Here is a 121,896-nt window from a genome sequence, read left to right as displayed (position 1 = left end):
TTGTAGGAGACCTGGATCTCAATGGACTTGAGGTATTGTCTTGTGGACTAGTTTGATGCTTGTTCCAGGAGGAAATTTCCATCTTTCGTTGATTTTGTGACTTGGGAAGAGATGGAATAGAGAGAGAGTTTACCTTTGGACTTGGAATTGCTCATAGTGGTAATAAAATTGCGTTGAAATGGAGAAACAGAAATATAAAAGATTTTGCGGCGTCGCAGTAGCGATCTCAAATGGAGTCGCACAGAAATTGTAATGCGGTAAAGTCTCAGCGGGGATTTTTAGTGTGATACCAAAGGATTGCGATGAGGAAGGAAGACTTAGTAAAGTCTTGTTTGAGGACACTTGGTTCCACTGAGTCTCGTTAGGGAACTTGCGAACAGAGTCAGGGTCTAGTGGAGACCAAATAGGGACGCTTGCGTCTCCAGCAGTAAGAGAGATCGCAGGGGGATCGTGGAACCTCGCAAAGGTAGGTCGCAGCTGCGTCCCGATTATGGAGCTTGCAGAAGGTCACAACTGCGACCCGGTTTATGGAGCTTTGTGGCAAAAGAGGGCCTCTCTGCTTACCAGTCAGTCCCGTTCTGTGTCCGCAGTCCTGATGTGTCTGCAGGATGCTGATGGTGTGTGGTCTGGACCAAGAGGGCCTGTATTCTCGGCTCCGGTCAGAGTTGTGATGAGACTGACAGCTCTGGAAGTTAAGTCGGTCGCTACCAGCTACTTTAGCCCCTGGCTTTGCGGCCTAGCAGCAGGTTTTAGGCCTCAATCCTCTTTGGTGCCCCGGAAGATCAGAGGTCGATTTTTACCGGGCCTGAAGTGATCTCTTGGGTGTCAGAAGAGTGTTATGCACAGATTTAGCGCTGAATGGCCTGTTTTAGCCGCTGTGGAAGTCAGATTAGGGAGGTATACTCTCCAGAGCTCCAAAACCTACATCCACTTCATGTGGGATCTAGGCCACGCCCCCTGTTCTGGGGCTTTTGAACAGCTGGGAGACATGCAGCCGTGGGGACTTGGACACAGTATTCAAGCACGCCGAAGTTACTCGGTTAGCACCAGAGCATGCTCAGATAACGCTTTATCCCAGCACGTTCTATCACTAGGAGTCAGTTTTTAGTCGCAGGCTGGATGATCACTTTAAGCTGACCTACAAAGGAGGACAAAATATTTTTTTTTTTTTAAAATAGATGACGAAGAACAGCCATATTATTTTGTGTGGCCAAATCTCACAATACAACAAGGATATTCCTTATCCGCCGCCTCTACCTCCTCAGACAGAGGCCACCCTGAAAGAGCGCAATATCACAAGGTCAGTGGTGGGGGGGTTTCTGTAGTGTTGCTTTTTTAAGTTATTGGGTTACAGTGTGACACGTTTATTATTTTACCTTTAAATTGCCTAGTCTATAATTAATACAAATATTAAGTTATGAAGATTTTTTTAAAATTTTCCTTCATTCTAAAAAAAAGTAATGTGTCTTTTTAACCATGCACAATTAATAACGTCCTTGCACTTTTTTTGACAGGGAAAGATTTATGGTCTTGAACTATGCAGATCAACATGAGATGGGTCTTCAGCAGCTCAGTCAGTGGTTGAAAACAGGAAAATTGAAGGTATGGAAGTGATCGGGTTGGTGGAGCAAAAGCCCAAATGATAAAATAAAGAAATAAATAAAAGTATTATAAAGTCTGCAGCATTTTCGTTGGCTAGTTCAGGTACATTGATCACATAAAACATTCACTGACCGTCAGATCCCATGGCAAGATCCAGTAATCAGGGAGGTGTTAGGATTTCTATGGTAAGGCACGTATTTTGCTTTTAATAGTCCCTATCTATCGAAAACGGTTTGATGAGTTGCAACATTTTTGCACAATAGTGCGCAATATTTGTGATTTTTACACCAGCTCTGTCATCTTTTTGAGGAGTTGATGAATCTTAGTGGTGAAGTCGCTTATCGTGATGCCACAAAAGTGGTGTAAATGGTGGCAGATTGGAGATTTTTTTTTTTTAATGGGATTGCACTCATCCGTTCTCGCAGATGAGTGTGAGCTCAGGCGTCCATTTTTCACGTGCGAGAACGATCAGCGGTTTTCACTTGAACTTGTACTTAGTATAGTCTATGGGATAGGTCACATGTCAGATTTCGCTCTTTTCTTGCGGACCAAGTGTTCAGCTCAATATGACAGCGCCATGTCCGATATTGATCCATTGTACCGTAAGTCCATGGGTGTGTGAAAAATATGGGATTGCTCTTGTGTCTGATTTTTCATGGACTGAAGAAGGAAGAGAATTTAAAAAAAAACAAAAACTTTTGAGACTTGGATCAGTCTTGGATGAAACTCTGAAAAAAATCTCTGATGAAACAATCACTGTAGGTGCAAAACAGGATGGCTGACAGAGCCCTAAGGCTTAATGCACATGTTGTCCATTTGATGCAAATTTTCCGTTACATATCTGCAGAATTTCTGCATTTTCTCATCAAAATCTTCATTACATGCAGATTTTTATTGTGGATTTATTTTCAGCCCATGTATTGAAGACTGCAATGACTTCCGCGCTAAGAATCGCCATGCTGCGGGTTTTACAATCCGCTTAATGAGTAGATTTACATGCGGAAAAATTCTGCAATGTGTAGTTGAGATTTTTAACTCTGGTACTGTATTATGCTGTGGTTTTTTTGCAACAAAAATTGGCACCAAACCCGCAGCGTGTGCATTTACCCTAAGGCTACAGTGGGTACGGAAAGTATTCAGACCCCTTTAATTTTTTCACTCATTCTTTCATTGCAGCCATTTGGTAAACTCAAATAAGATCGTTTTTTTTCTCATTAATGTACACTCTGAACCCCATCATGACTGAAAAAAAACAGAAATGTAGACATTTTTGTAAATTTATTAAAAAAGAAAAACTGAAATATCACATGGTCATAAGTAGAGTTGAGCGACTTTTGGTTTTTTAGGGTCGCGTTTCGTTTCGTGAAACCCGACTTTTCCAAAAGTCGGGTCGAGCAAGATCGTCCGATTATAGGGAAAAGTCGGGGTCGTCCCGAAACACGAAACCCAATGTAAGTCAATGGGGAATAAAAGTCGGCAGTGAGAGGAGGACAGGAAACACACCAACAGTGCCCATTTGAATGCCAAAAGCATCAATTCTTCTTACTTAAGCTTGTCAACCTTAATTAACTTCATAATACAAGTTACGCACTGAAAATTGGGGGTTATTTGGCTACAGACTGTGGGGGGGGAGGGCTGGCTCCAGGTTTTCATGTGCCCTGGGCGAAAGAGCGCCCCTTTAACACATACCACAACTCATCATGCTCCGATACGGCAGAGAAATAGCGGTATAGTACAATGAAAAATACCTCACTTTTTACATCTCATGACGAGGCCCATCTATTTCTCCATACAGAATCATTGGTCCCATATAATGTTTGAAACAGTATATGATGAGCTCCACATAATGCTACAGTATATGTTGGTCCCCATGGATGAAGCTCCACTGTCTTATGGGCCCAAATAATGCTCCAAACATAATGGGCCCCATTTCTAATGCTCTAGTGTATAATGGGCCCTGTAAATGCTGCTCCAGTGTCTGATGTCCACCTTTGGAATGTTCCAGTGTATGGTGGGCCCCATCTATCATTCTCCAGAGTATAGTGCTCCCCAAAAATTGCTGTCCCAACATTGAAAACAATCAAATAAGTCTCCTCTCTAGGGAATCCCTGTACTTGTCTGGACTCCTCGTCGTCCCCATCTTCCATCTCACTGCACAGTATTTCAACTTTGCAAGTGCTGTGATCCTGGGCAAGCAGGGGGGGCCCACTCGTTGGCGACGGCACTGGCACAGGGCCCCTGATAGTACGGTGGTGTGTCTGATGGCGGGTGGGCCGAACCTGCACTTTCATCTGCAGCTTCCTCTTTGTCACCGTGTAAGATGGAACTGTATATGGGAAGGGTAACCTGAGTTTCATCAGGGTCAGATTCAGGTCGTGTAGCGTGCGAGGGGAATGTAGTGGTCTGGGTCAATGTACCAGCAGATTCATCGAGCAGTGGCTGGGCATCAGTGCACTTGTCGCCCCCAGGAGTACGGTCGCCACAGTGGCATTACCTTCTTCCTAGGGAGTGTGATGTCATGCTTGGGAGCAACGAAGGATCTCTCTAGCAGGTTAACTGATTGGGCGGCGTTATTCCCACGAGTCATGACCCTCCAAACAGCGTTCATGAAGGCAAAGTGTTTGTTTTACGTGGGCAGTATGGTTGCAAAGCTGAACCTTATAGAAATGTCCAGAAGGGCACCACCAGGAGTGGAGCCTACGGTTAAATTCGACTCCACCTGGGAAACCTCAACCATGCCAGCTACAGAACAGATGCACACATTGCAAGCTTAATTCCGTTAACGAACGAGACTCCGTCATGCCCCGCGGTCCGAGTCCGGCTTACTAGAGGGACACGTGAGGCTCTGGCACATGAGATTGGCCAATAACTGGTGTGTCATGCCCTTACATGTCCGTGGCTGCATGTGCGCTACACTGAAAAGGCCAGCGTTTGTCGCTTACAGGTGCAGATAACCCGCTGAACAACGTTAGTGATGGGGATCACTGATTACAATTATTACCCGCGAGCAATGATTTCCCAGTAAGTGCAGGTCAACCGCAGTTCCGGAATTAGGCCTAACCGTCATTCCTGAAAAAATGAAAAACTTTACGTGTGCAAACCACAGGTGCTGTAGCTTGCTTAACAGCTCGCCAGCCGTTCTCACGCCCAGTATGGATTACACGTGATTGCACAAAGGTTAGAAAGGGTACCGTATCCCCGGATAACATGTATGGATAGCGTACACATTCAAAATATATGTCTCAGGAGGCAGGCTCAGACGGTGTTAGGCCCAGTATGGATTGCACGTGATTGCACAAAGGTTAGAAAGGGTACCGTATCCCCAGATAACATGTATGGATAGCGTACACATTTAAAATATATGTCTCAGGAGGCAGGCTCAGACGGTGTTAGGCCCAGTATGGATTGCACGTGATTGCACAAAGGTTAGAAAGGGTACCGTATCCCCAGATAACATGTATGGATAGCGTACACATTCAAAATATATGTCTCAGGAGGCAGGCTCAGACGGTGTTAGGCCCAGAATGGATTGCACGTGATTGCACAAAGGTTAGAAAGGGTACCGTATCCCCAGATAACATGTATGGATAGCGTACACATTCAAAATATATGTCTCAGGAGGCAGGCTCAGACGGTGTTAGGCCCAGTATGGATTGCACGTGATTGCACAAAGGTTAGAAAGGGTACCGTATCCCCGGATAACATGTATGGATAGCGTACACATTCAAAATATATGTCTCAGGAGGCAGGCTCAGACGGTGTTAGGCCCAGTATGGATTGCACGTGATTGCACAAAGGTTAGGAAGGGTACCGTATCCCCGGATAACATGTATGGATAGCGTACACATTCAAAATATATGTCTCAGGAGGCAGGCTCAGACGGTGTTAGGCCCAGTATGGATTGCACGTGATTGCACAAAGGTTAGAAAGGGTACCGTATCCCCAGATAATATGTATGGATAGCGTACACATTCAAAATATATGTCTCAGGAGGCAGGCTCAGACGGTGTTAGGCCCAGTATGGATTGCACGTGATTGCACAAAGGTTAGAAAGGGTACCGTATCCCCAGGTAACATGTATGGATAGCGTACACATTCAAAATATATGTCTCAGGAGGCAGGCTCAGACGGTGTTAGGCCCAGTATGGATTGCACGTGATTGCACAAAGGTTAGAAAGGGTACCGTATCCCCGGATAACATGTATGGATAGCGTACACATTCAAAATATATGTCTCAGGAGGCAGGCTCAGATGGTGTTAGGCCCAGTATGGATTGCACGTGATTGCACAAAGGTTAGAAAGGGTACCGTATCCCCAGATAACATGTATGGATAGCGTACACATTCAAAATATATGTCTCAGGAGGCAGGCTCAGACGGTGTTAGGCCCAGTATGGATTGCACGTGATTGCACAAAGGTTAGAAAGGGTACCGTATCCCCGGATACCATGTATGGATAGCGTACACATTCAAAATATATGTCTCAGGAGGCAGGCTCAGACGGTGTTAGGCCCAGTATGGATTGCACGTGATTGCACAAAGGTTAGAAAGGGTACCGTATCCCCAGATAACATGTATGGATAGCGTACACATTCAAAATATATGTCTCAGGAGGCAGGCTCAGACGGTGTTAGGCCCAGTATGGATTGCACGTGATTGCACAAAGGTTAGAAAGGGTACCGTTTCCCCGGATAACATGTATGGATAGCGTACACATTCAAAATATATGTCTATACATCAGGAGGCAGGCTCAGACGGTGTCAGGCACAGTATGGATTTGACGGCCCAGATTACACAGCGGAGGAGCAGGGAGAGGTAAAGATTGCAAATGCTGGGGCCCTGCCCAAGCAAGGGGGGCCCACTCGTGGGCGTCGGTACTGGCACTGGGCCCCTCATAGTACAGCGGTGTGTCTGACGGCGGGTGTGCACCACCACCATCAGAGACACTTGATTGCACTATGAGGGACCCTGTGCCAGTGCCCGCGCCCAAGAGTCGGCCTACCCACCTGTCCAGGGCAACGGCACTCGCACGGTGTCGTGCGCTAGGTGGTGACCCCGGCCATGGGGGGGAAGGCAGCACAGTTAGGGAGTTTTAGAAAGTGGCATATGTTGATGTTGGACATTCAGCTGATGCAAAAGGCGAAATAGGTGAAGTACCAGGAAGAGGTGGACCAAAGCAAGCCATTTTTCTGTCACCCTATGTGTCATCAGGGGAAGGTGGGACAAAATCCTTGGAAACCCATGCGTGGTTCATTTTAATGAAGGTTAGATCATCCACATTTTGGGTTGACAGACGGGTCCTTTTTTCTGTCAGGATTGATCCAGCTGCACTGAAGACTCTTTCCGATAGCACACTTGCAGCTGGGCAAGCGAGCTCCTGTAAGGCATATTGGGCCAATTCAGGCCAGGTGTCCAGTTTAGCGGCCCAATAGTCAAAGGGGAATGACCTGTGTGGGAGAACATCGATATGGGAGGAAAAGTAGTTTGTAACCATAGTTGACAACTGCTGTCTCCTGTCACTTTCCATCGATGCAGTATTACCAGTTGTGTGAGCGGTATTTGAAAAATCAGTCCACAACATTGTCATGAAACCCCTGGCTCCAACGCCTCTTCTGCTGTGTGCACCACGAACACCTCTGCCAAGCTGCCCCCGGCCCGTACGGCTCGTGTGAGAACCATCACCGCTGCTGTGTGCTGGGAATGCCTCAAGCAACCGATTTACCAGAGTTGCTTGTTTATTAGCCAATATTAGGTCAAGGTTCTCCTGTGGCATGATGTTTTGTAATTTGCCTTTATAGCGTGGATCCAGAATGCTGGCCAACCAGTAGTCGTCATCGTTCATCATTTTGGCAATGCGGGGGTCCCTTTTTAGGATCCGCAAGGCATAATCTGACATGTGGGCCAATGTTCCCGGTGTCAATGATGCACTGCGAGTGCTGGGTGGAGGAGCACTTTCTGGCAAATCCACATCCCTCCAGTCACACACAAACCCTGTACCAGACCTTGCCACGCCAACATTTTCACTTGCCCCACGAGATGCATCCTCCTCCCCTAAGTAATCATCCCCATCATCATCCTCCTCCTCCTCTTCTTCCTCCACCTCGTCCAGGACAGGTCCCTGAGCAGACAATGGCTGAATGTCATCAAGGATTCCCTCCTCCTCTTCCTCCTCATCAACATTGGCTGCAGACGCCTGCTCCTTAAGGTGCGTCAAAGTTTGCATGAGCAGACGCATAAGTGGGATGCTCATGCTTAGGATGACGTCGTCAGCGCTTACCAGCCGTGTGCATTCCTCAAAACACTGAAGGACTTTACAAAGGTCTTTCAGCTTCGACCACTGCACACCTGTCAACTCCATGTCTGCTCTCAAAGTGCCTGGCCGTGTATCCTCCCACAAATGCATTATGGCCTGCCTCTGCTCGCACAGCCGCTCCACCATGTGCAGGGTGGAGTTCCACCTTGTTGCAATGTCGATAATGAGGCGGTGGTTGGGAAGGTGGAGCAATCGCTGCAGCTTCTGCATACGAACGGAGTGTACAGGCGACCGGCGGATGTGCGCGCACAGTCTTCGCACCTTCTGGAGCAGGGCTGTTAACTCCGGATAATTTTTGAGGAAGCACTGCACCACCAGGTTCAAGGTGTGAGCCAAGCAAGGTATGTGGCTGAGTTTTGAAAGGGCTATGGCTGCCACAAAATTACGGCCTTTATCACTAACTACCTTGCCTGCCTCAAGATGTACACTGCCCAGCCATGACTCAGTTTGTCGCTTCAAGTACTCGGCCAGCACCTCGGCGGTGTGTCTGTCGCCCAAACACATCATCTGCAACACAGCCTGCTGACGCTTTCCACTAGCTGCTCGATAGGGGGACACATCGTGTGCAACAGTGGCAGCTGCAGATGGAGTGCTCGTACGACTGCGCTCTGTGGACGAGCTTTCGCTTCTGGAGGAGGAGGAGGAGGGTCGAACGCCTACAGCCAACTGTTTCCTATACCGTGGGCTAGGCAGCACTGTCCCACCACCGCTGTCCCCTGTGGACCCTGCATCCACCACATTAACCCAGTGCGCAGTGATGGACACGTAACGGCACTGGCCATGCCGACTGGACCATGCATCAGTTGTGAGGTGCACCTTTCCGCTCACTGACTGCTTGAGTGCATGGACAATGCGGTCTTTCACATGATGGTGGAGGGCTGGGATGGCTTTGCGAGAGAAGAAGTGGCGACTGGGTAGGTCATAGCGTGGTACTGCATAGGCCATGAGTTCGCGGAAAGCTGTGCTTTCCACCAACCGAAAGGGCATCATCTCAAACGAGATTAGTTTGGCAATGTGGGCGTTCAAACCCAGTGTACGCGGATGAGAGACTGAGCACTTTCTTGACCTACTCATAGTGTCTGGGAGGGTGAGCTGGACTTGAGAGCTGCATATGGTGGAAGTAGCGGTGGACAGGGCGGACTGAGAGAGGGTTGATGATGGTGATGGAGTTGGTGTTCTTTCTGATGGCCTAGAATCAGTCTTTCGTTGATATAACAGTGGGATTCCCTGACTGCTGTGGTCTTGCAACGACACCTCAACATTTGCTGCTGTGCTAACCGGTGGGCTTACAGTGGGGGAAACAATGTAGCGTTGCTGACTACCTTCGTTGTGATCAGTTGCATATGTGGCACTTGAGGTTTGGTGTTGTGTCCACGCTTGCAAGTGCATGCTGGTTAAATGTCTAAGCATGCAACTGGTATTCAAATTTTTCAGATTTTTCCCTCGGCTAAAGGTCTTTGCGCACTTCTTACAGATAACCTTGGCCTGATCATGAGGATTTTGGTCAAAAAAGTGCCACACTGCACTCTTCCTACTTTGGCAGACATTTTGCGGCCTAGCACGCTGTGATCTTTTGACCCTCTGGACAAGCTGTCCAGCAACTCTTTTGATGTTTGGAACCTGTCTTTGGAGTGCTCCGGGACTGCCAGATAACAGCTGTTGCGATGTCGATGTCTGCTGTGGATGCTCCTCATCTGAGCTATTGGAAGCAGCACCCTCTTCCCCCAATGGATGCCAATCTGGGTCAACAACTGGGTCATCCATCACCTCCTCTTCTATGTCATGTGCACCTTCCTCTGTGTCACCGTGTATGGTGGTATAGTGTGCGGGAAGGGGCACCTAAGTCTCATCAGGGTCAGAATCTGGCTCTGTACACTGCGAGGACAATGTAGTGCTCTGAGTGAATGTACCAGCAGAATCATCCATCAGCGGCTGTGCATCAGTGCACTCCATGTCAGATTCATCTTGGCCTGGGTAATTCACCATTTCACTTGATAATCCAGGCATGGTATGTGAAAACAGCTCCATGGAGTAATCAGTAGTATGGCCTGCGTCATCCTTCAATCTTGGTTGGGGTGAAGGACACAAGGAAAGGTGTGGTTCATGAACATGAGCCTCCAATGACGACTCAGTGCTTTTACTTTTTACAACTGAAGAAGAGGAGGCGATAGAGCTGGAGGCTGAGTCAGCAATGTAAGACAAAACTTTTTCCTGATGCTCTGGCTTTAAAAGCGGTTTGCCAACTCCTAGAAAACTAAGCGTTCGAGGCCTTATGTAGCCAGACGATGACGCAGGGTCAGCACCTCCTGCATTCGGTCCTATTTTGCTCTTGCCACTACCATCAGATCCACCACCAACACCATCATTACCAGCTGCCAACCCCCGCCCAATTCCACGGCCTCTTCCACCAGCCTTCCTCATTTTTGGTAGAAATGTAGACAAAATCCAACAAACTGTATAGTAATGTAAAACAAGGTACAAGGTGTCTATAGGACAGGGGAGATTTTGAATTTCTGCAGACACTTTTGGACACTGGACACTTTTGGATTGTGTGAGGCCCACTGATATCTGAGCGCTATGTGACAGGCTCGATGGCACAGCTGTGACCAAAGTGACTAGAGGATAAGGGAGATTTTGAATCTCTGCACACACTTTTGGACACTGGATGGACACTTTTGGATTGTGTGAGGCCCACTGATATCTGAGCGCTATGTGACAGGCTCGATGGCACAGCTGTGACCAAAGTGACTAGAGGATAAGGGAGATTTTGAATCTCTGCACACACTTTTGGACACTGGATGGACACTTTTGGATTGTGTGAGGCCCACTGATATCTGAGCGCTATGTGACAGGCTCGATGGCACAGCTGTGACCAAAGTGACTAGAGGATAAGGGATATTTTGAATCTCTGCACACACTTTTGGACACTGGATGGACACTTTTGGATTGTGTGAGGCCCACTGATATCTGAGCGCTATGTGACAGGCTCGATGGCACAGCTGTGACCAAAGTGACTAGAGGATAAGGGAGATTTTGAATCTCTGCACACACTTTTGGACACTGGACACTTTTGGATTGTGTGAGGCCCACTGATATCTGAGCGCTATGTGACAGGCTCGATGGCACAGCTGTGACCAAAGTGACTAGAGGATAAGGGAGATTTTGAATCTCTGCACACACTTTTGGACACTGGACACTTTTGGATTGTGTGAGGCCCAATGAATATCTGAGCGCTATGTGACAGGCTCGATGGCACAGCTGTGACCAAAGTGACTAGAGGATAAGGGAGATTTTGAATCTCTGCACACACTTTTGGACACTGGATGGACACTTTTGGATTGTGTGAGGCCCACTGATATCTGAGCGCTATGTGACAGGCTCGATGGCACAGCTGTGACCAAAGTGACTAGAGGATAAAGGAGATTTTGAATCTCTGCACACACTTTTGGACACTGGACACTTTTGGATTGTGTGAGGCCCACTGATATCTGAGCGCTATGTGACAGGCTCGATGGCACAGCTGTGACCAAAGTGACTAGAGGATAAGGGAGATTTTGAATCTCTGCACACACTTTTGGACACTGGACACTTTTGGATTGTGTGAGGCCCAATGAATATCTGAGCGCTATGTGACAGGCTCGATGGCACAGCTGTGACAAAAGTGACTAGAGGATAAGGGAGATTGGATTGCTTTTAAAAAAGCAGTTTGCGGAGCAGTGGGTAAACAGCAATGCAGGAATGTCAGGAAGCCTTAGAAGGCAGCCCAACAACCAACACCACTGATACACCACTATATAGCCTCCCCTTGCACTGCACACACAGTGACTGGTGTGTTGTGCAGGCCAAATTGCTAGCAGCAGAAGCAGTTTTTTTTTCTTCTCAGCAGGACAAAAAAAAAAAATTGGGATTGCTTTTAAAAAAGCAGTTTGCGGAGCACTGGGTAAACAGCAATGCAGGAATGTCAGGAAGCCTTAGAAGGCAGCCCAACAACCAACACCACTGATACACCACTATATAGCCTCCCCTTGCACTGCACACACAGTGACTGGTGTGTTGTGCAGGCCAAATCGCTAGCAGCAGAAGCAGTTTTTTTGTCTTCTTCCCTGCCTAACACTCTCCCTACAGAATCAGCAGCAACCTCTCCCTATACTAAGATCGGCAGAAGTAAGATGGCGGTCGGCGTGCACGCCCTTTTATACCCCCTGTGACGCCCACCAAAGCAAGCCAATCACTTGCATGCCCTTCTGAAAGATGGTGGTGTCGGGATCCCTCAGATTACTCTTTCATCTGAAGGACCGATGTTCTTAGGTGTGAAGCATCATATGTCTCTAATTAAATCAGCTCCGTCGAGAAGAACTACACAGACACCAGCTGTATAATACCACTCGGGATGCCTCTCAAGACGCCTCTGGCTTATCAGTTAGGCTTCCGTCTTTTATAGTAAAGAATTTAAACATTTTACAGACATGCTCAGTACAAATGATTTTACAACTTGTTTTAGACAAAGAAAGTCATTTAGGCGAAAAAGCAGAGGTATTTGACCTTGGTTCACAAGGGAGATGTCTGAGACATCTCCTCGAAGAACAGATAAGGTTTTAAACAAGAGAATGCAACATAGACAGAACTCAATTTAACTCCTTCAGTTCCTATCATTCCCCCCTTTGACATCTTCATTTTCCACAATCTGGAACACTGGATCCTGCAACAACAGCGGATAGTGGCTCGTTCACCAGGTACTATCCCAGGCCGACGGGTTGCCCAAGGGAGACAGGTCTTCTACCTTCTCCATCCCCCAGATACTGAAGCCACGTCCATCATTGCAAGAGTACGCTCCTTCATGCCAGAAATGAGATGTCAATCTAGGACTCAAAGGAATAATAGTTAAATTCTTGTTGTTTACAGTCAAACTTCCTTATCTATTTCTACATCTTTTCTTGCATACACCAAAAAACAAGTTTCAATAGCACATATATTACGAAGATACAAACAACAATACGTAATAGACTTAGTATAATCCCAGTTATCCAGCCTCCAATACCCTTAAACCAATTAGCTGGATTAAGAAAGGAGAATGTATCTGACCACCAACTATCCTTAGTACGATCATTGTCTTTATTGTACTGATCTCTAAGTTTTTGAACATCCTCTATTTTTGATCTTAACTTTAAACTACTGTTGGGATCTATATAATGACAGCAAGCTGGTCCGATGACTTGACACATACCTCCTTGCGCTGCAGTTAAATAATCTAATACTATGGTATGCTGATTAGTGACTATGATGAGCTGATTTTGGACAGCAACGGTGGTGTTCAATATATCCAATATATCCCATATTTGGTCATCTAAGTAATCTGTAGCCCTGACTAATTTATCCCACATTTGAGTGATCATAGGATAAATAAAAATAGAACTGACAATTTTATTAGCCACACTCATCTGCACTATATGTGGTCTCCCAGAGAGGCGAGGTGTATTGTCAGCAGCTCTTTTGTACAACGTGTGTTTAGGTATGCTCTGAGTATTCAACTGGTCATTCGGAATAACAAAGGTAGCTGGAGTAAAACGACCCAGAGTACAAGCACCTTTTACCCCTACTGGCAACCATTTATATGCATTGTCTCCACATACCCAGAACATGTCACTAGGTAGGTCCCATAGGGCTGAATGTTGTAGTACCAGTCTATGGACTAAATCTATGAACGCAGATACATTCTGAAGCATACACCAATTTGGAAGTTGTCCTAAAGGGCTACACTACCCTACATCTGGATTTCCACAGGTGGGAGTTCCTTTCTCATATCCAGATGACTCGTTGCAAGGTATATTACCTGAAATATTAAAACAAGTTTCATTATTGCCCTGGGGAAATAAATTGGAATACTCCCAGGACGTGTTATGCAACCTTCTTTCTAGCAGTATTGGTTTGAAGGCATCAGTAGAGTGGGAAGTTACATTAAAACTAACTTGTAGGCCATACATTGGAATTTGCCCCAGGTAGGTTAATCGAGTTCTATTCCTGGGTACCCAAGCCCCCCCCTTTATATGCCAGATATTGAAGGTATGTATTACTTCCTGAAAGATTACCCTGCCACCAAGGGTATCCTACCCATCCCACAATAAGTATTTCAACAGTTGTGTTCCATAACTTCACATTATTTGTGGCATTATTAGCAAGTGTATCAGAACAACTGGTCCAGGCAAATAATTCCTCGGGTGGCACAGGAATAACAAGGAACGGAATACTAGTGGCCGATATTGGTGAATGTGTGCAGATCCAGCAATCTGCTGGAGACTGAGTGTCTTTTGACCAATCATTTAGTATTTTTTCATGATGTTGTATAAACTTATTATTCAAGGACATTGGAGAATTTAGATTGTCCCACGCAGCTACCATTATTACAGATAATGCAACAAAACCAAACCAAAACATTATGCACTCTTATGCTTTGTTAACTCCTGTGGCTAGTTTGCAATGCGATGCGTGGATCCAGGTTGGTCGTCCTTCCAACTTAACAGAAGTAGGCGTTGTTAGGAGTACTTGGTAAGGTCCTTGATATCGGGGTTCAAGGGTCTTTCTGGAGTGTTTCTTGACATATACGTAATCACCAGGTTGTAGACAGTGAGTTCCTTCCACACTATCTGGATCTGGAGTGGAAGAGAAAACTAGAGAATGCATTTGAGTTAAATGCTTTTGCAACTGGATTACATAACTTGTCAAATTATCCACATTGAGTGTTAAGACCTGTGGGTAGTACAACCCTGTGTTCGGTGGTCTTCCAAACAGTATCTCGAAGGGTGACAGTTTAGTTTTCCCCGTGGGTGTGTACCTTACTGAGAATAATGTTAATGGGAGACACTCTGGCCATGGTTTATGGGTTTGTTCCATGGTTTTCTGTATTTTCAATTTTAGTGTCCCGTTCATTCTCTCTACCTTCCCTGAACTCTGTGGGTGGTAGGGTGTATGAAATGCTTGTTCTACACCTATCATTTGCATTACATTTTGCATTACCTCAGCAGTGAAATGTGTGCCTCTGTCTGATTCAATTGTTTCAGGGACACCGAATCGTGGTATTAGTTCCATCACCAGTTTCTTTGCAGTGGCTCGAGCTGTAGCCGTTTTCACCGGGTAGGCCTCTGGCCATCCAGAGAAAAGATCTACACATACTAGGATATTTGCATACACTCCTACCTTGGTAGCTGTATGTCGTCAATCTGCCGTCTCTGAAACGGGTAGAGAGGCCTAGGTGTCGCTTTCTTAGGGACTTTTACTGTTTTACCTGGGTTGTGCTGTGCACAGATGAGGCATGATTGTACAAGTTTCGCGGCTGCGCAACTGAAGCCAGGAGCGATCCAGAAGGCATCTACCATGGCACACATGTGACTTTTTGAGGTGTGATTGGGGCCATGTGCTGCTTGCGCCATGATTGGGAACAGGGACTTTGGTGGGCACATCTTATCCTTATTCTCCCATACTCCATTTGAGTTCAGCTCAGCTCCCAGTCTCCCTCGGTGTACCTTCTCTGTTTGGGCAGCCTTTTGCTGGAGGGATTTCAGGACATCTAGACCCAATGTGGCTGGAATACGCTGACTCCCCGCCACCGTCCACTGCTCTCTCTAGGCCGCCTTGTGCTATTTTAGCAGCCTCGTTCGCCCTTCTATTGCCCTCTACCTCCACGGAGTCACCTTTGTGTGTGCTTTTACCTTGACAATGCCAACCTGGACTGGTAACATCAATGCCTCCATCAATTGTTTCACCAGCTCTGCATTTTTAATGGGCTTCGAATCTGTGAAAATATTAGCGACTTTACCTGCAGCGGCTCTACACGCCTCAGTGAGTGCCTTCAACTCTGCCTCCTGCGCCGACATGTGAGGAGAGAGTGGTTCCGCTCGGATTACCTCATGTGAGGATACTACTGCATATCCAGTGTAGAATCATCCATCCTGGTGGTATCTGGGGCCATCTACAAAAAAGAAACTCAAAGTCTGCATTAGGAACAGGTTTTTCATGAATGTGTGCAAACCCAACTGTCTCCTGACTCATCAGTTCTATGCAGACATGTTCATGCGTCATGTCAAAGTATCCTTCCTCACTTGCCAATACGGTCACCAATTCCCCCTTTTCTGAATCCACAGGCAGGAGGGTGGCTGGATTCAGAACGTTACATCTTTTGAGGAGTGACATACTCAGGAATTAGTAGAGCACACTCAAGTCGGAGCTGTCTGGCCATAGACAGATGTTTTGGTTGAACTTGTAGGAGTATGGCATGGATCGTCAGTGTCATCTCACATGCCTTTCCTATTACGTCTCCACTTTTTTCCTTGTGCTCCAGCATACATGACAGGTCGTTTTATTGTCCTTGTTTGCTCAATTTCTTTAGCTACCTTAAGGAGGTCTTTCGGATCTACATGTCTCCATTCAGGTCTGGCTGTCTGTACTGCGTCTCGTAAGTCTTTGTTCATACCGTCAATGAATGCATTCACCAGTATTCTAACATCAAGTGGGTTTATGCAAATGTACCCCATGTCTGCCCATTTCAGCTGTAACCGTCCAAGGTATATCTCTACTCTCTCTCCTCTTTGCTGTGTCACATTAGTCAGGAGTACAGACTGCTCTGATTGTTCCACTGCAGCCCATTGTCTTAGTGACTCACAGTACGTCTCCCCAGATCGTGCAGATTTATCATCCATGCCCCAAGCCTGATTCTTTGTCACATCTGTATGTGTCTTAATTATATGATCTAGTGCGTCACCTGCCTTTAAACTCACCAACCTCTCTAAGTCTGCCCAGGTACACTTATATGTTTGCTGTACTTCCTTTATGTGTCTGTAAAACGGGAATGGTTGGTCTTCAGGGGCAGGCAGCTGCTTCAGCAAAGCTAGCTGGTCAGAGGGGCTCCAGGGATAATACACCTGTATCTTTCTTATTCTAGTCACACTTCTAGGTCCTGCTGGGGTTGGCCGTCTGATGTCTACTGTCAGCTTACTCCTCAAGGGCCAATGTCCCCACTACCCACTATCCACACTATTATGTCAGCTTCTTATGATCTTGTCTGGATAGGATTTAGTGCAATTCTCTTAGGTCAGTAGCACAGGTCACACTAGTAGCTATTCAGTCTGGATTTGTCTGAGTCTGACCACAGTGTTTACAAGTCCATCTGTTTTGTCTGGGTCTCTGGTTACACTTTGTCAATCAAACATTCATAATACACCTTCCATACTGCTGCACATTCTCAAGCATCATTTATTCACTTGCTATTTTCTTCCCTTGTCTGTGCCTTTTTGTACATCCAAACATTCACACTCTGGTATTTTTGCCTTTTTCAATATTTGTCCCACTTGTTTTACTGCTTCCTTCCTTCTCTGTCTCTTGTAATTTGACACAATTTGCTATACAAATCAATCACACAACTAGAAGCAGGTTCAAACACATTAATGACCAAGCAATCACTTACAATTCCCTTCTAAATTAGGCACCAAATCTTACTTTTAACTTCCAATCTTCAATTAAGTACTGTTGCTTTAAAATGCACAAATCTTTCAGCGTGTACCTTACGGATAGAATTACAGAGAATTTTGAGCACAGCTCACACTCAGCAGAGATAAGAGCGAAGGGAGAAGAAAAACTACGCAGCTCCATCCTTCACCCCTCCCATCAGAATGCAGCGTCGTCCTTCACAGAATTCTGTAGTTCTTTAGACTTATCAAAATCAATTTCTACAAAGAAACTCAAAATCACGGGATTTCACTGTAAGGGCAGATAACTGTATAATGAGATTAACCATGCCTTGCCCTTTTTCTGGCCAAATGCATTCAGGAAACTTTACAATGTAATGCCACACATAACACGAACCATATCATTACTCAATTCATTCAGTCTCAGATGTAGATTTGAAATATCTATAACGCATCTGTCCGGGATTCCACCACAACTAGAAAGGTCACAAATCTCTTGACACAAAAATGATGTGTGATGATTCATTCATACGTGCTCATTCACTGATTTTTTTTTTTTTTTATACTCAATTACTCATCTCTCATCTTATTCAGAGGTTCTCATAGACATATATACAAGGATTCACACAGCCTGCCTATCTTGCACTTTGGATTTGATTAATACTTTTTCCAGGTTCTTTGCTGCACTACTTCCATATCTATCCTCAATTATATCACATAACCGATTTCCTTCTTCAGGTGTCTTTCCCTGACTGTTCCCCATCTTATCTTTTATTCTTATCCTGTCTCTCTTGTTGTCTTCCTGTTAGTCCCCTGCCTTAGGTGGTGTATTGGGTAAGCTCAAGACTAGGCTCTACTATACCTCGTTACCTTCTTCCTAAGGTGCTAACAGGCTAAATGGAGTGTCTGTTCCTCGGTGTACTACGTGTTTCGTGTACTTATATGCTATGTAGCATCCGAACAGAAATACTCCCACAACACACAGGATTGTAAATAAAGTGTCCATCTATCGGGGTTCTTCAGTCATATCCTGTCACAGGCTCATTTCACGGTCCTGTGCTCATTCGGTCACACTCTTATCTGTCACAAGGTTTATTCGTAAAGGGTGTTGATTTAAGCTTAGGCGGTGACCTCCCCGAAAGGACGCTGTCACATGACCCAGTTAGGCAATATCACCACTCTTTGAACGAATACCTACTGTGCAGCTTATTTGTCTACTTTTCACAGTCCTTCAAATCAAAGTAGCCATTCAACAACCTCCTCTATTCCTAGTGCGGAATCGTCTATTGTGAAAAACTTGTCCGTCCGGGCTGCGCAGTATGAACTGTTCACCCAGCCTTATATTCCGTAATGTCAGACCTCTCCCATTTTGATTTGCATCAGCTCTTTTTCTAAAAATAGCTGTGCACAGACAGAACCTACAGTAACCTCTCATTCGAGCAGAAATTACATATGCGTGTCACACCCGATTTCCTCAGAGTTCTTATATGGACCTGATTTTACGGCCCCCTCCTCTACTAGATTCCCCTTTATACGGACCTTAGTTATAATGATAGATTATGAAGAGCAGAGAAGAGAAAAATTGATCTCTTACCTGGCCAGGTGTTTAGGTCTGCTGTTCACAATTTCATCAGTAACTGGAGTGGTCTGTAGATCGGGTAGTCTTGGAGAGGTGCCTATATCAGGTCCCTGTTTCGGGCGCCAGGAAACTGTCGGGATCCCTCAGATTACTCTTTCATCTGAAGGACCGATGTTCTTAGGTGTGAAGCATCATATGTCTCTAATTAAATCAGCTCCGTCGAGAAGAACTACACAGACACCAGCTGTATAATACCACTCGGGATGCCTCTCAAGACGCCTCTGGCTTATCAGTTAGGCTGCCGTCTTTTATAGTAAAGAATTTAAACATTTTACAGACATGCGCAGTACAAATGATTTTACAACTTGTTTTAGACAAAGAAAGTCATTTAGGCGAAAAAGCAGAGGTATTTGACCTTGGTTCACAAGGGAGATGTCTGAGACATCTCCTCGAAGAACAGATAAGGTTTTAAACAAGAGAATGCAACATAGACAGAACTCAATTTAACTCCTTCAGTTCCTATCATTGGTGACCCGTGCCTATGTCATCACGTTGCCCACAGTGTCCGTGGACCCTGATTGGCTGAAAAAGAGCGCAAAACAAACTTTTGAAACGCGACTTTGGCGCGTAAGTCGCCGACCTCGTGGCCGACCTCATCCTAGGGTCGGGTTTCGTTTCATGAAACCCGACTTTGCCAAAAGTCGGCGACTTTTGAATTTTTTCGACCCGTTTCGCTCAACTCTAGTCATAAGTATTCAGGCCCTTTGCTCAGTATTGAGCTAGTACAGCCACGAGTCTTCTTGGAAACGATGCCACAAGTTTTTCACACCTGGATTTGGGGATCCACTGCCATTCTTCCATGCATATCCTCTCCAATTCCGTCAGGTGGGATGGTGAACGTTGGTGGACAGCCATTTTCAGGTTTCTCAAGAGATGCTCAATTGGGTTTAGGTCGGGGCTCCGGCTGGGCCAGTCAAGAATGGTCACAGAGTTGTTCTGAAGCCACTCCTTTGTTATTTTAGCTGTGTGCCTAGGGTATTGTCTTGTTGGAAGGGGAGCCTACAGCCAAGTTTGAGGTCCAGAGCACTCTGAAAGAGGTTTTCATCCACGATATCTCTGTGCTTGGCCGCTTTCATGTTTCCTTCAATTGCAACCAGTTATCCTGTCCCTGCAGCTGAAAAACACCCCCATAGCATGATGCTGCCACCACCATGTTTCACTGTTAGGATTGTATTGGGCAGGTGATGAGCAGACCTGGTTTTCTCCACACATATCGCTTAGCATTAGCACCAAAAAGTTCTATCTTTGTCTCATCAGACCAGAGTATCTTATTTCTCATAGTCTGGGAGTCCTTCATGTGTTTTTTTTTTTTTTTTTTTTAGCAAACTCTATGCGGGTTTTCATATGTCTTGCACTGAGGAGAGGCTTCCATTGGGCCACTCTGCCATAAAGGCCAGACTGGTGGAGGGCTGCAGTGATAGTTGACTTTGTGGAACTTTCTCCCTCTTGGGGTTCTTCTTTACCTCTCTCACCAAGGCTCTTTTCCCACGATTGCTCAGTTTGGCTGGACGGCCAGGTCTAGGAAAACTTCTGGTGGTCCCAAACTTCTTTCAGTTAAGGATTATGGAGGCCACTGTGCTCTTAGGTACCTTGAGTACTGCAGAACTTATTTTGTAACCTTGGCCAGATGTGTGTCTTGCCACAATTCTGTCTCTGAGCTCCTTGGCCCAGTTCCTTTGACCTCATGATTCCCATTTGGTCTGACCTGCACTGTGAGGTCTTATATAGACAGGTGTGTGCCTTTACAAATCAAGTCCTATCAGTTTAATTAAACACATCTGGACTCCAGTGAAGGAGTGGCACAATCTCAAGGAGGATCACAAGGAAACGGACAGCATGTGACTTAAATATGAGTGTCTGAGAAAAGGGTCTGAATACTTATGCCCATGTGATATTTCAGTTTTTCTTCTTTTTTAATAAATTTGCAAAAATGTCTACATTTCTGTTTGTTTTTTTCAGTCAAGATGGGGTGCAGAGTATACATTAGTGAGAAAAAAAAGAACTTTTTTGAATTTACCAAATGGCTGTTGTTCTGTCTCCAACATTTAATTCATAATCCCTGATTATCTGCTTGTTAATGTTTACAGTGTTTTCTGGCTCCATCTAGTGACCAGAGTCATAACCGCAGTGTTAGGCTATGTGCACACGTATGAACACGAAATTAGTCCAAATATAAAAGCTATGGCACTTCAACATACATAAGCACACAAAATAGGGTACTGGTGTCCTGAAACAACAGACCCAATGAAGAGATCCAAAGAAAAATGCATATAATAACATAGTAGATTTTATTTCTATCATATAAATATGCACACAAACCATATGGCACGGAATATAAGCACAAAAAATGCAACCAGAAGGGGGCACCAAAGCAACACTCTATAGATAATCCTGTGTACTTCCAATATGAAAAAATATATTGCAAAGATTGAATGACCAGGCAAATCAGTTTAAATCAGAATAAATATACAGAGGTAAAAAATGCATACATTAAACCGAGTCCATTATAGCACAACTAGACAATAAATGATTCCTATAGTCTAATGATATGATGGCAAATAATATGGCGCTACAATTTCTCCAAGAGATTTAACTTGCCCCAAAATGCACATATAAAGAATCAGATACCCATAATAATGTAACCGCTACCAGGACCGCCATGTATATTACCTTAAAGGTTGCCACAAGTTCAAAGGAGTGAGCCGTCCGTGCCCCCTCGCCCCGACTGATTAGGAGGACGAACTGCCACAATGACTCACTCAGGACTTTTGCGGCGCATGCGCCTGTCAGAATCCCTACCAGTTCATAATAGTACTTCCCAGAATAGCTCTTTCTGGATCGCAAGATAGCTCACAAGACGAGCCAGAAATAAGCGCTCCGGGAAGTACATGGGGGGATGACGGTATCCGCATGCGCAAAAGCGCTATTCTGGGAAGTACTATGATGAATTGGTAGGGATTCTGACGGGCGCATGGCCACCGTGCGGTATAAGAAACCCTCCCATTCCCTGTTGGACACGCCCCCGGAAGAAGCTGCGGGCGAAACGCAAGTCGGGGCGAGGGGGCACGGACGGCTCACTCCTTTGAACTTGCGGCAACCTTTAAGGTAATATACATGGCAGTCCTGGTAGTGGTTACATTATTATGGGTAATACGCTGTCGTATTTTACCCGGTGCACACTCCCCGTTCTCTTGAAATATTATGTAACGCTGAGTCTGTTCTTCTGGTTACCAAGCTATTCTGGAGGAAACGTGAAGAGGAACAAAGTCCCATGTGGCCATCATCTCCTCCATATCGGTGCTGCTTTTTTTTCATTTTTTTTTTTAACTTTGTTTTTGCATATATTTTTACTAATGTAGTGCGGTCTTCTCATGTATCCTGCACAGGTTAAAGAGACTGTTGACCAAGGAATTGAGAACACGGCAGGTAAAACACATTTATTTTATTCAGAATATTTAAATTTAGAGAGTATGAAAAAAGTGTATAACTTTTTTTTTAGAAGAATAAAGTGATCAGAGGGTGTCCTGCTGCTGGGACCCTCACCGATCAATCCAGCAAGAAGTGTTCAGTTACCATACAGTGCCACCTTCAGGGGAAACTGAGCATTGCACAGTTCTCACTAAAATCCTTGAGATGTTTGTATCAATCAGAGCACGCGCTCGCTCCAATGAGGCTCCAGATTTTTATTTTCCTGTCATGAGCAATTTGACATGAAAACTTGATGTAGCAAACTTTGAACACACACAGACGATGTAAACTCTTTGAAGAACACCACAGGCAAGAGTGCTGACCGCTGGTCCTCCCTGCTACGTATATGGATGGTCAGGTCACGCCTTTTAACTGCTTGACATTATTATTTTTTTTTTTTATTTAATTTGTAATTTTTATTGAAATTTTTCCAATTTTTAAAGGAAAGAAAAAAAAAATAGCCATTTTAAATTTGTCACTAATTTTTAGATTGTCTATAATAATACTTTAGCGTGTGCACAATAAGTGCGGAATTCATTTAAAATGAATGGGATGCTTCTTGTATGCCTTTTTGAAGCGTTTTGACCGGGACTGACGCTTCAAAAACGCTTACGTGGGCACACAGCCTAAAAGCTTACGAACAAACACACACATACTCAAACAAAAGGAAAGGGCGGGAAATGATGTGTAATGTTACAACCTAGTTATATCCATCTCATAGAGGTCATATATTTAACATGGACCAAAAGGAATCCCGAGGAGACCAAACCAGGTTAAATCTCTCTAATCTTAGATGCGAGTATATAGATCTAGTTGAGAAGGTGGAGAGGTTTGCTTCCCATGGTAGGCAATCAGACAACGTACTGCTGTCAACATACGTAAAAGCAATCTAATGGATCTCTTGGATATGGATTTAGGGAAAATATTTAATAGAAAAAGCTGAGGACTTAATGGGAGATCCACTCCAAAAACTTGCTTAGTGAGGAGTTGGACTATCGCCCAGAACGGTTTAATCAGTGGACAGTCCTAAAAAATGTGACCTGGACGCAATACCAACAAAGGGAAGGAATAGATGGGTCCATTTTATGTAAAAGTTAAGACGTATGGTCCCAGAGATGAAGGACTTTGTACTGGTTTTCATTGTATGAAATACAAGGTGCAGTCTTGGCTGCTCTGGTCCAAACATTTCTCCATTCTACCACGGTCAGTGTTTTCCCAGATATTCCTCCCATTTGAGCATATATGAGTGTCTAATTCGGGAATCTGCGACTGGAGCCTGTAGAATATTGTAAATACTAGATATTAAACCTCTTGTTGAACTCGAAGGAGGTAGGAATGGAGGTCTGCAGACCCTGGAATAATGATGAGGCAAAGTGCCTAATTTTAACCTATTGAAATAACGTAAGAGTATGGAGGTAGAAATTTGTTTTCAGCTCATCATAGGAATGTAGAATTCACATTTTATAGCTAATTATGTCAGCAAAGTTAAACAAGCCAGATTGTAAATTAGTGGGTTGAACTTTCAGGGAAATTCGGATGGAAAAGGAAGGAAGTAAGGGCAGAATTAGTTGATGTCAGATTGAATTTCTTAGAGCAAACCCTCCATATATTTCTGGTATGCATCACTGGACCCAATAGGTCTATTGATGGGGGGGATTGTAAGCCCCATTCCAGATCTGGGAATTGGGGTGAGCTGGGGCTAACCATAATTTTTCATCCGTCAGAAACTTATGGCACTTATTTTTAAGCCAGAACCCCCCCCCCCCCCAAAAAAAAATAAATGATTGCAAAAAGTATCGCAGGAGCAAATGAAAAATAAAGACAGATTAAGGGGAATATTGTAATTTTAACCATTTATTTATGGTTCTCTTAAAAAATAGTCTGTCATCATATACTGGTACAGGTGCTTCTCACAAAATTAGAATATCATCAAGAAGTTAATCTATTTCAATTCTTCAATACAAAAAGTGAAACTCATATAGTCATTACAGACAGAGTGATCTATTTCAAGTGTTTATTTCCATTAATGATTATGGCTTACAGGCAATGAAAACCCAAGAGTCGTCATCTCAGGAAATTAGAATAATTATTAAACACCTGCAAAGGCTTCCTAAGCATTTAAAAAGGTCCCTTAGTCTGTTTCAGTAGGCTCCACAATCATGGGGAAGACTGCTGACTTGACAGATGTACAGAAAGCAGTCATTGATGCACTCCACAAGTAGGGTAAGCCACAAAAGGTCATTGCTAAAGAAGCTGGCTGTTCAGAGTTCTGTATCCAAGACTATTAATGGAAAGTAGGGGTGTTTCTCTGCTAAGGGCACAGGGCTATTTCACCCCATCAGTGGGAGAATGGATGGAGCCATGTACCGTAAAATCCTGAGTGACAACCTCCTTCCTTCCGCCAGGAAACATACAGCCAAGGCAACAAAGGAGTGGCTCAAAAAGAAGCACATTAAGGTCATGGAGTGGCCTAGGCAGTCTCCAGACCTTAACCCCATAGAAAACTTATGGAGGGAGTTGAAGCTCCGAGTTGCCAAGTGACCGCCTCAAAATCTTAATGATTTAGAGATGATCTGCAAAGAGGAGTCCTCCTGACATGTGTGCAAACCTTATCATCAACTACAAATAACGTCTGACTGCTGTGCTTGCCAACAAGGGTTTTGCCACCATTAAGTCTTGTTTGCCAGAGGGATCAAATACTTATTTCTCACTGCAAATTGCAAATACATTTATATAATTTATACAATGTGATTTTCTAGATTTTATTTTGATAGTCTATCTCTCTATGATAAAATTAACCTACCCTTAAAATTATAGACTGTTCATGTCTTTGTCTGTGAGCAAACTTACACAAGGGATCAAGGGATTATATACTTATTTCCCCCACTGTATTGAGTGCATTTACTGAACATACATTTCAGATGGCCAACATCTCAGATTTTAAAATAATTTTTCAAGCTGGTGTAATAAAGTATTCTAATTTCCTGAGATAATGACTTTTGGGTTTTCATTGGCTGTAAGCCATAATTATCAACATTAACAGAAATAAACACATGAAATAGATCACTCTGTACTGATTTTATATAATGAGTTTCACTTTTTGTATTGAAAAACTGAAATAAATTGACTTTTTGATGATATTCTACTTTTGTGAGAAGCACCTGTAGGTGTGTTGTGTGCAGGTTCTCACTAGTGACGTTCTCTCTGATTGCCTTTCATTTTCCTTTCCTTTGCATTCGGTCCAGACCACCATGACCTCTTTTTCCATCCATAACTCATCCCCACAAAATGTAACACACAGACATCTTCACTTTACTGATTTTCCAGGACCCTCACACTCTTCCACCTCTACACAAACCACAACTTGTGGTACAGCTTTATAATAAGTCCCCTGTACCTCCTTTGATAATGCTACCCCTTTTCCTCTTATAATAATGACCCTGCACCTCCTTATAATAATAAAAATATCCCCAGTGCTTTCTTATATTAATAATTCTAATGACTCCTTGCTCCCCTAAAATTATTGCCAATCCATCAAGGCTGGAGTACTTAAGCCCCTGACGCCGACACCATAGCCACGCCTCCTGATGAAACCACAAGGGTGGTGAAACGCGCGTCGAGGCCCTTGGAAGCGCCATCTGTCTCTTGCTCCACGCTCACGTTGTACCATGTCTGAAGGTAATACATTCACACATGTAATGTGACATTTGCATCAGCACCCTGCCTTCTACTATGCGGATTTATATGTAGCCACATATACCCTCATTGAGATATGGGTGGCTTAACAGAAATGGATTTTGATTCGTTAGATCAGTATTATTAAATCTGCATGGTCGTTGTGTGTTTCTATTTAGGAGCCCAGATGACTGCTTTCCTTCAATTTTTATATGTCCGGTATATGTTTATAATTTACCAGTTCACATGCAGGTATAATTAAATGATTATATTAACTTACATGTAACTCTATTATTCTGGATACCGTACTTTCGCTGTGATTTTGTTACTTTGTATCTTTATCCCGGACATTTTCTCTTTCCCCCTTTTCCCCGCCTTTTGTGTGTGCATACCCAGACACTCTGTTTGTCACAATATTTATACGAATAAATTTTGCATTATTTTTGAAATTTTCATGAGCCTCTATCTTTTTTCAGGATCTTGCGATATATATGATTGTATTCTGAGCATTTAACTCTATGATCACACATTTATATTTCGCTGATGTTGAGAATGCTCAGTTAATACCCCCATATAGTATGATGGTCCTCCCCCAACAGTGCACTATATATTATAGTGTTCCACCCCACAGCCCCTTATATACTATGATGGTCCAACTCCCAGCACCCTATATAATGTGATGGTCCCCGACAAGCCCCCCAAAATAAAAAAAAAAAACCTATACCTAATCCAGACACCTCATCTTCTGAAGCGTCTGACTCCTCTCCTATCCATTCTCGCAGTGGATGCTAGCGGTACGATGAAGTTACATAAGTGCACTGCCAATGTCCCCTGTTAGTGCTGGTCTCTGGCAAGTTGCAGGCAGAAGGGAAGCCCGTGGCCTGCTGGGGTAAATGACGGAGCCAGTGACTTTGCGCTCTGTCACAACAGTATGAACGTCTTGAGGATGCAGATTCTGATGATGATAATGTAGCAGACAAGGCGGCCCATGACCAGACAGGTCCTTCTGGCAATTGCCAGATGGCCAGTCCGGCCCTGCTGCTAAGGCATTCACCATCATGGGAGATCCTGGACTGAGCTGTAGTGTATGGCCCTCACTGTACGCTGCTGCCTTCTGCTGATCTCAGACCATTGTGCTTTAGCCTTACTGTATATTACTGCTCTCTTCTGGTCATTATGGCTTAGTATGACAAGTGTTACATACACCTGTTCTGCAGGGATTTGTGTGCGGAGGCTTTTGCTTATTTCCGGCTACATAGTCTGGCTCTATAATGTGTATTTTATACCCTCTGTTGTGTTTTTATCAACATGGCAAACATTTTCTCCACTAAATTTCTTCTTTGTACAAGATAGAAAGTTTTTCTGCTTTTGTAGTCATTTGCAAATTATTTTAACAATAATTGATCTGACTCTAGACATACGAGTTGCTGGTTGAGAGCAGGAAAAGGAAAATAAAGTTTAAAACATCTCTCCTGAAATCCCCTTGTCCTTTGGCATATCTATCTTCAGATTCATCTTCTGCCAAGGAAAGTCTTTCAGATGATTCTGATTCAAATAAATATTTTCTCCTGAGCAAAGATAGCTGCTAGATTTCATTAAGGCAGTTAAAGGGAATGTGTCATCAGAAATTTACCTGTTGTTTAAAGGGAATCTGTTTCCCCCCATTTTAGCTGCCACCACCGCCATCAGGGGCTTAGCTACAGCATTCTGTAATGATAATGTAGCAGACAAGGCGGCCTATGACCAGACAGATCCTACAGTGCGCATGCCCGGAGGAAGGAAGTCAGCCGGGAATTTAACCCTGAAATCCTTTCTGGCGGACGGAAAAATCTCTCTCTCTCTCTCTCTCTCTCACTGCGGTTCCTTTAAAATTCTTCATTCAACGTATCCGTCAAAAAAAACGGTCCGGTGGTATCCGTTCACATCAGTTACCAACGGATCCGCTTTCCGCCATTATGGCGGATTTTAACTGACACAAAAAAACTGAAGTGTGAAACAGGCCTAAGTATAATCTAACTTTTTCTTCTCTTTCAGGTTACATCGGGGGCTTATCTACAGCATTACAGAATGCTGTAGATAAGCCCCTGATGGCGGTGCCTGCAGCTGATAGGTGAAAAATGGGGTGACAGATCCCCTTTTAATGAGAACTTGTCAGTAAGTCAAAAGTGGCCAGTGTTTACTATTATTTTATTCCTGCTCTTCCCCTTAGCATTCTAGACTTTTTTTTAATTGTTAAAAATCCACCATACAGAGTCAACACTGCTTCATGACGTTGCCCACATGGTCAATGGGTCAATCTATGGCTATCACTGCACCCAAGAAGAAGGCCGAAATCATCACACATAGCCTATGAGAGTGGTGGCGTGAAGAGACCTTCACAGAGGGAAAACCCACGGGTTATGTTGTAAGGTGGCATAATGTATGGTAGCTGGACCCTTCTAGTCTTAATTCTAGGTACACTAGCTGATCGGCATTACACTGATTTGGTTGTGGATCCAGTGGTAAGGCCATTTCTCCACAGTGTCCGAGCAGCCATTTTTCAACAAGACAACACCAGGCTGCGTATATTTCACTTGCTCCTGTGAGCAGCCTGCGTGACCTAAATGTTCTAACATGGCCTGCAGTGTCTCCGGACTCTTCTTCTGTCGAGCACATCTGGAACTTCATTGGTCAGCAGTTGAACAAGTATCTGCCAGCAGTGGATGTTGATGATTTGCCCAAATGCATTCAGTGTGGTGGAAGCTTCCTCGGACAACCATTATTTTCCTCACTGACAGCAGCCAAGGTGTGTAAGTGCTGGGATGTCTGCGCTTGGCGCTCATACGCAGAGGCGTATCCAGCGGGGGGCAGCCGAGGCAGTTGCCCCAGGCGCAGGCAGCAGGGGGACGCAGTCGGCCGCCTAATGCAGCGGTCCGCAGTGTCTACCCCGGCGGCCGTGTTCTGCCGCCCCCCCGGCCTGTGTGTCGGCTGTTCTCTGTGACGGCTGTCAAGCTGACAGCCGGCGCAGAGAAGGAGGCCGCGCTGGCTCCCAGGCAGCAATTGTACTGGCGTCTATACAGACGCCCAGAGGCGTATCCAGGTGGGGCAGCCGGGGCAGTTGTCCCGGGCGCAGGCAGCAGGGGGGCGCAGTCGGCCGCCTAATGCAGCGGTCCTCAGTGTCTCCCCCGGCGGCTGCGTTCTGCCGCCCCCCCCGGCCTGTGTGTCGGCTGTTCCCTGTGACGGCTGTCAAGCTGACAGCCGGCGCAGAGGAGGCCGCGCCAGCTCCCAGGCAGCAATTGTACTGGCGTCTATACAGACGCCAGTACAATTGAAGCTCTGACCGCCGGGTCAGAGCAACGTCAGCAGCGTGATCAGGTCATGTGATCACGCTGCTGACGTCACTCCCCGGCACCCAGAGCAAACGCTGGTGGTAAGTGTGCTCCTCTGTGGAGCTGAAGAACCACCGAAGATGGGAGATAGGGGGTGTTAATGAGTGGAGATGGGGTTAATGTGGGGATGGGGGTTAATGTGTGGGGATGGGGTTAATGTGGGGATGGGGGTTAATGAGTGGAGATGGGGCTAATGTGTGGGGGTTAATGTGGGGATGGGGTTAATAAGTGGGGGGTTAATGAGTGGAGATGGGGGTTAATGAGTGTGGGGGGTTAATGAGTGAAGATGGGGGTTAATGAGTGGGGATGGGGTTAATGTGTGAAGGGGTTAATGAGTGGGGATGGGGGTTAATGTGTGGGGGGATTTGGAGTGGGGGTACATAATGTGTGGGGAGATTTGGAGTGGGGGTACATAATGTGTGGGGGGATTTGGGAGTAGGGACGAGGGGTTACTGAGTGGGGATGGGGGATACTTAATGTGTGGGGAGATTTGGATGGGGGGTACTTAATGTGTGTGGGGGATTGGGGATGGGGGATTTGGAGTGGGGATGGTATTTAATGTGTGTGGGGAGATTTGAGGACACAAAATGAAGAGTATGTATGAGGGCATGTATGAGGAAACAGTATGGGGGATGGGTGCAGACAGTAAGGGGTGCGAACGGGTGAATGTATGTGGACACAGTATGGGGAGTCAGGGGTATGTGTGAGCAGACAGTATAGACAGTGAGGGGGTAAATATATGAGGAGACAGTATGGTGAACAGGTTGGATGTTAGAGGAGAGTATGAGGAGGGAGGGGAATAGTGTGAGGTGACAGTATATTGCAGATATTTTTATTTAGGAGCATTATAATGACACTTCTATCTTTAAGGGCATCGTGTGGAGATTTGCTGCAGAAGACCGGAGAAGATGGAAGTCTGCAGAGACGGCTGTGGATGAGAAAACTCATCATGGGGTCTGGACAAGAAGAAGAAAAGGAGAACGACTGCAGAGACGACGTCATATATAAGGTACCTGGATGTAAATATTATTTGTGATACTGACTTATTCTTATGTTTTTATTTGTTAGGAACATTAAAGGGGTTGTCCAGGTTTGTGCTGAGTCAACAGACAATCTATGTGACTGCAGACTTCTGAATTCTCACAGTGCTCACTGAACGCTGTTAGAATTCTATCATGCCGGTAATTTACATACATACGGTCACATGCTGACTAGACATGTGTGGCCTCACTCAATGAAAATGAACAGAGCGAGGCCGGGCACGTCTCGTCGGAATGTGGCCAGAAGTATACAAATCACATATTTGTGCTGACATGATTGTACATCAGCAAGGGAGAATCCTAAAACTGTGCAGGTGCATTCGTTGTGAGAATTCAGAAGCTGCAATGTCAGGATTCAGCTCTGCAGGTTCCAGGTACATGGCTAAGTGTGCAAGTCGCATATGTACTTGGGGGGGGGGGGCGCTGAACCAAATTCTTGCCCCGGGTGCCAGAATGCCTAGATACGCCTCTGCTCATACGTAATACTAAATTAATCAAGATGTTTTGAAATTTTGCTTTTATCCATCCTGTAATCATAATTCCATGACTTTTCCTTATTGGTGTAGCAATTTCAATGTTGAAGAGTGTAATTTTTTTTCCTAGTTGTTTCACATAAGATTTTAGATTAATATCTTTGGAAAAGGAGTAAATATGAGAAGTTAAAGTGGATTTGTCACCAAATTTTAATCTGAATTCATTATCTTAGACTTTGAAAATCCCTTTAAGAAAGGCTGTATGATGTTATATAAAAGTTTTCCTGCCTATTTTGAAAATGACTTTTTATGATTTTAGGTCTCGCTGGACTCCTAAAATAATCTTTCTAACTTGGAGAATTAGACTGCAATTTTGATATTGATTTTCATGGTAAGTACACCAGTATCATCAGATTTAGGTGACATAATAGGTTTTGCAGTGAGTAATGTGAAAACTGCTAACTAATCCACTTTGAAGGTGTTTTCCCATCTTAGACATTTGTGTCCATAGAATATGCCATATATGTCTGACAAATGCCGTTCTCACATTTGTGCTCCACACCTTTCTTCAGAATGGCTGTTCCCTATCCTGCTTTTACGTCTATTTCCGTAACTCTCATTGAAATCAATGAAGAGGACCTTGAATATGCACGGCCATCTCTGTATTCATCAGAAATGGGAGTGCATGTATCAGACAGTGATGACATATCCTATGGATAGACAATGACTATTTATGGTGGAAATACCCTTTTATTATACTGTTAGATCTTTCAGGCGGTTTCTATGAGTCAAAAAATTCTAAACCTGAAAAGTTTTTGTGTTGAAAATAATTTCAATGCGTTTTTTTCTTGCTTTGTTTTTTATTTCTGGCCCCATTATCCTGGCCACATACCACTCATTGGCTTTCAGGCTTGTGGTCACGTTGTCAGTTCAGCTTACTACAATTATAACTTTACATTGTGGCGTCCCGTTCCCACCATGTTTATTCTGCCGCTATACCTCCTTGTTCTTTAATTCCAAAGACACCTCCTTTTCCATCTTTATCCCCCGAAAACATCTCTTGCTGCACTAATATATCCTATTTCCATAACATCCCCTTGCACCAGGACCACCTTTCCATGTGTGGTGGGCTGGAGGCTACTGAGATGGTGCACGGTGTGGATCTCCTGTGGGGTTAGCACAGGGACTATGGAATATGGTGTCCTCTACATGATCTTTGATCTGCAGGGACTTTAGTGGAGGAGACTGCACTTTGGGTAAAGAGCAGTCGCTGATGATGTTCGCTCTATCCCATGTACTGCATGTGACTGATGATCTGGTGCACATTGGGGCAGTGACATCAGTCTGGGAAAGGCATATGACAGACGGCCATAACATCACTGTCATGGTGGAAAAGAATCGGCAGCGAGATTACGTGACCCAACTCCCCGCAAAAACAAGGGATTCACTCTTAATTCTTTCCCATTTGTAACATTCACTAGAACAGACTAAAAATCTAATAATAATCTCAGCAAAATGAACAGAATTTAAAGAAGACACAGACACAATGAATAGAGTTTATTCATTTTTATTCTAATCTATTATCAAATTTAGTTTAATTTAATCATCCAGCGCCATTTATAGGATTTACTGCATAAAAAGGTTGTGACCCAGAGGAAGGCGAAACAACCCCATGTATGGGGAAAAATTCCTTCCTGACCCCAAGTACTGGCGATCGGCTAATCCCTGGGTCACTGCAGTGTCGGCTCTGGATGGACCTGTCACACTTTATAGGGGATATTCTATACATATCTAATCCACATTTCTATCTTATCTGAACATCTAGACTATTTAAGATTTTTTTTTATTAAATTTTAAAATATACTTATCCTTACTTATCTATAATTTTTTTCATATTTTTTACTGAATATTAAATATATTTATCTTTTCTTACCTATACTTATCGTTACGTACCTACATTTACCTATACTTAAAGGAAATCTGTCACCCCCTGGATGATTTTGATCTATTATTATGGGTATACAGGTAATAGAATGGTTAACCAGTCTTACCTGTATGACTCATAGCTGCGGTGTAGATATGGAGAAATTAATTTATAATCTTTTATATGAATGATTTCTTCCAGACTCTGTGGCGTGCAGTGCCTGGAAGAAATCCCTGCCTCCTGATTTCATTATAATGGTACCCCCTCCCATCAGCGTCACACTGACCTGTTCGTGCTGTAATCCCACACATGCGCCATGCACACACGCAGTTACACAGTCTGTCTGCCCTTGTATGAGCAGTGTCTGCATTGATCTTCCTCGCCGGCGCCTGCGCAGAAGATTAGTGCAGACACTGCCCATACAAGTGCGGACAGGGTTCGCGTAACTGCGAGCGTGCATGGCGCATGTGTGGGATTACAGCGCCGAACAGGTCAGTGTGACGCTGATGGGAGGGAGTGCCGCTATAATGAGATCAGGAGGCAGGGATTTCTTCCAGGCACCTGACTCCACGGATTGTGGAGTAAATCGTTAATATAAAAGATTATAAATGAATTTCTCAAGGTCTTCACTGCAGCTGTGAGGTATACAGGTAAGACTGGTTTAACCATTCTAAGGGGATGACAGATTCCCATTAAACTTTTCTACCTTATCTTTTCTTACTGACACTTACCCTTACTTACCCATACTTATTTTTCTTACCTATGCTTAGCCTTTTATACTTACACTTATCTTTTTATAACTACACTTATTCTTACTTACCTATACTTATCTTTTCTTACCTTACCTATGCTTAGCCTTTTTTACTTACACTTATCTTTTCATAACTACACTTATTCTTACTTATACTTATCCTTTATTACCTATGCTTAGCCTTTTTTACTTACACTTACACTTATCTTTTCAGAACTACCCTTATTCTTACTTACCTATACTTATCCTTTATTACCTTTATTAATATATACTTCTACTTTCTTACCTCTACTTACCTATGTTTATAATTTCTTAGCTATACTTATCCTTACTTACCTATGCTTATAATAAAATAAATAATTAATAATAAAACTTAGTAAAGTACTACCAATCAGTATTCAGTTTAGGATTCAACAGGGTAGAAGTATTAAAATATAACATTTACTATGTTTGATAAAATAGCCATAAACTCATTAAAAAACACTCAACATTAATGGGTAATTACAGTATTTTTCAGACTTTAAGACACATTGGACCATAAGACGCACCCCAAGTTTTCAGAAGGAAAATAGGGGGAAAAAATTAATGCATCAAATGGGGGTTCATCTTACAGTCCAAATTCAGCTTACCCAGGGGACGGATCTGCAGCGCTTGTGGCCCGTGGTCACAGGGGTATTTCAGTGGTCCGGTGATGATATGACTCCTATCCCAGACTGGTACGGCAGGTTCGAGATGGTGCTTGGTAGTACGAGGCTCCGTCAATATTTTGTGAAAGCCCGGAGCCCTCACACATCCATTGCTGCGATGCTGTGGCTTCAGGGAAAATGGACGCTGGAGGTGGTACATGCGCAGATTAAGATCTCGACACCGAAATCTCGTCTCTCGAGATCTTAGGACAAGATCTCGTTGCCGAGATCTCAATCTACGCTTGTGCCGTTTCCAGCGGCCATTTTCCCGGAGGCCACAGCATTGCAGCAATGGAATTGCGGGGGCTCCGGGCTTACACAAAATGTCAGCGGAGCCTCCGCACAACCGAGCACCGGCAAATACTACTGCACCAACCTGGGATGGGAGTGAGATTATCGCCTTGCAGTGTCGAACCACCGCAGAATCAACCGACTCCTGCAGCCGCCACACTACTGGTAAGTGCATTCCAACTATAATATGCACCCCCATTTTCCCCCCAAATTTGAGGGGGAAAAAGTGCATCCTACAGTCTGAACAATACGGTATCGCCTAACAAAATGAGTTGCCCTAGTCAGCATTCATGTGCAGTGATGTAATTGTCATGGTAATGTGTGTGTATATATATATATATATATATATATATATATATATATATATATATATATATATATATATATATATATATTAGCTGAAGAGCCCGGCGCTGCCCAGGCATAGTAACTAACTGTGGTTAGTTATAACAAATTATAATTATCCTCCATCCCATAGTCCCTAGCCCATATACCCATCATACATATCCACCATCCCATAGGCCTGTGCCCATATACCCATCATACATAGCCTCCATCCCATAGGCCTGTGCCCATATACCCATCATACATAGCCTCCATCCCATAGTCCTGTGCCCATATACCCACCACACATCCTCCATCCCATAGGCCCGTGCCCATATACCCATCATACATATCCTCCATCCCATAGTCGAGTGCCCATATACCCATCACACATCCTCCATCCCATAGTCCCATGCTCATATACCCATCACACATTCTCCATCCCATAGTCCCATGCCCATATACCCATCACACATCCTCCATCCCATAGTCCCATGCCCATATACCCATCATACATATTTGCCATCCCATAGTCGAGTGCCCATATACCCATCACACATCCTCCATCCCATAGTCCCATGCCCATATACCATCATACATATTCTCCATCCCCTAGTCGAGTGCCCATATACCCATCACACATCCTCCATCACATAGTCCCATGCCCATATACCATCATACATATTCGCCATCCCATAGTCGAGTGCCCATATACCCATCACACATCCTGCATCCCATAGTCCCATGCCCATATACCATCATACATATTCGCCATCCCATAGTCAAGTGCCCATATACCCATCACACATCCTCCATCCCATAGACCCGTGCCCATATACCCATCATACATATCCGCCATCCCATAGTCGAGTGCCCATATACCCATCACACATCCTCCATCCCATAGTCCCATGCCCATATACCCATCACACATCCTCCATCCCATAGTCCCATGCCCATATACCCATCATAGATATTTGCCATCCCATAGTCGAGTGCCCATATACCCATCACACATCCTCCATCCCATAGTCCCATGCCCATATACCATCATACATATTCTCCATCCCCTAGTCGAGTGCCCATATACCCATCACACATCCTCCATCCCATAGACTCGTGCCCATATACCCATCATACATATCCGCCATCCCATAGTCCCGTGCCCATATACCCGTCATTCCTCCATCCCGTAGTCGAGTGCCCATATACCCATCACACATCCTCCATCCCATAGGCCCGTGCCCATATACCCATCATACATATCCTCCATCCCATAGTCGAGTGCCCATATACCCATCACACATCCTCCATCCCATAGTCCCATGCCCATATACCCATCACACATCCTCCATCCCATAGTCCCATGCCCATATACCCATCATACATATTTGCCATCCCATAGTCGAGTGCCCATATACCCATCACACATCCTCCATCCCATAGTCCCATGCCCATATACCATCATACATATTCTCCATCCCCTAGTCGAGTGCCCATATACCCATCACACATCCTCCATCTCATAGTCCCATGCCCATATGCCCATCATACATATTCGCCATCCCATAGTCGAGTGCCCATATACCCATCACACATCCTGCATCCCATAGTCCCATGCCCATATACCATCATACATATTCGCCATCCCATAGTCGAGTGCCCATATACCCATGACACATCCTCCATCCCATAGACCCGTGCCCATATACCCATCATACATATCCGCCATCCCATAGTCCCGTGCCCATATACCCGTCATTCCTCCATCCCATAGTCGAGTGCCCATATACCCATCACACATCCTCCATCCCATAGGCCTGTGCCCATATACCCATCACACATCCTCCATTTCATAGTCAACCATTATGACATCATAATGAGCGGCGGGGCTTGACGCGCACACACTTTTTCCCCGTTCTGTAGATAGGGGCATTATGACATCATAATGAGGGGCGGGGCTTGACGTGCACACACTTTTTCCCCATTATGTAGATAGGGGCATTTTGACATCATAATGAGGGGCGGGGCTTGACGCGCACACACTTTTTCCCCAGTATGTAGACCGGGGCAAAATTGTTTGGTGAATTGGAACGCGCGGGGTTAAAATTTTGCCTCACAACATAGCCTAGGACGCTCTCGGGGTCCAGACGTGTGACTGTGCCAAATTTTGTGGCTGTAGCTACGACGGTGCGGATGCCTATCCCGGACATAAATAAACACACACACACACATACACATTTATACATACACACATACATACATACATACACACACACTTGAGCTTTATTAGATAACAGGCTAAGCGTCACTCTGTCTGAAGCCTTTATAGACTGCGCAAGTGCGACGCGCCTGCGCAGTCTGGCTCCAGGCAGAATGAGGCATCCAGCGGTGAAGAGTGTGTATGGCGTCGGAGATGGCGGTACGCGTACACACTGCATACCGCGATCTCAGGTGCCATACTTACATGACCCGGAGTAGCGTTGCCGCGGTGCTTCTCTTCGGCCGGAGACCGGGGCAGGAATGCAGCCGGAATCGCGCATGCGCATAGCGCGATCCCGCGCCATTTTACTGAACACATATTTGCAGTGTGTCTTCAGCAATATGGCGCCGGACAGCGCTATGGGCATGCACGTACTCCGGCGCCAGACTCCTCCCCCGGCCTCCAGCAGAACGTGACAGCGCTGCAGCACAGGAATGAAGGCTGAGTATAAATGTTTTTTTTTTGTATGTGTGTAGTTTAATAGGGGTGAGGGGGACCATACCTATCAGGATAAGGGGTGTGAGGGGACCATGCATACCACGAAAGGGGGGTGAGGGGACCATGCATACCACGAAAGAGGGGTGTAGGGACCATGCATACCACGAAAGGGGGGTGAGGGGACCATGCATACCACGAAAGGAGGGTGAGGGGACCATGCATACCACGAAACAAGGGTGAAGGGACCATGCATACCATGAAAGGGCGGTGAGGGGACCATGCATACCACGAAAGGAGGGTGAGGGGACCATGCATACCACGAAAGGGGGGTGAGGGGACCATGCATACCACGAAAGGGGAGTGAGGGCACCATGCATACCACGAAAGGAGGGTAAGGGGACCATGCATACCACAAAAGGGGAGAGAGGGGACCATGCATACCCCGAAAGGGGGGTGAGGGGACCAAGCATACCAGGATTGGGGGGTAACAGGACCATGCATACCAGCATAGGGAGGTGAGAGGACCATGCATATCAGGATTGGGGGTGAGGGGACCATGCATACCAGGATTGGGGGGTGAGAGGACCATGCATACCAGCATAGGGGGGTGAGAGGACCATGCATACCAGGATAGGGGAGTGAGAGGACCATGCATACCAGGATAGGGGGGTGAGGGGACCATGCATACCAGGATTGGGGGATGAGAGGACCATGCATACCAGGATTGGTGGGTGAGGGGGCCATGCATACCAGGATGAGAAATAGGGTGCCATGCATACCAGGATTGGGGGGGGGGGAGGGTACCATGCATACCAGAATAGGGATGAGTGGTGCCATGCACACCAGAATTCACTGTTTCACACTATAGGAACGGAAAAAAGCGCAAGTAGGGTCTTATCCAATAAACGGGGTTAGAAACGTATTGAGATTCTACTCACCTGATATAGGAGAGGTTTAGCGCATGAAATTATCAGTCAGCTGCCACACATCCAAAGGTCAGACCAGTGACCGCCGAAACATATAGTTAAATGGAACTTTTTTATCGATTCAGTGCGCTGCTTAACATGACACACAATTACTCGTGCATTAACAGATCAATGTTTTATTCATTTTTCCAATGCGTTTCGAAGTACAAATCACTTCTTCCTCAGGGGATAATATACAGGCTGTATATCATCGCCTGAGAAAGAAGTGATTTGTACTTCGAAACGCGTTGGAAAAATGAATAAAACATCGATCTGTTAATGCATGAGTAATTGTGTTTCATGTAAGCAGCGCACTGAATCGATAAAAAAGTTCCATTTAACTATATGCATACCAGGATAGGAGGGGGCAGCACATACCAGGAAGGGAGACCATATACCAATAAAAATGCTTGCCACCCGGGTGTATACATATACACTAGCTATGAATCCGTTCTATGCCCGGGTGGCAAGCATTTTTATAGGTATATGGTCTCCCATCCTGGTATGTGCTGCCCCCCTCCTATCCTGGTGTGCATGGTACCCCTCATCCCTATCCTGGTATGTATGGTACCCCTCGTCCCTATCATGTTATGCATGGCCCCCTCATCCCTATAATGGGATGCATGGCCCCCTCATCCTTATTCTAGTATGTATGTTCCCCTCACTCCCCACCCAATCCTGGTATGCATGGCACCCTATTCCTCATCCTAGTATGCATGGTCACCTCACCCCCCAATCCTGGTATGCATAATACCCCCTCATCCCTATCCTGGTATGCATGGTACCCCTTCATCCCTATCCTCGTATGTATGGTACCTGCTCATCCATATCCTGGTATTCATGGTCCCCTCACCCTCCCAAACCTGGTATGCATGGTCCCCTCACCCCCAATCCTGGTATGCATGATCCCCTCACCCCCCAATCCTGGTATGCATGGTGCGCTCACCCCCCAATCCTGGTATGCATGGTCCCATCATCCCCAATCCTGGTATGCATGGTCCCCTCATCCCCAATCCTGGTATAGATGGCAACCCTTACCTCCCAATTCTGGTATGCATGGTCCCCTCACCCCCAATCCTTGGTATGCATGGTGCCCTCACCCCAAAATCCTGGTATGCATGGTCCCCTCACCCCACAATTCTGGTATGCATGGCCCCCTCATCCCCACTCCTGGTATACATGGCACACCTTACCTACCAATTGTGGTATGCATGGTCCCCTCACCCCCCTATCCTGGTATGCATGGCCCTCTCACCCCCAATCCTGGTATGCAAGGTCCCCTCACCTCCCTATCCTGGTATGCATGGTACCCCCCTCATCCCTATACTGGTATGTATGGTTCCCTCACCCCCCAATCTTGGTATGCATTGTACGCTCTCTCATCCCTATCATGGCATGCATGGTCCCCTCACCCCCCAATCCTGTTATGTATGGTCCGCTCACCCCCCAATCCTGGCATGCATGGTCCCCTCACCCCCCAATCCTGGTATGCATGGTCCCTTCACCCCCCAATCCTGGTATGCATGGTCCCCTCATCCCCAATCCTGGTATACATGGCACCCCTTACTTCCCATTTCTGGTCCTCATCCCTATCCTGGTATGTATGGTCCCCTCACCCCCCAATCCTGGTATGCATGGTACCTGATCATCGATATCCTGGTATGCATAGTACCCCTCATCCCCCAATCTTGATATGCTTAGCCCTCTCACCCCCAATCCTGGTATGAATGGTCCTCTCACCCCACTATCCTGTTTTGCATCGTCCTCACCCCCCTATCCTGGTATACATGGTCCTCTAACTCCACTTTCTTGGTATGCCAGGTCCTCTCACCCCCCTATCCTGGTATACATGCTACCCCTCACACCCCTATCCTGATATGCCTGGTCCCCTCACCCCCAATCCTGTTATGCATGGCACCCCATTCCTCATCCTGGTATGCATGTTCCCCTCACCCCCCAATCCTGGTATGCATGGTACCCCCTCATCCAAATCCTGGTGTTCATGTTTCCCTCACCCCCAATCCTGGTATGCATGGTACTTTCTCATCCCTATCATGGTATGCATGGTACCCCCTCATCCATATCCTGGTATTCATGGTTCCCTCACCCCCCAACCCTGGTATGCATGGTACCCTCTCATCTCTATCATGGTATGCCTGGTCCCCTCCCTGCCCAATCCTGGAATGCATAGTCCTCTCACCCAACAATCCTGGAATGCATGGTTCCCTCACCCCCAATCCTGGAATGCATAGTCCCCTCACCCCCCAATCCTGGTATGCATGGTCCCCTCACACCCCAATCCTGGTGTGCATGGTGCTCTCAACCCCCAATCCTGGTATGCATGGTGCCCTCAACCTCAATCCTGGTGTGCATGGTCCCCTCACCCCCCAATCATGGTATGCATGGTCCCCCCTCATCCCTATCGTAGGATGTATGGTACCCCCTCACCCCCCAATTCTGGTATGCATGGTTCCTTCACCCCCCATCCTGGTATGCATTGCCCCCTCACCCGCAATCCTGATATGCATGGTACCCCCTCATCCATATCCTGGTATTCATGGTTCCCTCACCCCCCCAACCCTGGTATGCATGGTACCCTCTCATCTCTATCATGGTATGCCTGGTCCCCTCACTGCCCAATCCTGGAATGCATAGTCCTCTCACCCAACAATCCTGGTATGCATGGTTCCCTCACCCCCCAATCCTGGTATGCATGGTTCCCTCACCCCCCAATCCTGGTATGCATGGTTCCCTCACCCCCCATTCCTGGTATGCATGGTCCCCTCACCCCCCAGTCCAGGTATGCATGGTCCCCACCCCCCGTATCCTGTATTCATGGTCCCCTCACCCCCCAATCCTTGCATGCATGGTCCCCTCACCCCCCAATCCTGGTATGCATGGTCCCCTCACCCCCCAATCCTGGTATGCATGGTCCCCTCACACCCCAATCCTGGTGTGCATGGTGCTCTCAACCCCCAATCCTGGTATGCATGGTGCCCTCAACCTCAATCCTGGTGTGCATGGTCCCCTCACCCCCCAATCATGGTATGCATGGTCCCCCCTCATCCCTATCATAGGATGTATGGTACCCCCTCACCCCCCTATCATGGTATGTATGGTCCCCTCACCCCCCCAATCCTGGTATGCATTGTACCAGCTCATCGATATCCTGGTATTCATGGTTCCCTCACCCCCACACTTGGTATGCATGGTACCCTCTCATCCCTATCATGGTATGCATGGTCCCCTCAACCCCCAATCCTGGTTTACATGATCCCCCCTCATCCCTATCATAGGAGGTATGGTACCCCCTCACCCCCCAATCCTGGTATGCATGGTCCCCTGATCCCCAATCCTGGCATACATGGCACCCCTTACCTCCCAATTCTGGTCCTCATCCCTATCCTGGTATGTATGGTCCCCTCACACCCCAATCCTGGTATGTATGGTACCTGCTCATCGATATCCTGGTATGCATGGTACTCCTCATCCCCCAATCCTGTTATGTATAGCCCCCTCAACCCCCAATCCTGGTATGCATGGCACCCCATTCCTCATCCTGGTATGCATGGTCCTCTCACCCCCCTATCCTGGCATGCATGGTCCTCTCACCCCCTATCCTGGTATGCATGGTTCCCTCACCCCCAATCCTGGTATGCATGGTACCCCCTCATCTCTATCATGGTATGCATGGTCCCCTCACCCCCCCAATCCTGGTATGCATGGTCCCCTCACCCCCCAATCCTAATATGCATGGGTCCCCCCTCATCCCCAATCCTGGTATGTATGGTACCCTCACCCCCCTATCCTGGTATGCATGGTACACCCTCATCCCCAATCCTGGTGTGCATTGCTCCTTCACCCCCCCAATCCTGTTATGCATGGTCCCTTCACCCCCCTTTCCTGGTATGCATGGCACCCCATTCCTCATCCTGGTATGCATGGTCCCCTCACCCCGCAATTCTGGTATGCATGGTACCCTCTCATCCCTATCATGGTATTCATGGTTCTCTCACCCCCCCAATCCTGGTATGCATTGTCCCCTCAACCCACTATCCTGGTATGCATGGTCTTCTCACCCCCCTATCCTGGTTTGCATGGTCCTCTCACCCCCTTTCCTGGTATGCATGGTCCTCTCACACCCCATCCTGATATGCATGGTCCCCTCACCCCCTAATACTGGTATAGCATGGTCCCCTCACCCCCCTATCTTGATATGCATGGTATCCCTAACCCGCCTTTCCTAGTATGTATATGTATGGTGCACCCTCATCCCCAATCCTGGTATGCATGGCCCTTCAGCCCCCAATCCTGGTATGCATGGTCCCCTCACTCCCCTTTCCTGGTATGCATGGTCCTCTCATCCCCACTATCCTGATATGCATGGTCCCCTCACCCCAAATCCTGTTATGCATGACACCCCATTCCTCATCCTGGTATGCATGGTACCCCCTCATCCATATCCTGGTATTCATGGTTCCCTCACCCCCCAATCCTGGTATGCATAGTCCTCTCACCTAACAATCCTGGAATGCATTGGCCCCTTACCCCCCAATCGCGGTATGCATGGTCCCCACTCATCTCTCTCGTAGGATGTATGGTACCCCCTCACCCGCCAATCCTGGTATGCATGGTACCCCTCATCCCCCAATCCTGTTATGCATAGCCCCCTCAACCCCCAATCCTGGTATGCATGGCACCCCATTCCTCATCATGGTATGCATGGTCCTCTCACCCCCCTATCCTGGCATGCATGGTCCTCTCACCCCCTATCCTGGTATGCATGGTTCCCTCACCCCCAATCCTGGTATGCATGGTACCCCCTCATCTCTATCATGGTATGCATGGTCCCCTCACCCCCAATCCTGGTATGTATGGTCCCCTCACCCCCCAATCCTAATATGCATGGGTCCCCCCTCATCACCAATCCTGGTATGTATGGTACCCTCACCCTCCTATCCTGGTATGCATGGTACACCCTCATCCCCAATCCTGGTATGCATTGCTCCTTCACCCCCCCAATCCTGGTATGCATGGTCCCTTCGCCCCCCTTTCCTGGTATGCATGGCACCCCATTCCTCATCCTGGTATGCATGGTCCCCTCACCCCGCAATTCTGGTATGCATGGTAGCCTCTCATCCCTATCATGGTATTCATGGTTCTCTCACCCCCCCCAATCCTGGTATGCATTGTCCCCTCCACCCACTATCCTGGTATGCATGGTCTTCTCACCCCCCTATCCTGGTTTGCACGGTCCTCTCACCCCCTTTCCTGGTATGCATGGTCCTCTCACACACCATCCTGATATGCATGGTCCCCTCACCCCCTAATCCTGGTATAGCATGGTCCCCTCACCCCCCTATCGTGATATGCATGGTATCCCTAACCCCCCTTTCCTAGTATGTATATGTATGGTGCACCCTCATCCCCAATCCTGGTATGCATGGCCCTTCAGCCCCCAATCCTGGTATGCATGGTCCCCTCACTCCCCTTTCCTGGTATGCATGGTCCTCTCATCCCCACTATCCTGATATGCATGGTCCCCTCACCCCAAATCCTGTTATGCATGGCACCCCATTCCTCATCCTGGTATGCATGGTACCCCCTCATCCATATCCTGGTATTCATGGTTCCCTCACCCCCCAATCCTGGTATGCATAGTCCACTCACCCAACAATCCTGGAATGCATGGTCCCCTTACCCCCCAATCGCGGTATGCATGGTCCCCACTCATCTCTCTCGTAGGATGTATGGTACCCCCTCACCCGCCAATCCTGGTATGCATGGTACCCCTCATCCCCCAATCTTTGTATGTATGGTACCCCTCACCCCCTATCCTGGTATACATGGTAGCCCTCATCCCCCAATCCTGGCATGCATGGCCCCCTCACCCCCCAATCCTGGTATGCATGGTCCTTTCACCCCCCCCCATATCCTGGTATGCATGGTCCTCTCATCCCCCATCCTGGTATGCATGGTCCCCTCACCCCCCATCCTGGTATGCATGGTCCCCTCACCCCCCAATCCTGGTATGCGTGGTCCCTCACCCCCCAATCCTGGTATGCATGGTCCCCCCACCCCCCTATCCTGGTATGCATGGCCCTCTCACCCCCAATCCTGGTATGCAAGGTCCCCTCACCTCCCTATCCTGGTATGCATGGTACCCTCCTCATCCCTATCCTGGTATGTATGGTTACCTCACCCCCCAATCTTGGTATGCATTGTACGCTCTCTCATCCCTATCATGGCATGCATGGACCCCTCACCCCCCAATCCTGTTATGTATGGTCCCCTCACCCCCCAATCCTGGCATGCATGGTCCCCTCACCCCCCAATCCTGGTATGCATGGTCCCTTCACCCCCCAATCCTGGTATGCATGGTCCCCTCATCCCCAATCCTGGTATACATGGCACCCCTTACTTCCCATTTCTGGTCCTCATCCCTATCCTGGTATGTATGGTCCCCTCACCCCCCAATCTTGGTATGCATGGTACCTGATCATCGATATCCTGGTATGCATAGTACCCCTCATCCCCCAATCTTGATATGCTTAGCCCTCTCACCCCCAATCCTGGTATGAATGGTCCTCTCACCCCACTATCCTGTTTTGCATCGTCCTCTCACCCCCCTATCCTGGTATACATGGTCCTCTAACTCCACTTTCTTGGTATGCCAGGTCCTCTCACCCCCCTATCCTGGTATACATGCTACCCCTCACACCCCTATCCTGATATGCCTGGTCCCCTCACCCCCAATCCTGTTATGCATGGCACCCCATTCCTCATCCTGGTATGCATGTTCCCCTCACCCCCCAATCCTGGTATGCATGGTACCCCCTCATCCAAATCCTGGTGTTCATGTTTCCCTCACCCCCAATCCTGGTATGCATGGTACTTTCTCATCCCTATCATGGTATGCATGGTACCCCCTCATCCATATCCTGGTATTCATGGTTCCCTCACCCCCCAACCCTGGTATGCATGGTACCCTCTCATCTCTATCATGGTATGCCTGGTCCCCTCCCTGCCCAATCCTGGAATGCATAGTCCTCTCACCCAACAATCCTGGAATGCATGGTTCCCTCACCCCCAATCCTGGAATGCATAGTCCCCTCACCCCCCAATCCTGGTATGCATGGTCCCCTCACACCCCAATCCTGGTGTGCATGGTGCTCTCAACCCCCAATCCTGGTATGCATGGTGCCCTCAACCTCAATCCTGGTGTGCATGGTCCCCTCACCCCCCAATCATGGTATGCATGGTCCCCCCTCATCCCTATCGTAGGATGTATGGTACCCCCTCACCCCCCAATTCTGGTATGCATGGTTCCTTCACCCCCCATCCTGGTATGCATTGCCCCCTCACCCGCAATCCTGATATGCATGGTACCCCCTCATCCATATCCTGGTATTCATGGTTCCCTCACCCCCCCAACCCTGGTATGCATGGTACCCTCTCATCTCTATCATGGTATGCCTGGTCCCCTCACTGCCCAATCCTGGAATGCATAGTCCTCTCACCCAACAATCCTGAAATGCATGGTTCCCTCACCCCCCAATCCTGGTATGCATGGTTCCCTCACCCCCCAATCCTGGTATGCATGGTTCCCTCACCCCCCATTCCTGGTATGCATGGTCCCCTCACCCCCCAGTCCAGGTATGCATGGTCCCCACCCCCCGTATCCTGTATTCATGGTCCCCTCACCCCCAATCCTTGCATGCATGGTCCCCTCACCCCCCAATCCTGGTATGCATGGTCCCCTCACCCCCCAATCCTGGTATGCATGGTCCCCTCACACCCCAATCCTGGTGTGCATGGTGCTCTCAACCCCCAATCCTGGTATGCATGGTGCCCTCAACCTCAATCCTGGTGTGCATGGTCCCCTCACCCCCCAATCATGGTATGCATGGTCCCCCCTCATCCCTATCATAGGATGTATGGTACCCCCTCACCCCCCTATCATGGTATGTATGGTCCCCTCACCCCCCCAATCCTGGTATGCATTGTACCTGCTCATCGATATCCTGGTATTCATGGTTCCCTCACCCCCCCACACTTGGTATGCATGGTACCCTCTCATCCCTATCATGGTATGCATGGTCCCCTCAACCCCCAATCCTGGTATACATGATCCCCCCTCATCCCTATCATAGGAGGTGTGGTACCCCCTCACCCCCCAATCCTGGTATGCATGGTCCCCTGATCCCCAATCCTGGCATACATGGCACCCCTTACCTCCCAATTCTGGTCCTCATCCCTATCCTGGTATGTATGGTCCCCTCACACCCCAATCCTGGTATGTATGGTACCTGCTCATCGATATTCTGGTATGCATGGTACTCCTCATCCCCCAATCCTGTTATGTATAGCCCCCTCAACCCCCAATCCTGGTATGCATGGCACCCCATTCCTCATCCTGGTATGCATGGTCCTCTCACCCCCCTATCCTGGCATGCATGGTCCTCTCACCCCCTATCCTGGTATGCATGGTTCCCTCACCCCCAATCCTGGTATGCATGGTACCCCCTCATCTCTATCATGGTATGCATGGTCCCCTCACCCCCCCAATCCTGGTATGCATGGTCCCCTCACCCCCCAATCCTAATATGCATGGGTCCCCCCTCATCCCCAATCCTGGTATGTATGGTACCCTCACCCCCCTATCCTGGTATGCATGGTACACCCTCATCCCCAATCCTGGTGTGCATTGCTCCTTCACCCCCCCAATCCTGGTATGCATGGTCCCTTCACCCCCCTTTCATGGTATGCATGGCACCCCATTCCTCATCCTGGTATGCATGGTCCCCTCACCCCGCAATTCTGGTATGCATGGTACCCTCTCATCCCTATCATGGTATTCATGGTTCTCTCACCCCCCAATCCTGGTATGCATTGTCCCCTCAACCCACTATCCTGGTATGCATGGTCTTCTCACCCCCCTATCCTGGTTTGCATGGTCCTCTCACCCCCTTTCCTGGTATGCATGGTCCTCTCACACCCCATCCTGATATGCATGGTCCCCTCACCCCCTAATCCTGGTATAGCATGGTCCCCTCACCCCCCTATCTTGATATGCATGGTATCCCTAACCCCCCTTTCCTAGTATGTATATGTATGGTGCACCCTCATCCCCAATCCTGGTATGCATGGCCCTTCAGCCCCCATTCCTGGTATGCATGGTCCCCTCACTCCCCTTTCCTGGTATGCATGGTCCTCTCATCCCCACTATCCTGATATGCATGGTCCCCTCACCCCAAATCCTGTTATGCATGACACCCCATTCCTCATCCTGGTATGCATGGTACCCCCTCATCCATATCCTGGTATTCATGGTTCCCTCACCCCCCAATCCTGGTATGCATAGTCCTCTCACCCAACAATCCTGGAATGCATGGTCCCCTTACCCCCCAATCGCGGTATGCATGGTCCCCACTCATCTCTCTCGTAGGATGTATGGTACCCCCTCACCCGCCAATCCTGGTGTGCATGGTACCCCTCATCCCCCAATCTTTGTATGTATGGTACCCCTCACCCCCTATCCTGGTATACATAGTAGCCCTCATCCCCCAATCCTGGCATGCATGGCCCCCTCACCCCCCAATTCTGGTATGCATGGTCCTCTCACCCCCCAATCCTGGTATGCATGGTCCTCTCACTCCGCATCCTGGTATGCATGGTCCCCTCACCCCCCATATCCTGGTATTCATGGTTCCCTCACACCCCAACCCTGGTATGCATGGCACCCTCTCATCTCTATCATGGTATGCCTGGTCCCCTCCCTGCTCAATCCTGGAATGCATAGTCCTCTCACCCAACAATCCTGGAATGCATGGTTCCCTCACCCCCCAATCCTGGAATGCATGGTCCCCTCACCCCCCAATCCTTGAATGCATGGTCCCCTCAACCCCCAATCCTGGTATGCATAGTCCCCTCACCCCCCAATCCTGGTATGCATGGTCCCCTCACACCCCAATCCTGGTGTGCATGGTGCTCTCAACCCCCAATCCTGGTATGCATGGTGCCCTCAACCTCAATCCTGGTGTGCATGGTCCCCTCACCCCCCAATCATGGTATGCATGGTCCCCCCTCATCCCTATCGTAGGATGTATGGTACCCCCTCACCCCCCAATTCTGGTATGCATGGTTCCTTCACCCCCCATCCTGGTATGCATTGCCCCCTCACCCGCAATCCTGATATGCATAGTACCCCCTCATCCATATCCTGATATTCATGGTTCCCTCACCCCCCAACCCTGGTATGCATGGTACCCTCTCATCTCTATCATGGTATGCCTGGTCCCCTCACTGCCCAATCCTGGAATGCATAGTCCTCTCACCCAACAATCCTGAAATGCATGGTTCCCTCACCCCCCAATCCTGGTATGCATGGTCCCCTCACCCCCCAATCCTGGTATGCATGGTCCCCTCACCCCCCAGTCCAGGTATGCATGGTCCCCTCCCCCCCCGTATCCTGGTATTCATGGTCCCCTCACCCCCCAATCCTTGAATGCATGGTCCCCTCACCCCCCAATTCTGGTATGCATGGTCCCCTCACACCCCAATCCTGGTGTGCATGGTGCTCTCAACCCCCAATCCTGGTATGCATGGTGCCCTCAACCTCAATCCTGGTGTGCATGGTCCCCTCACCCCCCAATCATGGTATGCATGGTCCCCCCTCATCCCTATCGTAGGATGTATGGTACCCCCTCACCCCCCTATCATGGTATGTATGGTCCCCTCACCCCCCAATCCTGGTATGCATTGTACCTGCTCATCGATATCCTGGTATTCATGGTTCCCTCACCCCCCCACAATTGGTATGCATGGTACCCTCTCATCCCTATCATGGTATGCATGGTTTCTCCCCCCCCCCCAATCCTGGTATGCATGGTCCCCTCAACCCCTAATCCTGGTATACATGGTCCCCCCTCATCCCTATCATAGGAGGTATGGTACCCCCTCACCCCCCACAATCCTGGTATGCATGGTCCCCTGATCCCCAATCCTGGCATACATGGCACCCCTTACCTCCCAATTCTGGTCCTCATCCCTATCCTGGTATGTATGGTCCCCTCACACCCCAATCCTGGTATGTATGGTACCTGCTCGTCGATATCCTGGTATGCATGGTACCCCTCATCCCCCAATCCTGTTATGCATAGCCCCCTCAACCCCCAATCCTGGTATGCATGGCACCCCATTCCTCATCATGGTATGCATGGTCCTCTCACCCCCCTATCCTGGCATGCATGGTCCTCTCACCCCCTATCCTGGTATGCATGGTTCCCTCACCCCCAATCCTGGTATGCATGGTACCCCCTCATCTCTATCATGGTATGCATGGTCCCCTCACCCCCAATCCTGGTATGTATGGTCCCCTCACCCCCCAATCCTAATATGCATGGGTCCCCCCTCATCACCAATCCTGGTATGTATGGTACCCTCACCCTCCTATCCTGGTATGCATGGTACACCCTCATCCCCAATCCTGGTATGCATTGCTCCTTCACCCCCCCAATCCTGGTATGCATGGTCCCTTCACCCCCCTTTCCTGGTATGCATGGCACCCCATTCCTCATCCTGGTATGCATGGTCCCCTCACCCCGCAATTCTGGTATGCATGGTAGCCTCTCATCCCTATCATGGTATTCATGGTTCTCTCACCCCCCCAATCCTGGTATGCATTGTCCCCTCCACCCACTATCCTGGTATGCATGGTCTTCTCACCCCCCTATCCTGGTTTGCACGGTCCTCTCACCCCCTTTCCTGGTATGCATGGTCCTCTCACACACCATCCTGATATGCATGGTCCCCTCACCCCCTAATCCTGGTATAGCATGGTCCCCTCACCCCCCTATCTTGATATGCATGGTATCCCTAACCCCCCTTTCCTAGTATGTATATGTATGGTGCACCCTCATCCCCAATCCTGGTATGCATGGCCCTTCAGCCCCCAATCCTGGTATGCATGGTCCCCTCACTCCCCTTTCCTGGTATGCATGGTCCTCTCATCCCCACTATCCTGATATGCATGGTCCCCTCACCCCAAATCCTGTTATGCATGGCATCCCATTCCTCATCCTGGTATGCATGGTACCCCCTCATCCATATCCTGGTATTCATGGTTCCCTCACCCCCCAATCCTGGTATGCATAGTCCACTCACCCAACAATCCTGGAATGCATGGTCCCCTTACCCCCAATCGCGATATGCATGGTCCCCACTCATCTCTCTCGTAGGACGTATGGTACCCCCTCACCCGCCAATCCTGGTATGCATGGTACCCCTCATCCCCCAATCTTTGTATGTATGGTACCCCTCACCCCCTATCCTGGTATACATGGTAGCCCTCATCCCCCAATCCTGGCATGCATGGCCCCCTCACCCCCCAATCCTGGTATGCATGGTCCTTTCACCCCCCCCCTATCCTGGTATGCATGGTCCTCTCATCCCCCATCCTGGTATGCATGGTCCCCTCACCCCCCATCCTGGTATGCATGGTCCCCTCACCCCCCAATCCTGGTATGCATGGTCCCCCCACCCCCCTATCCTGGTATGCATGGTCCTCTCACCCCCCCTATCCTGGCATGCATGGTCCTTTCACCCCCCTATCCTGGTATGCATGGTCTTCTCACCCCACTTTCCTGATATGCATGGTACCCCCTCATCCCTATTCTGGTATGCATGGTACCCCCTCATCCCTATCCTGGTATGCATGGTACCCCTCATCCATATCCTGGTATTCATGGTTCACTCACCCCCCCAATCCTGGTATGCATGATTCCCCCTCATCCCTATCATGGTATGCATGGTCCCCTCACTCCCCAATCCTGGTATGCAAACTCCTCTCACCCAACAATCCTCGAATGCATGGTTCCCTCACCCCCTCAATCTTGGTATGCATGGTCCCCTCACCTCCCAATCGCGGTATTCATGGTCCCCCCTCATCTCTCTCGTAGGATTTATGGTACCCCCTCACCCGCCAATCCTGTATGCATGGTACCCCTCATCCCACAATCCTGGTATGTATGGTACCCCTCACCCCCTATCCTGATATACATGGTAGCCCTCATCCCCTAATTCTGGTATGCGTGGCCCTCTCACCCCCCAATTCTGGTATGCATGGTCCCCCCCCCCCTATCCTGGTATGCATGGTCCTCTCACCCCCCTATCCTGGTATGCATGGTCCCCCCACCCCCCATCCTGGTATGCATTGTCCTCTCACCCCCCTATCCTGGCATGCATGGTCCTCTCACCCCCTATCCTGGTATGCATGGTTCCCTCACCCACAATCCTGGTATGCATGGTACCCCCTCATCTCTATCATGGTATGCATGGTCCCCTCACCCCCCAATCCTGGTATGCATGGTCCCCTAACCACCCAATACTAATATGCATGGTCCCCCCCCTCATCCCCAATCCTGGTATGTATGGTACCCTCACCGCCATATCCTGGTATGCATGGTACACCCTCATCCCCAATCCTGGTATGCATGGTCCCTTCACCCCCCTTTCCTGGTATGCATGGCACCCCATTCCTCATCCTGGTATGCATGGTCCCCTCACCCCGCAATTCTGGTATGCATGGTACCCTCTCATCCCTATCATGGTATTCATGGTTCTCTCAACCCCCAATCCTGGTATGCATTATCCCCTCAACCCCCTATCCTGGTATGCATGGTCTTTTCACCACCCTATCCTGGTTTGCATGGTCCTCTCACCCCCTTTCCTGGTATGCATGGTCCCCTCACCCCCAAATCCTGGTATAGCATGGTCCCCTCACCCCCCAATCCTGGTATGCATGGTCCCCTCACCCCCCTATCTTGATATGCATATTATCCCTAACCCCCCTTTCCTAGTATGCATGGTGCACCCTCATCCCCTATCCTGGTATGCATGGCCCCTTCACCCCCCAGTCCAGGTATGCATGGTCCCCTCACTCCCCTTTCCTGGTATGCATAGTCCTCTCAACCCCACTATCCTGATATGCATGGTCCCCTCACCCCAAATCCTTTTATGCATGGCACCCCATTCCTCATCCTGGTATGCATGGTACCAGCTCATCCCTATTATGGTACGCATGGTACCCCCTCATCCATATCCTGGTATTCATGGTTCCCTCACCCCCCAATCCTGGTATGCATAGTCCTCTCACCCAACAATCCTGGAATGCATGGTTCCCTCAACCCCCCCAATCTTGGTATGCATGGTCCCCTCACCCCCCAATCGCGGTATGCATGGTCCTCTCACCCCCCCTATCCTGGTATGCATGGTCCTCTCACCCCCCATCCTGGTATGCATGGTCCCCTCACCCCCCAATCCTAATATGCATGGGTCCCCCCTCATCCCCAATCCTGGTATGTATGGTACCCTCACCCCCCTATCCTGGTATGCATGGTACACCCTCATCCCCAATCCTGGTGTGCATTGCTCCTTCACCCCCCCAATCCTGTTATGCATGGTCCCTTCACCCCCCTTTCCTGGTATGCATGGCACCCCATTCCTCATCCTGGTATGCATGGTCCCCTCACCCCGCAATTCTGGTATGCATGGTACCCTCTCATCCCTATCATGGTATTCATGGTTCTCTCACCCCCCCAATCCTGGTATGCATTGTCCCCTCAACCCACTATCCTGGTATGCATGGTCTTCTCACCCCCCTATCCTGGTTTGCATGGTCCTCTCACCCCCTTTCCTGGTATGCATGGTCCTCTCACACCCCATCCTGATATGCATGGTCCCCTCACCCCCTAATACTGGTATAGCATGGTCCCCTCACCCCCCTATCTTGATATGCATGTTATCCCTAACCCCCCTTTCCTAGTATGTATATGTATGGTGCACCCTCATCCCCGATCCTGGTATGCATGGCCCTTCAGCCCCCAATCCTGGTATGCATGGTCCCCTCACTCCCCTTTCCTGGTATGCATGGTCCTCTCATCCCCACTATCCTGATATGCATGGTCCCCTCACCCCAAATCCTGTTATGCATGACACCCCATTCCTCATCCTGGTATGCATGGTACCCCCTCATCCATATCCTGGTATTCATGGTTCCCTCACCCCCCAATCCTGGTATGCATAGTCCTCTCGCCCAACAATCCTGGAATGCATTGGCCCCTTACCCCCCAATCGCGGTATGCATGGTCCCCACTCATCTCTCTCGTAGGATGTATGGTACCCCCTCACCCGCCAATCCTGGTGTGCATGGTACCCCTCATCCCCCAATCTTTGTATGTATGGTACCCCTCACCCCCTATCCTGGTATACATGGTAGCCCTCATCCCCCAATCCTGGCATGCATGGCCCCCTCACCCCCCAATTCTGGTATGCATGGTCCTCTCACCCCCCTATCCTGGTATGCATGGTCCTCTCACTCCGCATCCTGGTATGCATGGTCCCCTCACCCCCCATATCCTGGTATTCATGGTTCCCTCACACCCCAACCCTGGTATGCATGGCACCCTCTCATCTCTATCATGGTATGCCTGGTCCCCTCCCTGCCCAATCCTGGAATGCATAGTCCTCTCACCCAACAATCCTGGAATGCATGGTTCCCTCACCCCCCAATCCTGGAATGCATGGTCCCCTCACCCCCCAATCCTTGAATGCATGGTCCCCTCAACCCCCAATCCTGGTATGCATAGTCCCCTCACCCCCCCAATCCTGGTATGCATGGTCCCCTCACACCCCAATCCTGGTGTGCATGGTGCTCTCAACCCCCAATCCTGGTATGCATGGTGCCCTCAACCTCAATCCTGGTGTGCATGGTCCCCTCACCCCCCAATCATGGTATGCATGGTCCCCCCTCATCCCTATCGTAGGATGTATGGTACCCCCTCACCCCCCAACCCTGGTATGCATGGTACCCTCTCATCTCTATCATGGTATGCCTGGTCCCCTCACTGCCCAATCCTGGAATGCATAGTCCTCTCACCCAACAATCCTGAAATGCATGGTTCCCTCACCCCCCAATCCTGGTATGCATGGTCCCCTCACCCCCCAATCCTGGTATGCATGGTCCCCTCACCCCCCAGTCCAGGTATGCATGGTCCCCTCCCCCCCCGTATCCTGGTATTCATGGTCCCCTCACCCCCCAATCCTTGAATGCATGGTCCCCTCACCCCCCAATCCTGGTATGCATGGTCCCCTCACCCCCCAATCCTGGTATGCATGGTCCCCTCACACCCCAATCCTGGTGTGCATGGTGCTCTCAACCCCCAATCCTGGTATGCATGGTGCCCTCAACCTCAATCCTGGTGTGCATGGTCCCCTCACCCCCCAATCATGGTATGCATGGTCCCCCCTCATCCCTATCGTAGGATGTATGGTACCCCCTCACCCCCCTATCATGGTATGTATGGTCCCCTCACCCCCCAATCCTGGTATGCATTGTACCTGCTCATCGATATCCTGGTATTCATGGCTCCCTCACCCCCCCACACTTGGTATGCATGGTACCCTCTCATCCCTATCATGGTATGCATGGTCCCCCCCCCCCCCAATCCTGGTATGCATGGTCCCCTCAACCCCTAATCCTGGTATACATGGTCCCCCCTCATCCCTATCATAGGAGGTATGGTACCCCCTCACCCCCCACAATCCTGGTATGCATGGTCCCCTGATCCCCAATCCTGGCATACATGGCACCCCTTACCTCCCAATTCTGGTCCTCATCCCTATCCTGGTATGTATGGTCCCCTCACACCCCAATCCTGGTATGTATGGTACCTGCTCATCGATATCCTGGTATGCATGGTACCCCTCATCCCCCAATCCTGTTATGCATAGCCCCCTCAACCCCCAATCCTGGTATGCATGGCACCCCATTCCTCATCATGGTATGCATGGTCCTCTCACCCCCCTATCCTGGCATGCATGGTCCTCTCACCCCCTATCCTGGTATGCATGGTTCCCTCACCCCCAATCCTGGTATGCATGGTACCCCCTCATCTCTATCATGGTATGCATGGTCCCCTCACCCCCAATCCTGGTATGTATGGTCCCCTCACCCCCCAATCCTAATATGCATGGTACCCCCTCATCTCTATCATGGTATGCATGGTCCCCTCACCCCCAATCCTGGTATGTATGGTCCCCTCACCCCCCAATCCTAATATGCATGGGTCCCCCCTCATCACCAATCCTGGTATGTATGGTACCCTCACCCTCCTATCCTGGTATGCATGGTACACCCTCATCCCCAATCCTGGTATGCATTGCTCCTTCAGCCCCCCAATCCTGGTATGCATGGTCCCTTCGCCCCCCTTTCCTGGTATGCATGGCACCCCATTCCTCATCCTGGTATGCATGGTCCCCTCACCCCGCAATTCTGGTATGCATGGTAGCCTCTCATCCCTATCATGGTATTCATGGTTCTCTCACCCCCCCAATCCTGGTATGCATTGTCCCCTCCACCCACTATCCTGGTATGCATGGTCTTCTCACCCCCCTATCCTGGTTTGCACGGTCCTCTCACCCCCTTTCCTGGTATGCATGGTCCTCTCACACACCATCCTGATATGCATGGTCCCCTCACCCCCTAATCCTGGTATAGCATGGTCCCCTCACCCCCCTATCTTGATATGCATGGTATCCCTAACCCCCCTTTCCTAGTATGTATATGTATGGTGCACCCTCATCCCCAATCCTGGTATGCATGGCCCTTCAGCCCCCAATCCTGGTATGCATGGTCCCCTCACTCCCCTTTCCTGGTATGCATGGTCCTCTCATCCCCACTATCCTGATATGCATGGTCCCCTCACCCCAAATCCTGTTATGCATGGCACCCCATTCCTCATCCTGGTATGCATGGTACCCCCTCATCCATATCCTGGTATTCATGGTTCCCTCACCCCCCAATCCTGGTATGCATAGTCCACTCACCCAACAATCCTGGAATGCATGGTCCCCTTACCCCCCAATCGCGGTATGCATGGTCCCCACTCATCTCTCTCGTAGGATGTATGGTACCCCCTCACCCGCCAATCCTGGTATGCATGGTACCCCTCATCCCCCAATCTTTGTATGTATGGTACCCCTCACCCCCTATCCTGGTATACATGGTAGCCCTCATCCCCCAATCCTGGCATGCATGGCCCCCTCACCCCCCAATCCTGGTATGCATGGTCCTTTCACCCCCCCCCTATCCTGGTATGCATGGTCCTCTCATCCCCCATCCTGGTATGCATGGTCCCCTCACCCCCCATCCTGGTATGCATGGTCCCCTCACCCCCCAATCCTGGTATGCATGGTCCCTCACCCCCCAATCCTGGTATGCATGGTCCCCCCACCCCCCTATCCTGGTATGCATGGTCCTCTCACCCCCCCTATCCTGGCATGCATGGTCCTTTCACCCCCCTATCCTGGTATGCATGGTCTTCTCACCCCACTTTCCTGATATGCATGGTACCCCCTCATCCCTATTCTGGTATGCATGGTACCCCCTCATCCCTATCCTGGTATGCATGGTACCCCTCATCCATATCCTGGTATTCATGGTTCACTCACCCCCCCAATCCTGGTATGCATGATTCCCCCTCATCCCTATCATGGTATGCATGGTCCCCTCACTCCCCAATCCTGGTATGCAAACTCCTCTCACCCAACAATCCTCGAATGCATGGTTCCCTCACCCCCTCAATCTTGGTATGCATGGTCCCCTCACCTCCCAATCGCGGTATTCATGGTCCCCCCTCATCTCTCTCGTAGGATTTATGGTACCCCCTCACCCGCCAATCCTGTATGCATGGTACCCCTCATCCCACAATCCTGGTATGTATGGTACCCCTCACCCCCTATCCTGATATACATGGTAGCCCTCATCCCCTAATTCTGGTATGCGTGGCCCCCTCACCCCCCAATTCTGGTATGCATGGTCCCCCCCCCCCTATCCTGGTATGCATGGTCCTCTCACCCCCCTATCCTGGTATGCATGGTCCCCCCACCCCCCTATCCTGGTATGCATTGTCCTCTCACCCACCTATCCTGGTATGCATGGCCCTCTCACCCCCAATCCTGGTATGCAAGGTCCCCTCACCTCCCTATCCTGGTATGCATGGTACCCCCCTCATCCCTATCCTGGTATGTATGGTTCCCTCACCCCCCAATCTTGGTATGCATTGTACGCTCTCTCATCCCTATCATGGCATGCATGGTCCCCTCACCCCCCAATCCTGTTATGTATGGTCCCCTCACCCCCCAATCCTGGCATGCATGGTCCCCTCACCCCCCAATCCTGGTATGCATGGTCCCTTCACCCCCCAATCCTGGTATGCATGGTCCCCTCATCCCCAATCCTGGTATACATGGCACCCCTTACTTCCCATTTCTGGTCCTCATCCCTATCCTGGTATGTATGGTCCCCTCACCCCCCAATCCTGGTATGCATGGTACCTGATCATCGATATCCTGGTATGCATAGTACCCCTCATCCCCCAATCTTGATATGCTTAGCCCTCTCACCCCCAATCCTGGTATGAATGGTCCTCTCACCCCACTATCCTGTTTTGCATCGTCCTCTCACCCCCCTATCCTGGTATACATGGTCCTCTAACTCCACTTTCTTGGTATGCCAGGTCCTCTCACCCCCCTATCCTGGTATACATGCTACCCCTCACACCCCTATCCTGATATGCCTGGTCCCCTCACCCCCAATCCTGTTATGCATGGCACCCCATTCCTCATCCTGGTATGCATGTTCCCCTCACCCCCCAATCCTGGTATGCATGGTACCCCCTCATCCAAATCCTGGTGTTCATGTTTCCCTCACCCCCAATCCTGGTATGCATGGTACTTTCTCATCCCTATCATGGTATGCATGGTACCCCCTCATCCATATCCTGGTATTCATGGTTCCCTCACCCCCCAACCCTGGTATGCATGGTACCCTCTCATCTCTATCATGGTATGCCTGGTCCCCTCCCTGCCCAATCCTGGAATGCATAGTCCTCTCACCCAACAATCCTGGAATGCATGGTTCCCTCACCCCCAATCCTGGAATGCATAGTCCCCTCACCCCCCAATCCTGGTATGCATGGTCCCCTCACACCCCAATCCTGGTGTGCATGGTGCTCTCAACCCCCAATCCTGGTATGCATGGTGCCCTCAACCTCAATCCTGGTGTGCATGGTCCCCTCACCCCCCAATCATGGTATGCATGGTCCCCCCTCATCCCTATCGTAGGATGTATGGTACACCCTCACCCCCCAATTCTGGTATGCATGGTTCCTTCACCCCCCATCCTGGTATGCATTGCCCCCTCACCCGCAATCCTGATATGCATGGTACCCCCTCATCCATATCCTGGTATTCATGGTTCCCTCACCCCCCCAACCCTGGTATGCATGGTACCCTCTCATCTCTATCATGGTATGCCTGGTCCCCTCACTGCCCAATCCTGGAATGCATAGTCCTCTCACCCAACAATCCTGAAATGCATGGTTCCCTCACCCCCCAATCCTGGTATGCATGGTTCCCTCACCCCCCAATCCTGGTATGCATGGTTCCCTCACCCCCCATTCCTGGTATGCATGGTCCCCTCACCCCCCAGTCCAGGTATGCATGGTCCCCACCCCCCGTATCCTGTATTCATGGTCCCCTCACCCCCCAATCCTTGCATGCATGGTCCCCTCACCCCCCAATCCTGGTATGCATGGTCCCCTCACCCCCCAATCCTGGTATGCATGGTCCCCTCACACCCCAATCCTGGTGTGCATGGTCCCCTCACCCCCCAATCCTGGTATGCATGGTCCCCTCACACCCCAATCCTGGTATGCATGGTGCCCTCAACCTCAATCCTGGTGTGCATGGTCCCCTCACCCCCCAATCATGGTATGCATGGTCCCCCCTCATCCCTATCATAGGATGTATGGTACCCCCTCACCCCCCTATCATGGTATGTATGGTCCCCTCACCCCCCCAATCCTGGTATGCATTGTACCTGCTCATCGATATCCTGGTATTCATGGTTCCCTCACCCCCCCACACTTGGTATGCATGGTACCCTCTCATCCCTATCATGGTATGCATGGTCCCCTCAACCCCCAATCCTGGTATACATGATCCCCCCTCATCCCTATCATAGGAGGTATGGTACCCCCTCACCCCCCAATCCTGGTATGCATGGTCCCCTGATCCCCAATCCTGGCATACATGGCACCCCTTACCTCCCAATTCTGGTCCTCATCCCTATCCTGGTATGTATGGTCCCCTCACACCCCAATCCTGGTATGTATGGTACCTGCTCATCGATATCCTGGTATGCATGGTACTCCTCATCCCCCAATCCTGTTATGCATAGCCCCCTCAACCCCCAATCCTGGTATGCATGGCACCCCATTCCTCATCCTGGTATGCATGGTCCTCTCACCCCCCTATCCTGGCATGCATGGTCCTCTCACCCCCTATCCTGGTATGCATGGTTCCCTCACCCCCAATCCTGGTATGCATGGTACCCCCTCATCTCTATCATGGTATGCATGGTCCCCTCACCCCCCCAATCCTGGTATGCATGGTCCCCTCACCCCCCAATCCTAATATGCATGGGTCCCCCCTCATCCCCAATCCTGGTATGTATGGTACCCTCACCCCCCTATCCTGGTATGCATGGTACACCCTCATCCCCAATCCTGGTGTGCATTGCTCCTTCACCCCCCCAATCCTGGTATGCATGGTCCCTTCACCCCCCTTTCCTGGTATGCATGGCACCCCATTCCTCATCCTGGTATGCATGGTCCCCTCACCCCGCAATTCTGGTATGCATGGTACCCTCTCATCCCTATCATGGTATTCATGGTTCTCTCACCCCCCCAATCCTGGTATGCATTGTCCCCTCCACCCACTATCCTGGTATGCATGGTCTTCTCACCCCCCTATCCTGGTTTGCATGGTCCTCTCACCCCCTTTCCTGGTATGCATGGTCCTCTCACACCCCATCCTGATATGCATGGTCCCCTCACCCCCTAATCCTGGTATAGCATGGTCCCCTCACCCCCCTATCTTGATATGCATGGTATCCCTAACCCCCCTTTCCTAGTATGTATATGTATGGTGCACCCTCATCCCCAATCCTGGTATGCATGGCCCTTCAGCCCCCATTCCTGGTATGCATGGTCCCCTCACTCCCCTTTCCTGGTATGCATGGTCCTCTCATCCCCACTATCCTGATATGCATGGTCCCCTCACCCCAAATCCTGTTATGCATGACACCCCATTCCTCATCCTGGTATGCATGGTACCCCCTCATCCATATCCTGGTATTCATGGTTCCCTCACCCCCCAATCCTGGTATGCATAGTCCTCTCACCCAACAATCCTGGAATGCATGGTCCCCTTACCCCCCAATCGCGGTATGCATGGTCCCCACTCATCTCTCTCGTAGGATGTTTGGTACCCCCTCACCCGCCAATCCTGGTGTGCATGGTACCCCTCATCCCCCAATCTTTGTATGTATGGTACCCCTCACCCCCTATCCTGGTATACATAGTAGCCCTCATCCCCCAATCCTGGCATGCATGGCCCCCTCACCCCCCAATTCTGGTATGCATGGTCCTCTCACCCCCCTATCCTGGTATGCATGGTCCTCTCACTCCGCATCCTGGTATGCATGGTCCCCTCACCCCCCATATCCTGGTATTCATGGTTCCCTCACACCCCAACCCTGGTATGCATGGTACCCTCTCATCCCTATCATGGTATTCATGGTTCTCTCACCCCCCCAATCCTGGTATGCATTGTCCCCTCAACCCACTATCCTGGTATGCATGGTCTTCTCACCCCCCTATCCTGGTTTGCATGGTCCTCTCACCCCCTTTCCTGGTATGCATGGTCCTCTCACACCCCATCCTGATATGCATGGTCCCCTCACCCCCTAATACTGGTATAGCATGGTCCCCTCACCCCCCTATCTTGATATGCATGTTATCCCTAACCCCCCTTTCCTAGTATGTATATGTATGGTGCACCCTCATCCCCAATCCTGGTATGCATGGCCCTTCAGCCCCCAATCCTGGTATGCATGGTCCCCTCACTCCCCTTTCCTGGTATGCATGGTCCTCTCATCCCCACTATCCTGATATGCATGGTCCCCTCACCCCAAATCCTGTTATGCATGACACCCCATTCCTCATCCTGGTATGCATGGTACCCCCTCATCCATATCCTGGTATTCATGGTTCCCTCACCCCCCAATCCTGGTATGCATAGTCCTCTCGCCCAACAATCCTGGAATGCATTGGCCCCTTACCCCCCAATCGCGGTATGCATGGTCCCCACTCATCTCTCTCGTAGGATGTATGGTACCCCCTCACCCGCCAATCCTGGTGTGCATGGTACCCCTCATCCCCCAATCTTTGTATGTATGGTACCCCTCACCCCCTATCCTGGTATACATGGTAGCCCTCATCCCCCAATCCTGGCATGCATGGCCCCCTCACCCCCCAATTCTGGTATGCATGGTCCTCTCACCCCCCTATCCTGGTATGCATGGTCCTCTCACTCCGCATCCTGGTATGCATGGTCCCCTCACCCCCCATATCCTGGTATTCATGGTTCCCTCACACCCCAACCCTGGTATGCATGGCACCCTCTCATCTCTATCATGGTATGCCTGGTCCCCTCCCTGCTCAATCCTGGAATGCATAGTCCTCTCACCCAACAATCCTGGAATGCATGGTTCCCTCACCCCCCAATCCTGGAATGCATGGTCCCCTCACCCCCCAATCCTTGAATACATGGTCCCCTCAACCCCCAATCCTGGTATGCATAGTCCCCTCACCCCCCAATCCTGGTATGCATGGTCCCCTCACACCCCAATCCTGGTGTGCATGGTGCTCTCAACCCCCAATCCTGGTATGCATGGTGCCCTCAACCTCAATCCTGGTGTGCATGGTCCCCTCACCCCCCAATCATGGTATGCATGGTCCCCCCTCATCCCTATCGTAGGATGTATGGTACCCCCTCACCCCCCAATTCTGGTATGCATGGTTCCTTCACCCCCCAATCCTGGTATGCATTGTACCTGCTCATCGATATCCTGGTATTCATGGTTCCCTCACCCCCCCACACTTGGTATGCATGGTACCCTCTCATCCCTATCATGGTATGCATGGTTTCCCCCCCCCCAATCCTGGTATGCATGGTCCCCTCAACCCCTAATCCTGGTATACATGGTCCCCCCTCATCCCTATCATAGGAGGTATGGTACCCCCTCACCCCCCACAATCCTGGTATGCATGGTCCCCTGATCCCCAATCCTGGCATACATGGCACCCCTTACCTCCCAATTCTGGTCCTCATCCCTATCCTGGTATGTATGGTCCCCTCACACCCCAATCCTGGTATGTATGGTACCTGCTCATCGATATCCTGGTATGCATGGTATCCCTCATCCCCCAATCCTGTTATGCATAGCCCCCTCAACCCCCAATCCTGGTATGCATGGCACCCCATTCCTCATCATGGTATGCATGGTCCTCTCACCCCCCTATCCTGGCATGCATGGTCCTCTCACCCCCTCTCCTGGTATGCATGGTTCCCTCACCCCCAATCCTGGTATGCATGGTACCCCCTCATCTCTATCATGGTATGCATGGTCCCCTCACCCCCAATCCTGGTATGTATGGTCCCCTCACCCCCCAATCCTAATATGCATGGGTCCCCCCTCATCACCAATCCTGGTATGTATGGTACCCTCACCCTCCTATCCTGGTATGCATGGTACACCCTCATCCCCAATCCTGGTATGCATTGCTCCTTCACCCCCCCAATCCTGGTATGCATTGTCCCCTCCACCCACTATCCTGGTATGCATGGTCTTCTCACCCCCCTATCCTGGTTTGCATGGTCCTCTCACCCCCTTTCCTGGTATGCATGGTCCTCTCACACCCCATCCTGATATGCATGGTCCCCTCACCCCCTAATCCTGGTATAGCATGGTCCCCTCACCCCCCTATCTTGATATGCATGGTATCCCTAACCCCCCTTTCCTAGTATGTATATGTATGGTGCACCCTCATCCCCAATCCTGGTATGCATGGCCCTTCAGCCCCCATTCCTGGTATGCATGGTCCCCTCACTCCCCTTTCCTGGTATGCATGGTCCTCTCATCCCCACTATCCTGATATGCATGGTCCCCTCACCCCAAATCCTGTTATGCATGACACCCCATTCCTCATCCTGGTATGCATGGTACCCCCTCATCCATATCCTGGTATTCATGGTTCCCTCACCCCCCAATCCTGGTATGCATAGTCCTCTCACCCAACAATCCTGGAATGCATGGTCCCCTTACCCCCCAATCGCGGTATGCATGGTCCCCACTCATCTCTCTCGTAGGATGTTTGGTACCCCCTCACCCGCCAATCCTGGTGTGCATGGTACCCCTCATCCCCCAATCTTTGTATGTATGGTACCCCTCACCCCCTATCCTGGTATACATAGTAGCCCTCATCCCCCAATCCTGGCATGCATGGCCCCCTCACCCCCCAATTCTGGTATGCATGGTCCTCTCACCCCCCTATCCTGGTATGCATGGTCCTCTCACTCCGCATCCTGGTATGCATGGTCCCCTCACCCCCCATATCCTGGTATTCATGGTTCCCTCACACCCCAACCCTGGTATGCATGGTACCCTCTCATCCCTATCATGGTATTCATGGTTCTCTCACCCCCCCAATCCTGGTATGCATTGTCCCCTCAACCCACTATCCTGGTATGCATGGTCTTCTCACCCCCCTATCCTGGTTTGCATGGTCCTCTCACCCCCTTTCCTGGTATGCATGGTCCTCTCACACCCCATCCTGATATGCATGGTCCCCTCACCCCCTAATACTGGTATAGCATGGTCCCCTCACCCCCCTATCTTGATATGCATGTTATCCCTAACCCCCCTTTCCTAGTATGTATATGTATGGTGCACCCTCATCCCCAATCCTGGTATGCATGGCCCTTCAGCCCCCAATCCTGGTATGCATGGTCCCCTCACTCCCCTTTCCTGGTATGCATGGTTCTCTCATCCCCACTATCCTGATATGCATGGTCCCCTCACCCCAAATCCTGTTATGCATGACACCCCATTCCTCATCCTGGTATGCATGGTACCCCCTCATCCATATCCTGGTATTCATGGTTCCCTCACCCCCCAATCCTGGTATGCATAGTCCTCTCGCCCAACAATCCTGGAATGCATTGGCCCCTTACCCCCCAATCGCGGTATGCATGGTCCCCACTCATCTCTCTCGTAGGATGTATGGTACCCCCTCACCCGCCAATCCTGGTGTGCATGGTACCCCTCATCCCCCAATCTTTGTATGTATGGTACCCCTCACCCCCTATCCTGGTATACATGGTAGCCCTCATCCCCCAATCCTGGCATGCATGGCCCCCTCACCCCCCAATTCTGGTATGCATGGTCCTCTCACCCCCCTATCCTGGTATGCATGGTCCTCTCACTCCGCATCCTGGTATGCATGGTCCCCTCACCCCCCATATCCTGGTATTCATGGTTCCCTCACACCCCAACCCTGGTATGCATGGCACCCTCTCATCTCTATCATGGTATGCCTGGTCCCCTCCCTGCTCAATCCTGGAATGCATAGTCCTCTCACCCAACAATCCTGGAATGCATGGTTCCCTCACCCCCCAATCCTGGAATGCATGGTCCCCTCACCCCCCAATCCTTGAATACATGGTCCCCTCAACCCCCAATCCTGGTATGCATAGTCCCCTCACCCCCCAATCCTGGTATGCATGGTCCCCTCACACCCCAATCCTGGTGTGCATGGTGCTCTCAACCCCCAATCCTGGTATGCATGGTGCCCTCAACCTCAATCCTGGTGTGCATGGTCCCCTCACCCCCCAATCATGGTATGCATGGTCCCCCCTCATCCCTATCGTAGGATGTATGGTACCCCCTCACCCCCCAATTCTGGTATGCATGGTTCCTTCACCCCCCAATCCTGGTATGCATTGTACCTGCTCATCGATATCCTGGTATTCATGGTTCCCTCACCCCCCCACACTTGGTATGCATGGTACCCTCTCATCCCTATCATGGTATGCATGGTTTCCCCCCCCCCAATCCTGGTATGCATGGTCCCCTCAACCCCTAATCCTGGTATACATGGTCCCCCCTCATCCCTATCATAGGAGGTATGGTACCCCCTCACCCCCCACAATCCTGGTATGCATGGTCCCCTGATCCCCAATCCTGGCATACATGGCACCCCTTACCTCCCAATTCTGGTCCTCATCCCTATCCTGGTATGTATGGTCCCCTCACACCCCAATCCTGGTATGTATGGTACCTGCTCATCGATATCCTGGTATGCATGGTATCCCTCATCCCCCAATCCTGTTATGCATAGCCCCCTCAACCCCCAATCCTGGTATGCATGGCACCCCATTCCTCATCATGGTATGCATGGTCCTCTCACCCCCCTATCCTGGCATGCATGGTCCTCTCACCCCCTATCCTGGTATGCATGGTTCCCTCACCCCCAATCCTGGTATGCATGGTCCCCTCACCCCCAATCCTGGTATGTATGGTCCCCTCACCCCCCAATCCTAATATGCATGGGTCCCCCCTCATCACCAATCCTGGTATGTATGGTACCCTCACCCTCCTATCCTGGTATGCATGGTACACCCTCATCCCCAATCCTGGTATGCATTGCTCCTTCACCCCCCCAATCCTGGTATGCATGGTCCCTTCACCCCCCTTTCCTGGTATGCATGGCACCCCATTCCTCATCCTGGTATGCATAGTCCCCTCACCCCCCAATCCTTGTATGCATGGTCCCCTCACACCCCAATCCTGGTGTGCATGGTGCTCTCAACCCCCAATCCTGGTATGCATGGTGCCCTCAACCTCAATCCTGGTGTGCATGGTCCCCTCACCCCCCAATCATGGTATGCATGGTCCCCCCTCATCCCTATCGTAGGATGTATGGTACCCCCTCACCCCCCAATTCTGGTATGCATGGTTCCTTCACCCCCCATCCTGGTATGCATTGCCCCCTCACCCGCAATCCTGATATGCATAGTACCCCCTCATCCATATCCTGATATTCATGGTTCCCTCACCCCCCAACCCTGGTATGCATGGTACCCTCTCATCTCTATCATGGTATGCCTGGTCCCCTCACTGCCCAATCCTGGAATGCATAGTCCTCTCACCCAACAATCCTGAAATGCATGGTTCCCTCACCCCCCAATCCTGGTATGCATGGTCCCCTCACCCCCCAATCCTGGTATGCATGGTCCCCTCACCCCCCAGTCCAGGTATGCATGGTCCCCTCCCCCCCCGTATCCTGGTATTCATGGTCCCCTCACCCCCCAATCCTTGAATGCATGGTCCCCTCACCCCCCAATCCTGGTATGCATGGTCCCCTCACCCCCCAATCCTGGTATGCATGGTCCCCTCACACCCCAATCCTGGTGTGCATGGTGCTCTCAACCCCCAATCCTGGTATGCATGGTGCCCTCAACCTCAATCCTGGTGTGCATGGTCCCCTCACCCCCCAATCATGGTATGCATGGTCCCCCCTCATCCCTATCGTAGGATGTATGGTACCCCCTCACCCCCCTATCATGGTATGTATGGTCCCCTCACCCCCCAATCCTGGTATGCATTGTACCTGCTCATCGATATCCTGGTATTCATGGTTCCCTCACCCCCCCACACTTGGTATGCATGGTACCCTCTCATCCCTATCATGGTATGCATGGTTTCCCCCCCCCCAATCCTGGTATGCATGGTCCCCTCAACCCCTAATCCTGGTATACATGGTCCCCCCTCATCCCTATCATAGGAGGTATGGTACCCCCTCACCCCCCACAATCCTGGTATGCATGGTCCCCTGATCCCCAATCCTGGCATACATGGCACCCCTTACCTCCCAATTCTGGTCCTCATCCCTATCCTGGTATGTATGGTCCCCTCACACCCCAATCCTGGTATGTATGGTACCTGCTCATCGATATCCTGGTATGCATGGTATCCCTCATCCCCCAATCCTGTTATGCATAGCCCCCTCAACCCCCAATCCTGGTATGCATGGCACCCCATTCCTCATCATGGTATGCATGGTCCTCTCACCCCCCTATCCTGGCATGCATGGTCCTCTCACCCCCTATCCTGGTATGCATGGTTCCCTCACCCCCAATCCTGGTATGCATGGTACCCCCTCATCTCTATCATGGTATGCATGGTCCCCTCACCCCCAATCCTGGTATGTATGGTCCCCTCACCCCCCAATCCTAATATGCATGGGTCCCCCCTCATCACCAATCCTGGTATGTATGGTACCCTCACCCTCCTATCCTGGTATGCATGGTACACCCTCATCCCCAATCCTGGTATGCATTGCTCCTTCACCCCCCCAATCCTGGTATGCATGGTCCCTTCACCCCCTTTCCTGGTATGCATGGCACCCCATTCCTCATCCTGGTATGCATGGTCCCCTCACCCCGCAATTCTGGTATGCATGGTAGCCTCTCATCCCTATCATGGTATTCATGGTTCTCTCACCCCCCCAATCCTGGTATGCATTGTCCCCTCCACCCACTATCCTGGTATGCATGGTCTTCTCACCCCCCTATCCTGGTTTGCACGGTCCTCTCACCCCCTTTCCTGGTATGCATGGTCCTCTCACACACCATCCTGATATGCATGGTCCCCTCACCCCCTAATCCTGGTATAGCATGGTCCCCTCACCCCCCTATCTTGATATGCATGGTATCCCTAACCCCCCTTTCCTAGTATGTATATGTATGGTGCACCCTCATCCCCAATCCTGGTATGCATGGCCCTTCAGCCCCCAATCCTGGTATGCATGGTCCCCTCACTCCCCTTTCCTGGTATGCATGGTCCTCTCATCCCCACTATCCTGATATGCATGGTCCCCTCACCCCAAATCCTGTTATGCATGGCACCCCATTCCTCATCCTGGTATGCATGGTACCCCCTCATCCATATCCTGGTATTCATGGTTCCCTCACCCCCCAATCCTGGTATGCATAGTCCACTCACCCAACAATCCTGGAATGCATGGTCCCCTTACCCCCCAATCGCGGTATGCATGGTCCCCACTCATCTCTCTCGTAGGATGTATGGTACCCCCTCACCCGCCAATCCTGGTATGCATGGTACCCCTCATCCCCCAATCTTTGTATGTATGGTACCCCTCACCCCCTATCCTGGTATACATGGTAGCTCTCATCCCCCAATCCTGGCATGCATGGCCCCCTCACCCCCCAATCCTGGTATGCATGGTCCTTTCACCCCCCCCTATCCTGGTATGCATGGTCCTCTCATCCCCCATCCTGGTATGCATGGTCCCCTCACCCCCCATCCTGGTATGCATGGTCCCATCACCCCCCAATCCTGGTATGCATGGTCCCTCACCCCCCAATCCTGGTATGCATGGTCCCCCCACCCCCCTATCCTGGTATGCATGGTCCTCTCACCCCCCCTATCCTGGCATGCATGGTCCTTTCACCCCCCTATCCTGGTATGCATGGTCTTCTCACCCCACTTTCCTGATATGCATGGTACCCCCTCATCCCTATTCTGGTATGCATGGTACCCCCTCATCCCTATCCTGGTATGCATGGTACCCCTCATCCATATCCTGGTATTCATGGTTCACTCACCCCCCCAATCCTGGTATGCATGATTCCCCCTCATCCCTATCATGGTATGCATGGTCCCCTCACTCCCCAATCCTGGTATGCAAACTCCTCTCACCCAACAATCCTCGAATGCATGGTTCCCTCACCCCCTCAATCTTGGTATGCATGGTCCCCTCACCTCCCAATCGCGGTATTCATGGTCCCCCCTCATCTCTCTCGTAGGATTTATGGTACCCCCTCACCCGCCAATCCTGTATGCATGGTACCCCTCATCCCACAATCCTGGTATGTATGGTACCCCTCACCTCCTATCCTGATATACATGGTAGCCCTCATCCCCTAATTCTGGTATGCGTGGCCCCCTCACCCCCCAATTCTGGTATGCATGGTCCCCCCCCCTATCCTGGTATGCATGGTCCTCTCACCCCCCTATCCTGGTATGCATGGTCCCCCCACCCCCCTATCCTGGTATGCATTGTCCTCTCACCCACCTATCCTGGTATGCATGGCCCTCTCACCCCCAATCCTGGTCTGCAAGGTCCCCTCACCTCCCTATCCTGGTATGCATGGTACCCCCCTCATCCCTATCCTGGTATGTATGGTTCCCTCACCCCCCCCAATCTTGGTATGCATTGTACGCTCTCTCATCCCTATCATGGCATGCATGGTCCCCTCACCCCCCAATCCTGTTATGTATGGTCCCCTCACCCCCCAATCCTGGCATGCATGGTCCCCTCACCCCCCAATCCTGGTATGCATGGTCCCTTCACCCCCCAATCCTGGTATGCATGGTCCCCTCGTCCCCAATCCTGGTATACATGGCACCCCTTACTTCCCATTTCTGGTCCTCATCCCTATCCTGGTATGTATGGTCCCCTCACCCCCCAATCCTGGTATGCATGGTACCTGATCATCCATATCCTGGTATGCATAGTACCCCTCATCCCCCAATCTTGATATGCTTAGCCCTCTCACCCCCAATCCTGGTATGAATGGTCCTCTCACCCCACTATCCTGTTTTGCATCGTCCTCTCACCCCCCTATCCTGGTATACATGGTCCTCTAACTCCACTTTCTTGGTATGCCAGGTCCTCTCACCCCCCTATCCTGGTATACATGCTACCCCTCACACCCCTATCCTGATATGCCTGGTCCCCTCACCCCCAATCCTGTTATGCATGGCACCCCATTCCTCATCCTGGTATGCATGTTCCCCTCACCCCCCAATCCTGGTATGCATGGTACCCCCTCATCCAAATCCTGGTGTTCATGTTTCCCTCACCCCCAATCCTGGTATGCATGGTACTTTCTCATCCCTATCATGGTATGCATGGTACCCCCTCATCCATATCCTGGTATTCATGGTTCCCTCACCCCCCAACCCTGGTATGCATGGTACCCTCTCATCTCTATCATGGTATGCCTGGTCCCCTCCCTGCCCAATCCTGGAATGCATAGTCCTCTCACCCAACAATCCTGGAATGCATGGTTCCCTCACCCCCAATCCTGGAATGCATAGTCCCCTCACCCCCCAATCCTGGTATGCATGGTCCCCTCACACCCCAATCCTGGTGTGCATGGTGCTCTCAACCCCCAATCCTGGTATGCATGGTGCCCTCAACCTCAATCCTGGTGTGCATGGTCCCCTCACCCCCCAATCATGGTATGCATGGTCCCCCCTCATCCCTATCGTAGGATGTATGGTACACCCTCACCCCCCAATTCTGGTATGCATGGTTCCTTCACCCCCCATCCTGGTATGCATTGCCCCCTCACCCGCAATCCTGATATGCATGGTACCCCCTCATCCATATCCTGGTATTCATGGTTCCCTCACCCCCCCAACCCTGGTATGCATGGTACCCTCTCATCTCTATCATGGTATGCCTGGTCCCCTCACTGCCCAATCCTGGAATGCATAGTCCTCTCACCCAACAATCCTGAAATGCATGGTTCCCTCACCCCCCAATCCTGGTATGCATGGTTCCCTCACCCCCCAATCCTGGTATGCATGGTTCCCTCACCCCCCATTCCTGGTATGCATGGTCCCCTCACCCCCCAGTCCAGGTATGCATGGTCCCCACCCCCCGTATCCTGTATTCATGGTCCCCTCACCCCCCAATCCTTGCATGCATGGTCCCCTCACCCCCCAATCCTGGTATGCATGGTCCCCTCACCCCCCAATCCTGGTATGCATGGTCCCCTCACACCCCAATCCTGGTGTGCATGGTGCTCTCAACCCCCAATCCTGGTATGCATGGTGCCCTCAACCTCAATCCTGGTGTGCATGGTCCCCTCACCCCCCAATCATGGTATGCATGGTCCCCCCTCATCCCTATCATAGGATGTATGGTACCCCCTCACCCCCTTATCATGGTATGTATGGTCCCCTCACCCCCCCAATCCTGGTATGCATTGTACCTGCTCATCGATATCCTGGTATTCATGGTTCCCTCACCCCCCCACACTTGGTATGCATGGTACCCTCTCATCCCTATCATGGTATGCATGGTCCCCTCAACCCCCAATCCTGGTATACATGATCCCACCTCATCCCTATCATAGGAGGTATGGTACCCCCTCACCCCCCAATCCTGGTATGCATGGTCCCCTGATCCCCAATCCTGGCATACATGGCACCCCTTACCTCCCAATTCTGGTCCTCATCCCTATCCTGGTATGTATGGTCCCCTCACACCCCAATCCTGGTATGTATGGTACCTGCTCATCGATATCCTGGTATGCATGGTACTCCTCATCCCCCAATCCTGTTATGTATAGCCCCCTCAACCCCCAATCCTGGTATGCATGGCACCCCATTCCTCATCCTGGTATGCATGGTCCTCTCACCCCCCTATCCTGGCATGCATGGTCCTCTCACCCCCTATCCTGGTATGCATGGTTCCCTCACCCCCAATCCTGGTATGCATGGTACCCCCTCATCTCTATCATGGTATGCATGGTCCCCTCACCCCCCCAATCCTGGTATGCATGGTCCCCTCACCCCCCAATCCTAATATGCATGGGTCCCCCCTCATCCCCAATCCTGGTATGTATGGTACCCTCACCCCCCTATCCTGGTATGCATGGTACACCCTCATCCCCAATCCTGGTGTGCATTGCTCCTTCACCCCCCCAATCCTGGTATGCATGGTCCCTTCACCCCCCTTTCCTGGTATGCATGGCACCCCATTCCTCATCCTGGTATGCATGGTCCCCTCACCCCGCAATTCTGGTATGCATGGTACCCTCTCATCCCTATCATGGTATTCATGGTTCTCTCAACCCCCAATCCTGGTATGCATGGTCCCCTCACCCCCCTATCTTGATATGCATGGTATCCCTAACCCCCCTTTCCTAGTATGTATATGTATGGTGCACCCTCATCCCCAATCCTGGTATGCATGGCCCTTCAGCCCCCATTCCTGGTATGCATGGTCCCCTGACTCCCCTTTCCTGGTATGCATGGTCCTCTCATCCCCACTATCCTGATATGCATGGTCCCCTCACCCCAAATCCTGTTATGCATGACACTCCATTCCTCATCCTGGTATGCATGGTACCCCCTCATCCATATCCTGGTATTCATGGTTCCCTCACCCCCCAATCCTGGTATGCATAGTCCTCTCACCCAACAATCCTGGAATGCATGGTCCCCTTACCCCCCAATCGCGGTATGCATGGTCCCCACTCATCTCTCTCGTAGGATGTATGGTACCCCCTCACCCGCCAATCCTGGTGTGCATGGTACCCCTCATCCCCCAATCTTTGTATGTATGGTACCCCTCACCCCCTATCCTGGTATACATAGTAGCCCTCATCCCCCAATCCTGGCATGCATGGCCCCCTCACCCCCCAATTCTGGTATGCATGGTCCTCTCACCCCCCTATCCTGGTATGCATGGTCCTCTCACTCCGCATCCTGGTATGCATGGTCCCCTCACCCCCCATATCCTGGTATTCATGGTTCCCTCACACCCCAACCCTGGTATGCATGGCACCCTCTCATCTCTATCATGGTATGCCTGGTCCCCTCCCTGCTCAATCCTGGAATGCATAGTCCTCTCACCCAACAATCCTGGAATGCATGGTTCCCTCACCCCCCAATCCTGGAATGCATGGTCCCCTCACCCCCCAATCCTTGAATGCATGGTCCCCTCAACCCCCAATCCTGGTATGCATAGTCCCCTCACCCCCCAATCCTGGTATGCATGGTCCCCTCACACCCCAATCCTGGTGTGCATGGTGCTCTCAACCCCCAATCCTGGTATGCATGGTGCCCTCAACCTCAATCCTGGTGTGCATGGTCCCCTCACCCCCCAATCATGGTATGCATGGTCCCCCCTCATCCCTATCGTAGGATGTATGGTACCCCCTCACCCCCCAATTCTGGTATGCATGGTTCCTTCACCCCCCATCCTGGTATGCATTGCCCCCTCACCCGCAATCCTGATATGCATAGTACCCCCTCATCCATATCCTGATATTCATGGTTCCCTCACCCCCCAACCCTGGTATGCATGGTACCCTCTCATCTCTATCATGGTATGCCTGGTCCCCTCACTGCCCAATCCTGGAATGCATAGTCCTCTCACCCAACAATCCTGAAATGCATGGTTCCCTCACCCCCCAATCCTGGTATGCATGGTCCCCTCACCCCCCAATCCTGGTATGCATGGTCCCCTCACCCCCCAGTCCAGGTATGCATGGTCCCCTCCCCCCCCGTATCCTGGTATTCATGGTCCCCTCACCCCCCAATCCTTGAATGCATGGTCCCCTCACCCCCCAATCCTGGTATGCATGGTCCCCTCACCCCCCAATCCTGGTATGCATGGTCCCCTCACACCCCAATCCTGGTGTGCATGGTGCTCTCAACCCCCAATCCTGGTATGCATGGTGCCCTCAACCTCAATCCTGGTGTGCATGGTCCCCTCACCCCCCAATCATGGTATGCATGGTCCCCCCTCATCCCTATCGTAGGATGTATGGTACCCCCTCACCCCCCTATCATGGTATGTATGGTCCCCTCACCCCCCAATCCTTCTATGCATTGTACCTGCTCATCGATATCCTGGTATTCATGGTTCCCTCACCCCCCACACTTGGTATGCATGGTACCCTCTCATCCCTATCATGGTATGCATGGTTTCCCCCCCCCCCCCAATCCTGGTATGCATGGTCCCCTCAACCCCTAATCCTGGTATACATGGTCCCCCCTTATCCCTATCATAGGAGGTATGGTACCCCCTCACCCCCCACAATCCTGGTATGCATGGTCCCCTGATCCCCAATCCTGGCATACATGGCACCCCTTACCTCCCAATTCTGGTCCTCATCCCTATCCTGGTATGTATGGTCCCCTCACACCCCAATCCTGGTATGTATGGTACCTGCTCATCGATATCCTGGTATGCATGGTACCCCTCATCCCCCAATCCTGTTATGCATAGCCCCCTCAACCCCCAATCCTGGTATGCATGGCACCCCATTCCTCATCATGGTATGCATGGTCCTCTCACCCCCCTATCCTGGCATGCATGGTCCTCTCACCCCCTATCCTGGTATGCATGGTTCCCTCACCCCCAATCCTGGTATGCATGGTACCCCCTCATCTCTATCATGGTATGCATGGTCCCCTCACCCCCAATCCTGGTATGTATGGTCCCCTCACCCCCCAATCCTAATATGCATGGGTCCCCCCTCATCACCAATCCTGGTATGTATGGTACCCTCACCCTCCTATCCTGGTATGCATGGTACACCCTCATCCCCAATCCTGGTATGCATTGCTCCTTCACCCCCCCAATCCTGGTATGCATGGTCCCCTCACCCCAAATCCTGTTATGCATGGCACCCCATTCCTCATCCTGGTATGCATGGTACCCCCTCATCCATATCCTGGTATTCATGGTTCCCTCACCCCCCAATCCTGGTATGCATAGTCCACTCACCCAACAATCCTGGAATGCATGGTCCCCTTACCCCCCAATCGCGGTATGCATGGTCCCCACTCATCTCTCTCGTAGGATGTATGGTACCCCCTCACCCGCCAATCCTGGTATGCATGGTAACCCTCATCCCCCAATCTTTGTATGTATGGTACCCCTCACCCCCTATCCTGGTATACATGGTAGCCCTCATCCCCCAATCCTGGCATGCATGGCCCCCTCACCCCCCAATCCTGGTATGCATGGTCCTTTCACCCCCCCCCTATCCTGGTATGCATGGTCCTCTCATCCCCCATCCTGGTATGCATGGTCCCCTCACCCCCCATCCTGGTATGCATGGTCCCCTCACCCCCCCAATCCTGGTATGCATGGTCCCCCCACCCCCCAATCCTGGTATGCATGGTCCCCCCACCCCCCTATCCTGGTATGCATGGTCCTCTCACCCCCCCTATCCTGGCATGCATGGTCCTTTCACCCCCCTATCCTGGTATGCATGGTCTTCTCACCCCACTTTCCTGATATGCATGGTACCCCCTCATCCCTATTCTGGTATGCATGGTACCCCCTCATCCCTATCCTGGTATGCATGGTACCCCTCATCCATATCCTGGTATTCATGGTTCACTCACCCCCCCAATCCTGGTATGCATGATTCCCCCTCATCCCTATCATGGTATGCATGGTCCCCTCACTCCCCAATCCTGGTATGCAAACTCCTCTCACCCAACAATCCTCGAATGCATGGTTCCCTCACCCCCTCAATCTTGGTATGCATGGTCCCCTCACCTCCCAATCGCGGTATTCATGGTCCCCCTCATCTCTCTCGTAGGATTTATGGTACCCCCTCACCCGCCAATCCTGTATGCATGGTACCCCTCATCCCACAATCCTGGTATGTATGGTACCCCTCACCCCCTATCCTGATATACATGGTAGCCCTCATCCCCTAATTCTGGTATGCGTGGCCCCCTCACCCCCCAATTCTGGTATGCATGGTCCCCCCCCCTATCCTGGTATGCATGGTCCTCTCACCCCCCTATCCTGGTATGCATGGGCCCCCCACCCCCCTATCCTGGTATGCATTGTCCTCTCACCCTCCTATCCTGGCATACATGGTCCTCTCACCCCCTATCCTGGTATGCATGGTTCCCTCACCCCCAATCCTGGTATGCATGGTACCCCCTCATCTCTATCATGGTATGCATGGTCCCCTCACCCCCCAATCCTGGTATGCATGGTCCCCTAACCCCCCAATCCTAATATGCATGGTCCCCCCCTCATCCCCAATCCTGGTATGTATGGTACCCTCACCCCCGTATCCTGGTATGCATGGTACACCCTCATCCCCAATCCTGGTATGCATGGTCCCTTCACCCCCCTTTCCTGGTATGCATGGCACCCCATTCCCCATCCTGGTATGCATGGTCCCCTCACCCCCCCACACTTGGTATGCATGGTACCCTCTCATCCCTATCATGGTATGCATGGTCCCCCCCCCCCCCCCCCCCAATCCTGGTATGCATGGTCCCCTCAACCCCTAATCCTGGTATACATGGTCCCCCCTCATCCCTATCATAGGAGGTATGGTACCCCCTCACCCCCCACAATCCTGGTATGCATGGTCCCCTGATCCCCAATCCTGGCATACATGGCACCCCTTACCTCCCAATTCTGGTCCTCATCCCTATCCTGGTATGTATGGTCCCCTCACACCCCAATCCTGGTATGTATGCTACCTGCTCATCGATATCCTGGTATGCATGGTACCCCTCATCCCCCAATCCTGTTATGCATAGCCCCCTCAACCCCCAATCCTGGTATGCATGGCACCCCATTCCTCATCATGGTATGCATGGTCCTCTCACCCCCCTATCCTGGCATGCATGGTCCTCTCACCCCCTATCCTGGTATGCATGGTACCCCCTCATCTCTATCATGGTATGCATGGTCCCCTCACCCCCCAATCCTGGTATGCATGGTCCCCTAACCCCCCAATCCTAATATGCATGGTCCCCCCCTCATCCCCAATCCTGGTATGCATGGTCCCTTCACCCCCCTTTCCTGGTATGCATGGCACCCCATTCCTCATCCTGGTATGCATGGTCCCCTCACCCCCGCAATTCTGGTATGCATGGTACCCTCTCATCCCTATCATGGTATTCATGGTTCTCTCAACCCCCAATCCTGGTATGCATTATCCCCTCAACCCCCTATCCTGGTATGCATGGTCTTCTCACCCCCCTATCCTGGTTTGCATGGTCCTCTCACCCCCTTTCCTGGTATGCATGGTCCCCTCACCCCCAAATCCTGGTATAGCATGGTCCCCTCACCCCCCAATCCTGGTATGCATGGTCCCCTCACCCCCCTATCTTGATATGCATATTATCCCTAACCCCCCTTTCCTAGTATGCATGGTGCACCCTCATCCCCTATCCTGGTATGCATGGCCCCTTCACCCCCCAGTCCAGGTATGCATGGTCCCCTCACTCCCCTTTCCTGGTATGCATAGTCCTCTCAACCCCACTATCCTGATATGCATGGTCCCCTCACCCCAAATCCTTTTATGCATGGCACCCCATTCCTCATCCTGGTATGCATGGTACCAGCTCATCCCTATTATGGTACGCATGGTACCCCCTCATCCATATCCTGGTATTCATGGTTCCCTCACCCCCCAATCCTGGTATGCATAGTCCTCTCACCCAACAATCCTGGAATGCATGGTTCCCTCAACCCCCCCAATCTTGATATGCATGGTCCCCTCACCCCCCATTCGCGGTATGCATGGTCCTCTCACCCCCCCTATCCTGGTATGCATGGTCCTCTCACCCCCCATCCTGGTATGCATGGTCCCCTCACCCCCCATCCTGGTATGCATGGTCCCCTCACCCCCAATCCTGATATGCATGGTCCCCTCACCCCCATCCTGGTATGCATGGTCCCCTCACCCCCAATCCTGATATGCATGGTCCCCTCACCCCCCAATCCTGGTATGCATAGTCCTCTCACCCAACAATCCTGGAATGCATGGTTCCCTCAACCCCCCCAATCTTGATATGCATGGTCCCCTCACCCCCCATTCGCGGTATGCATGGTCCTCTCACCCCCCCTATCCTGGTATGCATGGTCCTCTCACCCCCCATCCTGGTATGCATGGTCCCCTCACCCCCCATCCTGGTATGCATGGTCCCCTCACCCCCAATCCTGATATGCATGGTCCCCTCACCCCCATCCTGGTATGCATGGTCCCCTCACCCCCAATCCTGATATGCATGGTCCCCTCACCCCCCAATCCTGGTATGCATGGTCCTCTCACCCTCCATCCTGGTATGCATGGTCCCCCCCATCCCTATCGTAGGATATATGGTACCCCCTTACCCACCAATCCTGGTAAGCTTTGTCCCCTCATCCCCAGTCCTGGTATGCATGGTCCTCTCACCCCCCCAATCCTGGTATGCATGGTCCCCTCACCCGCCATCCTGGTATGCATGCTCCCCTCACCCCCTATTCTGGTATGCATGGTCTCATCACCCCCAATCCTGGAATGCATGGTCCCCTCACCCCCCCCTATCCTGGTATGCATGGTCCTCTCACCCCCCTCATCCTAGTATACATTGTCCTCTCACCCCCCTTTCCTGGTATGCATGGTCCAATCACCCCCTATCCTGGTATGCATGGTCCTCTCACCCCCACTATCCTGATATGCATGGTCCAATCATGGTATGCATGGCACCCCATTCCTCATCCTGGTATTCATGGTTCCTTCACCCCCCAATCCTGGTATGCATAGGACCCCCTCATCCCTATCATGGTATGCATGGTCTCCTAACCCCCAATCCTGGTATGCATTGTCCCCTCACCCCCCTATCCTGGTATGCATGGTCTTCTCACCCCCCCTATCCTGATATGCATGGTCCTCTCACCCACTTTCCTGATATGCATGGTCCCCTCACCCCCAATCCTGGTATGCATGGTCCCCTCACATCCCCAACCCTGGTATGCATGGTACCCCCTCATCCCTATCCTGGTATGCATGGTACCCCTCATCTATATCTTTGTATACGTGGTTCCCTCACTCCCCCTCATCCCTATCGTATGCATGGTCCCCTCACCCCACAATCCTGGTATGCATGGTCCTCTCACCCCCCAATCCTGGTATGCATGGTCCCCTAACCCCCCAATCCTAGTATGCATGGTCCCCCCTCATCCCCAATCCTGGTATGTATGGTACCCTTCACCCCCCTATCCTGGTATACATGGTCCTCTCACCCCCACTATCCTGATATGCATGGTCCAATCATGGTATGCATGGCACCCCATTCCTCATCCTGGTATGCATAGTCCCCTCACCCCGCAATCCTGGTATGCATGGTACCCCCTCATCCCTATCATGGTATTCATGGCTCCCTCACCCCCAATCCTGGTATGCATAGGACCCCCTCATCCCTATCATGGTATGCATGGTCTCCTCACCCCCAATCCTGGTATGCATTGTCCCCTCACCCCCTATCCTGGTATGCATGGTCCTCTCACCCCCTTTCCTGGTGTGCATGGTCCTCTCACCCCCCCTATCCTGATATGCATGGACCCCTCACCCCCCAATCCTCGTATGCATGGCACCCCATTCCTCATCCTGGTATGAATGGTCCCCTCACCCTGCAATCCTGGTATGCATGATACCCCCTCATCCAAATCCTGGTATGCATGGTACCCCCTCATCCATATCCTGGTATTCATGGTTCCCTCACCCCTCAATCCTGGAATATATGGTACCCCCTCATCCCTATCATGGTATGCATGGTCCCCTCACCCCCCAATCCTGGTATGCATGGTCCCCTCACCCCCCAATCCTGGTATGCATGGTCCTCTCACCCTCCATCCTGGTATGCATGGTCCCCCCCATCCCTATCGTAGGATATATGGTACCCCCTTACCCACCAATCCTGGTAAGCTTTGTCCCCTCATCCCCAATCCTGGTATGCATGGTCCTCTCACCCCCCCAATCCTGGTATGCATGGTCCCCTCACCCGCCATCCTGGTATGCATGCTCCCCTCACCCCCTATCCTGGCATGCATGGTCTCATCACCCCCAATCCTGATATGCATGGTCCCCTCACCCCCCTATCCTGGTATGCATGGTCCTCTCACCCCGCCCATCCTAGTATACATTGTCCTCTCACCCCCCTTTCCTGGTATGCATGGTCCAATCACCCCCCTTTCCTGGTATGCATGGCCCCCTCACCCGCCATCCTGGTATGCATGCTCCCCTCACCCGCCAATCCTGGTATGCTTAGCCCCTCATCCCCAATCCTGATATGCATGGTCCCCTCACCCCCTATCCTTGTATGCATGCTACCTCTCACCCCCCTATCCTGATATGTATGGTCCCCCTCACCCCTATTAAACTGCACACATACAAAAAAAAACATTTATACTCATCTGTTTTCCCTGTGCTCCAGCGCTGTCCCGTTCTGCTGGAGGCCGGGGGAGGAGTGTTGCGCCGGAGTATGCGCATGCCCATACCGTGCTGTCCGGCGCCATATTGCTGAAGACACACTGCAAATGTGTCTTCAGTAAAATGGCGCCGGTTAGCGCTATGCTCATGTGTGATTCTGCCGCCGCACTCCTGCCCCGGTCTCCGGCGAGAAGAGAAGAGCCGCGGCAATGCTCCTCACTGTCAGGTAAGTATGGTCCTGGAGATCACGGTATGTATTCAGTGTCTACGCGTACCGCGATCTCCGACGCCATACACACTCCTCTTACCTGTAACCGCTGGATGCCTTCTTCTGTCTATAAAGGCTTCGGACAGAGTGATGCTTCTATATATACTGTATCTAATATATAAAGCTCAAAGTGTGTGTATGTGTGTGTGTGGTGTGTGTTGTGTGTGTGGTGTGTGTGTGGTGTGTGTGTATGTCCGGGATTGGCATCTGCACCGTCACAGCTACAGCCACAAAATTTGGCACAGTCACACGTCTGGACCCCGAGAGCGTCCTAGGCTATGTTGTGAGGCGAAATTTTAAGAGCGCGCGTTTAAATTTACCAAACAATTTTGCCCCTTTCTACATAATGGGGGAAAAAGTGTGTGTGTCAAGCCCCGCCCCTCATTATGATGTCATAATGGTTGCCATGGCGACGCTGATGTCGTCATAGGTTGCAATCCCCGCCGCTCATTATGATGTCATAATGGTTGACTATGGGATGGAGGATGTGTGACCGGTATATGGTCACTGGACTATGGGATGAAGGATATGTATGACTGGTATATGGTCACTGGACTATGGGATGGAGGATGTGTGATGGGTATCTTGGCACTGGACTATGGGATGGAGGATATGTATGACGGGTATATGGGCACGGGACTATGGGATGGCGGATATGTATGATGGGTATATGGGCATGGGACTATGAGATGAAGGATGTGTGATGGGTATATGGGCACTCGACTATGGGATGGCGAATATGTATGATGGGTATATGGGCATGGGACTATGGGATGGCGGATATGTATGATGGGTATATGGGCACTCGACTATGGGATGGAGGATATGTATGATGGGTATATGGGCACAGGACTATGGGATGGCAGATATGTATGATGGGTATATGGGCACGGGACTATGGGATGGAGGATATGTATGATGGGTATATGGGCACTCGACTATGGGATGGAGGATATGTATGATGGGTATATGGGCACAGGACTATGGGATGGCAGATATGTATGATGGGTATATGGGCACGGGACTATGGGATGGAGGATATGTATGATGGGTATATGGGCACGGGACTATGGGATGAAGGATATGTATGATGGGTATATGGGCATGGGACTATGGGATGAAGGATGTGTGATGGGTATATGGGCATGGGACTATGGGATGGCGGATATGTATGATGGGTATATGGGCACTCGACTATGGGATGGAGGATATGTATGATGGGTATATGGGCACAGGACTATGGGATGGCAGATATGTATGATGGGTATATGGGCATGGGACTATGGGATGGCGGATATGTATGATGGGTATATGGGCACTCGACTATGGGATGGAGGATATGTATGATGGGTATATGGGCACAGGACTATGGGATGGCAGATATGTATGATGGGTATATGGGCACGGGACTATGGGATGGAGGATATGTATGATGGGTATATGGGCACGGGACTATGGGATGAAGGATATGTATGATGGGTATATGGGCATGGGACTATGGGATGAAGGATGTGTGATGGGTATATGGGCATGGGACTATGGGATGGAGGATGTTTGATGGGTATATGGGCACTCGACTATGGGATGGAGGATATGTATGATGGGTATATGGGCATGGGACTATGGGATGAAGGATGTGTGATGGGTATATGGGCACGGGACTATGGGATGGAGGATATGTATGATGGGTATATGGGCACGGGACTATGGGATGAAGGATATGTATGATGGGTATATGGGCATGGGACTATGGGATGGAGGATGTTTGATGGGTATATGGGCACTCGACTATGGGATGGAGGATATGTATGAAGGGTATATGGGCACGGGCCTATGGGATGGTGGATATGTATGATGGGTATATGGGCACGGGACTATGGGATGGAGGATAATTATAATTTGCTATAACTAACCACAGTTAGTTACTATGCCCGGGCAGCGCCGGGCTCTTCAGCTAGTATATATATATATACTTTACACAATTAAGAAAAGGAACAGTCTCACCAGATCCTGGCGGTGTCCTATTAGGCTGTGTGTACACGTTGCGGATTCTACTGCGGATTTTTCCGCACGGATTTGTCAAAAACCTGCAGTTTTTCTGCTGTTTATCCTGCGGATTTCCCCTGTGGTTTGACACCTGTCATGGAGCAGGTGCTAAACCGCTGCGGAATTCGCACAAAGAATTGACATGCTGCGGTTTTGAAACTTCAATTTCCATTGATTTTAATGGTACTGTACACCGCAGCTGAAACTGCTACGGATCCGCAGGACCAAAACTGCTGTGGATCTGCAGCAAAATCCGCAACATGTATACACACTCTTAGAATGTTCCAGGACAGATGATCTCTTGAATTGGAAAAAGAAAGGGGTGAGAGGCGCAGCTGTAGGAGAGCCACAAATTTTCCACAGTGTTTTCCAAGGATTAATTGCGAAGGTGCCCTGCAGTGCTCACAAATGAACCGCTTCACCTTCGATTCTTCAGGGGAGACAGAGAGTGGATGGGGCATAAAGTGTCAGTTGTAGGGAGACATACTGTGCGCTTCTGTGGGTGGCACGCCGGAAGTGACATGAGCGCTCCAAGGAAGCGTCATAAGTTACCTCTGCGGTCCAGTGGATCTTGTGCCAGAAATGATGTTTTTCAAAGCGTGGTAATATTATTTTTTTAATGAACGCAAGTTGCCATACTGTAGACCAGGCACTGCTCCCTACACTTGGTTCTGGGAACTGTATATCTCAGCCACTATGGCTGACACTTTATTCCCCATCCGGGTTCTGTCTCCTCTGAAGAATTGTTGGTGAAGCGCATAGGGAGTACTGCGTGCATCTTCTCAACTGATCCTTGGAAAACACTGTGGTGAAACGCGTGGCTCTCCTTATAATGGCGACCCTCACCCCTTTCTATTTCCCATACAAAGGATCATCTAACCTGGATCATTCTATTACCAGGATCTGGTGAGACTGTCCCTTTTCTTAAATGTGTACAGCATATATAATCACCATGACAAGTACCTCACTGCACGTGAATACTGACTAGTGCAACTCATTTTGTTAGGTGATAATTACCCATGAGGATTTTTGTCTTGTTTGTTAATTAGCCTGTGGCTATTTCATCCTAACATAGTAAAAGTTATATTTTAATACTTCTACCCTTCTGGATCCTTAGCTATGCTGATCATTTTTTTCATATACTTATCCTCTCATGCCTTTTTTTTTAATTTTATTGATTTTAAACATACTTATACTTTACCCATACTTTCTTATCTATACTTATCCTTTTTTACCTATACATATCTTTTTTTACCTATATCTAGCTACACTTATCTTTTCTTAAACATGTTTATCCTTACTTACGGTGCCTATACTTATACTTTTTTATTTTTATTAAATTTTAAACATACCTATACTTTACCTATACTTATATTTACTTAGCCACTTATCTTTTCTTGCCTATATTAACAACACTTATCTTTTATTAAATATATTTATCCTTACTTACCTATACTTAACCTTTTTTTTTCTTTTTAAATTTTAAATATGCTTGTACTCTATACTATATCCTTACTTAACTATACTTATCTAAACAGGGCATTCATGAAGGAGGCAATCCTGGCCCTTGCTCTTCTCATGATCCTTCTTGCGTGAATACGGGGCCAGGCGCAGCAGGTGGTTTCTTCCTCCTATACACATAATGAAGTAAAACTAAATATCGTTGCCCCGATTCATCATGTGCATTTTTGTTATGTCACTTTTCTTTTTTTTGTCTTGTGGTATTTGTTGCTTTTTTGGTACCAAACTCATCAAAATGGTGCACGAGATTCGTGAATTTGGCATTAAGTCAAATACAGGCTTTCTCTTTAACTTTTTTTCGTAGCTATTGATGCCAAAAGTCGCAAAAATTGCCCCAATACTGACTTACTCAAAAATACAGCAGGGTTGGACTGGAGTAAGGTTGTGGCAAATTCAGAAATTGATGAATCAGGATAAAATATCTGGAAATACTAGACTCCATCCACAAAACGGAAAACAAAATAAAAAAAAGGCAATAACATACAGAACAGACTTCAAAAAGGCACAAATAAAATAACGAATTATGTGCAAACAAAAAAGGCGCTGAGCACACAAAACTAGGAAAAAAACAGGCGCAAAAAGCCTGTGACCTGGAGTCGATCCCTACGTGTAATAATCCAAGAGGCTAAGAAGCATCAGCTGAGAGATGGGATGATACTGACATATACTGTGTGTAGGGAGAAATGCTGTGTAGTGATGCGGATCTGTATACAACTACTAGGACCAAATAGAAGGAGGTTTCCAGTTTTTTCCTCTACATGATGCTAATGTAAATCATGTCCTGTCCGTTCAGTATGAAGATACACGCTGGATCATCCCTCCCATCACTTACGTCCTCCCCTGGGATCCTGATGCCATCGTCCAGCTTCATGTAGATCGGCTGCAATACAACAGGTAAGAGTTAGTTTCCTTGTATCTATTTTGTAATCCTATAAAGAGGTTGTGTAGCCTCGGCGGGATTTTCAGAAATCATTGTATCCTAACACACTGTCAGGATTCGGCTACGTGTGCCGGGTCTAGCATTTGTCAAGTGACCAAAAGTCAGTGATTGACCTACAAGTGATCAGGTCAGTGGAACATCAGATACTGTTCACATTCTGCCGAAAATTACACCAGGGCTGAACAACCCCATTCATTTCAGTAATTTTATGAATTCCCCATATTATTGCATACTAGGAGTTATAGTTTAGAGATGTCTACAGGTAAGGGAGCACTTATATAGACTATGGTGCCAATGATGCTCTTACCCCGTCATCGTCGTCACATCCGTCCGCAATCTGATCCTTATAGAAGAAGAGAGGAAAATCAGAGATTGTATTGGGAAATGTTTGGGCTCTCAGATCTGCACAATGATATTATTGGTGTTTTTCTCTGTGTTTTTTATATTCTGCTCATATCACTTACGTAATACTCTGTGAGCCGCAATCCATCTTCTCTCACCTGTTGCAATGAGAAAAAAACATTATTAGTAATTTATCTGTTTTCTAATAACAGATCGACAAGAACTCGCCTTGTGTGGTTTCTGGTACATACATTTTTAATAACAGACAATCGGGTCATCCTCTATAAGTATCTGCCCCCCGCTGCACATTACACGGGATCGTATATCTGGGCCTAATTCCTCATCAGTTGTGGTGGGGTCTGGAAAATGTAATGCCATTTTTCTGCCATTTTGACAGCAAAATTAGCAGGACCCTCTAACAGTCACCGCCTCTGAGTGTAAGGACGAGTTCACACAATTATATTTTCGCTCTGAGAAATGTCCATGAAGAAACTGACATCACTCGGACAGTACGAGAACCAATGTGATTCGATTAGTTGATAGGAGCGGCCTTTCTTTTCATGGATCGAATCTGCGTGCAAAAAGCATCTTCGCGGCCATTAGTTTCTTCTGTAGGTCAGATGTAGCTTCTCTATTTAAGTCTATGAGTGTAAAAAGCATTGGATCCGCTACGGATTAAATCAAACATACAGTACACAGCCATGTAATAGAGGAAAGAGCCTGGCACTAACAGAGTCCATGAAGTCTTCCTGCAGGTCCAAGATCATGTCCACGTAGGCCTTTGCATCAAACGCCGGGCCGCTGTCCATCTTTTTACGGGAGACGACTGCGCTTTAGATCGCTGCTCCTGGGCACAGATTAGAAAGAGATTTAATCATGAAATTATATGTCATATTCCAGAGCCACCAGTATAAAGGTAAAAAGTGACACCATAACATAAGACTAGAAATGTGTGCAGTAATAAATCTACCAGAGAGATTCCAATATCTGAGCGCCGACCACATAAGTACAATATACAGGACGGCCATACACATCTCTATCCCCTGCGCCATGAAGTCAGAGGTACGGACTTAGGTCACTTTCTGACCAAGAAGTATTTACTACCCATCTGATCCCAGCATTTTACCCCAGTTATGGCCGTTATTCAGCCCAGTAAGTTTCCTGTTTGGCCCCTTTACAACTGAGCACATTATCATTTTTGTGATTGTTTTTTGTCATTTTCTTCCAAGAGCCATAACATTTTTATTTTCCTGCCATCAAAGCCATATGAGGTAGTTTTTTGCAGGATGAGTTGTACTTTTGATTGTCGCCATTTATTTTTCTTTGCAATGTACAAGAAGGGGGATAAATTGAGAAAAAAACACGCAATTCATTTCTGGGTTTTGTTTTTCTGGCATTCATTGTGCAGTAAAATGGCCAAGCTACCTGATTCTCCAATTACAGGAAAACCAAACTTGCATGATTATTTATTCAATGAAAACATTTTTTGAAATTCGTAAAAAAAAACCAAAATGTTGAACGTATCACCATTGTCCAAGACCTGTTACAGTTTGATTTTTCCCTCGACAGTGCTGAGTGAGGGCTTGGTTTATGTGTGGCGAGCTGATGGGTTTATTGATACCATTTTGGGGTAGATATCACTTTTTGATCACTTATTGGAATTTTTCTTTAAAGGTGCTGATACAGGAGAGGAGTATAAGGCCGGGGTCACACTTGCGAGTGTGATGCGAGAGACTCATGTAAGTCTCTCGCCTCAACACCCGTCACTGCCGCCGGCACTCGGACTATAGCGTGCGGCTGCATGTATTTCTATTGATGGGAGTTTCTCGCATGACACTCACAAGTGTGACCCCAGCCTAAGTGTTTTTATTTTCACAGTGGCAAACATTTAGAGCGAGAAGAGGTTGTCCAAGTAGTGGAACCCCATTATGGGCACAAGGACATATACATGGGATAGATGCAACAAATAATGAAGATGATCCAACTTGTCCCATAACCATTCCCAGACACTACAAGCTGCACCATGACTGTGATTCATCTGGATTCCAAGTGAGGGGCATTGATAGAATCATCTGTACTATAAGAGGTGGAAACATCGGCCAAATATTGGGACAGAGGGGGTCCAGATGGATTTGGACCCTGAATACAGTACACCCCCTTGGACACAATGAAAACATTAGTTTTGCCCCTTCCTCTGACCACCTTCGCCATCTAGCTATGTATATTTATTCGGACTCCCATGACAGCACCACGAGAGAGGGGATCCGCCCCATAGGAACAGGAAACCTACAGATACAAAAGGGCGGTACCTCTCCCACGCATCAGTTGGTTTCCTGTTCCTGAGGGGACGGGATCCTACAGAAGAATGGGATCCCAGGCCGGCCAGCCGACACCGGTAGCGAGGGGGTCTCCTACCTCGGCTTGGTTCGGATTTTCTGGAAGACGCCACGGTGGCCCAGGATGGGTATCACGGCGGTGGCATGGACAGCAGGGAGCGGCGTCCGGAGGATGGCCGTCTCCGGAATTAAGCCGCCGCCGGTAAGTATTTTCCCCCCCGGGATTCCCGGCTCCGGCGGCGCAGATAGGTTGCCAGCGCTGTGCAGAGGGCTGCGACCGGGCGCTGCTCCGGAGCTCCCGGGCGTCCCGCGGAGCTTCCGGCGTTTCCGGGGTAGCGGTGACGTCAGGGGGCGGGCGGAGGAGGCGCTTCCGGGTCAGCGCGCTACTGCGCATGCGCGGCGATCCCAAGATGGCGGCGCCCATCGGAAACACCGATGGCGCGCGGTGGGGCGCCAGCTGGGGTAGGGAGATCCATTAAGGGGGGGGAGGGGCGCGGCATGGAAACTGCTGACCGGAGGAGGGGTATTTAGGCGGGACCCGGGCAGGGTACCTTGCCTTGGCCACATTACTACATGCAGCAGTGTGCAGCAGCAGCAGCAGCAGCAGCAGCAGTGGTGATGGAAAGCGATCGAGAGCAGCAGCGACAGAAGCAAGGGCAGCAGCGGCAGACATCACTGCCGCCCCTGGATGACCTTCGGCAGGTCAAACAGAAAAAGAAAGGGTCCCGTGACAGTAATGCGGGACGAAGTGACCAGTCCACTCGTAAAAGCTCCTCCAGGCAGACAGGAGCATCGGCTGAAAGAAATCCCCCTCGTTCTCCGGTACTTGATTGTGGCACTGGTAAGTGATCTTCGTGAAAGTTCACTCAGTGACGGGACCCCCCTTCTGTGTTTTTCTTTTTCTAGGGAAAAAAAGCTACAAATAAAAATAAACATAGGGAATGCGCACTCTGTGCATGCCCATTACCAGACGCGTGCCTCAAAAGATTGTGCCCCCCCTGTATTCAGCAGACGGTGGCAGAAGAGTCGCCTGCAGTAGCGGCGAGTTTGAGAGACATTGTCAGGGTAGAAATGAGGGAAACCCTAAAGTCCTTGTCTCAGCCGCAAAGTCTAAGGGGCGAGGTCCCGGCGGAGTCTGATTCCTCAGCAGAGTGGAGAAAAAGCAGAGACTCCCAGGCTTCATCTCCCTCGTCCTCTTCAGGAGAAGAGGACTCGGGGCGATTTTGTCTGCCTCTTGACCGGGTAGACAAGCTGGTCAAAGCAGTCAGAGGGACAATGGAGGTAGAGGAGCCTAAGCCCCATTTATCCATGCAGGATGTCATGTTCGGTGGGCTGGAACAGAGGAAGCGGAGAGTCTTTCCGTTAAACCAAAAGATACAGGATCTGATCCACAGAGAGTGGAAAAGACCGGACAAAAGAGGGTCGCTACCACCAGCCCTCAAAAGGAGATACCCCTTCGACGATCCGGCAGTAAGTTCTTGGGACAGAGCCCCCAAATTAGACGCTGCCATTGCGAAGGCATCAAAAAAATCCTCGCTCCCCTTTGAGGACATGGGATCCCTTAAAGATCCCTTAGACAGGAAAGCTGATACCTTCCTGAAAAACACCTGGGAGATGGCGGCCGGGTCCTTAAGACCAGCAGTGGCTTCAACGTGCACGGCCAGGTCCATGATGGTCTGGTTGGACCAGTTGGAGTCACAACTAAAGCAGGGTACATCAAGACAAACAATTCTTGGGGCCCTACCGACCATCCAAGAGGGAGCAGCTTTCCTAGCAGATGCCTCAGCGGATGCAATGAGAATGGCCGCCAGAGCAGCAGGTCTCTCTAACGCAGCTCGCAGAGCCCTGTGGCTAAAGTGCTGGCAGGGAGACATCCAGTCCAGAGCAAAGCTCTGTGCGATTCCATGTGAGGGCGAATACTTGTTTGGAACTGTCCTAGACGAGCTGCTTGAAAAGGCGGGGGACGACAAGAAAAAGTTCCCAAACCTTTCATCAGCGTCCTACCGTCGCCCATTTGGAAGAAGGAGATTTGGCCAGGGGAGAAGGCGCAACTCTTCACCTGTTAGAGATCGACCCAGATGGGAAGACAGAAGGAGACGAGGTACGGGCTATATGTTTACACGCTCGTCAAGAGATCAAAAGAAACCAAATCAATGACTAGCGGTTCCCGTAGGGGGTAGACTGTCATCCTTCTTCCCGGCATGGTCGCAGATTACGAATAGTGACTGGGCGCGCAAGGTAATATCCACCGGGCTTAGGTTGGAATTTACCCAGATCCCGCGGGACACCTTTAAACTGACCCCCTTAAGATCTTCTCATCTTGAACAAGCGGCTTTAGAAGCGGAAGTCTTGAGCCTATGTCAGAAAAATGTTCTGGTAGAGGTCCCAGAGGCTGAAAGAGGAAGAGGGTTTTACTCTCCCCTGTTTCTAATCCAGAAACCTGATAACACATTCAGAACGATTATAAACCTTCGTTCCCTTAACAAATTTTTGATTAATCATAAATTCAAAATGGAGTCCATTAATACAACAATAAAAATATTGTTTAAAGGTTGTTTTATGGCAATCATAGATTTGAAAGACGCGTACTATCACGTACCTATCCATACAGACTTCCAGCAGTTCCTGAGGGTGGCAGTTTCAGTAGGGGGCACAGTACGTCATTTTCAGTATAGAGCCCTTCCCTTTGGTCTCTCAGCAGCACCCAGGGTTTTTACAAAATTAGTTGCCGAAGTTAAGGCTCACTTATGAGAGGGTGACGTCTTAATCATTCCATATTTAGACGATTTCTTCATTGTAGGAAAATCGATGGGTCATTGTAAATCCCAGATAGAAAAAGCTAGATCCAGGTTAGAAAACCTAGGATGGATTTTAAACTACGAGAAATCCCGACTCCAGCCCTTAAAAATACAGAAATTTTTAGGATTGATACTAAATTCAGACACTCAGCGGTGCCTGCTACCACTAGATAAATTACAAAAGATACAGGAGCAGGTTCTTCGGGCAATGGATAATCCATCTATGACCCTCAGACAGGCCATGTCCCTGTTAGGTTCTCTAACTTCATGCATCCCAGCAGTAAGGTGGGCACAGTTCCATACCAGAACCCTTCAAAACGACGTCTTGATTAATAGCAGGGCCCTTGGAGGCTCCTTACAAGGTCAGATGTGTCTAAGCCCCTCAACTGTTACATCACTAAGATGGTGGCTTCAGAGCGAGAACCTAGCGTCAGGGGTGCCCTGGATAGCACAGATAACCCGTATTATAACCACAGACGCTAGTTCCTTTGGTTGGGGAGCCCATATGGGGGACATAGTGGTACAGGGCCAGTGGGATTCTAATTCTGAAATCTCATCCAACCAGAGAGAACTATTGGCGATAGAGCGAGCAGTCAAGAAACTCTGCAGGGCCATCATGTGAGGATACACTCGGACAACCAGGTAGCGGTAGCATATGTCAACCACCAAGGTGGAACCCGCTCCAGCGCTCTGATGCAGATAACAGAACGGCTCCTCCAGATAGCAGAGAGAAATTGTCAATCTTTGACCGCGCTCCACATCAGCGGAAAGGACAATGTAAGAGCAGACTTTTTAAGCCGCAAGGCTCTAAGACAAGGAGAATGGGCTTTGAACAAAGACATTTACCGCCAGATTGTCCGCAGATGGGGCCAGCCAGAGGTAGACCTCTTTGCCACCAGAGAAAACAGAAAAGAAAGATTGTTCTGCTCTCTGAACCCCAGGGAAAATCCCCTGGCGGTGGATGCCCTACTGATAAGATGGGACTTTTCTCTGGCATACGCCTTCCCACCATTGAATCTTCTTCCCCTGGTAGTCAGGAAGATCAGAGAGGATCAGGCAAGAGTCATACTGATTGCCCCCTTTTGGCCCAGGAGGACCTGGTTCGCGTGGTTGAGGACCATGTCGGTAGGCGATCCCTGGGTACTACCGAACCTTCCGGATCTCCTCTACCAGGGGCCAGTCAGCCACCCACAAGTAGCGGGACTTCATTTGACGGCGTGGTGTTTGAAAGGTCACTATTAAAAAATAGAGGGTTCTCCAAGAACTTAATTGACACCCTCCTAAGAAGCAGAAAATTAACCACCACTAATATTTATGTTAGGACCTGGAAACGCTTCCTATCCACCTTTCACTTTGACATCAGAGATGGAATTCCCACGAAACATATTCTGGAATTTCTCCAGAAAGGTTTCGAATTGGGTCTCTCCACAAGTACGCTAAAAGTACAGGTTTCAGCCTTAGGGGCCCTGTTTGCAGCTGATATTGCAAAAGATTATTGGGTAGCAAGGTTCATCAGAGCAGCGGCCAGATCGAGACCTATACACAAAGACAGATGCGTACCGTGGGACTTAAACTTAGTCCTTACAGCCATGACAGAAAGTCCGTTTGAACCTTTAGATTCCGCCTCACTAAAGATTATATCCCTTAAAACAGCATTCCTGGTAGCAATAACATCCGCACGTAGGGTGAGCGACATACAGGCACTCTCCAGATTGCCTCCTTACACAGAGTTCTTACAGGATAGAGTGATCCTAAGGCCAGATCCAGCATACCTTCCCAAGGTAGCAACACAATTCCACAGGACACAGGAGATAGTTCTGCCTTCCTTCCTCCCTAATCCAACCAACCCTAAAGAGCAGAAACTTCAGGCATTAGATATTAGGCGGTGCTTACTGACATATTTAGCAGCCACGGATCCTTGGAAGAAGGAGAACGCATTATTCCTATCCTTCCAAGGTTCCAGAAAAGGATACAGAGTATCAAAACGCACATTAGCAAGGTGGATTAGGGAGGCTATCTCTCTTGCCTACACAGCAGGTGGCGGTCCGGCTCCACAGAACCTGAGGGCACATTCCACTCGGGCCATGGCATCATCCTGGGCAGAGAGATCTGGAGTATCAATTGATCAAATATGTAAGGCGGCCACCTGGTCATCTCCTTCCACCTTTTTTAACCACTATCGGTTAGACATGGGTGCCTCCTCAGACCTCACCTTCGGGCTAAGGGTGCTGCAGGCTGTAGTCCCTCCCTAAGTTAGTTTACATCTCTGTAATTCTCTCGTGGTGCTGTCATGGGAGTCCGAATAAAGTATTAAGTTACGTACCGGTAACGGTATTTTTCGGAAGCCCATGACAGCACCCTTAGTTCCCTCCTTTGTTCACATATAGGGGTGCACTCCTTAGAAGTTTGTTCATAGAATCACCTTATGTGGGAGATGGTATGAAATAATTCTGTTAAATAGGGTAGATAGGTTGTATATATCATATGTTGTGTACTAACCATGGTAGCCTCTCAAGCTCTGTAATCCAACTGATGCGTGGGAGAGGTACCGCCCTTTTGTATCTGTAGGTTTCCTGTTCCTATGGGGCGGATCCCCTCTCTCGTGGTGCTGTCATGGGCTTCCGAAAAATACCGTTACCGGTACGTAACTTAATACTTTATGGTTTCCTCCTTCATGTCCTCTTGTCATGCAGCCTAGCATATTTTTCTTTCATTTTTTAGATGATGTTTTTTATGTGTTGTTAATGCCATTCACTCATCATTCACTCTCCACTAGTGATGAGCAAGTATACTCGTTGCTCGTGTGATCTCCGAGTATTTTGGCGTGATTGGAGATTTAGTGTTTGTCGACGCAGCTGCATGATTTGCGACTGCTAGACAGGTTGAATACATGTGTGGAATTCCTAACAAACAAGCAATCCTCACATGTATTCAGGCTGTCTAGCAGCCGCAAGTCATGCAGCTGCATCGACAAACACTAAATCTCCGAGCACGCCAAAATACTCGGAGATCACACGAGCATACTCGCTCATCACTAGTCTCCACGTGTTTGTGGTTTGGCCACCTGTGACTGCGTGTCCTTAGTTTCTGGCAGTGACCGCGATGTATCGTCACATCATTCTCATGGCAAATCACTGTCCCTCTGAACCATCTGATATTCGCATTTTTACCACCTAAGGTTTATAAAATCATTAGTATTTTTATCTATATATTACTGTGCATCTACACAATGTCCTGTTTGTTTTTTGCACCTTACACCATTTATTCTGTTGCAATTTATGTGAGACCCCTATACTCATTTTCATATTTGTGGTCTACATATACTTAGTTTTCCCTTCCCCATCCATCACTCCTGTTTTCCTTTCCCCCCTTCTTCCCCTCCCACTCTTCTCCCCTCTTCTTCCCCTTTCCACTCTTCTCCTCTCCCCCCACCCCCCCTGTTCTCCCCCTCTCCCCTCTTTCACACCCCTATTACTCCCCCTTATTTAAGTACACAGTTCACATTGTGGACTCGCTGATATTCCTATATGTAATGTAATGACATCATGCCACTTTGAGGGGTATAAACATTGATCACTGTGGTCACTTATTCTCATTCACTCATCATTTCTTGTTTCGATATGTAAAAATTATAAATATTCTTTTTCTCTCTTCTTTTTTCATCGCTCACATTTATAAATTACACACTTTTTATTATATTTAATGCATTATTTATATTACATTATTATTAATGCATCAACCATTTTCCATGTCATGTTGTTTTTCAGTCACTATAGATATTATCATTAATATGTGTCTTATTTGTGGCAATATTAATATCCTTACGTCATAATATCACGCATGTGTTCTCTCCACTGCGCCATACACAGTTAGTACGATGCTCTTTTGCACCATCTTGTGGCCTTTTTTGAGTATTACACTCCCACTGTGCACATTGTTCATTTCTCCCAACTCTGAATGCTAGGCTACTCTGGTAGATCGGCCCGGCAGCGCACATGCGGATCTGGTGCCCGGCCACCTCTCCTCCTCCTCCATCATGTGTGCCCTTTGGTGTCACAACCCAGTTTGTGACACAGTCGGGTCACGTAACGCGGGTCGTGGCAATCTCCCAGACTTAACCAGTTCAGGCCTGTGTCACTACACATCGCGTCCCTCTCCTATTGGCTAGCGCTGCATTGTTATCCTCTCTCTTTCTGTGATGTCCCCAAGTATGTCCTAAACTCATTGTCTTCACATCCAGCCTGAGTCTACACTGAATATTTGACCGTGCTATATATGGGAATATATTTACCTTTTACCCCAACTCTGTATACTTCTCCATTATTTAGTCACCATACCTCCCATATATTCTGATTACATCACTATTATATATGTATGTTTATACATATCTCCTTATATATATTTCTGATGATGGTTACACTATATTTGTGATGTGCATCATCTTTTATGACATATTTGTATTAGTGATGGGCGAGTATGCTCGGGTTCCTGTAATAAGCTCATATGAATCCTCTGAGCCACACGCAGCACTGAAGCCAAGAATACCTGTCAGGAACACCGCGCTGAACTTGCTCACTGAGGAAGTGCGTGTGTCCTGAGTAAAGCGAACTGTGCTCAGATGCCTGTGGAGCGGGCAGCAGCTGAGTAGATACGTACTTCAAAACAGCAGGACCTGAAGCACGTGACTGCTAGGGGCGTGACCTAAACTCCAGAGAGCTAGGAGCTGCAAGAGAACTCCTAGCAGGGTAACGACGAGACAAAGTTACCAAGGGGCATAGACAGGGAGGATAGTCAGGACGTAGTCAATGAGTCATACACAGAGATAGCTGCAAGGTAAAAGAGGGGCGAGCAAAGAGTAGTCAGATCACAGGCAACGAGTCATACACAGAGAGGGTAGCGCAGTACAGAATCAACAGGCAAACTCACAACGGGGAACAGAACCGGGTCAGAACCATATAAACAAGCTATAACAACGAACAGGCACACAGAGGTCACCACACTCGGCCAAAGGCAAAAGTATAACTGACAGGGATTGGAGCTTCCCAGGGGTTTAAGAAGCTCTCCCAGAACCAAAGAGAGGCCACAATCATTAACCCCAGGTGTGCAGGTCAAAACCTGCACTGAGCTCCAGACATTAACCCCTGACATGCAGCTCAAAAACATGCACTGGGATCATGACAAGTGGGTATTCGTAATCCCAGTGTCCTCGCTCCTCAACTATCATGTCACACAATTACCCGACCCCAGATCGGCCGCCCGACCCCAGATCGGCCTCCCCACCCATCGCCGTACCACATAAATTAATCACCAGACATTGTATTGGATAAAACGGCCACAGCTGCCTTTTTTATTAATATAAAGTATAACAATTTTTAACAACAAATACCAAAATAGGGGGAGGGGTGATCCTCGAGGCCCCAAACTGCATCAACCTCGGATCAATATCCTACAAAACTTGCCACCCCCGGCCGAATCTTGTCTCCAGCTGTTAAGCACCAGCTCAGAGACCTTAAGAGACTCGACCGGCCAAACTCTGCCGTAACTGGCCACGGCTCCCATATTAACTTGTCGGTATCACCATACCGTTACATTCCATGTGATCCACTGAAGGGGAAGTCCAGGGCCTTTGCGATTTCCCCCCCCCAATCCGCCATTTCTTGCACCACCAACCTCGAGGACCTCCCCCCCCCCCACGCCACAGACACAAATGCTCTGACCCCCTCAGACATTTATGTCCCGCCAAACTCATATGTTTTATTCAATGGCTTCCTGAATTGCCAAGCACCATAAATCAAGGCCCAATGCGTTCAGATGGATACCGTCTTTCCTCCAGAATTCCCCCTCACCTGACTCCAAATCTGTATGGCGTACCACAATGTCATGATCTGCTGTGTTTGTGTGATCAGGTAGTTCAGAGGTTAATCTGGATAGCCTCACTCTGAGAGGCTTTTTATAGCCTCATTGTGGGCTCACTCCTTGTCGCTTATACTCAGACCCTTGGCCGAGTGTGTGACCCTAGTGTGCTTTGTGACTGTGATACTTTGTGCTTGCTTGGTTTTGATCCGGTTCTGTCCCTGTTACGAGTTCTGCCTGTTCCTTTTGTACTGCTCTGATATTCCCGTGTATGACTCTTTTGCTTTGGACCTGACTATTCTCTGACTGCCGCCTTGTACTGCGTTGCTATCTCTGTGCATGATTCATTGCTTACGTTTTGACTATTCTCTGCTTGTCCCCCTGGTACCGCGCCGCCCTCTCTGTGAATGACCCTCCGTTTGTCTGATCTGAGTTTCCCTAGCCTGTACTCCAGGATTCCTGTTATAGAACTCTATTGCCATCTCCAGCAGCAGGACGCTAAGCCACGCCCCCTGTGGTCACATGATCGTAGGTCCTGGTGCTGCTAAACTACTTTCAGTGTCGCTGGTCCTGGTGTCAGAATTTTCCCTGCAGTATCGGACCCCGGGTCCCCCCGTAGTCTGGGTGAGTTATCCTGTTCAGCCGCAGCAGTCCACTGGCGCTGACAGGATCCTGATACACAATCGCTCCATTACGAACCATGAATCGGGACACCGCTCTATTCAGTTTAATCCTGGCTCTATTTACGGCTTGCACTTATCTAGCCCCGTACCATACCTTCCTGGGAATGATATCCGACTACACGACTAGTAACCTAGGAAACATGGACCAAAGCCTCAACATATCAAATTTTATGTCCCTAAGCAATTGCCTAAAAGTGCGCTTAGCCAAATCATTTCCCCCTAAATGTCTCACCAGCACATCCGGTGCTCGGTCAAGCCTGATGAACTTTTGATACTCGGGTACCAATTGCTTCCATACCATCCCTCTTTTTCCGATCCACCTTAACAACGCTAGCGCCCTGGCCCGCCCAGCTGCCTCCCATTCGGGCGAACGTCCGCTCTCAGGGCTGCCCAAAATACAAAGGAATGGCCCATAATCCAGGTAAGTAGCTGACCCGTACCTACAAAACAGAAAATTAAATTGATACGGCCACAAACTACAGTTGTGGCCAAAAGTATTGACACCCCTGCAATTTTGTCAGATAATACTCAGTTTCTTCCTGAAAATGATTGCAAACACAAATTCTTTGGTATTATTATCTTCATTTAATTTGTCTTAAATGAAAAAACACAAAAGAGAATGAAGCAAAAAGCAAAACATTGATCATTTCACACAAAACTTCAAAAATGGGCCAGACAAAAGTATTGACACCCTAAGCCTAATACTTGGTTGCACAACCTTTAGCCAAAATAACTGCGACCAACCACTTCCGGTAACCATCAATGAGTTTCTTACAATGCTCTGCTGGAATTTTAGACCATTCTTCTTTGGCAAACTGCTCCAGGGCCCTGATATTTGAAGGGTGCCTTCTCCAAACTGCCATTTTTAAATCTCTCCACAGGTGTTCTATGGGATTCAGGTCTGGACTCATTGCTGGCCACCTTAGAAGTCTCCAGTGCTTTCTCTCAAACCATTTTCTAGTGCTTTTTGAAGTGTGTTTTGGGTCATTGTTCTGCTGGAAGACCCATGACCTCTGAGGGAGACCCAGCTTTCTCACACTGGGCCCTACATTATGCTGCAAAATTTGTTGGTAGTCTTCTGACTTCATAATGCCATGCACACGGTCAAGCAGTCCAGTGCCAGAGGCAGCAAAGCAACCCCAAAACATCAGGGAACCTCCGCCATGTTTGACTGTAGGGACCGTGTTCTTTTCTTTGAATGCCTCTTTTTTTCGCCTGTAAACTCTATGTTGATGCCTTTGCCCAAAAAGCTCTACTTTTGTCTCATCTGACCAGAGAACATTCTTCCAAAACGTTTTAGGCTTTTTCAGGTAAGTTTTGGCAAACTCCAGCCTGGCTTTTTTATGTCTCGGGGTAAGAAGTGGGGTCTTCCTGGGTCTCCTACCATACAGTCCCTTTTCATTCAGACGCCGACGGATAGTACGGGTTGATACTGTTGTACCCTCGGACTGCAGGGCAGCTTGAACTTGTTTGGATGTTAGTCGAGGTTCTTTATCCAACATCCGCACAATCTTGCATTGAAATCTCTTGTCAATTTTTCTTTTCCGTCCACATCTAGGGAGGTTAGCCACAGTGCCACGAGCTTTAAACTTCTTGATGACACTGCGCACGGTAGACACAAGAACATTCAGGTCTTTGGAGATGGACTTGTAGCCTTGAGATTGCTCATGCTTCCTCACAATTTGGTTTCTCAAGTCCTCAGACAGTTCTTTGGTCTTCTTTCTTTTCTCCATGCTCAATGTGGTACACACAAGGACACAGGACAGAGGTTGAGTCAACTTTAATCCATGTCAACTGGCTGCAAGTGTGATTTACTTATTGCCAACACCTGTTAGGTGCCACAGGTAAGTTACAGGTGCTGTTAATTACACAAATTAGAGAAGCATCACATGATTTTTCGAACAGTGCCAATACTTTTGTCCACCCTCTTTTTTATGTTTGGTGTGGAATTATATCCAATTTGGCTTTGGGACAATTCTTTTTGTGTTTTTTCATTTAAGACAAATGAAGATAATAATAACAAAGTATTTGTGTTTGCAATAATTTTCAGGAAGAAACTGAGTATCATCTGACAAAATTGCAGGGGTGTCAATACTTTTGGCCACAACTGTATAACCACACAAATCTAAGCCATTTTTACAACATTGATGGGCGAACATAAGAACGGAATCTCGCTGACTCCCAGCGCCCGATCCTCTTCACTGTCTTCTCCCAGACCCCTCCTCGTTGCCTCCGTAGCTGCTCCGATGCGAAAGGAGTGTCCGCTATAATATTTTGCCGAAATGCCCCCCCTTTCTAGACAACGTCTGAATACCGCCATGAACTGAAAACGTGATAAAAGGGAGCCATCATCGTGAACTAACAACGGGTCGTCTACATTCCCTACCTCGCTTAAAAAAATTCTTCAAGCACCATACCGGGCATAGCGGGGAACCTACCACCTCAAAAAGTACCACCTTGCAACCTCTGCCATCTGTGTCCGACTTTGATGAGCGCAGAAATATTGCCACCCTGTCCCCCTGCATCTCTACATCGCCTTTGAGTAACCCTCCTTTGCACGATTTAGATGGACTAACCAGCTCCCCTAAACGGAAAGCCCCGAAGAACGCCAATGAGAAAGCCACTTTAAACAGCGCTACTTCACTCCGTGACGTACAAACCTCACCTAAACGCTCGCCCAAAATTCGTAAGACACCGGACGTCTACAGTCCGACACCTTCCAGCCTTTCCTACACCCTTTTACCACTTGACGGACCAAAAACGCCTTCGTTAAAATCCCGCAAGTCCCTGAACTTAAAACCGAATGCCAAACCTGCTAAGAAATTATTAATTTTTGGAACTGACCAACCAGATTCCCAATTGTGGCCTATGAGCAAAATTAACTTGTACTCATCCTCTAGTTCCACGCCTAATCTTTTTTCCCACTCAACCCAACTGTCCCAAGCTTTTCTATAATGAGACCAGTTTCCAGCTGACAGGGACCTGGATAATAAAACCCTCAGTGTCCCAAGGGAAGACTCCACAGTTCTTCCGGACTTTCCATCCTCTTGAAATCCGCTTGAACTCCTGACTCTCGAGCGTGCTCCCAGTGTGAACAAGAAAAAACTTCAAAACTAAGATAGTCTTCCTCAAGCCTCTCCGCCGTAACCCATAGGTTAAAACTCAACCCTACCCAAACCAAATGCTGAAGAACCCTCATCACAACTTGATCCAATGAAGATAGCGAATTGATTGCCCTCAGTGCCCCCACTGACTTGCAGCTGAAGCAAAATTTTTTTGTTCTCCACCTCCTTTCCCCACAATGATGATGCTACAACTATGGGAAACACTTTGCATAGTACCTGATTGGCCGACAAACCCTTCTCGATCCAACAACACGGCCACCGTTCTGCCACTACCTCTCCCTGAAAAAACAAACTGAAACCTTGCTCCTCTGCTGATCTTATCGAGAATCCCAGAGACTGCGCCAACACCTTTTGTGCCATCCAGATGGATCTCCCATTATAGGAATCCAGGAAAAGCGCCCAAACCTTTAAATCATCTTTCAACTCTTTTCTCAGCCTAATGAAGTGTGATGGTGCTTTAATCCCTGCCGTCGCCAAAGACAATCTCCGACAAAACGCCCTGCCCATCGGCATGATCCGACTCGCGAAGTTTAACTTTCCTAGTAATGACTGGACCTCCTGCAACGTAACCTTCTTCAAACCCCCAACCCTCTTCACTTCAGATCTCATGTCTAATATTTTCTCGTCTGGGATCCTACACCCCATTGCCACGGTGTCAATTTCGATACCTAGGAAACTCAATGATGTCACTGGGCCCACCGTTTTTTCTGCCGCCAAAGGGACCCCGAATTTTTTAGCAACATCCTCCATTGTGTGCAATAACACAGAGCAATCAGGAGACTGTGCCGTACCAACAAACAAAAAGTCAGCCAGGTAATGAATACATGACCTGAGCCCCGACACCTCTTTCACCGTCCATTCTAAAAATGTGCTGAATGCTTCAAAATAAGCACATGACAGCGAGCACCGAATCGGCAAACAACGATCCACAAAGAAACCCCCATCCCAAAAACAACCTAACAAGTGCATGCTATCAGGATGCACTGGCAACAAACGAAAAGCCGCCTCAATGTCCGTCTGGGCCAAATGAGCCCCCTGGCCGCACTCTCTAACTAACTTCACGGCCGCATCAAAGGACGTGTATAAAACCGAACACAGCTGAGGATCTATACCGTCATTAACCGATAACCCCGTTGGAAATGAGGTGATGTATCAACCTGAATTTATTCGGTTCCTTTTTTGGCACTACCCCCAAAGGAGATACCCTCATATTATTAATGGGAGCAGAGTCAAAAGGTCCCGCCATTCTACCTAGGGCCACTTCCTTGTGTAGTTTTTCTGTGACTACTTCTGGAAACTGATAAGCAGATTTCAAATTTTTGGTTGACAGCTTCACCTCCATATCTACAAAGGAGATTTTAAAACCATCCCTGAAACCTTCACGTATGAGCGTCGCCGCCTCCGTATTGGGATAATTATTTAGAAAACGCTCCATCTCTGCTAGCCGGACTTCGGTCTCCCCTTTTGTCAGTTCCTTCTGCCCCTTTCTGTTTTCCTGACCTGAAACATTTGGACCCCCCATGACTACCTCCGCATGACGAACATTCGTGCTTAAATTTACACTTTGTCCCGAATCTACATGCTCCCTCGTTGAAAGAGAAGCACAGTCCTTTCTGTACCGCCACCGAGTGTCCTGACTGTCCCGAACCCCCGGTGCCCCCAAGAAAAGGCTGATAACTCTGCGCTTGCCTGGCCAGTGCCGTCACTCTCATCCATAAAGAAATATCTATGGTCCCAGCGAATACTAGGCCTCACTGCTTTCCGTTGACAAAATTGTTCGTCATATCTCAACCATCCCTGACCCCCATAGACTCTATACGCCTCGCCAATTATATCCATGTAACAGAACAGAGGGGAACAGTTCTCTGGCGATTTTTCCCCTATCACGCTGGCCAATATGGCGAAAGCTTGTAGCCAGTTACTGAATGTGCGGGGGATTAGTTTAAACCTCCTCTTGTCTTCATCCTCCTTTTTTGAGTCATCTCTCCTAAGCCTGTCTAAATTAAAACGCTCAAGCGGGAGTAAGGAAAAAATTTCTACGTACTCCCCTTTCCATATCCGCTCTCTGACCTCCTGCTTCAAATGCGCCCCTAGTGGTCCCTCAAAGCAGACGTGCACTTCACCTTTGGCTGAATCATGCAGCCGTATTGACTCTTCCTTATCCTTGTCGCCACTATCTCCCGACAGAGCCTGCTCCCCCGACTCACCCTCTGACCTTAAAACCCTCGTAGACACTGAACCCTCAGCCCCATCTCTCTGTACTGTACTGATCGAACCTGTGACTCTATCCCCCCTGCTACCTAACCAACCTGATACTGGCGATGGTTCGCTTTGCCCACTTCCCGATTCCCATAGTCTGACTAACTCCTTTAAACCCTGCAAGACTACCCCTATGCCGGCACTAGCTCCCCCCCAGCCGCTTCCCCCTGCACCTGTGGAGCTAATGACGTTTGTAAAATTGACAATGGTCCTGCCACACCTGGCAGCCTGGGTGCTGTGTTCCCAGCAGCCGCCAGCTCTGGATCCGGACGTATGCGCTCCGTGTTCTGTCCTCCTCTGCTTGTTTGATGCATTGAAGCTGAGGTCCCCTGCAGCCGGCCTGGACTGACCGCTGCGTACTCCATCAAATGGGGCTGCTGAGATGCCGCCCCGAGGTCTGCTGTTAACCCAGGGCATGCAGGCTGCTGATGTATAACTGTGGTCCCCTGCAGCTGGCCTGGACTGACCGCTGCCTATTCCATCGGAGGAGGCTGCAGACGTGCCGCAACGATTCCTGCTGATAACCCCGAGTGTGCAGGCTGCCGATGTACATCATAGGGCCCCCCTTCCCCCCTCCCTCCCTCACCACTACAATCTCACATGTCTCTTCCATTACCCCCCGCCCCACTGGGCCCAGCATATTGCCGGCCGTCATCTGTGTCCTCTCCTGCAGTGACCAGCGAGTGGGCCGGACTCCCGCGCCTGCACTCACCGGCCGATCGGCGATCTCCTGCTTGTGCCGGCCGTCCTCGCCGCCGTGATGTTCCTCTGCGTCGCGGCGCGTGCTGCTGGAGCTGCTCCTGCCACGGCGCCTGCAATGACGTCCTCACGGATGGTCGCAGAGCGGGCGGGTCCACTTGGCCTCGCGCCCGATGAAGGCGCCTGAACAGGAGGCCCCCGTGCCCGATCACTCCTGCGCTGAGTCGGGCCAGGCGTCGGGACCTGCGCCGCAGCCGCTTCCGGTCCAGACCCCCTCTCCTGAAGCGTCGCCTGTGTTGAAGGGGAGGCCGACACCTCCCCCAGCAGTGGATCCCGCCTCACCTGTGGATTCCTCCCAGATCTTGGCTCCCGCGCACCTGGCCTGCAGCGCGCATTGGGAGATGGAGGGTCCCTGGAGGGGCTCCTGACACGGCGCCGGATCCTGGGGGTTACCTCAGGGCTGAGGCGCTCCGGAGGCCTGGTCCTCCGAGGCCGTCGCCCAACATCCTGAGCCTGACGATGACCGGCTCCCCCTTGCAGCAGGCCCTGGATCGAAGCCTGCGGCCACCCCGGGCCCCTGGAGCTGGCAGCGTCCCTCAATTGTTGCAGCATGAGGTCGAACTCCTTTCCGTAAGTAAGGAGCTTGTTATCACTGCTAAGGGGCACCTAAAATGGTTGCCCTAGCCCTGAGACCGTCCCCTTTATAGTGCTCCCCCTCCCTTCCATAATCCTTCCTACCATCCCATAGCCCCATCCTTCGCACGCACGTACTCACAAACGGTTAACCCTAACCGACCCAGTCCTGAACACCTGCTCTCCCACCTATGGTCCCCTCAACCTTGTCATGATGGCCTCCCTTTTTAAGGCCTGTGGCCCCAGTACGGCCTCACTTGACAATACCCCTTCTGGGAGCGCAGGGACCCCTCTGTCAGCCGGACTCTCTGTGAGCTCATCTACATCAACCAATCATATGTACACAGCCCCCACCAGAGACCCTGCCACAGCAGCACAGAGGGTGTCAGGAGAGGCCCTGCCACAGCAGCACAGAGGGTGTCAGGAGAGGCCCTGCCACAGCAGCACAGAGGGTGTCAGGAGAGGCCCTGCCACAGCAGCACAGAGGGTGTCAGGAGAGGCCCTGCCACAGCATCACAGAGGGTGTCAGGAGAGCCCCTGCCACGGCAGCACAGAGGGTGTCAGGAGAGGCTCTGCCACATCAGCACAGAGGGTGTTAGGACAGGCCCTGCCACAGTAGCACAGATGGTGTCAGGAGAGGCCCTGCCACAGCAGCACAGAGGGTGTCAGTAAAGGCCTTGCCACAGCAGCACAGAGGGTGACAGAAGAGGCCCTGCCACAGCAGCACAGAGAGTGTCAGGAGAGTCCCTGCCACAGCAGCACAGAGGGTGTCAGGAGAGGCCCTGCCATGGCAGCACAGAGGGTGTCAGGAGAGGCTCCGCCATAGCAACACAGAGGGTGTCAGGAGAGGCTCTGCCACAGCAACACAGAGGGTGTCAGGAGAAATCAAGAGAGATAGAGATCACAGAGTCCGGCTGACAGACGAGTCCTTGCTCTCCCAGCAGGAGAATTCATGGCTTCAATGCTGCAAGCGTGGCGCCCCTGAGGCTCAGTCGCCACAGAGGTACTGCACCTTCTCCTAAGGTGTAGTGCCCCACCATCCAGGTAAGGTGGGAACTCATTGCCACACTCCAACACCTGCATCCCACACACAGGATAGTTCAGCAGGGCCACATTGCAGCTTTAGGCTCGGGGTGTAGCAGAGCACCTTTCGTGGAACCCTGCTTCGTAACACGAGATGTGCTGGGAGGTGGGTGGAGTTAGTATAAAAAGAAGGGGAAAGAGAGAATTACAGGTCAGTCCCTGAGAAGGGTCAGTCCCTGAGAAGGGCGAGTCCCTGAGGGGGACAGTCGGAGAGTCTGGGGTGAGTCACAGAGTTCCCTGGAAGAAGGGATGGAGGAAGGATTGCTGCAGCTGCCTCAGTGACCTGAGCCAGCTGGCACGGGAAAGGAAAGAGAAGGAGAGACGTAGAACTGTAACCTGCATTTCCATAAGAGAGAGAAAGACAAGCACGGAACGAAGTGGAGAGAGAACAGAGAGGAGGAGTGGGTTGGATAGGAACCCTGCCTATAGGTTCTCAGCGCAAGGCCGGGGCCCGGTCCCCGAGGTTGTATGGACACTTATGGTTCTGCAGCAGACACCGGTGGAGTAGCTGGCTGTAAATGCACTACTCCCATCAAAGACTTGGGACAAAACAGCAAGATGATAGAGAGCCGGGATTCAGGAGAAGGGAGTCCCCGAAGCAGGCTACAGCTGTCTGTCAAGTGAGAGTTGTTAGGAACATCTGACAGGAGGAACTTCAGAGAACCACGGTACTGGAGCTCTTCATACTAAAAGGCGCAATAGAGGAGTCGGTCAGGAAGGCATATTTTGGCGGGGTGCTGGCAGGGAGAGTCCTATCTTGTCTGGAGGTTGGCTGGGCCTCTGCCCCGGAGGACACGGTACCGAAGCAGGCACCTGTGTGCACTACGAACTGTGAGTAAAGCTTTGAAACTGCAAGCTCTGGTGTCCTCCATTCATTCCCGCATCAGCACCGCTACATTTGGGTATCAACATCTACACCATCCCGTGCCCTACTCCTCCAGCGCACCTTTACACTGCCCTGGGGCCACAGCTCTACCTGTGGGGAGCTACACCATCCAACACACCATTAGCCCCAGAGGATCTGCAAGCAGTGTTAGCTTACCATCTTACTTGCCAAACACCACGGGTGGCGTCACGAACTTTACATTACAAACAAACATCACCGCCACTGATATCGGGGCCCAGGGCCACGGACCAGGTCACTGCTGCTGTGACACATCATCCCCCTGACACCGGCCCGGTACCGAGTACCCCACAGCCCTGGGTGAAGCCAGCGGCGGGGCGACCCACAAGCTTACTCCGGGGGACCAGAGCATCTCTCTCCTGTCCGGCCATCGAGTACAGGTCTCCTGGAAAAATTCTCGACTGCTTCATTGACTTACATTATGCTCGGTACTAGAGTCGAGCACAGGGGCAGTCCGACATACTCAATTCGAGATCCCGAGCAGTTTACTGCTCCCTCATCCCTAATTTTTATTACTCGCTATATTGACTTAATTACCAGGGTTTTTTATGTCTTTTCTTTCAATTTTGTTGCCGAATAGTTTGTTGGCACCAATGTCCGAATTATATGTGCACACATCATTATACATGTAATTTCAGTTATACACATTACTTTCCTATAAAGGTTTTCGTGTGTGTGTGTGTGTATATATATATATATATATATATATATATACACACTAGCTGAAGAGCCCGGCGCTGCCCGGGCATAGTAACTAACTGCGGTTAGTTATAGCAAATTATAATTATCCTCCATCCCATAGTCCCATGCCCATATACCCATCATACATATCCACGATCCCATAGGCCCATACCCATGTACCCATCATACATATCCTCCATCCCATAGTCGAGTGCCCATATACCCATCACACATCCTTCATCTCATAGTCCCATGCCCATATACCCATCATGCATATCCTCCATCCCATAGTCCCATGCCCATATACCCATCATACATATCCGCCATCCCATAGTCCCGTGCCCATATATCCATCATACATATCCTCCATCCCATAGTCCCGTGCCCATATACCCATCATACATATCCTCCATCCCATAGTCCAGTGCCCATATACCCATCACACACCCTCCATCCCATAGTCCCATGCTCATATACCCATCACACATCCTCCATCCCATAGTCCCATGCCCATATACCCATCATACATATTCGCCATCCCATAGTCGAGTGCCCATATACCCATCACACATCCTTCATCTCATAGTCCCATGCCCATATACCTATCATGCATATCCTCCATCCCATAGTCCCATGCCCATATACCCATCATACATATCAGCCATTCCATAGTCCCGTGCCCATATACCCATCATACTTGTCCGCCATCCCATAGTCCCATGCCCATATACCCATCATACATATCCACCATTCCATAGTATACAATAAAGATCTTATTTTTTAATTTATTAATAGTAATTTTATTATTAATAAAAGAGCTTTGTAGAAACATGCACTTTCCAACACTTACAGTCATGGCCAAAAGTATTCACACCCCTGCAATTCTGTCAGATAATACTCAGTTTCTTCCTGAAAATGATTGCAAACACAAATTCTTTGGTATTATTATCTTCAATTAATTTGTCTTAAATGAAAAAACACAAAAAGAATTGTCCTAAAGCCAAATTGGATATAATTCCACACCAAACATAACAAAGAGGGTGGACAAAAGTATTGGCACTGTTCGAAAAATCATGTGATGCTTCTCTAATTTGTGTAATTAACAGCACCTATAACTTACCTGTGGCACCTAACAGGTGTTGGCAATAACTAAATCACACTTGCAGCCAGTTGACATGGATTAAAGTTGACTCAACCTCTGTCCTGTGTCCTTGTGTGTACCACATTGAGCATGGAGAAAAGAAAGAAGACCAAAGAACTGTCTGAGGACTTGAGAAACCAAATTGTGAGGAAGCATGAGCAATATCAAGGCTACAAGTCCATCTCCAAAGACCTGAATGTTCCTGTGTCTACCGTGCGCAGTGTCATCAAGAAGTTTAAAGCCCATGGCACTGTGGCTAACCTCTCTAGATGTGGCCAGAAAAGAAAAATTGACAAGAGATTTCAATGCAAGATTGTGCGGATGTTGGATAAAGAACCTCCACTAACATCCAAACAAGGTCAAGCTGCCCTGCAGTCCGAGGGTACAACGGTGTCAACCCATACTATCCGTCGGCATCTGAATGAAAAGGGACTGTATGGTAGGAGACCCAGGAAGACTCCACTTCTTACCCCGAGACATAAAAAAGCCAGGCTGGAGTTTGCCAAAACTTACCTGAAAAAGCCTAAAACATTTTGGAAGAATGTTCTCTGGTCAGATGAGACAAAAGTAGAGCTTTTAGGGCAAAAGCATCAACATAGAGTTTACAGGAGAAAAAAGAGGCATTCAAAGAAAAGTACACGGTCCCTACAGTCAAACATGGCGGAGGTTCCCTGATGTTTTGGGGTTGCTTTGCTGCCTCTGGCACTGGACTGCTTGACCGTGTGCATGGCATTATGAAGTCAGAAGACTACCAACAAATTTTGCAGCATAATTTAGGGCCTAGTGTGAGAAAGCTGGGTCTACCTCAGAGGTCATGGGTCTTCCAGCAGGACAATAACCCAAAACACACTTCAAAAAGCACTAGAAAATGGTTTGAGAGAAAGCACTGGAGACTTCTAAGGTGGCCAGCAATGAGTCCAGACCTGAATCCCATAGAACACCTGTGGAGAGATCTAAAAATGGCAGTTTGGAGAAGGCACCCTTCAAATATCAGGGACCTGGAGTAGTTTGCCAAAGAAGAATGGTCTAAAATTCCAGCAGAGCATTGTAAGAAACTCATTGATGGTTACCGGAAGCAGTTGGTCGCAGTTATTTTGGCTAAAGGTTGTGCAACCAAGTATTAGGCTGAGGGTGCCAATACTTTTGTCCGGCCCATTTTTGGAGTTTTGTGTGAAATGATCAATGTTTTGCTTTTTGCTTCATTCTCTTTTGTGTTTTTTATTTAAGACAAATTAAATGAAGATAATAATACCAAAGAATTTGTGTTTGCAATCATTTTCAGGAAGAAACTGAATATTATCTGACAGAATTGCAGGGGTGTCAATACTTTTGGCCATGACTGTATGTATCTTTTTCCAATCCACCTCCAATAAACAGGACAAAGGTGGAAAAAGAAAGCAAAAAAGAATGGATATAAAAAAAAAAATACATTAGGGAGGGGGAGGGCAGGCAGATATGATGACTTTAATAGAATTATTATATACCAGTCAGGCGTATCTTTTCAGCATAAACACATAAAAACATACTAGTGTATACATTAACTAATGTCCATATATGATGTGAACATTGTCTTTCTGGTCAGGTCCCAGAGAAATGTCAAACATGAGGGGTATACCTGCCATAGAAGTAGCCTTTCTGCAGACAGACGGCAGTACCCTGCAGGCAGAGGAGTCATTTGTAGATAAATACTATATTACACATGTGCAGCAAGATAAATGGAAGAGCGGCTGCAGGAAGAAACCAAAGTTACACTCTCCCTGCAGCCGCTCGCTCCAATCATCGGCGCTCAGGCAGTGAACTGTCAGTAATCTGTACACACTGAGTGCTCTGTAATCACACCCACCGCTCCAACATCCATACAGCAGGATGTCAGTGATGGAGAAGGGGAGAGATTACAGCTCACAGTGTAGTGATCACTGGCTGTTCACTGCCCCAAGAACATGAAGTGAGCGGCTGCAGGGAGAATTCGGCTTCATATTTCCCCACTACCAATTAGATGCGCCACATTGTATAAAACAGCATTTATCTGCAGATTATTTTTTTTTTTTAGTGAGTTTTTTTAAGACTCTAAATCTATAAATGTGTTATACAGCTCCTTCCCGATCACATAATGTGAACCGTTGTGTTCCTATCTCTGTGTGTACACCGTGTAATGTGAATGTATTGTGCTCTGGGAACTGTATACAACGGTACAAAGAATGATACTTGCCACACGATGACCAGTAATAGATGATGTAATCCAATAAATACAGCAAAATGGAAAAAGGGAAATGAGGAAGGGTATAAGTGGGAAGGAAAGGAAAGAAATGGCAAAATAAGGTGCCTTTGAGGCTAAAAACGCTCCGATGCTCCTTGTAGAAAAGTCGCTGCCGTCGCTCTCTCTCAACTGTCACCTGAGATTCAAACAATCGCAGGAAGTGACCAGTAACTGCCGCTCACCTGCAGTCGCTGCATCCAGCACATTTCTCTTACATGTGGAACCTACAAGTAAAGATTTCACCCCGATTCCCCAAGGCTGGCAGTTTCCATGTCGGAATGTGCCGGTTTCTGGGCCTTAGGCTGAGGTTTATTGGCCAGACATTGTGCCTGCATGAGCTCCTGAGTCTTATTTGGGCGCCTGCAGTAATGTGGGCTAAGATTGAGCTGATGGAAATTTCACTTTTGTCAAAGAATTATAGCAGAGTCTGGAGATTCATTAAATACACCACAAACCACTGTGGCCCCGATTCCTCATTTCTCATTTATTGAAGTCCCTTTTCTTTTTTTTCGTTTTGTGGCATTTACTGGCGTTTTTGCATCAAATTCTTCATAATAGCGGCAGGCGGTCCATGAATTTGGAGCAAAAGCAAAAATATTTTTTTTTAATTTTTTTTAATTTAATTTTTTTTAAATTCACCTTTTCAGCACCAAAATACACATAAGTCGCAGAAATGCGCCACATTGAAAATCCCTCCAGAAATCTTACTCCAGGTAGGGACTGGACAGAGATGCGTCCAAGATTGCGATATTTGGTAAAAGTCGCAATTCAGGAATCTAAAACATCTGGATAAGCAAAGTTGTCATGAAAAATTTAAAAAATGACTTGGAAAAATAAAAGCAACTTAAAAAGTGGCAGAAAAAGTATAGCAAATAAGGCGCAAATACTAAAGAGACTAAAATGGGGCTAATTACTCCTGAAAAAGGAGAAAAGGCAATGATGAATCGGGGCTTATATGATTTCTGCCAAAGGCAATCACTGTCAGAAGGGGGCTTATTGGAAAAGGGTCAGCAAATATAGGTGGGGCATAATTACTATAGGTGCTAGGGTTGCAATCGCACCCAGGCTCTAGCGCCTAGAGGCAGGGCCGGCATCAGTACCAAGGGCCCTGAGCAGACGGGGGGGTCCGCTCGCCATCGGGGACACTGGCACGCTATGGGGGCCCAGTGCCTGTGGCGATGCCCACGAGTAGGCCACCCTGCCCTCTTGCTCAGGGCCCTGGCACTTAATATACTTCTCCCCATTCCATCGCTGCAGCATCTTCTGCGTCTCCTGACTGTGACGTTTCAGGTCAGAGGGCATGATAACATCACGTCTGCATGTCCTCTGGTTTGTGGCAGAAGTCACTTTTCAATACAAGTTTATGAGAGCCTCGTCCTATCTTGTGAGGTAACTTGTGAATTCTGGCCAGCCAGTAGCTACTGATGTCAAAGGGTGAGTGTAACGGGGGTCTACCAAGCTGGAGTACCTCTTTCAGTACCACCCCGTGTTTTCGGAGGTCCGTTCTGCGTTGGCTGGAGTCTGAATGAATGACGCTGGCTGGAATTCCTTGGTTACATGGGCGCATATAAAAGATCACTGCTTCTCCACGTATTTCCAGTCCGACAACACTTTACTCACAGGACACAGATACAGAGGGCAGGCCAATAGAAAAGCGGCAGGCCAGACATGCATTACAAAAGCCGCAGGTGGCCGGAGCCTGCCGACTGTTGCGATGTTACTTGTGCAAAAGAGGAAAGACAGATTTACCCGAGAGTGGACCCTCTGGGTAACAGCTCCAGAGCCCCCGAGGGCGAGTGCCCAGGTGAGGACCGCCTCCTATACAGGGAGTGTTAGGGACAGACCCCCAGGGGGTAGAATCGCGACAGCCGGAACCAAAGGGGTGACAGGGGGTAGTAGACAGGTGAGGAGGCACAGGTGTATCAGACTAGTTGGACACAGAGACACACGGAGACCTAACAAGACACCGGACTGGAGAGCCAGGGGGAAGACAAGGACTGGAGGCTGCAATAAAAAGAAGTACAATGAAGTACACGGCAAAAAGGGAAGACTGCAGGAAGGGAGCGGAGTGGGAGAGAAGGTGGCAGGGACAGGGTAGCGAGGCAGGATGACTCAGGGAAGCACGGAGGGCAGAGTACCGAGGCAGACGACAGAGGACCAGGGCAAGGAGCACAGAGGTAAAAAGGGCAGTGCAGACAGAGATAATGAGAAGGGGCCTGAGGACACAGTGATCGCTGCACAAGACAGGCGTCACTGCATACGATAACCAGGCGTGTTACCTGAGGAGACGCTGAGCATAAATAGTGGTGGGCGCCGCCATGTTCGGGGTGGGGCCAGCGCGTCAGACTACCCAGGAGGCTGCGCGCTTGGTGCCTGACGCCGGGGGAGCCGTAGGCCGGGCGCGGGGACGCGCCGAGAAGCAGGAGCGTGCCGGCCAGAGCTCGCAGGGGAAAAAGCAGGGCCTGGAGCCATGACACCGATGTTTACTGTGGGAATTACAAAGGTGGGGGGAGGGCGGACAAAAGGAGAATATCGTGTCCCCTCTGCCCAGGGGCGCAGCCTGTGGGCTGATGCATTAGGGACATGCATCTCACATAGAACCTATTATACATACATATTACTGCACAACATATTCTGGGTGCTGAGTGGATTTGTAGCATGTAACACGGCTCCCCCTTTTCAGCGACGCGATCGGCATACACAGTCTGATCCTCAACGGATCGGTTTGGGGATGACCGAAGTTTATGGGGTTGGTACAAGTTCCGTTTGTTGACTTAGTCCATCGGTGTTACCGTTTTGTTTGCCGGGTCTGTGGTGGATGGTGAAGTCCAGAGGTTGTAGGGCTAAACTCCACCGCAGCAATCTGGCGTTGTCTCCGGAGACCCGATTAAGCCAGACTAGGGGATTATGGTCCATTAGGAGGGAAAACTGTCGTCCATACAAATATGGTTGCAACTTCTTGAGTGCCCATACTACCGCCAGGCACTCCTTGTCGTTGGCCGCATAGCTTACTTCACGGGGCAGTAGTTTCCGACTCAGGTAAGCTACCGGGTGTTCTTGGCCGTCCGGCCCGACTTGGCTCAGTACTGCCCCCAATCCAAACATAGAAGCGTCTGTGTGAACCAGGAAACGTTTAGTTGGATCGGGTGCGGCCAATACAGGGGTATTGGTGAGGGCGTCCTTTAGTTGGCGGAAGGTTTCCTCACACTCTGAGGTCCAGGTTACCTGGCGGGGTTGGTTCTTACGAGTCAGATCAGTGAGGGGCTTGGCTACGCTGCTGTAATTGGGAATGAATTTCCTGTAATACCCCGCTGTCCCTAGAAACGCCATGACCTGGGTTTTAGTGCGTGGGATGGGCCATTTGGCTATGACCTCAATCTTGGCTGGTTCTGGTCGCTGTTTCCCACTTCCCACCCAATGCCCTAAATACTGAACCTCTGCTTTGCCCACGTGACACTTGTTTGGGTTCAGGGTGATTCCGGCCTGGTGGATCGTGTCCAATACTGTCTCTAGGTGATTTAGATGCTCTTCCCATGTCGCACTGTAGATGGCGATGTCGTCCAGGTAGGCACAAGCATAGTCCTGGAGACCATCCAGAAGCCGGTCAGCCAGCCTTTGGAAGATCGCCGGGGCATTCTTCAACCCGAATGGCATAACTCGAAACTGGAATAAGCCGAACGGGGTGACAAATGCTGACTTGGGAATAGCGTCAGGACTAAGGGGAATCTGCCAGTAGCCTTTGCATAGATCGATGGTGGTCAAATACTTTGCCCCCGCCAGTCGGTCTAACAGCTCATTCACACGCGGCATGGGGTATGCATCCGTCAGTGTTTTCTCATTGAGCTTACGCTAGTCTACACAAAACCGTGAAGTCCCATCCTTCTTGGGCACTAACACTACGGGGGATGCCAAGGGACTATCTAACTCTTCAATGACCCCTAAACGCAGCATCTCTTGTATCTCTTGTCGCATCCCCTCTCGTACAGACTCAGGGACGCGGAAGGGGTTTTGTCGTAGGGGGGGTCTGATCCTGGGTCTCAACCTTGTGTTGTGCCAGGCGAGTGTACCCCGGTCTCTGAAAACATCCTCTGTCGCAGCCTCAACAACAACAGCCTATTGACTTAATTACCAGGGTTTTTTATGTCTTTTCTTTCAATTTTGTTGCCGAATAGTTTGTTGGCACCAATGTCTGAATTATATGTGCACACATCATTATACATGTAATTTCAGTTATACACATTACTTTCCTATAAAGGTTTTCGTGTGTGTGTATATATATATATATATATATATATATATATATATATATATATATATATATATATACACACTAGCTGAAGAGCCCGGCGCTGCCCGGGCATAGTAACTAACTGTGGTTAGTTATAGCAAATTCTAATTATCCTCCATCCCATAGTCCCATCATACATATCCACGATCCCATAGGCCCATACCCATGTACCCATCATACATATCTTCCATCCCATAGTCGAGTGCCCATATACCCATCACACATCCTTCATCTCATAGTCCCATGCCCATATACCCATCATGTATATCCTCCATCCCATAGTCCCATGCCCATATACCCATCATACATATCCGCCATCCCATAGTCCCGTGCCCATATATCCATCATACATATCCTCCATCCCATAGTCCCGTGCCCATATACCCATCATACATATCCTCCATCCCATAGTCCAGTGCCCATATACCCATCACACACCCTCCATCCCATAGTCCCATGCTCATATACCCATCACACATCCTCCATCCCATAGTCCCATGCCCATATACCCATCATACATATTCGCCATCCCATAGTCGAGTGCCCATATACCCATCACACATGCTTCATCTCATAGTCCCATGCCCATATACCCATCATGCATATCCTCCATCCCATAGTCCCATGCCCATATACCCATCATACATATCAGCCATTCCATAGTCCCATGCCCATATACCCATCATACTTGTCCGCCATCCCATAGTCCCATGCCCATATACCCATCATACATATCCACCATTCCATAGTATACAATAAAGATCTTATTTTTTAATTAATTAATAGTAATTTTATTATTAATAAAAGAGCTTTGTAGAAACATGCACTTTCCAACACTTATGTATCTTTTTCCAATCAACCTCCAATAAACAGGACCAAGGTGGAAAAAGAAAGCAAAAAAGAATGGATATAAAAAAAAATACATTAGGGAGGGGGAGGGCAGGCAGATATGATGACTTTAATAGAATTATTATATACCAGTCAGGCGTATCTTTTCAGCGTAAACACATAAAAACATACTAGTGTATACATTAACTAATGTCCATATATGATGTGAACATTGTCTTTCTGGTCAGGTCCCAGAGAAATGTCAAACATGAGGGGTATACCTGCCATAGAAGTAGCCTTTCTGCAGACAGACGGCAGTACCCTGCAGGCAGAGGAGTCATTTGTAGATAAATACTATATTACACATGTGCAGCAAGATAAATGGAAGAGCGGCTGCAGGAAGAAACCAAAGTTACACTCTCCCTGCAGCCGCTCGCTCCAATCATCGGCGCTCAGGCAGTGAACTGTCAGTAATCTGTACACACTGAGTGCTCTGTAATCACACCCACCGCTCCAACATCCATACAGCAGGATGTCAGTGATGGAGAAGGGGAGAGATTACAGCTCACAGTGTAGTGATCACTGGCTGTTCACTGCCCCAAGAACATGAAGTGAGCGGCTGCAGGGAGAATTCAGCTTCATATTTCCCCACTACCAATTAGATGCGCCACATTGTATAAAACAGCATTTATCTGCAGATTATTTTTTTTTTTTAGTGAGGTTTTTTTAAGACTCTAAATCTATAAATGTGTTATACAGCTCCTTCCCGATCACATAATGTGAACCGTTGTGTTCCTATCTCTGTGTGTACACCGTGTAATGTGAATGTATTGTGCTCTGGGAACTGTATACAACGGTACAAAGAATGATACTTGCCACACGATGACCAGTAATAGATGATGTAATCCAATAAATCCAGCAAAATGGAAAAAGGGAAATGAGGAAGGGTATAAGTGGGAAGGAAAGGAAAGAAATGGCAAAATAAGGTGCCTTTGATGCTAAAAACGCTCCGATGCTCCTTGTAGACAAGTCGCTGCCGTCGCTCTCTCTCAACTGTCACCTGAGATTCAAATGATCGCAGGAAGTGACCAGTAACTGCCGCTCACCTGCAGTCGCTGCATCCAGCACATTTCTCTTACATGTGGAACCTACAAGTAAAGATTTCACCCCGATTCCCCAAGGCTGGCAGTTTCCATGTCGGAATGTGCCGCTTTCTGGGCCTTGGGCTGAGGTTTATTGGCCAGACATTGTGCCTGCATGAGCTCCTGAGTCTTATTTGGGCGCCTGCAGTAATGTGGGCTAAGATTGAGCTGATGGAAATTTCACTTTTGTCAAAGAATTATAGCAGAGTCTGGAGATTCATTAAATACACCACAAACCACTGTGGCCCCGATTCCTCATTTCTCATTTATTGAAGTCACTTTTCTTTTTTTTCGTTTTGTGGCATTTACTGGCGTTTTTGCATCAAATACTTCATAATAGCGGCAGGCGGTCCATGAATTTGGGGCAAAAGCAAAAATATTTTTTTTTAATTTATTTTAATTTAATTTAATTTTTTTAAATTCACCTTTTCAGCACCAAAATTCACATAAGTCGCAGAAATGCGCCACATTGAAAATCCCTCCAGAAATCTTGCTCCAGGTAGGGACTGAACAGAGATGCGTCCAAGATTGTGATATTTGGTAAAAGTCGCAATTCGGGAATCTAAAACATCTGGATAAGCAAAGTTGTCAAGAAAAATTTAAAAAATGACTTGAAAAATTAAAGCAACTTAAAAAGTGGCAGAAAACGTATAGCAAATAAGGCGCAAATACTAAAGAGACTAAAATGGGGCTAATTAGTCCTGAAAAAGGAGAAAAGGCAATGATGAATCGGGGCTTATATGATTTCTGCCAAAGGCAATCACTGTCAGAAGGGGGCTTATTGGAAAAGGGTCAGCAAATATAGGTGGGGCATAATTACTATAGGTGTTAGGGTTGCAATCGCACCCAGGCTCTAGAGCCTAGAGGCAGGGCCGGCATCAGTACCAAGGGCCCTGAGCAGACGGGGGGGTCCGCTCGCCATCGGGGACACTGGCACGCTATGGGGGCCCAGTGCCTGTGGCGATGCCCACGAGTAGGCCACCCTGCCCTCTTGCTCAGGGCCCTGGCACTTGCTATACTTACTTCTCCCCATTCCATCGCTGCAGCATCTTCTGCGTCTCCTGACTGTGACGTTTCAGGTCAGAGGGCATGATGACATCACGTCTGCGTGTCCTCTGGTTTGTGGCAGAAGTCACTTTTCAATACAAGTTTATGAGAGCCTCGTCCTATGTTGTGAGGTAACTTGTGAATTCTGGCCAGCCAGTAGCTACTGATGTCAAAGGGTGAGTGTAACGGGGTCTACCAAGCTGGAGTACCTCTTTCAGTACCACCCCGTGTTTTCGGAGGTCCGCTCTGCGTTGGCTGGAGTCTGAATGAATGACGCTGGCTGGAATTCCTTGGTTACATGGGCGCATATAAAAGATCCCTGCTTCTCCACGTATTTCCAGTCCGACAACACTTTACTCACAGGACACAGATACAGAGGGCAGGCCAATAGAAAAGCAGCAGGCCAGACATGCATTACAAAAGCCGCAGGTGGCCGGAGCCTGCCGACTGTTGCGATGTTACTTGTGCAAAAGAGGAAAGACAGATTTACCCGAGAGTGGACCCTCTGGGTCACAGCTCCAGAGCCCCCGAGGGCGAGTGCCCAGGTGAGGACCGCCCCCTATACAGGGAGTGTTAGGGACAGACCCCCAGGGGGTAGAACCGCGACAGCCAGAACCAAAGGGGCGACGGGGTAGTAGACAGGTGAGGAGGCACAGGTGTATCAGACTAGTTGGACACCGAGACACACGGAGACCTAACAAGACACCGGACTGGAGAGCCAGGGGGAAGACAAGGACTGGAGGCTGCAGTAAAAAGAAGTACAATGAAGTACACGGCAAAAAGGGAAGACAAACTGCAGGAAGGGAGCGGAGTGGGAGAGAGGGTGGCAGGGACAGGGAAGCGAGGCAGGAAGACTCAGGGAAGCACGGAGGGCAGAGTACCGAGGCAGAAGACAGAGGACCAGGGCAAGGAGCACAGAGGTAAAAAGGGCAGTGCAGACAGAGATAATGAGAAGGGGCCTGAGGACACAGTGATCGCTGCACAAGACAGGCGTCACTGCATACGATAACCAAGCGTGTTACCTGAGGAGACGCTGAGCATAAATAGCGGTGGGCGCCGCCATGTTCGGGGCGGGGCCAGCGCGTCAGACTACCCAGGAGGCTGCGCGCTGGGTGCCTGACGCCGGGGGAGCCGGAGGCCGGGCGCGGGGACGCGCCGAGAAGCAGGAGCGCGCCAGCCAGAGCTCGCAGGGGAAAAAGCAGGGCCTGGAGCCATGACACCGATGTTTACTGTGGGAATTACAAAGGTGGGGGGAGGGCGGACAAAAGGAGAATATCGTGTCCCCTCTGCCCAGGGGCGCAGCCTGTGGGCTGATGCATTAGGGACATGCATCTCACATAGAACCTATTATACATACATATTACTGCACAACATATTCTGGGTGCTGAGTGGTTCTGTAGCATGTAACACGGCTCCCCCTTTTCAGCGACGCGATCGGCATACACAGTCTGATCCTCAACGGATCGGTTTGGGGATGACCGAAGTTTATGGGGTTGGTACAAGTTCCGTTTGTCGACTTAGTCCATCGGTGTTACTGTTTTGTTTGCCGGGTCTGTGGTGGATGGTGAAGTCCAGAGGTTGTAGGGCTAAACTCCACCGCAGCAATCTGGCGTTGTCTCCGGAGACCCGATTAAGCCAGACTAGGGGATTATGGTCCGTTAGGAGGGAAAACTGTCGTCCATACAAATATGGTTGCAACTTCTTGAGTGCCCATACTACTGCCAGGCACTCCTTCTCGATGGTTGCATAGCTTTCTTCACGGGGCAGTAGTTTCCGACTCAGGTAAGCTACCGGGTGTTCTTGGCCATCCGGCCCGACTTGGCTCAGTACTGCCCCCAATCCAAACATAGAAGCGTCTGTGTAAACCAGGAAACGTTTAGTTGGATCGGGTGCGGCCAATACAGGGGTATTGGTGAGGGCGTCCTTTAGTTGGCGGAAGGCTTCCTCACACTCTGAGGTCCAGGTTACCTGGCGGGGTTGGTTCTTACGGGTCAGATCAGTGAGGGGCTTGGCTACGCTGCTGTAATTGGGAACGAATTTCCTGTAATACCCCGCTGTCCCTAGAAACACCATGACCTGGGTTTTAGTGCGTGGGATGGGCCATTTGGCTATGACCTCAATCTTGGCTGGTTCTGGTCACTGTTTCCCACTTCCCACCCAATGCCCTAAATACTGAACCTCTGCTTTGCCCACGTGACACTTGTTTGGGTTCAGGGTGATTCCGGCCTGGTGGATCGTGTCCAATACTGTCTCTAGGTGATTTAGATGCTCTTCACATGTCGCACTGTAGATGGCGATGTCGTCCAGGTAGGCACAAGCATAGTCCTGGAGACCATCCAGAAGTCGGTCAGCCAGCCTTTGGAAGGTCGCCGGGGCATTCTTCATCCCGAATGGCATAACTCGAAACTAGAATAAGCCGAACAGGGTGACAAATGCTGACTTGGGAATAGCGTCAGGACTAAGGGGAATCTGCCAGTAGCCTTTGCATAGATCGATGGTGGTCAAATACTTTGCCCCCGCCAGTCGGTCTAACAACTCATCCACACGAGGCATGGGGTATGCATCCGTCACTGTTTTCTCATTGAGCTTACGATAGTCTACACAAAACCGTGTAGTCCCATCCTTCTTGGGCACTAACACTACGGGGGATGCCCAGGGACTATCTGACTCTTCAATGACCCCTAAACGCAGCATCTCTTGTATCTCTTGTCACATCCCCTCTCGTACAGACTCAGGGATGCGGAAGGGGTTTTGTCGTAGGGGGTCTGATCATGGGTCTCAACCTTGTGTTGTGCCAGGCGAGTGTACCCCGGTCTCTGAAAACACCCTCTGTCGCAGCCTCAACAACGCCTCCACCTGCTGTCTCTCCCGGGGGCCTAGGTCTTCACCCAAGTGTACCTGGTCCCATGTTTTAAACTGAGTCCTTTCCCCTAAGACATCCGGCAAGGGAAGTCCGGCTAAATCCTCTGCTTCAGGTGCACAGATGGCCACTACCTCTTCAGGGCGCTCCCGGTAGGGCTTCAACATATTCACGTGGAACATGCGGATAACCCTGGGGTCGTCACAATCGGCGACATTATATGTTGTGTCAGCTATTTTCCCCACTTCCTGGTAGGGCCCCTGCCATGCAGCTTGAAACTTATTCTGCTTAGTGGGCTCTAACACCAGGACCTTCTGTCCTATTTCCAAAGTGCGCTCTCTGGCCCTCCGATCGTACCATACGCGCTGGCGCCGCTGGGTCGCCAGCAGGTTCTCATGTACAACCTGGGTCAGCTCCTGTAGGCGGTCACGGAATTCCAGCACATAGGGTACAATAGGTACCCCTTCTATGAGGCCCTCCCCCTCCCAGTGTTCCAGCACTAAGTCTAGGGGTCCCCTTACCCGTCTTCCGTATACCAGCTCGAACGGGGAGAACCCAGTTGATTCTTGGGGCACCTCCCGATAGGCAAACAGGAGGTGTGGCAAGAATTTCTCCCAGTCCCTGTAGGTCCTGGTTAAAGTCCCAATGAGCTGTTTTAATGTCCCGTTAAAGCGTTCACACAACCCATTGGTTTGCGGGTGGTACGGGGTGCTTCTAATGGACTTTACGCCGCACAGCTTCCACAGTTGGTTGGTCACCTCTGCTGTAAACTGGGTACCCTGGTCCGAGATAATCTCCCGGGGAAATCCAACCCGTGAGAAAACCTGGAGCAGGGCGGCCGCCACCGTCTCTGCCAGTATGTTAGGTAACGCAATCGCCTCTGGATACCGTGTGGCATAATCTACCACTGTCAATATATACCTTTTCCTGGACGGACTTGGTTTGGTTAATGGCCCTATCAGATCTACCGCTACTCGGCTAAATGGTTCCTCCACAATGGCGAGGGGGTGTAATTTGGCCTGGCATCGATCCCCCCTCTTGCCAATGCGCTGACAACTGTCACAGGTCTGGCAGTACTGACGAACATCATAGGTTACCCCCGGCCAAAAGAAGTTTTGTGTCAGACGATGCCTGGTGCGACCCACGCCGAAGTGCCCGGCCAAGGGTATATCATGAGAGATTCGCAGTAACTGCCTATACTTCTTAGGAACTACCAGCTGTTGTTTTATAGTGGGGCTCGTCCCTGTGTGGTGCTGCTCTGTGATCCGGTAGAGGAGTCCCTGCTTCCATACAAACTGTTCCCCTTCCAGTACTCCTCTCTCCTCAAGTAACTCCCTCTTAAATTCATCTGGGGTGGCCCAAGAAATGTGTCTGGCTATGGGAATACGTGTAGGGCTGGGATGTCTTACCTGAGCCTCCTCTGAGTGTGATTCCGCCTCCGCAGCTCGAGCT

The 121,896-nt window shown here is 49.5% G+C and overlaps 2 long non-coding RNA genes across 2 annotated transcripts; both read left to right on the top strand.

Annotated features, from left to right (window-relative positions):
- Positions 1–1,035: 1,035 nt before the first annotated feature.
- On the top strand, positions 1,036–22,487 carry LOC141057999 (uncharacterized). Its single transcript, XR_012222068.1, has 3 exons — positions 1,036–1,300; positions 1,515–1,602; positions 22,395–22,487. It is a non-coding gene; the product is annotated as an uncharacterized lncRNA (long non-coding RNA).
- Positions 22,488–31,349: 8,862 nt separating this feature from the next.
- LOC141057998 (uncharacterized) lies at positions 31,350–87,886 on the top strand. The gene is made up of 3 exons (XR_012222067.1): positions 31,350–31,423; positions 85,339–85,439; positions 87,706–87,886. It is a non-coding gene; the product is annotated as an uncharacterized lncRNA (long non-coding RNA).
- The last annotated feature ends 34,010 nt before the right edge of the window (positions 87,887–121,896 follow it).

This window comes from Dendrobates tinctorius, unplaced genomic scaffold (assembly GCF_039654945.1).
Source record: "Dendrobates tinctorius isolate UK_male_01 unplaced genomic scaffold, ASM3965494v1 ptg000208l, whole genome shotgun sequence".
NCBI classification, from domain to species: domain Eukaryota; kingdom Metazoa; phylum Chordata; class Amphibia; order Anura; family Dendrobatidae; genus Dendrobates; species Dendrobates tinctorius.
This window is presented reverse-complemented; position numbering and strand designations above follow the sequence as displayed.